Source organism: Apus apus, chromosome Z (genome assembly GCF_020740795.1).
Source record: "Apus apus isolate bApuApu2 chromosome Z, bApuApu2.pri.cur, whole genome shotgun sequence".
Classification (NCBI taxonomy): Eukaryota; Metazoa; Chordata; class Aves; order Apodiformes; family Apodidae; genus Apus; species Apus apus.
In genome coordinates this window covers 23,807,502-23,951,680 of record NC_067312.1, presented here as the reverse complement: position 1 = coordinate 23,951,680, position 144,179 = coordinate 23,807,502, and the positions used below count along the sequence as shown (strand labels likewise).

Here is a 144,179-nt window from a genome sequence, read left to right as displayed (position 1 = left end):
GCCCATTGTTGATTTTCTTCACAGCACAGAAAAACCTTTTGAGAGCAGCCTGAGGGATGGGGACCTCACATGGGAGGACCCAAGGGACTGAAGTCATCCCTCTGAGCAAAGATCTGCTTGCTGAGATGATTCCTTGATGTCTTGCCCGTGGCATCACAGAGCCGATACTACTAGTACTAGAGCCCTCCTGGACAGTTTTCTGTTTGCTGTCTTGCTGGAGAACTGTGCTGTGGCCAGGGGAAAGAAGTGCTGCAGAAGCATTGCAGGAGTTACACTTTCTATTTTCAAGGCAGGGGACACAAAGGCCCTGTCCTCCTTCCCCAAGGCAGTGGTCGCATGGAGGTACCAGGCACACAGTAGGAGCACTGCACGCTGTAGCACATGTGGAGCTGGAGCCTTGATGACCTCCACAGTCCTCCTCCAAGGCTGATGTACAACACACAGGTCTTACACATGATATCTCCTGCATAGCTGGGAACAAGAGCCACAGAGTTCCTGCTAATGCTTACCTGTAAGGAAGCAGCTGCATTGAGTCTGTTTGCTATGCATTACTAGTTAAGACAGGATCAGCTCTGATTGCCTTGTGAGCTGGTGATTTATGCACATGTCTCATGGAGAAGACTCGTCACAGCTGTTGGACGTTTGAAGACTATGGCTGTAATAATAATGTCTCTAGTTGTTTGGACTTCACTGAAATTTTGTAATTGCGGAGATGGAAATATCACAGAATACACAGAGAACTGGTGACCAAAAAGACTGCTGATTCTGAGACACTGAACTTTCTCCGAGACTGAGAAAAAGCAGGGCTTGCAGGGTTTAGTCTGTGTAGAGATCTGTGAAGGAAGATGTGGTATCACCAGGAAAAGAGGCTCTTCTGATTACACTAAAGGAGACATGATATCTGGCAAATAGGGAACTGGCACTGGTTCAAAACTGATAGAATTTTTCTCCTGGGGAGAAATTATTTGGGCTGAACTAGTACAGATAAAAGTGAGATTTTTCACAGGCAACATTATCCTAATGAAAAGTGTCTGTATCCTGTGGTTGTAGTCCCTGGCTTACTCAAAATTACTAGAGCTGAAGTTTGGTGTCTTCCAAATGCCTGAGCAACTGGGATGTTTCTATTGACTCTCTTGATCAGACCTCCAGAATGAGCAAGTAGAGATCCCAGAAAGGCTCATGAGCAAGTCTACTGTGTCTAGCAATACATGTGCTGCATCTGAAGGGTTCATGGAAAAAATTCTGAAGAGTCAGCCACCAGCTGTCAAGTATTCTGGGGGGACTTTGGGCACCTGGTGGTTTGAGTTTGGGACAAGAAAGGATGAGGAGTTTGCAAAAGCAGCATCATTGGGTGAATCTGTAGCTCTTCCCTGTAAGGTGTTTTAAAGAAATAATTGCAGCTGGCCTACAGAGCTACCATGTGTTATCTGTCTAGCATAAACACAAGAACAACAGCTGGCTGTGAGAAGGGTGCAGTAATAACTTCACTCAAGCTCTCATGCAGCCTTTTGCACTGAGCACTGTCACTTTCCTCCAGCTGTACAGCTATTGCACAAGAGGAAACCAAAAAAAGCATCATCTGAACCACTTAGACACTCAGGATTCAGCCACAGATCTTAGTCCTCGGGAGGAGCAAGTTCATGTGCATCAGCTGAGCCACAATAACAAACTATGCTTTCTCTCAGTATAAAAGGCAGTAGTTTAAGTGTCAGTGAAAAGAATCTGACCCCATGCATTTGAGGCTAGAATTGTACATGATCACACTGTACTTCAGATGGTGCACAAGAACCTCTTCAGCACAGCAGCTGAGCTCAGCTGAGACCTGAGGTCTCTTCTACCTAGTTGGCAACTCCATGACAGCAGAAGCCATCAAAAAGATTCATCATAAAGTAAAGACTGAGTTATAAACCTGTCATTTGTCACTACTGCATCTCCATGTGGAGAGCTACATTGTACAGTAGGGAAAGCAGAGAAGTTGGCACTTGGGAGCACTCAGGTGCTTCCTGTGTGCAGGATGCCACAGAAATTGGGTTCTTGACTGCAGCTGGGAAGAAGACAGCAGCTGGGGACATTCGTCTCCTGGTGCAACTCTGCTGCAAAGAAACCCACATGCTCACATTTGGGCTGGAAGTCCAGCCCACTCAATGCAGGCATTGTTTATATCCTCTAGGTTTACATATAAGAAACAGAGTAGCCCTCTCAAAGTAACTTGATTGTCCTACTCATCTAGGAAAAGACATGAGTAGGTGCCTCAAATGTTGTCCAGGGATGTCTTAAGCAGATGCATTTCCTCTGAAAGTCCATTAGACAGCAGATGCATTTGTTCTGACCTAATATTATGTTTCTCTCCAGCTTGTCCCTAAAGAATGATGTTGGCTTAAGAACAGAACTGTTGAGAGGGTCATGATACTTAGGGAGGACCATTGTCATAGGAATGGTGTTGTTGTTTGTCCCCTCCTGTATGTATTGCATTGTCTGGCCCCTGATGCTGTTGAGGTAATTCAGTCATATTGAAGGTGTCAAGCCACGTCCAGGGCAAACAGAATGTTGTCCCTCTGTAAAAAGTGTCACAGTCTAGTAGAGTGGAAAATGTCTAGAAAATAAAAATAAATTTCCGACCAGCTGTAGTTTTGTGAGTGTATGTGAATTTGCACAAGCAGGAGCCATTCTGACCTCCAGAGCTCCCTTAACTGCAAAATCACCAGCCCTTATAGGGGCTATTAGTAGATTATTGTTATTTTTTATTAAAAGAGAGTTAATGAGTAATGGCTATTATAACTTTCTTCCTCAGGGCATTTACTTGACTCTTTGTAGTTTCATTAATTTCTTGTTTCATTAATTCTTTGCATCAAGGCTTGTGCTGACTACCTTTTTTTTTTCTCCAACTTAGCAGTTATTTGTTAACCATTTTTCATCAAGATCCTTAAATTCATGATAGTACCTTGTTCCTGCTAAAGCTTGTGTTGCCTAATTCCTGTTGTCATCCAATAACGGAAATTTATTTAGTAAGTTGTGTTACTTCTGTTTTTCAACAAACATGACAATGATAATTCAAACAATTTATCTCCTTGAATGTAATTTCACTGTAATTTTTTTCCACATGATACACTGAGGAGCAAAATTAACTCTTAACAGGTTTTAATCTCCAATTCTACCTACATTCCAGTAATAGCAAACTACATTTATAAAGACATACCACAGCTATTAAGACTTCATGCAACTCTTCATGAATATTGAGGCTTAAAGTCTGTAGTATCAAACAAAAAATTTCTAACAACAGATCTGATTTTTTTTTTCCAGTGTGTTCTCTCCTTTCCTCATTGGGTTGCTACCAAGCAGAATTAGTCTATATGGACATACAAAGTGCACCTTATTTTCCTTTGTTTTCTTCTTATTTCAGTTCTAAGCCTACCCTTGAATTTTTCTTGTGGCAAAGAAAATTTGAACATATCTATGACTTTTTTTATACTGTTCTTAATATCTGCTAAAACTTAAATTTAGCTTTTTAGCTGAGGAATTGTAAATGTGGCAATTTTACATCTAAACTTAGTTATATACAAGGTTTGTGGTTGTGAACCCACTGCTATTTGGGGACCGCTGAACAGGTAGGGCAGTGACTTACTAATTTGTAATGTTCTCATGGCCAGTAGTTTTACTATGGAAAGAAGAGTGGATAAAATTCCTCATTTGTTACTTAGTTCTAATAACCTTTTAAACTTTATAATTGGCATACATTATAGTTTAGAGGTAAGAGTTCAGCTTACTTCTCTAGAGGCAATATATTGTTATCTTGCACATGTTAAGTGCAGTAAGGAAAAAAGTATAGGTATAGGCCACAGAATACACTGAATTGGAGAGAAAATATATTTGAAAAACCCCTAAAGTAATGAAGCTTGTAATAGGAGGTATATCACTGTCTACCAGTGAGTGTGAAGAGAGGGTGGGCACTAAAATTTCAGCTTTACAGGTTGACTTTCAAACCTGTGAGAGCATTTTTCACAAGGTTTGCTTTGCATTTGGCCTCTTCCTATTATGTCATACAGAGCTTCTTGAGTATTTAAAATACCTTTTCTCAGGTGGGAAAAAAGATGGACAGGATCATTCATAGGATTTTTGCATGTTGTCTGATTATTGCTTGATGGTTTCTGCCTTTGGGGCTGGGACTATGTGCAAGGCAGAACGAGTAGGCATTTTGTATTTGTACTGCCCAAAATTGTTATGGGGTTAAAACCATTGAAATGCGTAGTTCTGTGACCATTTGTAACTTCTGTGGGAGCATTTTCCAGATCATGATTTAACATTACATTCATTTCCACATCAGTTTGGATAGGTTTCCTCATAAAATGTAATTATCTCAATCCACAGGCCTCCTCACCTTCTGTTTCTCCCCAGCTTGTGGGAGAGAAGAGTGAGAGAGAGTCTGGGCGGAAGTTTGGCTGTTGGCTGGGGTTAACCTACTGCAGTGGTGGTAGGTTTTTTAACTTGCATGTGGTTTTTAACATATAAAGATCTCAGAAGTCATTTTTCTTAATGTAATGATGTAAATTGGATAAGACAGCAACCACTGAAATACATGGAAAATCTCCTGCAGTTACTTGCAGCTTTTTTTTTTTTTTGTCCAGGAAGTAACTCATAAGCTTGTTTAGTGCTGCAAAACTGTTCACATTTACACAACAAAAATAGTTTATACATGATGGTCTACTTTTTAATCTAGTAATTTCAGAGAAGAGGAACTAAACTTCAAGTATACAAGAACAGATTGTTCAAGTTGTGAATATTGCATTTCAGTTACACTAATTCTTCTTGTGGTAGTTATAATGTACTGCAGCATCAGATGAGGGTGAAAAAGAAAAGGACTTTTCAGATGTTTCCTGCCCATACTTACCTTACAGATTAACTAGTCTGGTGATTTTTATTTTATTTTTTTTTTTTCAACATTAATTACAGGAGACCTGCCAGACACAAGTGCCATATTTCCCTACAGAGATTTATTGCCTGTCACCCACACCTACTCAGCTCAAGTTAGCCATCATTTTGTCACCGTCCAACAAATCCACAAGTTCCATGTGAGGACCTAATATCTCTCAAAACAATTCCAGTTGCATAAAGGCATCAGATTTGCAGAAAACCCTTCCAAGTCCTAAGAAAAACAGTTTTTCATGTGATTTCCCTATTTACAAACAATTCATTTGTGATTAGCATTCCTAACATTTACGGAGAGGTGAGTGATGTTTAGTGTGGCCATCTGGTTCCCTCAGTATTCATGACATTTGGTTGCAGCAAAATGCTATCAACTTTGGTGAGCCAAGGACAAAACCTACAGAGTCCTGCAGTGGAATTGCTGTGATTTCAACCCAGTTGCCGTTCAGCCAATAAAGGTACCATAATGTAGTTATGGAACAGCTCTCTATAAAATAATTTTTCTGGTCTTGTATTTCTTAACAAAATTGCTCATTCTTAAAAATCCTCAATATTTGTGTGCTGCAACTTCCATGGCTGAGTACTTTGTGCTCATTTCTTGTCTTTTCTTGTGTTTGGTTTGGTGTGGTTTGGGTTGTTTGGTGTGTGTATTTGTTTCAGGGTGCTTTTTGGTTGGTTGGTTCTTTTCAAAAATATATTTTAGAAATAAAAATTTATAAAATGATAATACCATTTTAGCTGTCTGAATAGTGAGTTGGCAATTATCTGAATCCCCTTCTGACCTTCTTTGTTTGAATAAAATACTGTCCATGCTCAGTTCAAATTTATCTTCTCAGCTCTGAATCAAGCATCTCCTTGGCATTAGTAGAATTTCTAGGGGTAAATGGAGGACTCCTACAAATATGTTACATTTTCGTGAGAGCTGGTTTCCCAAGTATTACATGGCAATTGATCAATAAAATATTCTACCCTGCAAGAGTAACTGTATAGATGCTGACTTTATCAGGACTTAATGACCATGAAATAATACTTTTTACAAAGGAAGGAAGGAAGGAAGGAAGGAAGGAAGGAAGGAAGGAAGGAAGGAAGGAAGGAAGGAAGGAAGGAAGGAAGGAAGGAAGGAAGGAAGGAAGGAAGGAAGGAAGGAAGGAAGGAAGGAAGGAAGGAAGGAAGGAAGGAAGGAAGGAAGGAAGGAAGGAAGGAAGGAAAACCAGAATACTTCATCATGACCTTAATCATTTCAGTGTAAACCCATAGCTAGTTTAATGAGTTACTCCTAATCTAACCTAAGTAATGAACACCAGAATGGAGGACCTTATCCAAAGATTATTGTCTGTCTGCTGCTATCAAAGAATGGTGGAGTAGGTTTGTTTTTTTTCTCTGCTGAACTCTTACATTTTTTCATCTTTTAACATTAGGTAATATAGTACAGTTATAAGTAAATATAAATATGTTCTTACTAAGCAGTCTAAAGAAATGTATGTTCATTAGATGGTAACACTTGTAGGTTTCCTGCCTCTTCTTGACAACATACCTGACTAGACTAATTTCCTGTAAGATGGCAAAATGTGGAAGCATTGCCATTCACTTATGTGGGGTTGGAATAAGATACCACATCAGATTATGGATGACTGGAGGCATCTTCTTTCTTGTGAGCTGGAAAATCTTACGAGCCCTTAGGGAAAAGATTAGGCAAAAAATTATGTTAAGATGACTAAGTGATTGTGGTGACTTAAGAACAAAGTTGAGCACATCTCACAGAAGGGCAGAGCACAGCGCCTTCTGCCCATGAGTCCCCATCTTTCAAAGATGATCACACAGCAAGGTTAGCAGCACATTCCTGCAGGATATCCTTACCCTACCTTGAAATTTTATCTGCAGAGAGCTTCTATGGAACCTTGACTGTCATACAGATAGATATTAGTGAGTATTCTCACTGCAGAGGTCCTGGCTACCTTTACATGCTCAGTGCCAAGGAATTCTGTAAGAGTGAAACGCAAAGTTTAAAAAAAGCAAGAAGGAGCAAAACAGATAGAAAAATTAATGTTGTTCCTGAGCTCATCTTTTGTAAAATTTAATAAATAAAGCAGAAAAAATAATCTCCTGACCCACAACATGACACTGACTTCTTTGGGCAGAGCAGGGACAGCCAAAGTGCAAACTGTGCATTTTTCTGAGACCACTTTATAAATACAATGTCTGCTTTAAGCTGAAAGAACAAAACTGGACTCTTCTGCTCATAGGTAAAATCTCTAGCACGAGCTGCAAGAGGTCTCCCTCAGATTCATATGGAACAGGAGTTTTGCAAGTAAAAATTCTGAAGATGTGAGATCACTGTAAGATTGTAGGAAAAAATTCAGTAACAGTCCATTCATAGAAATGTAAAGCTATAAAAGGATGGACAACTTTCTGATACCAGAATTACTTGATTACAAAACGCACAAGTGCAATGAGGAACATGATTTGAAAGTTAGTCCACATGGCATAAATAGCTTACGATGATGTTATATTTGCAAACAGGACATCAGGTAGATTAGCACAATACAAACCTACTCAGTTAGAGACGGAGTGACTTTTTACTGCTTGTTCTCAGAAGCAACAGAAGGAACCTTGCCTATAATGAACATTTAGCTATCTCTGCTTTCTTGCTGTTTTCAAGCGTTATATACATGAATATACCTTTTCTATACTGAAGATCAGTTTGGACATCTGTAGCCTTATAACAAGGAGATTTCTTTTTTTCAGCCTGGTGTTCTGAGTATTGTCAATGAGGTCATAAGTATGTTCTCAGTAATACAACAGTAGCTTCAATTTAACCGTGAAGGTACTGATTTCACCTTGGGAAACTACCAAGCTGGGCATCATTAAAATAACATTTGCCACTTTGCAGTGATTACAGTAATGCAGTATCTCCTCTGGTGCACCAGAGAACAGAGAATATTCCCCCCTTACTGTCCTTTCCGTGGTGAAACTTGTGTGTTAAGTGGTGGCTGCTGCAGGTAACAGTAGCATTGCATGCACTACCTCACCTTAGTACATCTGAAATTAAAATTAAAACCTATAAGATGTGGTTTCTCCCAGAAACAAAAGAAAAGTAAGTAAAAAACCTTGCTGATTTTACCCAAGAAAAATAACTATCATTTATACATAAAAACTAATGAGTGCCATGCAATCAATATCTCAGTTTTATCTCCCTTCTATATGATAAAGTGCTATGACCCTTTCACATCATGCTGGTAAATTGGCTCAATAATGACTCAGAAAATGCCACCTGCACTTCACAAGCAGCAGCTGAGTTTTACTACAAGTCCTTTAATTGGAAATACCGTTTTCCAGCTAGGCTTTCTTTCTGAAAAAGAGGTTTTGTTCTTGCATTTGAATACCTTGTACTTGCTTTGTTTTAAAATGTAATGCTTGGCACGTACAGTATGTGATTCTGAATAATATCCTCCAATATAGCAAATATAGCCAAGTGTAGCATGTCTGAAAGTGGTTTTTTGGGGGCAGGAGCCAGTTAAGTTAACATGGGAGAAGGGCACCTTGCTGTGAAGCACTGTACAGTCTTCAGGTACAGGTACTTGTCTGTAAAGCAGCTCTCAATGTTGTGAATGAAACAATGAGAAGAAATTAGATAGGAGATTTAATTACAGGAACTTACAGAGCAGGGGATGACAAGTGGCCCCAGGGAGGGTCTGTTGGTTAGCGACATGTTCAGTCAGTGTATGCTGGACACCTAGATTTTGGGGAATTTAATCAAGTGTCAGAAAGCCTAGACAGTTAATTAGTTAAGGAGTGCCTCTGCTGAGCCACCGCAGCTGCACCTGGTCTCACCTAGCAGGGAGACAGGAAGGCAGCAGAGCCAGGGGGGAAACCATGAGCTCATTGGGTGGACTTGCCAGGGAGCGGAAAGGAAAGCTCTGTTCTGGAAATCCACAGCTGAATGTGGCACACAAAAAGGGGCAGCACTTGTCCTAGCTCCAGAACAAGGAGACCACACCTGCACATCCTCTAGGGGTCATTGTTAAAATTAATATTTCCAGCCCACCTCTCACATATATGTTTAAAGCAGATATAGCTTATGTATTATTTTTTTTTTTTCCCAGTTAAGGCATTGCTAGCTTCTCAGGGACTGGAAACCCTAGATTTTCAAGGTGAGTGAAGGGTATTAAAAATGTACTACTCCATGCATTCTTCTGGACCTTGGTCCCTTCGGCCCACATATAGATTAGTTTTCTCCTGAGCTTCTTTATGTTGTAGACCAACTAATTCCTCCCAAGAGGAAACCTAGAACACATGGATGAGGACTTCACTCCAGGATCTGCTCCATGCAGCCAACGAGGATGTGGGCTATGCAAGGGTTCACTGCTTATCCCACCAGTCTTTCAACATCAGTCCTGCACTCCCTCGCATCCCATGCATGCATGACACACTGCTGTTTTCCTGAGATAAGAGCACCATGTTCATGGGTTGTCAAGGCTCTTCCTCAGTATATCTGTCTTTTCTTGAATTGGTTCACTAAGAAAAACTAGCATACTGCAGGGGCACAGAGGGGCAAACTGAGTCTGAAGAGATCAAAGGCATCCCAGCTGTCTTCTAGAATCCATCAGCCAGAAACTCCCACCAGGTGGCATGACAGCTCAGTAGAAGTTACAACCACTCTGCTGAGCTGTGCCAGCCCGCATTAAGAAGTTGAATTCAGCCTTTTCCAAGGCCAGACATGCCAGCAAAAGATCTGGTGCAATTCCACTTAAACGTGCAAGCAGCACTGAGCCTTTGGTGAGGAGATCTTCACTGGTCTGCCTCATCTGTGTGATGTTCAGTGTCCTTCATGTCTAGGACAGGGGGTCTCTCTTGAGCCCAATAGACCAGGGACCCCACATGCCACCTCAATGTCCTCAACTCTCAACACTAAGAAGAAGAAACCAGAGGAAAAGCCACCTCACCACTGGCTTCATGTCTCATGACCCTGAGGACACGGTACTCCAGAAGGACACCAAACCTCTGAAAGCTGGTGAGAGCTGATACTGCATGAATCAGCTAAGGTTTTATGTGTTTCTAGGGCAGTTACACATGCACAGGTGGCAATAGGCACTTGGCTCCCATTCAAGCAGCAGGTCCACGGATGATCCTTGTGACTGAGCTTGTATAAAGCAGTTAGCAATCTCCTGCTGTGGTCTGCTGGCTGGAGCATAAATGCAAGAGCTTAACAGCAGCTCTTCTGCAAAAATGAGTAACCCTGCCTCTGCAATGTGGACCACTATGAGGAGTGAAATTGCAAACATGAATCACCTGGATGTTTTCAGTCCTTAATTCAATGGCTCCATTAAGTCTGACACCTTTTCTACAGCAAAGGCTTTGAAGTGTGGTTTTGTGACCCCAGAGGGGCTCCCAGTTCCCAGCCAGGCACATTAAAGGGGTCTTCCATCTTTCTAAATTTTGCATCCTGGGTTGGCAATCTCATATGTCTTGTCCCATCAGTGACAGGCACTGATCTAGTGCTGGTTGAAGCCCAAGACTTCCCCTTACATGGGAAGGACTGCCATAGGTTGCAGTCAAAACCAGGTTTGTTTAGCAAGTGGGGCTGTATTGGGGAAATCTAAAAGCAAGTGTGGTCTGTAGATATAGGAGTCAGAGTTGCACCCAATCTGGTGAAAACCCTCACCCAAGCCTGCCCCATCTCAGCTGTGCTCTCCAAGGCAAAGGCCTTCCCAGTGAAGGGCCTCTGCTGTTGTGTTCTGAGAAGGCTTGCGTCCAAGCAGAGTGGGACCAGGCTGAGGGTCAGCTTTGGCAGACTGTCTTTTTTGGGTGTGCTCTCTTGTGGACCTGTGCAGAGCACAGCAGGATGAGAAGTGAAGATGCAGTGGCACACTGGTGAACGAATATAAAGGGTTTTGGGACTGTGACCATGATGAGGTTTGTTCTGCATTTCACTGCAGTCTGTCTGCCCCAGGGAGGCTGATCATGAGGAGCATGAGTCATCCCTCACCAGCTGATCAGAGTCCTCAGACTCTCTTCATGGATCATAAAGGCTGCATAGATGTAGCCTAAATGTCTCTGGAAGCATCAGAACTCAACTGTCAGGCACCACTATTACTCACAACTTGTCACTTGACAGGGTAAGTTCTTCTGAATCTGATTTTCCAATGAAAGTTTTGAAATTTGTGCTTTTTTTTTGCTAGTGGGTAGATATCCAAATTATAGTGCTGTCCAGGGAGAAACTCATGACTCAGTCTTCCTGGAATTCACAAAATTTACATCCTCCTACATATTCCACTTTGCAGCTCATTTTGTCACACACATACCCTGAGCCTACGGAACACCAAGGATGTGTGGAAAGAGGAAGAGAACCTAATAACCATATCACCTGTTTTCACCTGCTGCTGAGCACCTCCTCACAAAGGCCCAAGAACAGGAGTTGCCCCAGAGTTTCACCCATCACAGTCAGGAGCCTGTAGCTGGCTAGGTCAGCTGCTGCCCAAACATCCTCATTCTTGGATGCTCTGAAGGAAGTGTTCTGCCATAGAGATTTTTTCTTGTCCCCTTTCAGCATGGGAATGACAGCTTTTCTCCACACTAGTTATATGAAAGAAGAGTTCAGACTGCTAAAATCGGGACAATGTTCATGAGTCAATAAATCACCTTATCCAGAAAAACTTTAATCAAAAAAACCCTCCCTGCCAACTTTACTATAGATCAACATCAGATCAATACTTTAAAATCATCCCTCCAAATTCATATTTCTCTATTAAATATGGGTCTGATCTGTTACCACTTTGTAACAAAAATGCACAAGACTGCTGTAGATAGCATCTATTTGATTTATATTGATCTCAACTACCCTATAAATTTGCAGGGAAAGGCCATGTTTTGTAGAAATGTTACAGGCAGGTAGAGGCGGGGGGGAGAGGCAGGAGGTAGCTAAAAAAGGGTCTGCAGATTTACTGTACTAAAACTACTGTCAGTGGCATTCTGATCTTCTGGGTTTCCTGGAGCAGAAGTGCAAATCTCAGGAGTGTTTAGTGGTTTAGGTGAAAAAGGGCGAAAGAAGACTGGATTTTTTAGCAAAAGCTTCCTTATTTCATCTGTTAACTAATAAGTGAAGTTACCTAGGTGTCAATAAAAGCAAACAAAAGACAAAGAGCTTTAAAAAGGCTGTCTTGAAATCCAGCCACTTCCACCTGTTCGTACTGAGCTTTTTTTTTTTTGCCGTACACAATGTCACTATTTCATTAGCTCTTCACTCATTGTTGTCTCCCTAGTCTGCAGGGTTTTTTCTTAACATGCATTTCTGATGAAAAAGAAATAGAAATTCCCAGGGGAAGGGACAGATTTTGCTATTCATTAGTGCCTTGCTCAGTCTCTGGGATCCTGATCTAAAAGCAGGACCTGTAGCTACCATGCCAGCAGCAATGACGTGAAGGGCGAGAAGAGCGATCCTTGTCTTGGGGCTGGGGACCCCCTGGTGCTGAGTTTCCACATGGTGTTGTGCACCACTGTCATCTCTGTAGTTCTGCAAGTGCTCCAGCAGAAGGTATCACAGGGCAATCATCTTCTCCTCACTGAGGTCTCTCTAACTCCACTCTCTCTAACTCTCTAACTGCTGAAGAGTCACCTCTTAACAGCAGCCGAAATACTGTCTTTTGTTCTTCACAGCCACAGGTCTCAGCAGCTGCATTGCAGCCCTCACACAGAGGGCTCACATGTGGGGGCTTCATAAAAATGCCACTGCAATCTAAAACAAAAGAAATCCTGCTGATCTCACTCCCACTCCTTCTCCCTTTGAAAAGTCAGGCCTGTTGACATGTAAAGGCAGAAAGAAACGACACATACTTGTTAATTATTCCTTTTTTCACTTTTACTTTTGTTGGAAATACTCTTTCAGTACCACATTTTTACTCTTAATGATGTTTGATGCCAAATCTGATTTGGACCTATGGTATAGGACTTGTATAGTTTACGCCTCATCGTTCTTCAGACAATTACAGTAATTCTCTCTTCATTGCAACAGAATATGTTAAAGTTACATTTTCAAACATTTAAATGACATTTCATTTTTGTCTTGAAATTTATTTTTTAATGGGGCTAGAGCTTTTGCTAGGACATTAATTTTCATCTGCATCCTTCTTGTGCTGAACATCGTTCAGCTCATCTCTTTCAGGTGAACTCCACCTGGAATCTTTTTGGCTTCCAGCTGTGAAAACAATGCTGAGTGAATAACACTGGAAGTGTCTGACATGGGTCTCATAGCCAGTCCTTCAATGGTTAAGTAAAGGTAGTTCTTGAGTTGTGCTGACTTCATCCATCGGGGTTTTTCCATCCCCTCAGACACGTGGTACTCTCTGTCTTTCCTTTTTCTGATGCAATGCAGCCTACATTATTGAAACACTCCATTGCTGATTTACTAATTAGCCTTTATTACCAGAATTGGTCTGACCTTATCTACCTTCAGTACTGTTCTTCTTGGCTCTGTTCCTCCAGAGCATTCTCATTTATTCCCATGTACAATGCATATGCAGGAGCTTGTTTGGGTTATGAGTCAGAAGATAAACCTGTCTCCCAGTCTGCAGCTCTAGCTGGACGGCTCCTGAGGCTTAGCTCTAATCTCCAATATTCTTTACAGTAACTGATTTTCTTTACAGGGTAGATTGAGGGATCAATATCTAAAAGCAGTAGAGATATTATCATAATTTGTGTGGCATTTGTAATCCAGACTATAGTCTACAGAGAAATTTTTTCTGGCATAGAAGTCCATGACCTGAATATCAAAATGTTTTTTCCTGCAGTTAATCAGAGGGAGAGTGTCCCCTCCAGCTGAAGGGGAACAGTCTCGGGAGGCTGGGTAAGGTTTGTTCCACCATCTACTTCTTGCTTCTACAAGGACCATGGAGGTTGGTGGAAAGCTGTCTCCTTCCTGAGTGTCATTTGTCGTGCCAACAATGCCATAACATAAAAAATCAAAATAACATTAAGTTAATACAAACATTGACCAAGCCAGAAAACCTCTATGGTGGAGTAGGTAGCTGTACACTGCAGTCTTCCACAAATGTGTGTATCTGCTCACCAGCCTTAAGTGGTAGGTAACCTGCCCAAGGGGCTGATTCACTAGCAACCAGCAAGATTGCACCAGATTACAGTCAAGTTCAGATGGAAGGCTGTGTCTACTGTCAGAAGGTTAGCAGTTCAGTCCAACAAAAAAATGAGTGCTATCACAAAGTTATGTGAAAAGCACATGGGAGATTTTTGGTAATTAGGGTTTCATACAGGCAAAATAGCTGGAGTGTTTCTCTGAGAGGCTCTGTTGAGTTGTTGATTCCACAGAACTTGTCTGGTTTCTTCAGACATCTGAGCCTGCTGCCTTCAGTGGAGCAGCAGCAACCTACAACAGCTCAAAACTTAAGCATAAGGAATTACATGTTGTTAAAAAACTATTCATACCCTACACTTTAGGCATGTCACACCATACACACATGGCAGCACGGCAGCCTCAAAGTTGTGCAACCCAGATTAAATGTAGGAGGAACTCTCTGCATTACATGAATGTGACTCCATCACTCTAGTCACAGCATGATTTATCATAGATATTTGGGAAAGAATGTCTGTAAAACATATTTGTGCCCTGGAAATGGAACAATTTCCTACAAAGTGGAAAGCACCTCTTAAGGAAGGCTCTCTGACTTTTGTTGTCCCTCATATCAGACAGATGAACATTATACTTTTTTTTTTTTTTTTACCATACTTACTATATTTTTAAGTACAATGTGTAGCACTCCTACCAAAATACTGTGAATACACCTGTTGTGTATTGTTGTCTCCTGCATTTGTAGTATATCCTCTAAAGACAGCTGGTACATCATCTATACTGTAGGCAAAGAGTCAAAAGTCTTTCCTTGTAGTCATTGTTAAATTATTGACAGCATTATGAGCAGGCTGGAGCATATTGCAGTGTTCGAAATAACACCTGCAATTTTCCCCTTAGATTTTGTCCTAACAGAAGATGGTGCAGTCATTATTCATTCTCTTTATAAAGCTATAGCAATTTAGCACTAGGTGCCTCAGTTGAGGGAGAAGAAGGGGACTGTGGTCCTCACTCAGGTGTAGCCATTTCTCAAGAAAATACAGCAGACAACGATAGAAGACTTCCCAATAGAGTACACAAATCAGTGACAGAAAAAGCCAAAACCTTCCAATGTGCTCCCAACAGTGCAAGCAAAACTCCTCAAACAAAGAAAATGGTTCCTGTGGTAGCAATCAGTTTCTTGTTTCCAAATAGATGTTCTTGAATAGGGATTTTCCAGTTCTTTTGGCAAAACTCTTTTCCTTTGATTGTGCTGGAAGCACTAGAAGATTACAAGAGGCTGGCTAAAAAAGACAGCAAAACTAAAAACTAGCTACTATATTAGCATGGTGGGAAATTCCCTCACCTGCACCACCAGTATCCAGCAGAGTAGGATGACATCCAAACTCCTAGAAATGCTCAAAAAGCACACATCGCCAAAGACATACAACAATATTCTATCTTTTCAGTGTGAGTACACACAAAAAGAGAGAACAAGAGACCCATCAGATTACAATGTATACAAAATAACGGACTTAAGCCAGAAGCAGCTCGTAAAATATGAAGCAGTTTGGGATAGAGTCATAGCCAGAATGAAAGGCAGGGGCATTTGAAAGACAATGACCCAAGCGGTGATGTAATTCTCTCAAGACTGACAGTTTTGGGCAAGGCAAGTGGGCAGTCTTCACAAACACAAAACACACAAAAGATGTCTGTAAATCTCGGTGGAGTACCAGATACCAGAGAAGGGCCAAAGCCACAACCAAACTAGAAGCCACAAGTCAAACAGACACTGGGACACGGCTCTGTTTTATGTCACAAAGGCATACTGAGCCTTTTGCAAAGAAGGAAGGTGAAATAGAAGGAAAAGAAGGCAAATTGAAAGGATATGAAGGCATGCTCACAAAACCAGAAACTTAAAAGCAGAGTACAGGGAGAGAGGAAGACTGGCTGGGATTTCAGGTATGGAACAAAGAGAATAAAGAAGCCTCTGCTTTTATTATAACATATGACCCTAACAACCCAGAAACCAAAATAAATGTTCTTCTCATAGACAAATGGCAAACTTAAGGTGTAGCAAGACGGACTAAATCTTCTCTTCTATCAAGCAGCTAGAAGGCTAGTAAATTGCCATTATGTTTGTTGTTTTTTTTTGGTGGACCAGGGTGTCTTCCAGATTTGCTACATGAGATAATAGATAAAACAATATGGCTATTATAGGAGCTGAAGCCTAGAAAATAAATTCTATTACAAGAGCAAAACAACTAAAAATGGAAGCCACAAAGAGAATGGAAAAGGAGGTTGTATTGTCACAGAAGCCAGGAGCTGGATGAGTAGCATGGTACTCACTTAGAAATCAGGCAAGCTATTTGCCAGAGACCCTTAGTGCTTCAAACAAAGCACTAAAAAGAGCTCAACATCAAAGGCCTGCAAATGAAGAAATATAAACTAACTTGACATCAGCAAATTATTATGGCAACCAGTGCCAACAATGGATATTAATAAATGTCATTGAAGCTACTTCACCATATTTGGGTTTTCATCAGGTCGAGAGAAATGACAAAGAATGACATCTGGGGTAAAAACTAAGGGCAAAACTTTCACTGTTACCAGAAAGATGTACAAACAAGATTCCTAGGAAGTCACATCATAGTGGATAATGCTCTGGCAGCACAGATACAAGAATAGCTTGGGGAAGGCTACTGCAAATCATGGCAGAAATCCCCACTGTCTCCTGGGACCATCCAGGGATGCAGGACTGCAGTTGGGAGTGGTGTCACAAGCAGGAGTGTGCTGACCATGCAAGGACCATGTCTTGGTCTCCGGAAGGCAGAAATAATAAAACATATCCACACTAAAGGGGTTCAGTCAGTTTACAGACTATTACCATTAGTAAACTAGCTACATTCTCTTCATCCAGAACCTGTAAATGTAAGTAAACTTACATGATTACAGTTACACAAATGTGGTATATGATTATCTCAACATAGCATATCTACCCGATACCTCTAAGACTGCCTACCCATTATGAAATATGGGGATGCGTACAGAAGATGTGACAGAGGCTGCAGAAGGCCTCTGGAGGCCACACTGAAACAGGGCTTCCAGGACTATGTACATGTGAAAAGTACATGGGAAACACATTCCGTGTGTCCAGGTGTGGGAAACTGTTAAACAGAAGGTGACTATGAATGTCTAGGTAGCTTTTTAAAAAACATTTACTGACAGTTTCTGTAAGCTTCCATCACATGGTACTGATATTGCAGAGCTGGCATTTAAATACATACTTCAGGAGAATGAGATGTACCTAGCTGGCCTCTTTTCCAAAGGGACATTGTAACATGAACCATGGCAGCTCAACAAAATATGACATCATTGACTTTAAAGAAATACAGGCAACTGAATGACACAGAAAATATCAGTCAAGGTAGTTATGAGACAATTTCAAGACAGAGGTTAGAAAGAGGCTAAGAACAAGCTATATAAAATAACAAGTTGCAAGTGCTCATGCCAGTCATTCTGCTGAGCATATGAACAATCAAAGTGAAGCGTGGCCTGCCTCTGAAGACTGGTGAGATGGGATGAGTGGACCATGACAACACTATAGGTAAAAGCATCATATTGCAGTAAAAGTTTTCTCCATAACACATTTGAGACAATCTGGAATAAAAGCTGGGAAAGCAGAAATGCCATGAACAACTGACTGTAAAATCCTGTGGTTGCTTCTGATACATGTGGAAAAATTCAAAGATGATTAAAAAAAAGCCCTTTCCTAACAGACCTGTGGCTCTGCAGGAGTGAAATTTTTCATTGCAATAAACTACTGTGCTTCCAATAAAAACTGCTGCTTGGACTCCCAGAAACCAAAGACATGGACAACTTCATCACAGCAACTGTCCTGGGCAATGCAAGGAAGATGCAGCAGGCCTGCAATCACCTGGTGTGGTTTCACAGGGGAAATCCAGGTCACACAAAGCTTAACTCCAGTTACCTGTATCAGATTACCACTACTGGAAGTGGGTTACAAGTATTTTTCCAGGTCCAGCAGAAAATTTTGTCATTACCACAATTTGTCACTTCTGGATCAAAATTTATTGTAGGCATTTGATATTTGTTGTGAAAACTGTAGGAGAGAAACATGTGTAAATGAGGGAATTTGAGGTACGAAGTGGGGGCCTCCCGCTCTTGACTATGTTGGGCTCAGGACTCGTGTTCTCTGCCCAACAGTGAGGAAGTGGTTTTAGCTGCATGTTCTATAGTGCAGGAGAACATCTTTAATCAGAAACACAGTCAGTGTTAAATCACTTATCTTTTCTCCCAAGTTTTTTTCCCCTGATCCTCCCTGTTTCTGTTCTTTTTTTGGATGAATGAGGGGAAGAAACAATTATTTTTATTAAGGGTAAGCCGTGGAAAATCAATGGAAGCAATGTCCATAAGGAAGTAGCAGGCCATATAATTATCCCTCAAGCACTGTCTCATCCTTGACTACTTCAGCTTGGGAGGTATCCTGACTTGGATGTGCCTCGGTCTATTTGTTTTTTTCTGGGTACTTGTCCAGTGTCCCCTTGAGCCCTTGTTAACCTTCAGTAGTTAACTGCTTTGTCACGCTCTTGTTTTATGCTCATACACTGAGCACAACCACCTGCTTTAAGATTTGCTTGATTCCTGTATGGAGAGTTATAAAACAGCCTTTTCAGATAAGAAAATCCTTGAAGTGGCACAAAGCTCATGGTCTGTCGCTACATTAATTTACAGAAAAGTCCTTGTGAGGACAAGAAAAATAAAACACTCTAGACTTTTCATTTTATCAGATTATTGTACCTACAGCATCATTTCTGATTTAGGTCCTAGCCCCACTGAAGGTGGTTTTAAAACTTCATATAATGAATGGAAAATTGCATTCAATAGGATGTATAATTGAATGATATTAGTAGCTTCTTATTAATTTCTTCAATGTTCCTGGATGTGAGCCTCACACTGCATTTTTCTGAGAAGTCCTGAACACTAGTTGACATGGAAGTGCATGTTTACACTGCACTACTGCTCATCATCCTTCCTGAGTCTGCCTATAGGAAGCTCTAATGCCTCCTTTAGTGACAGTCAGAGTGGGTCTAGGCTGAGCACAGCTGCCTGGCAGGACATGCTCTTGCCCATTTTGTCTCATCTGCCACTACTGCCTCTTCACCCAGGAAAGGTTTGGGGGTAAGGTTTGACTCAGAAGGAAGACAGGCCTGACAATAAAAGTTAAAAATCCAGAACTGGCAGCCATTGCAGGCAAGTGATATTGATCTGAGTTCATGACTCAGAGATGTAATAATGAGACAGAGGGATTTTTTTTTTTTATCGACCTGTAAGAATTTCTAAGTTCATATCAAGGCAGAAAGTTGAACCACTGAAGACCAAGCTAAATCCTCTTCCCCTCCTTCTTAATTGAGTTATTCAAAATGCCTTTCAATTTCTAGTTTATTTTTCCACTTTCACCTATTTTTATTTTTGGGAAGAAGTCATATGCCATTTTTTATCTGCTTTCCCTCTCCCATTGCCCTCCAGAAGGCATCCACTTGACTGTAAATGGCCACACCTCTGTCTGTCCTGTCGCCACAACCCTATACACACTGGGGCTGAGATAGTGCAGGGGTCCTGTGCTCTCTCCCTCTCCACACTTCAACCAGTACTGTTGCTATAGTACCTACCCAACATGATATAGCAAATGGTTAATGTTTTTAATGTTATAAACACTTAAATTATGTATTTCAGATGTAAAAAGGCTTTTCGAAACAAGCCATGAAGTCCTTCCACTAGATTTACTGTCATAGGCATTAACTTTGGTTAAAGCAGTTTTGATGGCTGACTGCCTCTCAGGTAAAATGCAGTGAAGTGCCAGGACCTCCATTTACAAGATGAAAGTGGGAGCTGAGCTTTTGCACCCTAAAGCACAAATGACTCTTCAGGGAACTGGCCTCGTTTTCCAAAGCTGGGTACTCTAGTAGATCTAAATGTGGTTCAGCACTTTTAGAAGTCAAACTTTGTTATTCAGGGACTCAAGCACAGATCCTGGATCTAGCTTCAAATGCACATGTTTATGCACAGTGTTTCCCTAGAACACAGTAAATAATGTCACCTATAGACACCTACATGTGCAGTCTTCACAAAGATGGCAATGGAAATGGCTAGACTACTACTGATTTTCCTCAGCTTATGAAAATGTTTTCTAGGGATCTGTACTGCTGTAAACTGCTTTTCAAAGTGCCTTTTGAATTTTACTGGAATCTGGTATTCCTCCTCTCTGTATTTGTCTCCTTTATTGACTTCCTTTTTTTATTTTTCCAATTGATTTGTGTAAATTTGAAGCAACTTAATTTATCAAAAGAATCAAAACCATTGCTTCTTATTTTATTTCCATCACCAGAGTAGTAAGTATAGAGGTATCTGTGGTGGGCTTATAACTAAGACAGTAAAGCAAGAGAATATGTCCTATACAAAGAGACAGAGCAATTTTATTCAGGAAGACGTGTTAAGCTTAACAGCTCCTGACATATCCTTTCTTTGCCCTTAATGCCAAAGGGTATACACACCTGTAATGAATACAAATATCTAACACCAATAAGGAACATAATCCCATCCAGGTGAAGGTGTTCGCAACTTAACTGAGATCAAATAGCATTCCCTTAGTGGTTGCCTCTCTTCTCATTGCTCTCAAAGTCGTTTACATCTGAAGCAGGTTGTAAGAGACTCCCTTTTTCACAGAGAAAGGGGACAAGTTGTCTTTATCTTGAGGAATGTTTTTGTGCACCACTACTGTGTCTCTGTATTGCTTTGACATCAACAAACCTTGGTCAAGTCTCACAACACAAGTCTTAGTCTAAGACTGCTCATGGGCAACAGACATGGGCAGAAACAGCCATGCCTCCTTTGACTGCAAAAAAGCATAAAACCAGCGGTACCTCCCCAAATTGCCTTGTGGTTCTTTCAGCCGTCACTGGAGTACACAAAAATCAACCAGCAGGTAGAGCAGAACTAGATGTCTGATAGTGTCTGTCACAGTATCCTCTTGGACAAAAAGTCCAGCATACAGATGCACAAGGGTTCCATACTGTGGGTGAGTAACTGGCTCACAGAGAGTGACAGTGAATAGGGTAACATCAGACTGGTGACTGGTCACTAATGGGGTCCCACAGGGCTCCATCCTAGGCCCAGTCCTCTTCAACATCTTAATCGATGACTTGGACACAGGACTCAAAGGAATTCTAAGCAAGTTTGCTGATGATGCAAAACTGGGAGGAGCTGTTGACTCCCTCGAGGGCAGGCAGGCCCTGCAGAGAGACCTCGACAGGTTAGAGAGATGGGCAGTCACCAACCGCATGAAGTTTGACAAGGGCGAGTGCTGGATTCAGCACCTGGGACAGGGCAACCCTGGTGGTCAGTACAGACCAGGGAGCGAGTGGCTGGAGAGCAGCGCGGTGGAACGGAATCTGAGGAGTAATGGCAAGGACATGGCAGTTGGACCCCCTTGCCAGACCTACTGCCATGGCAGCTCCCAGCAGTGACACAGAGTGTGTGCACTGCAGATATACAACACACCGTGACGCTCGAGCCGCGGGGCAGGGGGAAGACAGCATTGTACTCTTTGAGCCTCTTCCACCTCCTCCACTGGGTGGGCAAGTGCCAGAATTCAACATCAGGGTGATGCGTGTCCCCTGGCAGCAATGCACTGTTGCCACTTCGAACATAAAAGGAAGCTCCAGTATTTGTAACAAGGCTGCTGGGCTAATTGCAGCACAGAATCTCATCTCCCAGCTCAGTCTTCAACAGAGTTTTCATTTAATTTATTTCCTCAGAGCAATGTATCTACCTTTTTAAAACCTCACATATACAAGGTTTTAGCAATTTAAAACCTTTAAAACCATTTCCACCTTCATGTTTCATGCTGATGTCGAAAGAACAGATACCTTGTATGCATTATGGAACACCAAAGATGGGGACAGAGCTGAAAAGCTAAAAAAGTTAAACAAAATATACTTGGCAGTGTATCTGCTATGATGTTGCCCAGCTCAGAAAGACTCAGCTGAAATTGGCCAGTGATACCCAATGCCTTGTGCTATGTACCATTTAGAAATCAGAACCAAAGGAAGATCTTTGGCAATGTTTTGTCAGCAGATAAGATGGCTAAACATTAACCTCTTTTTTTTGCAATCCCTAATCAGAGGTTTCCATTCATATGGCTGCTCTGTACTCTGAACCCTGAGTTAATGAGTCTCTGTTTTACAGGAAAGCTTTGCTCACCATTGCTTTTGGGCTCTGCAGAATTCCCAAGGTGACCTGCTGCCTGCTCAGAAGGCAAACCTGATGCTGCCTCTGCTTAGGTCACACTAGTTAGTGAGTTCATGTCAGGTCCAACGTTTAGCTTGTTAAGCACAACTTGTGGTTTCCAAATGAAGCAAAACACCTTGAAAGCAGAATTTTACAGAGATAAAGCACAATGATTTTGAAATTCACGTGAAATAGACCAAAATATTTCCAAATCCCTGTACAGGAGCAAAGCAAGCCTGAAACAGACTGCTTGGCTGGGAAAGAAGTCCCTGCTAGTAGAGCACCTATAAGCCCTCAAGAATCTTCTTCCATGAAAAAATATCAAGTAGAAACACACATTTTTGTGTTTCTGGGTAGAATATCAATGTGGTATATTTTAAAAATGCAAGTAAGAGAGAGATATTAACTGCGTGTGGTCATGTATCAGTACTAAGTATTAAATATGAAATAGAGATAAGGAGCATAATAGCAGCAAAAGAGTTAAATCTGCAAAGTGAAGGTTGACTTTTCATTTGGGTAATTTAGGTTTATTTTGTGATTTCTCAGTAGGGCGGAGCTGATGCAGTTACACTGGTTGTGGGGTAGATGCACCATCTCAGGGCAACTATGACCTTGCAAAGCACATCAGTGGCTGCCTGGTGTGTCGCAAGGCCTGGTCAGCAGAGTGGGGTGAGGAAGGCTGGAGAATCTGAAGAGGAAAAAGCATCTAATAATATTCTCTGTTCATCCTGGCCTGCCTGGATTCTGGCAATGTTTTGTGGGCAATTCTGAGCCAGCTTCCCTTGCACAGTTCTGTCTTCCTTTCCCAAGTTCTGCAGCTCTGGGACTCGCTGAGCTGCAGCAAGAACCTGGGGCCAGTCTTACTCTCAGTATCCTGGATATCTGGGCTGTGTTTAAATGTGCTGCTGCAGACCTGGTTTGTCTCTCCTGTGTCATGAGATCCTAGTTTTGAAATGCTTTTCCTCAGCTCCTGCTTAGGCATTTAATTTTTAAAACAAGAAATATAGCTGGGTCACAGTCCAGTAAACCATCCCTATCCCACACAAGACTTCACCACGTGCTTAACTGTAACTTTAGCACTGACCTGAAGGGGATGTGAGCACTTATTCAACTTGCTGTCCATGCTAAATTATTTTTCTGAGCAAGGACTGGCAGAAGGATCACTCCTGAGCTGAACTGGGGCCTTGCCAGATTTTACTTCTTAGAGCTCAGCTGTTTTTTTGCTGTTGTTTAGCTAAAAAACCCCAACACAATGGCATTGCAAGAATTTATTTTACAACACAGAAAAATAACCATTTTTATAGTTTGCCATCACTCAATAACAGTTTAAGAGATAAAGCTCACTAACATAATTTATTGCTGACCAGAAAGCAGAAGGAGAACAGTTTCAGCTCAAAAAGTGATAGTTTTCCAGACTCACAAAAGGTGAGAATTCAGGGTGATTACTTAGGCTTCTTTGTGGTCTTATTGCAGACTTCATGTAAAGCTCCTGGATAAATTAGGTCATCTTACATGCAGTCTAAGGGAGCAAATCTTTTGTAGAGGTCCTTACAGTGTTGCAAAACAGTCCTGTGAAGGCAAGATCATAAGTACAGGGATTATATTAATTTTTCCAGTTGTACACCTCCAAGGACGCTCTGACATTAAGCAAGTAAGTGACAGTAGCAGAGTACAGAGTCAAATACAGCCCAACATTAAGAACACAACATCGGTGATTGCATCAGTTTTGGATTTGGATGCAGATAAAGATACAATTTTCTGATTACATTACAGCTGTGGCCTGGATGGGCTCTGCACCAGCTCTCAGTAACCACAGTTCTTGCCTGAGTATCTTAATTTTACACTTATGTAATGAAGAGTGGTAAGGCAGAAGCCTCCCCTCTCTCTCCACATCCTCTGTGTGTGCACCACACCACGAAGGCACAGCATTTGCTGCAGTATTGGTAGCAAACTATTTAAAAGTATGTGGATGCCTACTCCTATTGTGGTGTGAATCCCAATGGAACAGAATCAGTCCTGTGGGGTGCAGGAGGGAGCAGAGTCTCAGAGCAGACCCCACCACCAGCTCACCACCCCACTCAGCTGCCTTTCCAGCCCTAACATGCTACCTCTGCTGAGGCTTTTTCCAGAGGTGGTGAGCTCTTCCAATGTCCTTTCTGTCATGGCCCTATTGAAAGTAGCTCTTTACCAACCATCCTTTCCTTCCAGTCCTCTAGGAAGCCTTCCTTCCTGAATAGTTTCACCTCTGGGATCTTTCTGTTCTCATTTGAGAGAGCGGGAAAATAATTTCGTCCTAAGAAATATATAGCCTTACTTGTAAATCCTCTGTGACTCACTACCCTCATGAACAGATGTCATTCACCATTTTTTATGACACTTACAATGAAAATTATATTTACATGTGTCCTAGGCTTCTGCTATACAAAGGATTTCCAACATATTGAAGCAAAGATCGGTAACTGCTTAGGACTAAGCAGTATTAACTGAGTTTTGTTTTTAGTGTCTCAAGAATAGCAATCATACATTACTCTGCAGTAAAGTCATTATATAATGACCCATCTGTGGAAGAAAAATTCCCATTAACCTAGTAGTGAAGACACAACCCATTTTAGCTGCCTGTAACTTCCACTTGAAGAAGAAGAGCACAGCTATATTGCCCAAAACTGTCTCTCCAGGAAGGCTGGTGAGAAGAAGCCCCTGCATGGAGATTTGTTGCTTGAATAACATTTAGTATGGATAGGCTGCATCTTAATAAGTATCTGCACTTGTTTAGATTTACTGTGTTCACTGAGGGTCAGCAGAAACACAGTGTCATGTGCAATTACAGACTCCATCCCTTTGTTTGTGGGAGGAGGCAGCACAGCATTCATTAAACATCTTTTTATCCCAAGCTAAGAACTGTATACAACTTATCAATAAACTGGAAAGTAATATATATATTTTATTCAAATTAATAAAAACTCAAACTGAAGTATAAGCACAAATGATCAGATTATGATGTCCTTATGGCCAGAGAACAGCACTAAACGTGATTTGGTAGAAGCAAATAGCAAACACAAGAGAGCTAAGGAGTTAGCCAGTGTCAGTGAAGCACTGTAGTCAGACAAAATCATAAGAAAAAAGAGAGAGAAAGAAGTACAAGTGCAGGGGAGAAGTCTGATACAGTACTAGCAAGGCTGTATGGAACTGGGTGGATTTTTCTCTGCAGATTTGTGTGAGAAATGTTTCCTGATATTCAGTGTCCTGGCACACTGACCCCCTGCACTCAACAAGTTTTCACAAAGATGTCACATTTCAGATGTATCCATCTGAAGCTGCTATATATGTTTGTTATTGTCTTGGTTTGAGCCAGGATGAAGCCAATTTTTCTCTTACTGATTTTTTTTTTTTTTTTTTTTTTCTTCAGTGAATTCTCTTTTAAGTAGCACACTTGCTGAATGTAACAGAAAGTTTTCCAGCTGGTGGACTGATAACACCTGAATGTTTATAGTTACTGCCAAGAAACCAAGGATGCTTTGCTCTGCTAGTTGCATCTGCTGCTTTGGACACTAAAGGAGCAGAAGCATCATATCTACAGCCCTCCATAGGGAGGAGTGGACTAGACAGATGGCAAAATTGGTGAAACAAATTCTTCTATCTACATATTTACATGGCACTTGGTATAAATTCAGGTATAAATTCAGAGATCATGGAAGTCATGCCCTTCTTCCTTCTCTTCCCTCCATGGCCAGCATCCAGAGAGAACCCCATCCATCCATCACCACTGATCCCCAGGCCCATACATTCCTGACCCTCACAACTCTGCCTTCAGCTCCTGTCTCTCTGCCGCCTCCTCTGGCAGCTCCAGGACATTTCAGAGCTGCTCGCAGCTCAGGAGATGCCCTAGGAGTTGCTGGGGGTGGAGGGAGGTGATAGGGGTTTGCACATTCCTGAACATATTTGTATATAATTGTACACATTTTCTTTTATCACTAGTATTTAATTAAAGCTGTTGAGTTATTTTTCCAATCTGAATGTCTCTCTCCTTATTCCCTCTCTCCTTTCCATACCTGGGTGGGATTGGGCAGGGATCAAGAGGGTTATTGTAATTGGCTTAATTGCTAACCCTGAGTCAAACCATGGTGGTTATACACAGGTTATATACAGCTAAAAGCTATATATTAGAGAGAAAAATACATGTTATCCATTTTACAGTGGCCAGAATAACCCATAGAAAAACAGGGATCCTTTAGGGCTTTCAATCAACTGTGTAAACCAGTAAAATGTAAGGAATTTCTTCCTGCCCTTGCAGCGTGTGGAGGAAGGATGCAGGTTCTCAAAACTGAAGTGGTTCTGCAACTCTTATTTTCTTTGCTACTGTGTGAGTTTCTATGGGCAGACTGAGTTATTTGCTTGTGCCTTTTGCAAGGCAACTGTTGGTGATGATGTAAAGACCTGCTCTGTGAGGTGTTCTTTGAATTGGCTTTACTTCCAGGTGATCACAAAATTTTAGTTTGTTTGTTTCAGGGGGGTATTCTTTGTTTTGAAATTTTCCTCTTTTGGCTTGTAGGTATGATTTGTAGCTTGCTTTGGTTTTAAGTAAGTGCGATTATTCATTTCTTTCCTGCATGAAAACTTTCATCTGCTCTTTTCTGGCTGCTTTCCTTTTCAGAATTACTGTTTCAAATTCAAGAGGTCCTAGCAATAAGAGTTAAAATAGTCAGTTTCTGGTCAGCAGGAAGGAGTGGTGCATATGTGCACCCTGGATGTGTATCTTCCCATGGAGAAGGCCTTAGGGTGATTATGTCTGGATTTCATCTGTTTGAGAAGAAGTTCTGTTTAATCAGGAGAAGATGTTAAGGCAAGCCCTTGATACACAAACAGTGAAGTATGCTAATCTCCCCTGTGCTTTACACCAAACTGGCTGCTTTCATTTTGTATGTCAAAGACAGCCTCCTCTCCTGCCCAACCTGGTATGCAACATCAGCAACAGCAACATTGCCCCTGAAGGTGACTGATTAATTGAAGTCTTTTTTGCAATATAGTCCCACAAGCTTTCTCTTTTGCCACAAAGCATAAACTCTGATTTATCTTTGTGACAATGCACAACTGGAAATACAATTGCTTGTGACAAAAATAAAACTCTACCACCCAGTCCAGCTTATAACTCTATAGCCATTTCTGAACTGTGAGACACAGGTATTTACAGTTCTGCTGCTGAAAGATGGGGTTTGGAGGTCAGCATGTGCTTGGTTACAGCACACACAATGCAAATTAACTGAACATTTTGCTCTTTCCTAAGACGAAGTCCTCAAGCAAAAAGAGCCAGCAAGAGACCTTAAAATATGACACACAATTGAAATTGATTTTGTCTCTAATACCACCAGAAGTGTGCCCCATGCTTGTAAGCCTGTGGAAAGCATACATGGACATCAAAGGCTTAGGCTGATAAACTTGAGGACTTGGCAAATGTGGTTGGTTAGAGGTAAGGTAAGGTACTAGCAGCTGTATAGAACAAATCTTCACATTCATGCAATGCAGCTCCCAGTTCTGCTGCTTACAGCGCAGTTTGCAAAACTTGCAGTGTATTTGCTGTCTCTCCATGTGAATACTAAGTCTCCTGTTTCTACAATAAGGAAATTGCACCACAGCAAAATCAAATGATTTTCCCTCAGTCATGCAAAGTCAGAAACAGACCAAGTGTCTGATTCATCTTCCTGGCTTGAACTATCAGGTGGCAGTGCCTTAGGAGAAAGAAAATAGCTTTTTCAAAGTAGATTGTAATTGCTACACCACAGGGAAGATTTTAAGGCCATTGTTCATGATGTTTGTAACCATTATGGACACAATTTTAAGAGATTAATAAACTGTGAACCATCATTATGAAATTATAGTTCCAGTCTCAGTTCTTCCTGGTACTGTGTTATCACTGCGATCACAGAATCGTTGGGGTTTGACCTCTGGAGATCATCTATCCCAAAACTCTGCTAAAGCAGGATTGCCTAGAGCACATTATACAGGATGGCATCCAGGTGGGTTTTGAATGTCTCCAGAAAAGGGGACTCCACCACCTACCTGGGCAGCCTGTTCCAGTGTTTTGTCACCCTCACAGTAAAGAGTTTTTCCTCATGTCCAGATGGAGCTTCCTGTACTACAGCTTGTGTCAATTGCCACTTATCCTGTCACCAGGCATTACTGAAAAGAGTGTAGCTCCATCTCCCTTAGTCTGATCCTTTAGGTAATTACAGACATTGATAAGGTCTTCTCTCAGTCTTCTCCTCTCCAAGCTAAACCGTCCCAGATCCCACAACCTTCCTTTGTAAGAGGCATGCTCCAGTCCCCCATCATCTTTGCTGCCCTAACCCATTGATCCTCTGTGCCTTCCTGAAACCATGCCACTTTTCTCCCTCTTATTACACTAAGGACTTCTTCCACAGGTTCTATTGAGAGATTTTCTATTTTAGGTATTTAGTTTTGTGAAGGGTCTTAGAGAGTAAAGGCAGTGGTCAAATCTTAATCACTGTATATGTTTCCAGAACCTGACATAAGTCAGCTCAGTGGTGTGCTAACTCCCAACAAAAACCCAGATCTGACTAACCAAGCTCTTTGATAAACTTTGAGAGAGATTGCGCAGAATACAGTATAATCTTTCTTTCCCTGAGTGCTCAAATTGAGTCAGATTTAAAACAAAGGTGGGGGAAGTAAAGAAAATACCCCAAGCCCATGATCTAAATAAGGAAATAAAGAGAAATTAATGGAGCAAGGAAAGTTTTAAATAATGTCTAGTTCTTCAAATAGAAAGAAACTTAATCGATTTAAAAATATTTAAGCTAGGAAAACTATTATAGGAAATATTTCAGATAATTCATTTCATTAAAAAAACCCAAAACATTACCAGATATTTGTGTGTGTGACCAAAAGCCAGAATTAATCAAACCCAGGATGGTCAGGGATTCATAGTAGGCTCCTGGTTGTTTTCTGGGCCAATGCTTCCTATCATTTCCTGGAGCCACCTTCTTTTAACTCTGTTGCATTGTAAGCATCACATGCTGAGTCAAGCAGGAGGTGACAAGGGTGGTCTGGCCTTCAGAGAGGTGTCAGCACATAGAATGGCATCAGAGAACCAAAGCACTTTCTGGAGGAAAGTGTCACCTCCCAGATAGAGAGGAGACAGAGAAAATTGCTCCAATAAGTGTATAATGTAAATAAGTGTATTTCTTGAATGAGCTGGCCAGAACTGTGCTAAGTTCTTCACATCTGGGTGGTGATAGATATCTAATTTTCATAGCAGAAGAAGAGGATGTTGGGCCTTGTAAGCTGATGCCCTGCCTTCATTTGGTCTTTGGGGTTCCTCTTTCTTTCCCATTCTTGGGTTTTTTTCCCTTCTCTATTATTTCAGAGAGAGAGAGAGAGAGAGCAGTGCCATTTCAGGTTCAGAAACTCTGGTCTTTGAAACTCATAGCAGCTCTCCTGGATTCCTGAGAGAAAAAAAATTGAACTTGTACTCTGTGGGAGGAGATAATGGATTCAAATCAGAATCTGGGGAGCTGCAAGGAGGTAGTTCTGGATCTATGCATGTAACTATGCCTGACTGCTCCCCAGATGCTCAGCAAATCTCTCTGCAAACTTAGCTGTTCAGATTAGAAGCAGGCAAGGAGTGAGAGGATGACACAAGGATCATTGTTTTCCCTCCTTCGATCACAAGGAGATGCTCATTTCCAGGTGTATAAGCTGTCCAGAGAATAGACTTACCCTGCAGAAGAGATGATAATGAGCATCATCAAGGCTAGTTTTGCTATAAGAAGTCATAATCTGAGGATCCACTGGCATGTGGAGGAACTGCAATGGCCTTTCCATTTCTGGGACACACTGCCCGCTTCCAGTTTTGCTCCCATTTCTCATTGAGCATGCTCAAAATGAAAATATGTGGACATGGCTCAATTGGAAATAATGCCTTTTGTTCACATGTGCACACATGAGACCATGTGATTTCTGCAGTGTAAGAAAAATAAAGGTGTTTAAGGTCCCAAACCAGTAAAAGGAGTGCAATGCTATATTGTTGTACCATTGGAATATCTGCTGGAAAATCTTCCCTCCAGGGAGTATCATTTTCTTAGAGGAAGGGTTTTCTTCCCTCTTACTATTTCCTGTAGGTTCTTCTATGAAAAGTCTTGGGACTAGAAGAGAAACGATTTTTAAGGAAACAAAAGAAATAACTTACCTGTCAAATGTAATGCCATTTGTCTTGTGATCACTGTATCCAGGAGCCTTCTTTGTTTGCTAAGTTTTTCTGCTGGGTTCAGTTATTCTGGGGGATGAAGTCATCTTCATTAGGCATACATAAAATGATAAAGTAATCTAGATTTCCCTGAACCTTTTGCTTCACCACGCTGTGGCATATCCACTGCATGGTGAGTCAGTGAAGTCTCTTGTATGCTGCTGTAGGATTGTTTCTGTTTGTCTGCTTCCAGATGCAGGGTGCTAAATGCATTTCAGGGTCACCATTAGAGGCTAAGCACTTAGCACTCAGAGCCCTTGGGCTGAATCTAATACTCATCTAATGCTCAGTCTTTAGCTCAGGCTAAAGAGCCCAGCTGTTTTCTGATCTACTCTGATACAGCAGGAGCAAAATCCTTTAATGTACAGGCATGTCATGAGGCTGGTTGCTCTTCTACAATGTCTGTTACCCAGGTATTTTTATTACTTCCATTTGGTTTTTGAGCAGAGTACACCCTCCCTCCCTTATACTGGTGCTAATAAGAACTAACCTTTTTCAAAATTTTCTTCCTCAACACCTTGAACAATTTCTGAACTGAGATTGGTATAAAATCCCATGAGCAAGCACAGATGTTTTTTCTAGTCTATAGGTAGATTCTAACCTGTAAGTGTTACCAAACATGTCACAAAACCATGGGTTAGTCTCACGGGCTTGCCTGTTGGTCAAAAGATTTAAAAGAAAATATTTTTCTGTCTATTTTATAAGCCCATTACTCAGAAGTGCTTTGGAGCCAAGCATAACCTGTAGGATCAGTGTCCCCAGAGATACCAAATTCTGGTTTAGGAAAACCAGTGAGCCACCTTCTTCATGGTGGTGTTGACAAACTCTGTTAGTAATGGTGCTCATAGGTATTTTTCTTCATCAGCTATGGCTGGAATAGGTTTGACTTACACAGGGGGACTTACTTCTTTCAGCACTTCTCTGATGCCTTGCTCTGTTAATGTACTAAAATCTGAAAGACAGAGAAACATATCCTCTCATGCTTTTGTTGTGGCTGCTCCCACATGGAAAAGGCTTCTACAATGCTAGGGATGCCTAATGCATGTGTCTGCCAGTCACTAACATAGTGCAAAGCTGATTTCAGTAAAGCATCTGACGCTGTCTCCCACAGCATCCTTGTAGATAAGCTGATAAAGTGTGCTCTTGATGATCAGGTAGTCAGGTGGATCATGAACTGGTTGAGAGGAATAAGTCAGAGAGTTGTAGTCAATGGGACAGAATCTAGTTGGAGGTCTGTGAGTAGTGGAGTCCCTCAGGGGTCGGTACTGGGACTGGTGTTGTTCAATATCTTCATCAACGACCTGGATGAGGGTACAGAATGTACCCTCAGCAAGTTTGCTGATGACACCAAGCTGGGAGGAGTCGTTGACACACTGGAAGGCTGTGCTGCCATTCAATGAGACTTTGACAGGCTGGAGAGTTGGGCAGGGAGAAACTTGATGAAATTTAACAAGGGCAAGTGTAGAGTCTTGCATCTGTGGAAGAACAACCCCATGTACCAGTACAGGTTGGGGGCTGACCTGCTAGAGAGCAGTGTAGGAGAGAGGGACCTGGGGGTCCTGGTAGACAGGAGGATGACCATGAGCCAGCAATGTGCCCTTGTAGCCAAGAAGGCCAATGGCATCCTGGGGTGTATTAGAAAGGGTGTGGTTAGTAGGTCAAGAGAGGTTCTCCTCCCCCTCTTTTCTGCCTTGGTGAGGCCACATCTGGAATATTGTGTCCAGTTCTGGGCCCTCAGTTCAAGGACAGGGAACTGCTTGAAACAGTCCAGCACAGAGCCACAAAGATGATGAAGGGAGTGAAACATCTCCCTTATGAGGAAAGGCTGAGGGAGCTGGGTCTCTTTAGCTTGGAGAAAAGGAGACTGAGGGGTGACCTCATAAATGTTTACAAATACGTTAACGGTGAGTGTCAGGAGGATGGAGCCAGGCTTTTTTCAGTGATGACCAGTGATAGGACAGGGGACAATAGATGCAAACTGGAGCACAGGAGGTTCCATGTGAATATCAGGAAGAACTTCTTTACTGTGAGAGTGACAGAGCACTGGAACAGGCTCTGTCAACAGAGCTCTACAACCAGAGAGGTTGTGGAGTCTCCTTCACTGGAGACATTCAAAACCCACCTGGACACGTTCCTGTGTGATGTGCTCTGGGTGATCCTGCTCTGGCAGGGGGGTTGGACTAGATGATCTTTCGAGGTCCCTTCCAACCCCTAGGATTCTGGGATTCTGGGATTCTGTGACTCGGGAGCACTGAGGGCTGACAAGTGGAGGTAGATGTTGGGACAGTCTGGAGTGTGGGAAGAAATTTAGTTGCTATAAAAGCAGAACTGAGACAACTCCCTACCTTTGACACATCCATTTGAGGATTTGGGGAACATTTACATCATGTCTGAATCTGCTAATCTTTTATATGTCTTCTGTTTCATTTTCCTTTATCATGTTTAAACCTGATTTTTTTTCTGGAGGAATGATTCTTGGAACAGCTTGTACTCCAGTGATAGCAGTCCTCATTGGTATTTAGCTATAATTCTTTATCAGCTTTTAGGTGCTTCAAGGAAGGAGCAACATTCCTACAGGGTACACTTCAGCTGTGAAGCAATTAAGGGGCTTGTTGCAGGCTGACGATGGAAGGAGAGTTTATCATACAGAAAAAAAAGATGTGTTACTCTGTTGAGTTTTAAGCTACAAAGAAAATAATGTTATACCATAACATGAAGTTACACCCCTTCATTCAATCTCCTGATAGTAAAAAATGCCCTAAATGTCTCTATGCTTCTCTTCTTATTACATAAAAAAGAACAGTGAGTGATTAAGAGTCCTGGTGGAAAAATACAGGGCAAGGGAAGGGAAAGGAGAGGAGGGAAGGAGAGGGGAGGGGAGGGGACGGGAACACACCTATATGTAACTCATTTATAAACCAAGTAATTTTTTAGTGTGACTCATTGATGTGTAAGATTCTTTGCTTGTCCACTGTTAGAAGATTCTTTGCTGTCTGCTCCAACAGTGTGAATACCAACCCTTCCTGAGCACAAGGATGATCGCTGGTTTCCTACATGTTCAAGTAATTACAGAACAACAAGCTTTTGGGTTTGGCTGGATAGCTAGGGTGCTTTAGTCTTACCATTCTTAAACTGAAAAGACTCATACATGGATCCTGAGAGTTCAATAAAGAAATAAAGGGCTGGGACACACACATATATTCTAGATGAGACTTGGATCTTACTTAGGTTTGAGAGTATCCAAATAGAAAAGCTGAACAAGCAATCTGATTGCAGGTAATAAGTTTGTGTTTCTTCTCATAAGCACAGTTTTTAATATGCTTTTCACTAAAGAGTGGCTTTCACAGTAATGCCCCTCATCCTGCTATTCTTGTGCTCTTGTAGCAGAGGCTCTACTCAGCTATGGTAATGCTGTAATTCATAGTTCATCTCTCTTGGGCCTGAACAAGCCTTTAGCATATGCACTGAAGCTTCCAAAACACAGTTTCTTCCTTCTGCTTGGCCCAGATGTAGTCCTTTCCCATATTATCAGAAAGATTACCTCAGCCCTCCTTTAGGAGGACTTGCCTTTGGGCTATTAACCTTGTGTCCTCTCTCCCTGCAATACAAACCTTTTCTTCCTGCAGGGCGGGTAAGTTAAAGGTTGTGTATCTGAGTGACCCAGAATAGCCAGTGCTGAATAACTCGATAACCAGTATCTGTCCATAAAGTGATGTGCCATTTGCCTTGATAACAAGAAAATATTTCTTCATTCTATATCATACAATTATACAGAAGGCTTTGTCTAAAATTAAGTAATTAAACTATAATAATTCCATAATTAAATTCCATTCAGAAATAGTGGTGTCCTTAGGAGACCTGTGGCCCCTAACCAAGGTACATTATAGCAAAGAGAAAAACCTAGACAACATCTTTCATAGCAAAGAAGGTCACAGAATTCAGTGGAAAGGTGGAACAGCCTGAGTTTTATCAGACTGAGCAATTAAAATATGAAATATCTATGACTGGGAATTAGAGATCAGAGAATTCCTCTGTTATTACAATGCCTCGCTTCTTTTAAGAGGAGGAATGGTTTGATCAGCAGCATCCAAGAAAAAATAAATGTAGAGGCAAAATTTCTATCTGAAGGACTATAGGTGTCTTGGGAAGTCAGGTGAGAATTTAACTTACACTGGGAAGAGGGAAAGATAGTTCTTTTACACCAGGTTTAGCAGAGCCAGTGCTCTGTTTGCACAGCGCTGGGGGGGAGGAATGCAGTAAAGTGGTAAAAGAGCCAATGAAGAAGTGGTCTGTAGTCTGTGATAGGCATGGGGTTTAGAAAAGCAACTTGAAATTACTATGTAGGCAGGAGATGCCATTTCTGGAAGGAAATCCCAGGTTCAGGTGGAGCACAAGAAGTGCTGGAGGAAGAGGTGGCAAAAGAATGTCTCCAGCAGCCCTGGTGCAACTAGCAGTGAGCAGGTGAAAAGAGGCTGTGCAATGAGCTCTGGATAGAGACCATTTTTGGCTCTGTCAACCACCTGTGTATGTGATTATTGCCAAATTATTTTACTTTTAGAGTGCTTTTTTTTCTCCTTCCCACTACAGAAATGTCTCTTGCTCCAGTTTTGCATGGTTCTAGCACAGGAGGGTCTCAGGTCTTTTGTGGCCTTCAGGCACCATGGCAACAAAACATTACATAATTATAACACAATAATAGAAAGGAGGCCACGACCAAGCACAGGCCTGGAAATTGGAGATAATAACAAAGAGAAAAAAGACAAAATGTCCATACGCTTTGGTAGGAAGGAGGAGTGCTCATTTGCTATGAAATCTCTGGGTCGCCCTCTTCTTATCCATCACTCTTCCTCTTGTATTGAGCTTTCATTTTCATAGCTATCAGCTGCCATCCAGCAGCTAAAATCTGTGTGTCATTCCCAATGATAGCTTGCACATTGCTACAAACTGCTTCTCCAGCTCTGTTTCCATGGAAATGAAAGGTAGCAGCATGACAATAAAATAGAAGAAAATAATAAAAAAGAGCAGTCTAATACCCTTGTCTCACTTCTGCTTAGTAGTAGCAAAAAGGCAAATCCTTTCTATCTAGAGCCATTTCCAGTGGTAGATCTCAAAGTGCAATCCAAACATTACTGCAGTTAGCCTTAAAACATCCCTGAGGTAAATAGTACTCCCATTTCATAATGGGCAAATAGACTTTTTAAACTTGAAGCTCCCTTCCAGGTATGTACACACTCCTTGTTTTGGGCTGGGCCTATTAGGCACTGCATAGCAGTGCCACATAGCATGTGACATAATAAGACCATGATAATGTGCTAATGTGTTCAGGAACAGACCACGGATCTGTCCATCCTATTACTTTCCTCCAAGAGCAATTTTCTTCTTAGGAGTAGAAGGAAGTAAAATGGCCTTTCCTGGCTTCCTGGAATTATACATTCAAATTAAAAACCATAAAAAATAGCAAAAAGTGAGTGTCTGGCTTTCATCCCCACTTCCATTCTCAGAAAAAATGAGATCATGAGAGAACAAATGAGGGAATAACAAAGCCCTTCAAGCACCTTTAAAACTATTGCCTGTACCATATGTCTGACCTTCTAACTTCCATTTCCATGGAAACAGATCAGAAAAAAAATGCAGTAGAATGGGACAGGGGACAGTTACACTAGTGTATGCAACAGTTCTCACTAATAGAATCCAATTTCAGATTGGTTGCATTTTAAGCAGGGAAATTTAAAATCTGATCGATGACTGAAGGGTGGATCTCTCCCCAGTAAAAATCTTCACCAGCTAGTCAGAACTCTTAATTCTTAGTGTTCATATCACAATACACTTTATTGCATTGCTTGATAGGTGTCTTCAGCTCAGTTGTTCATTGCACCAAACTTTGCCTTGTAACCCAAAAGGAACAAATGTTTTAGAGGAGCTACAGAGCAACTACACCAAAGACTTAAAACAAGTCACAGACACACTTCATGTGTCTGTCTGTTTGTCTGTCTATCCCCCTTTGCATTACCTGTGCCCTTCTGTGTCTCCCCTGGGCCAAGCATGTTGTAATGATTTCATATGCCAGCTGCCCTACAATTGTCTTTGCCTTCTGGGGTGACACAAGCATTGTAATGAATGATGTTATTCATTCTGGATGGTACCACAGCTTCAGGAGAACACAACAACATTTTTCCTGAGGATTTTATTTTTTTTTACTTGCCTTCAATGAAAATTTGTATGTACATCAAGAAGTCCACAGGAGGCAGCAGGCTTGGGACGTAGGTTCCTGGAGGTTCCAGCTTCTTCCTTTCTGTGGCAAAGAGATGAGATGAAGTGGCAACTATGGGCTCACATATACTTGCTTATTTTGGGTCACTGACAGAAGTGCTAAGAGAAAATACTGGACCAATCTGTACTGTACAGCTGGAATACTTTAAATGGATCAAACTGGTTGGAGCAATGGAAGGAAAATGTTTCCAGAGTTTTTTACTGTCATCCTGGCATGGACGTGGTCCTGCATGTGCATGAAGCGACATTTCTGCATGGATTGACTATTGTGGAGGTCTATCTGGACTTAGAAATTAGCCTGTGTGCATAATTTTGTGAGTTAAATCAGTCAGGAAACTTCCAGTGATACCCTTGTAAATGAGATGTATCCTCCAGGAAAATGTCCAGCCTTATAAAGAAAGAAGAGAAGGACTCTTGATTGTCAGGATTTTAGCCAGTTAAACCGAGCTCAGTCTCAAGAAAGGATCTTTGAGCCTGTGCAGCCTTAAACGAAGATTTTAGGAGGTGTTGTAATTCTTCATTACAGCTGCTTTGGAGCTACTTCAGGCTCTCCTCTTCCCCCATTATAGGCAATTCAGTCAGAAAACAGGGGGAAAAATGCCCTGAGGCCAGTAGCAGTCAGCTACTGAAGGCTCTTATTAAAATGCCAGAAGGAGCTCAGAAAAGGAAACTGAGCAGTTTCGATGTGCAAAGGGGAGAGGCTGAGGACAACAGAAGGGGACACTCTCAGGGGAAGAAGAGCCATTTAAAGGAGTCCTGCTGGTGAGAGGAGGAGGGCCTAATCAGTCTTGCAACAACTGGGAAATTGCAAATGAAGAGTAATTGAGGGGGAATTGTGGTGGGCTTATGTATACTCTGGAAGCAGACAAATGGCTGACTTAATTTTATTATTTATCAACTCTGAGTTATTCATTCCACCTGGATGATTAGCCAGTCTGTTTATTCTTGTAGCCCATTTTGCATTTCTTCACAGATCCCACAGGTAAATGCAGAACTGGTTACTTAGGTAAGACATTTTGATAAAGGAACAAGGTAAACTAGTCAACTTGCTTACAATGGCTTCCTGCCCAAGGGCACTTGACACAGATTACATTACACAAAGGAGTAATTCAGATGTGAGTCTGAAACAACCACTTGACTCTCAGTGAACCTTTATTGGAAGCCCTGTTAATTGTTTACATGTGCAATTAAAAAGCCTGTACCTCATTTTGAAATTAATAGTCAGTTCAATTCTCCTTGAACTTCACTTGGACAAGTCTGAGTTTAGATCAAGTAAAGTAGATATACCTTTATCCATAGAGCTGAGGTGTTTTTGGCAAAGTTCATCTGAACTCTAGAGAGCAGTTAAGTGGTGGTGTCCTTTCACTCCAGCAAAGAAAACAGGAACTGCCCTAATCACTGACTGATTTATTTATCTTCACATGTTGCATGGCAAGCGAATCACTGTCCAGTAGAACCCTATCTTTCTGGTGCTAGGAAACAATCAGGGCAAGCCTGGTCAGAAAATAAGGTACAGCATTAAAATTCACCTCCTCTTTGAACTGTTTGGGAAAGCTTTGCTTTCTGGCCCTTTACATTTTCAGTAAAATGAGACCACCACAAGTCTGTCAGACTTTTTACCTGTGTGTCAGGGCACCCAGAGCAGTTTGCTTCCAAGACAGAGAGGACAAATCTCTGCTATGATCTGATTGTCATGGTTATCCGCTTCAAACTTGCTAGACCTGCCTGTATCTCTGTTAGGGCACAACTCCCAGAAACACATCTTAGGATCCAGACTGTGCTTGAGGGTCCCTTGTTCCTGTAGCCCATATAGAATGGCTCCTTCACTACATAGGTCCCATCATCAAAGGTAACAGGATTTTTAATTTGCCTGTCAGAATATTTGGAGTCTGGTAACAATGATTCTTCACATATGAGACATGAGGGTGGGTGACGGATGATAGCTCCTCTGCTTCCCAGCTTCACCACTTTTCATTCCATGCCTGTCTTCCTGTTAAAACACTTCCTTATCTCACAGGCTACCTTATATTTTCCAGGTCACTTGTTCTGCAGCTGCCTCAGGAGGAAGGTGCAGTGGTCCAGGCACCACAGGGAGGGAGGCTGATGTCCAGCCTTAGGTGCTTACTTCCCCCTTATTCTTCCTTAATGCAGAGATTCAGTTCTTACCTTCAGATCTGGAAAGCTATGCCTCTGCTTTGTTTTAGAGGAACGCGAACTTTTTTGCTACGCACAGCTTAAAGCCAGTCCTGCAGGGACAGGGTGTCCTGCAATGGGTCCTGTGCCTTAGAGTGAGACTACTCTTGGCCCATTGGTGCCTTACACGTGGTTTTGGGAGCCAGGGACATGTCCATTAGAAGATTCTCAAACCTAAGGTCTGGCTTTCTTAAATAACCTGAAATTAACACACGAAAATGGCGAAGAAGCCATACAAGGAGGTATGGCAAATCTGAAGATAGTTTGGTTGACTCTTTTAGAAGGTGTGTGGCTTGTTTGGCTCTTCTGAGCTGAGAGTCATACATTTACAGAGGCAGTCCTGCTCATCCCTAAATTTATGGAGCTGCTTTTAGAGCTTAGTTCTAGCTCCTCCACACCACAGTGCATCCAGATAACAGTGTGGAATTGTATTGCTGGGAGAGGGCACAAGGGATGCCCTGAGTATGCCCTGCTTGGAGATCACAGCTATCAAACACTACAAAGAATACAGGTGTGGGACCATCCATTTCTTAGAGATGTATAACCACAGTCTTCTTGTTTTGCCTCTCCTGTGCATAAGGCTGGGAAAGTAACCTTGGTAAATGCAGTTCAATTTTGCAAATGTTACCTTTTGCTTCCAAACATTCTTTAGGAATCTTATCAGCAATGCTGAATGGTTTTTGCATTGAGCCAAATTATTTAGGTTGTGACTCAAAAGTTCTGGCATCTGTTCGTTGTTCTGCTACGAAGTTTGTCTGTGGCCATAAGCAGATCTCTCCTGGCTGTAATGAAGAGGAGTGAATGAACGGTGAAGTGGAGGGGATTTTGGTTAGCTAATGTTTTGTTCAGATGCAGAAATTATCATGGCCCTATATCATGTAAAGAAGGAAAGCAGTGAGTGAAAAACACCGGTAAGGTCTGCACAGCCTCATCATAGCACCCATGAGAAAAGGAAGAAACAAGCTTCTACAAAGTTCCAGCAAGTCCTGCAGCCTCTGAAAATGTTTTAGCATTTGCCATGTCAGACCATTTGTCAGGCTAATATTTGAGTTTATACAAAAAAAAGAGCAAGCATATGTGTGTATGTATTTATAAATGTAGAGTTACATAGTCGTAATTCTAAATGTAGGTCACAGTTGCATAGATAGTTTGAAGTTATATATCTTTTATATATAATTATACACATAGATAGCTAGAAAATCACACATATTTTTATTTATTTATGTATTTGTTTTATTTATTTATTCTGGTTTAAAAAAAGAGTGAAGACTACTAGTATAACAAAGGTCTCTCCTGACAAAAAAAACCAAACAAAACACCAACAAAACAAACAAAAAGTCACCTCAAGTCTATCTCTCTGCCCTTCTAAACACAGGAGAAATCAATCACTCTATCCAGAAGTCACTGGAGACACATCAGATCAACAACATAGTCTTCATTGCCTCAGAAAACCAGTCCAAAAATCAAGCATATTATTTGGTAAGATCCTTACACTGTACCACTTAAATAAGTATAAATAATTATTTTCAAATATCCTGGCAGAAGAACTGGTTTATCAATTTGTTTACCTTTTACACTCTAATTTCACTGGATTTTTACTGTTTTTCAGACTTGCCTCTCATTTTTGTCCCTTTCATTACTGCTGTCAAAAAGAACTTGCAAAATATCCGGGGAAAAGTCTGCACAACCTCATACTTAGGCTAGTGATACCTTGGATTGACTCCTCCCTACTTAGCAGCTTTATCTTTGTTTTTAAGTAATTTTAATATAAGGGTTGTCCACCTAATTGGCTAGTGACCGGACCCATCCTGTAAGCTAACTCCACCCAACTTCCAGCTGACTCCAAGTGTTTCTTGGTGTGTTGATGCATGCTTGTACCCTGAGTCCTCAGCCATTTTTATGTCCATATGTGGGTCCTCAGTGCCTGTGTTATTGTTGTGTCTAAATGACAAGCCCATAGCATGGCCCCAGAATTGACATCCCAGTTTTCGAAAGATTGCCCAACAAAGGACTCAGCTTTACATGAACAAATTCTCAGCTGTCCTTCAGCAAAGACCTTCACAAAGACCCTTGTTCCTATACTCCTCTTGTCCCAGTAATCCACTGAAGAGTATTACAGAGCCTGGGCATACCCCAAATCATCAAGACAGATTTGGAAACCATGAAGAAAGTCAGAAAAAGGTAAATCCACCACCTACTTAGATTATCCTCTGTCTAGTTTTCACCCATTTGTTCTCATTAACAAATACAAAATTAGTTTACATGTTCATCTACATCGAGTTTGAAGCTTGATTATTCTGAAGTAGACGGTGGACACATTACTTGTTGTCCTCGAGAAAGATTCTCCAAAGTCTTACTGAGACTCTCTGCAAAGGGAATTAGAGTTGTTCCCTCAGCTTTCCAACCCCAGACTGCTAGCAAATCCTGTCCAATCGTATTCAGCAGTGGCTGTAGGGCTGACAGCATTTTCTAGGAACATAGAATCATAGAATGGTTTGGGCTGGAAGGGACTCTAAAGATCATCCAGTTCCAACCCCCCTGTATGGCAGGGACACCTCCCAGTAGGTCAGGTCGCTCAAGGTCCCATCCAACCTGGTCTTGAAGACCTCCAGGGAGGAGGCTTCCATAACCTCCCTGGGCAACCTGTTCCAGCACCTCACCACCCCCACAGGAAAGAAGTTTTTCCTAATGTCCAACCTGAATCTCCCCTCTTTAAGCTTCAAATCATTGCCCTTTGTCCTCTCTCTATACACCTGTGTAAAAAGCCCTACCCCAGCTTCTTGTAGATCCCCTTCAGATGCTGGAAAGTTGCTATAAGGTCACCAAGGAGCCTCCTCTTCTCTTGGCTGAACAACCCCAACTTCTTCAGCCTGTCTTCATAGGGGAGGTGCTCCAGCCCTCTGATCATCTTCATGGCTCTCTTCTGGACACATTTCAGGAGTTCTGTGTCCTTCTTATGTTCTTACATCCTCACAAAAGAGAGTCTTAGTAGTGTTACTTCTCCACTCTGTAGAAGATTTTCTGGGTAGGAGTCTCAAGTGTGGCCAAAGATGCAGGACTGAACTCTCACAGACGGACTGCTTGTGAAGGTCACTGCTTGTGATCTTCAGGTGAACCTGAGCATTATCCCACCAAGGGCTCCAGCCTGACTCCAGTGAGGAATTCAGCACCATGTGTGGTTTGGCCAGAATCAAGTCATTGCCTTTGGGTAGAACAGTTGATTTTTAGGGCTTTCAGGGCATGAAAGACACCCTCTAAACAGACTCTTACAGGTGATGCAATACGTACTACACTAACCAAGAAAGCTAGGAAACATTTTGCTCTGGAATAATTTTATTATTTCAAATAGCCTCTCAAAAGTTTACATATTCATCAAACTGTATTTTTTCTCAGAATCTATCAGTTTTGTGTAACATTTTTGGGGTGATCAGGGGTTGATAGTATTTATGGCCTTTTTTGGTAGGTTCCCGTTTCTTTTGACATCCTAACTGAGGGAACTAGTCCAAAAGGTTCTTTTAAATCCCACTAAGACAAGAGTTCCCTTTCTTTCCTCTCTCCGCTCCATCTCTGTGACCCTCATTATCAGCTTAATTTTCCAGGGCTTCTTACTCAACAGCCACATTTCCAGGAATAGGAGAAGTTTTTGCAGCATCCTGACATGACCATTTACTAAACCCTGTGTGCTGCCACTGCTTGTATTCTAGGAGGTTCATTACATGCTGTGTAGACATTGGCTTTTGGTCACACCTATAACCTATAGTAGCAGCCTTTGTGCTTCTCGTCCTGCCTGTTTCTCTCCTCTGCTACTCCTCCACTAGGCTGCCTCAACCCCAGTGAACACTGCCCAAGGACATAAAACATAGCAGTTACAAACATTTACATAAAAGCACAATCTACTCTGGAACATTATGGCTACTGGAAAACACAAGTACTCCCCTTATTTTTTAATGCAACATATTTCTTTAGTTCTTCCTACTTTTAAAATTGCTTTTGTAAGCTTATAAGGACCAACATAACTGTTTCCTTCTGGTTTTGCATCTTTCTGATCACAGCAGACTGTGGAATAATAACACAATCACTTATAGTAGGATGTAAATTGTTTTGGACATAGTAGGATGTCATAAAGACATAAGGGAGCTAAGCTGTGCCAGCCTGAAATAAGCATCATTTTTTTTGAAGCTTACTGGCAATCTCTTATCCAATTCATTCATCACTAGAATAAATGAATTATTAAATTTTGTGCAACTCTCAGTTCATCTGTAGATGTTCTGTTAACTGCAGAAAAGAAATGTTTGCCTGAAGGTATTCAGCTGCATAAATAACCTGTTAACCCTTCAGAATGAAGGCTGGACACTCAATTTTTGGCAGTAGGTCTTTCTCCTGCTCTTCTTGGCTCTGTGAGTAGTCCTAGGTCTGACTTGCTCATCTAGTCATAAGGGGAAAAGCAAACAAGGATATTTTTGCACCTTTTCCACGCAGTGCTGCGAATTCCTTGACTATAATCCTGTTTATCCTTTGTACAAGAAACCAGTTGCTGTGGTTCTGCTTGTGAGTACACAAGAAGCTATGAAAAAACCCAGTGACCTCCAGACTCAGTGAAAGCCTCTCCCATCATGTTCTGATGGAATTAGAGTACAATCAAGTTCAATCTCCCTCTTCTTTAGTTAGGAGTCCCATGGGGGGAAAAGTTCACCAATAAAAATATTTTTGAAATTATGCAAGCTATTAGATGGTTTTAGGTCCAAAATGTTTCATGAAATCAAGAATATCACATGAGATTATATTGATAGAAAATTAGGAAGGAGAGGTAAGCTTGGTTTAACTCAGTAAAACACCTTGGAAAATTTCAATCACTGACTGAAATAACACTCAATGGACTCAGCATGCTGTTGTAGGTTATTTTTTGCAGTGCAACTGTAGCCTAAATACACTCTCACTGCTGCTGTAATCTGTATTGGTTGACCACAGATTCTTCAAAGAAGATGAAACACAGTTCTCTGCTGAATTTCACATTTATTAAAAGATTTCATCTTCTTCTGTGTAATGTTTGCATCACAACACAAATCATCAGCTTGCTTTGACCCTGACACCATTTTATGGGCTTAATAATAATAAATCTATGTCCTGAAATAGTTTCTGCAGATTACAGCAATCAATCAAAATTCAGGGAGACTTAAACCATTAATGTCATCGGCAATGATCCAGCACCCTGGGAATCCATCTAAATCAGCCATTATTACTGAAAATGCTCCTTAAGAGCCTTAAGATAAAGGTAGTATTTGGGAGCATATACTGCAGTTCTATTTTTATCAGCCATTGAGGGATGATTTTCATGGTAATTCTTTTTTTTTATCTGTTTTGTACAAGACAAAGCCAGAACAATCCTTTCTTTTGCTTCATGCAGCTGTTCTGATTACTGTAATAGAAAAATAGACGCCAATACATAGCAGATTGTTTTTCTGGAGTGAAACTCTAGATATAAAGGAGTCTCTGGATTTTTGAAGGAAAGAACTGTCATCACAAGTCCTTAGTGCACTTTATGTTGAAATATTTCTAGTTCAAGGCAATTCTCCTAAGAGAAGCTGTGCCGACTTTATTTTACTACACATATCAACAAAATTGGTAATTTCACACTCTAAAGTGTTCTGATGTGGAGAAACAATGCAAGAGTTCAGGAAAAAGTAATTCCTTCACTGAGAGATACATCTACAAGTCTTTTTGTCTTGGGATTTTCTGTAGTTATCCATTAACAGAGTACCTGAAAGCCTATAACAGAAAATTAATGGCAATTGCAAAATACTGCTGAATTCACATACTTTTTTCTTTTTTGGCTAGAACTCTGTTTACTTTCTGGTTTCTGTGCAGATTTAAAAAAACAGTTTCATTTTACCTGTTTTAATGACATTGGTATATGATTTTTAGTTTACTTTTTTGCTTAACTGGTTGGATTGAAGCATGCTAGTGAAACAGAAGGGCCATATGCTTTGGATAGGCTGTTTTGAAAGTGTTCTAACTATGTCCTGCTGATTATCATGCTTAATGTGCTCTGACAGCTTGTTCCCACCCAGCTATGAGCACATAACACATCTCAAACACATCAGCACAGGCTCTGTGATCGGTATTGTCCTGAGAACGGCCATCATGTTAAAAACATTAGAGCCCCATCACTAGTGGGAATGGATTCAAGGTGACATGGAACAGTAGGTCTGAACTAACAGATTTGCTAAAAGCTAGCTGGTTCCCCAACAGCCTAATCCTAATGGACAGTGTTGAGGCAGTCCAACAGTCTCCATCTTCAACAGTCAGTATCTCAGCAGAGATCCAGACAGACAAAACATGCCAGCAAACTCAAGAGGAAAGGTGTTTAAGTCATGTTGCTACAGATAGGGATGTAAATCAGCTAATCAGACTTTCCCTGTCACAAGGCATCTCTGGAAAGGGATCAAGATCAACCTTCCCCCCTCCCCCCCCCCCAGTAACCTAGTTTATCCACAAGTTTCATTGTTCATGCCTTGACTTTTCCCCAAAATAGAGTAAACATGAGCTGCATGGATGATTTAGAATTTTAACACCTAAAAAAGAAAATAACACAGACAAAATCCTGTGTCAGAAAACATGTTCCATGAGACTCACTGAGAAGCAGCTTACATTTTATTTAATTCAAAGGAAATACATCTACAGACAGGTTTTCAGCCTTCTATTTCACACTGAAAAGTGGAATATGTAAGATAATAATTTTCTGGTTCTCTTCTTGTGAGAAGCACTCTAGTCTCACTTGGTGGCTCAGTTTTTGCAACTGCTAAAATTCCCTTATAAGAGACTAGCTGCTGTTCTACACTTGCAATATGACATTGGCATTGTTGTCTGATAATGGTTCAAACCAAGCTTCAGGTTTGTAGGGAAAAAGATTCCACTACTGACTCAGTCCCAGAGGGAAATATCTAAACTTTGCTCCCCAGCTCTACAGAGGTCTGTAAAATTCCAGTCGCACCGGAAGCATTCCAAGTTCCTTTCCTTGAAGCTGGATTATAGACTGTGGAGCTTATGCAGCACAGGGAACAAGTATAAGGGGAAAACAAACAGATATTTTTCTTTCTCATTTGTTCTGTGAGTTAATGGAAGAATAATCTATGAAAATCATTACCCAAGGAGCATGCAGCTAAATCACATTCTCTTGTTCTCCCCTTAATCTTGTATTTCCTAAAATGATACACTTGATGTTTTATGTCTTTAAAATTTTATAGCAGTGTCTTTCAAAAACAGGCAGGCAATTGTGACCTCAACAATGTCAAATAATTTCATCTACCATTAGGTGCTGGTTCTTCTTATTTAACTGACTTGCATCTGGGACTGCAGCTCTCCCTGAGTTAGGTGGCTGTTAATGGGACCTGCTGCTGTGGCTGGTGAGGCAATGAGCTATAAATGAAACCCTTTATTTTAGGTTTTACTATGCAAGTCAAACCTGTGAAAACAGGTGAAGAAGCCTATCACTTTAATAATATATCCCACTTTGTGTCTGAAACTTCTCTGCAAGAATTACGGTTAAAGCCTGAGGATGGGGACCACAAAAGCCCCAAGGCCAAAACTTCAGAAGAGCCTAAATACTACTTTAATGGAGTAGAAGAACAAGCAACAAAGTTTTTATTAGGTTATTTCTGAGGAAATTTTCCGAGATGTACTGAAAAAAGCACTTGGCTGAAGAGGAAAAGCACAGGAGATGGAGTTATCAGATTCCTAGGGGTTCATCAGATTCCCTAGTGCCATGATTCTGAGACTGGTCTAGGCCCAACCTCATGGTTGCAGCCACATGGTACGCAGGGCAAATGCAGATTTCTCCAGGTTCTGCTTTAGCACTTCTGTGTGTCACACCTAACAGCATGCATGGAATTGCTTCAGGCTCTGCTCTACAATTCTAACAAATGGTGGTGAGATCAGTGCTAAGTGGTGTTACAAGCCATAGGAGATCCTCAGACAATGATGAAACCCATAGACCTGGGCAGTAACAGAGCAGAGAGGTGGGCCAGATGATGACCTAATATGCAATCAAGGATAAAACCAGCTTCTTTCAGAGCTGCATTTTATCTTCTGCAGAACACGCAAACGTTAATGAAATACCAATATTCTCCAAACAAGACTGGAAAGATTTAAATCCCTGGAAGCTTTTGGGAAGAACATTTGGACTCTGAACATCTAACTCTTGACACAGTATCCTTGCTCTCAAAGGAGTGTTATCTTATCTGAGAGAAGTACTAATTTGCACAGAGTTGTATTTCTATGCAATCTGAACAGCAAGAGAGTATTTCAGAACTGGGATATCTGGTGTGTGTGGACTTCCTGTACTTACGAACATTTCATCTTTTGCTTAGATTTTTGACCTTCCAGTTCTGACTGCCTGGTTCTGGAAATCTGAGAATTTTTATCTGTGAACCCTCATCTTTTACCCGATCTGTTAATTGAGACATGGACAGCAAGGGAGAGACAACCTGCATGCACTTTATGTTATATTACATAGACAGTCCTCCTGGCAAATAAGTCCATCCCAGAGATTTCTAACTCCCCCTTCATTCTTTTGAGGAGCAGCCAGATTCTGTCATGTTGCATTCTGGTGAAAGTGCATAAAGAAGATTTGTTGTATCAGTGCTAGTACATAAATTAGGTAATAATTTTACAAATCTACATCTGATTTTTACAAATACTTACATGTATTCAATAGAGACTTCATCACATTTAGTTACCTATATGCATAAAATATCTCTAAGAGATTAACTGTAATTATTGAATGTATTCTGTCCTGTTCTACATTTTCTCACATGTATACCATAAAGAAAAAAGTCAGTGAAAAGCCCACAATAGTGTGACCTTTCTGGACATTAATGAAACCAAATTAATATAAAAACTGGCTTAAAACTATGTGTGTCTGGCTGCTCCTCCCAGCATCACTGAGAAACTATGACATAAGCTACACCTTCCCTCCAAGTACAGAGCATAACCCTATACTAAGTGAAGGTTAAGAAGCTCCTCAGGAACATCAAGTACTGTCTGCTACAGCTTGCAAAATAAAACAATCTAGCCCACAAGTTACTAGGGTGCGTTGAAGAGAAAAACTGGATAGTGGGCAAAAAGATAAGCATGATCATACAAAACTGTACTTAGAAAAATTCATCAGAACTTCTGGAGACTTTTCTGCTGCTAATCTGAAAATCTAAATCTCCTTCTTGGTTAGTTGGTTCTCCCAATACCTGACTCAATCTTTCTGGGTATTTTCACACTGGATGAGGACCAGGCTGTCTTGTGTCTGCTGTACCACAGATCCAAGAACAGGCGAAAATAAGTACAGTAATGAACATTAGGATTACAGTTGTTTTCCATCAAAAATAAAATAAAAAATATATTGCAATAAAAATTATTACAAGTGTCTCTTAGTCTTCTATTTCTGTGTAGATGTGTGCAGTTCACTCTCATGGGATTGAGGTGGAGTCTGGATGAGAAAAGACAAAGCTGAGAGTACAAAACAGTATTGTCTGTTTGGCTGTAGAGTAATGGTCTGTAGTCAGAAAACATTTTAAGCATTTAGACTTGATATTGTGATGAGAATCAGTATACCTAAGGACTAATGAGGTCCACAGAAGAAATTGGTCATAAGAGAGAAGCAGATTTCACCATCTCTCTTTTTATCCACATTATTCTAGATATAAGGGGAAAAAACCTCAAGGAGTTACAGCTTTGAAATGTCATGTAAAGTTTCTAAGTCACAGTGTTTGAAATATGAGGTTTTTCCTTCTTTACGACGAAATGTCAAGTGAAAGCATCTATATTGTGGATGATGAATTCTGGGTGCAGTGAGGGAGCAGAAAGCTGACAAATATGCAGTGGACGGTTTCTGAAAACTAGCTGTGGTTTTGAGTCGCTAATTGTACAGCAAACCCATACTTGGCTTGACAGTATGTGCAGCTATTAGCAGAGATGTAACAGAGAAAAATATCCTATTTGGTGCTTCCTGTTTTAGGGCTTGCCAAATGTTGTGCAATTCCCAGTGATGACCGCCTTTTGAATCCCAAGAAGACAAAAGGATCAGCAAGTGTTAAGCACCTCTTCTCTGTGAGACCAGAGTCAACAGGCTCATTGCAAATCAGGTCTCAGTGCAGTGCAGGTAGGGAAATGTGTATCTTCTGGTGGGCAGAGATTGAAAGGTATATAATCTAATCCCCCAATCAACAACAGCACAGACAGGCTCAGAGCAGTCCTAGGATAACACAGCAGTTTGGCTTTGTGTAGCAGAAAGCTGGGCTTGGCTGGAAAGGGAGTGCCTGAGAGAAACCCCATCTATCTGTGGTGGTCTTATGCATGTCAGCTATAAAATAGCAGTTTTCAGAGCTTTTCTGCACTTGATGCACTACAAAGTGTGTTGTGCTTCATTGGCTGTAAAAGATTATGGCTGAGTTCAGAACTAGAAACCCCACTGGGGAGAGAAAAGAGCGAGTTGCTTTTGCACTACAGCTATACCACAGCTATGACAATGTTCATGGTCATTCAGCATGTTGCCTGATTATTTTTCTGGGCAGAAAAAACATGCTCAGCATATGCCTATCCTTTCATTTTGAACTCTGTTCCTACTTCCTAAGAGATCCTGTCTCAGTAGGCTAAAAATCTCTGTATTTCACTCATGTTAGCTCAAGCAATGCAACACATGCAGCTCAAAAACTGTTATGCTGAAGGCTAACATGCTTAAAAACTTGTTAGCTGCCTATATTTGGCCTGGGGAAGAGTCTAGGCTACAACATGTTGAGTAATAATACACCTTCAAACTTTGTTTTGCTCTTAATGTAATAAAAATAAGATCAGGAAAGCATATGGGTAAAATTGGATTCCAAAGAGACATCCATCACAGGTATTTATGCAGATCGATATACATATAATTTCACTACCTAACTTCTCTAGCAATTTTCACAATGATGAAACAAAAGCCCGTGGAAAAACTACTGGATATTACAGAGATACTAAAATGTTTGCAATTTGGATCTATGTACTGTACTGGGGTTTTCAATCATCTTAACCTAGCTGCACTTTTTCTACTCCTAAAGAAAGATCAAAGGCACATGATGCAATATACCTTCTCTGTATCCCTGACTTGTGATGAATGAGACTTATCTGAGCTAAATCATCATAATAGTTCTGTTTTACTTGAATAAGCGGGTTCAGGAAACACATTCTACCACTGTTCCTAATGCACATGGCAGCTTGTTAGGGGTAAATTAATGCAGGGGTTTGTTTCCTGGATGCTGATTTTTAACCCAGCCTGAAAACTAAGCCTCAGCTTTTGTAAGGAATTAGATTCAGTTCAAGACAGAGATGAGGGCATTGTGGATTGTTACTGATTCAGACCCAGGGTATGTAAACACATGGATGAACTGGCGTATTGCTACTGCTGCAACCTCATCCCAAGCATATGGCATGACATAGATTTTCTGCCTCTCAAAGCCTTCTGGCAGTTAATAATGTTTGCTCTTGCAGTGATTCAGTTGCTGTTTGAGGTAAAAAGCAACTATAATACATTATTAAAACTAAGAAAAATATTTCCTAGTTCACACTGGACTACCATCCCATGTGTTCAGAGCAGTTCCTAAAACATGTCCCGCCAAGCACCCCTTCCTGTGAGAAAGACTCTTCTGCACTGGCCCTTTGGGTTCTCCTACCTCTGCCCCACTCCTATGCTCATGCTCAGCATGACTTCCTCCTCCACACAGCTTCCATCACTGGCAAATCTTGGACTCTTTCTTCAAAAATCTAGGGAAAAAACATCCAGAGTGCTCTCCTAGCCTTTCCTATTACTCATAGCTTTAAAATAGCTAAGCAGTTTATTTTAAGCCCTCCTTCATCTAATGCCATATCTCTAATCAAATTATTTTGTTGTTAGCTATTCTCTCGGTAATCCTCACAAAATTGTTTCTCAGCTAAGCTGATTTGTAACAAAGTCTCCTGCACTAGCTCAATTCTGCAGCCAGAGCTCTTGGTCCCTCCAGCCTGATCCTGAGCTTTTAAAGTCTTGAATGTTTCCTCTTGGGGCCCTGATACAGATGAGACAAGTGATGCCACACTGCTGAACAGCTCCACAAGTAAAGTTTTCAGTCCATTTGCAACAGTCCTTGGCGTCCTTCTGTACTCCAGAAATGGCTGGAAAGGCAGCAACTGAGGTCAGGCAACCCACCAGCTGGGATGCAGTTTTGTTCCACATCAGTAGCAGGCAATAGTTTTGTTCTCTCTTGAAAGCAAATGAAATAGAAAAAATATTACTGTTTGGTGGGAACAAAGGGAAGGGAGACTGTTCTGCTCACTAGAATGGCTGATTGTTAATGAGCTTCTGTCTCTGAGTCAGTTTAAGAATAAAAATGCATCTTTTTCACAATGTAGTAGAGTACTCTCACCATGATGCTAACACATACTTGGAACAAGACTTTTTCAAGTGAGATCTCTTTTTAGTGGTATTAAAGTAAATAAACAGTGTCTATTAGCATATATAAATAATTAAATGGGTGTCAGATTTTTAACCTCATTCTCCTATATCTCCTCATGAGAGCTCTAGCCACTAGGCCATGATATCCCTCCTAATTGTCTGTGCTTGCCCTGGGCTTCTGAATGTTTAATCAGTTCTATAGAGACAAATAACTCCAACAAAAAATATTGGTATTGATGGAGAAGTACAATGTCCTTGGTTGTCTCTCCCAGACACTAGGAGTGGATGTTCGGCCATTACAGAACATATAGAAATTGCTTCTGTTAACTTTCAGAGGTTTTTTCATTTTTGTGTTTATGTCTAATTTTTCACTGTTTGTTTTATACAGATTGAATGTTATCACATGCCTTTCCTCCCCACCTCAAAGAAGCTGAGAAAAGGCTTTGCTGAAATAGCAAAAATGAAGAAATGTGACCAATTGCAATGACAAGCATGCACTGGCTAATTCAGTACGCACTCAGATGAATTCCTGCTTGCCTAATACACTGTATTAGTGTAGTAGTCAGACAGTTACAAAAAAATAAAAAAAACCAAAACAAACCAAACACAAAAAACCCAAACACACACACAAAAATATGGAAAACCAAAAACAAACCAACCAACCAACCCAAAGCAACAACAATAACAACAAAGAAGAAGAAAGAATCTGATGAGGGAGGAACCCAGCCACATTCCCAGGGAGGCCTTAAAACTTTTTGTTACACAAATATTTTAAGTGAATTGCATCCACTTCTCCCCAGAGCCATCTAAGAGGCTAACTGTTGGCAGTCATCAGGGGGGTTCCTGTGAGCAGCCTGGTCTGATAGACAAAAAGCTTTTGCACAGTCTCCAGCCATGTAATGCCTATTCTTACTCAAGGCTGAAAATACAGTAAAATGGCTGTGAGGCTATTGTGTGAAATGGAGGAATCCAGTCACTAGGACTGGAATTAATGCCAGATGTTTCTTCACGTACCTCTAAATAGGAGGAACTGCCTTGAAAATTATTCAGAATGATATAGTTTGGTACCAGCATCACTCTATTTAAAAAGCTGGAGGGAAAAATTTGTTTGTCACTGTCTTCAACCGAAAGAGGTTTCTTTGTTTGGTGTTTTGTTTTGTTTTGTTTTTTAATTTGCATTGTCTGGAAATGGAAAGAGATTCCATTTTACTAGTATTTGTTCAAGTAATGGAGAATGACAAAATAGACAAATGGCAGGGGGCAACACAAATTTAGAAATGCATCAGATGGAAATGCAATTACTGACCTATGATGATTCAGGGATGAATGGGCTGAATCTGGCATGATTCTAGGACTCTTATTTTCCCTCCTTCAACTCCATGACAAGACTTAATCTTACGACTAAACACTGGGCAATAATGAAAAGAAAAAATCCTTAATTTTTATCCTTTTTTGGGGGGAGAGTTTTCCAGAATGGAAAAGGAGGAGGAAGGCCTATTTGAAGGACTCAGTATTTGAAGGACTAAGTGATCAATAAAATGTTTCTAACAAAACAAATGTTATTTTCATGCCATATGAGTTCTGAATATATGGGTAGGCAATTACCCAATCTATTATAGGCCACTGCATATTGGATGACAGCCACTGAACTCTTGACTTCAGCATGTTTAGATAAAGCAGTACCTTAATTCTTCTTTCCTTTTCTGTTAATGGGAAGAACAGCAGCTGGGAAGAACATTTGCTGTGGTCAGAGTGTAGATTGCATTAAGGATCAAACATTTAAGCAGAACATTTCAACAGGGATGCAGAACCTATTTAGATTTCAGCTGTGAACATGTTCAATCTTGTTTAAAACTGAACCTCTTAGAATGCCTGCGCAAAAGCTGAGAAATACTGGAAATTAAGCTTGCCTTTACCTTTGAAGCAAAAGGTCGTATGAACAGAGTAAGAATATCACCGTATTTGTTTATGTTGACAAACACTTGGTGTAATTTTAGTACATGTAGCTATGGTTCTGTACATCCTGGAGTTTGAAAGTGAGTCTCACATTGTTTTGTAGAGATGGTATTCTGACAGGTTTTTTAAAAAATTTTTTTTAGATCAGTCATGAGCTTCTGGAGACTTAAGAAGGGAGGAAAAAAAGAGTCACAAGACACAAATTTTAATCAAAATTCTGAAAAAAAGCCAAAGCAGAACCACATCCTATGTTTTTGAAGGTAGAAGTTTAAATAACTCAGTGAGGCTGAATATTGCAGCTGAAGATATTATGAGCCTAATCACCAAATCCTTCAAAAATTTGAAATCCACATTCAAATTATCTAAATAACTTTTCTGAGACATTTGATTAATCTCCACATAATAGCTTCCTTGGTTTATCGTTGCGTCAGTTTTACCTGCAGTGTAACTCTCTGGCAGTTGTAGCAGCAGTTTTTTGTTCAGTAGTCCTGATGGATTTAGCTGCCATGAGTTTGTCTAATCAGCCTTCAGTATTCACAGTTTCCCCAAAGAATGACACAATTCACCTACACATTATTTGTATTCAATTGTTTTAAATAAAACACTTCTTAAGTTTGTTTGATGCCGTTGGACCTTACGATCTGAGAAGCAGTAACTAAATTTTCTGTTTGCCTTCTCTGTGTCTTTCAGAAATGGTTGTACCAATCACATCTCCTAACTAGCATCTTTTCCAACCTAAGGCATCCTAACCTAGCTATCTCCCCTCTCAGTGAAGCTGTTCCACTCTTTCAGTCATCCTTGTTTTCCTATGTGATAGTTTATTGATTTGCTTTTCTAGAGTAAGATCATAACCATATGCAGTCTAAGATTTCTACTAACTTTGAAACAGTTAAGTTGCTTAATGATTTGTGAACTGAACTTATTTGGCTTGGGTACTGTGTTGGGACCTTCTCACAGGTTCAGGTTTGATAGGCAACAGACTGATGTGTGAATTTCCAGAGCCAAACTGAGAAAAAAAACTAGGTACGGGAATTTTGACTGGTTGTGCTTATAGTGCAAGATGGTGCTGCAGCAGTGACAATTACTCACTGCCTTGTCCTGTATGCCTTTCTACACATACACAGAACCCCCTAGGCAGCTTTATATGTTACACTTTGTGAAGAGGAAATGCACACCTCCCTTTGCCCTTACCACTAACGAAAAACCACTTCCTTCCCCCACCCCTCCCAGCTATCTCCACAATAAAACAGATACAGAAAAAGTCAAACTTTCCTTCAGGTGTCCACCACAAGAATATCTTTTTACCAGCCCTTATGAATTTCCTCTCATATCAACTATTTGTCTAATCCTGAGAATGACTGCTGATGAGCAGGTAAGCCAAGCATCTGATCAGATTGCAAGTTTGCCCACTGTCCCTTCCCCTAGCATATTTTTTTAGGCAGGGAGATGAACATGCAGAACACTGAAAAAGAAATCCCCCACTGGTAAAAATACTTAAACAAAGTTTACAGGTCAGATAAAATGGACAAATTGCTCAAGAAGCTTGGGAATCTGTATGAACAGCCAAGTTCTCTAACTGGGAAAAACAAGTTCTATTTTCCATTGCAAATACCATTCATGTAGAGCAGGAACATGGAGTCAGGTACACAAGGAAAACAGGATTCTATGACACTAGAACAAAGCACTCTATAACAGCTTGCAGCAGCAAAATTGAACAAAACCAATAATTTACACTCTCTCACTTACAAATGCAATATCAGTGCTAGATAAATTAATTAAAAAGTTGTCAAACAAATTGCCTAGTAGATATGATCACCGTTTCTCTGGTTGATCAGCATTTGAAGAGGTGTTCCTCCAATTCTCTCCAAAAAGGCTTATTTGAGTGAAGTTTTAATGTGACTCTTCTTCTATTGAAATTTCTTTAACTAATACCCTTGGTGTAATTCTACCACCCACTCACCATTTTTGTACTTTGATACTGCTCCCATGCAAATGACAGGAGAAAACCTTCTCCTTTACCAGACCATACATGTCTTCCAGGGTAGTGAACTAGTGATTTCTGTTTGATGATCTTTAAAACTGTTGGTAAAGAAAGCAGAAACAGTTTAAAAATACTTCAGCTTAGCGAGTAGGCAGGACTAATCACTTTAATTAACAGTAAAAACAGAAACTAGGCAGCAAAATCTATCTATCAGGAATGAAGATAATCTGGGGAGATTCTTGATAAAGTCAGTGACCCTGAAAAGATTTTTGGCACACACAGCCTCACTATGTATATTTGTCCATTTCCAGCTCATAAGAATTTCTGCTGGGATTGGAGTAGTGTGGAAGGAAGGCTTTGAAGCAGATCTAGAGAACTTTCTGATTTCAAGCTTCCAATCAGCTAACAGTTAGTTACGCTGTGTTACGTTCTTCAGAGCCATAAAGTCTTCTAAAACATTAATTGTCTTTTTGTTACTGCCATGTTCAAATGATCATGTTTCTGATCCAAAAGTCTAGGCATTATTGAGCTTTTCAGTAAATATGAACCAAACCAAAACTGAGTATCTCAAATACCTTTGATTTATAGGTGGATAAAGTAGAGTTATGAAAACACCAATTCAATCTGGTTTCTATGTCACACTCAGATCTTGCTAGCTTTGGTTTCCTGTTCTGTTTTAAAGTTAATTCTGTTTGTTTTTCTACAATTGCATGAGATGGTTTCTCATGTCAGAAAAACCTCCCAGAATTTGGTCCTTTAGAATCCAAAGCCAGACTCACATCACAGACCAGTTAGGCCTTGAAATTTGAGTATTGATCTAAAAGAAGTTCTAATCTGGATGTCACTCCTTGAGCTGTAATATTCAGTAAAAACCAAGAAATCAAACTGCTTAGAGAAAAACAGCACCATCTTTATAGCTACACAATTATGTGTCTCAGTCTAAGACTGCTTAGTTTTCAAGCAAATGTCGGCTTCAGGCTGTACACATGAAGTAACCATTGAAGCAGGGATGTGAATTCAATCTTCCCTTGATTATTTTGACTCCCATAATGACTAGGAACTGTAACTGATTTTCTTTATCCCAGTGATTTTTTGGGATCCAATACATAGATTTGACAGATGGGCCACTCGCTGAATAAGAGATTGGCTGGATGGCCACACCCAGAGAGTTGTTGTCAATGGCTCAATGTCCAAATGGAGGCAGGTGACTAGTGGTGTCCCTCAGGGGTCAATGCTGGGACCAGTGTTGTTTAACATCTTTGTTGGAGACATGGACAGTGGGATTGAGTCTGTCCTCAGCAAGTTTGCTGATATGTTACCCAGCTGTGTGTTGTGGTTGACATCCAAGAGGGAAGGGAGGCCATCCAGAGGGACCTTGATAGGCTGGAGAGGTGGGCCAATGCCAGCCTCATGAAGTTCAACAAAGCCATGTGCAAGGTCCTGCACCTGGGTCAGTGCAACCTCAGGCACAAATACAGGCTGGGTGAAGAATGGCTGGAGAGCAGTCCTGAGGAGAAGGACTTGGGGGTGGTAGTAGATGAGAAGCTCGACATGAGCCGCCAGTGTGTGCTGGAGCCCAGAGAGCCAAACACATCCTGGGCTGCATCAAAAGAAGTGTGGCCAGCAGGGCCAGGGAGGGGATTCTGCCCCTCTACTCTGCTCTGGTGAGACCCCACCTGGAATACTGTGTACAGTTCTGGTGCCCTCAGCACAAGAAAGATACAGACCTGTTGGAGAGGGTCCAGAGAAGGGCCACCAAGATGATCAAAGGCCTGGAACACCTCTGCTATGAAGACAGGCTGAGAGAATTGGGGCTGCTCAGCCTAGAGAAGGCTCCGGGGAGACCTTATAGCAGCCTTCCAGTACTTGAAAGGGGCTACAGGAAAGCTGGGGAGGAGCTTTTCATCAGAGAAGATAGTGATAGGACAAGGGTTAATGGTTTTAAACTGAGAGAGGGGAGATTTAGGTTAGATATTAGGAAGAAATTCTTCACTCTAAGGGTGGTAAGGAACTGGAATAGGTTGCCTGGGGAGGCTGTTGGTGCTTCTTCTCTGGAGGTGTTTAAGGACAGGTTGGATGAGGTTTTGTGCAACTTGGTCTAGTGTGTGGTGTCCCTGCTCATGGCAGGGGGGTTGGAACCTGATGATCTTTGAGGTCCCTTCCAACCTTAATGATTCTATGACTCTAGATGAACTCAGTCTCATCCCTACTGACAGGCAGTTCAGTTTTAATCTTTCCAGTACCTGCTGTGAAATCTTCTACTCATAGGCATAATAAGGGACAATTACTTTTGGGCAGGAATTTCACTTTCTTTATAGCTTTTCGGTCTCATCATAATTTTTAAGCTGGCAGACAGGTTCAAGAAGATGCTGGGCCATATCCTCCTTGGAGTGGTAATGCTGGACTCCATGCAGTTGAAAGCAAATGAGCTCCAGGATACTCCTGGCAACTCTGCCTGCTCCAGGGCAAAACATGGCACTGCCCCTTGCCTTGCTTATTGGTGTATTCCAACAGCTTGTCTGTGTGAAAACCATAGACCTGTCTTCTGGAGAATAATTCGGTCTCTTGCCAGCCACATGGTCAGCTGAAAAGACATGGACGAAGAAGATGCTGTTGTTTTTACCAAGTGAGATTAGTTTGTTAGTCACTACATCTGTATTTCCCTTCTTATCAAGGGAAACTTAAGGAACTTAACTTTCATTCCGTCCAGTTGATCCATTGCCAAGAAACAAGCGTGGCATATTGTGACACTAAAATTATGATAGGAAGAACGTCAGTCAGATTACCTCCCAGACACACTGAGCTCTATCTCAGAGCAGAAGAGCTGCATGAAATCACTCATTCATCTACTACATGGAAAATTCAGGAAGATAGCAGGCCCTATGATATTTTTTGAGTACAGGAGTATACGTATATCTATCTCAGTTAAACCAACCCTTTCTATGGAGAATAGTCTGCTGAGAAGGGTCTGCAGACCAAATAGGGAGTTTCTCTGTCCAGTGGAATGGAAGATCTGTGCTTGCATAGCCTCAGTGGCTAGAGCAGATGCAGTGACAGATCTAAGGCAGGAACAATACTTTAGGGAGAACCTTCAGGACTTGAGATGAAAGAAGATAAGCTGTTATGCAAACAGCTGTTGCTCTGCTGAAAACAGGCAATGTAAACAAGAAAACCATGGAGTGTCAAACAGCCCATGAGCACCAGAATATGCAAATGAGATCCTAAGAATGGGTTCATGGCATTGCACCTCTATATGGTAGGCACTCGTTTAGGACAAAAGAACAATGTTCATAAGTGAAGAAAGACTGACCTAGCAGATGACTAAACGTGCACTGCTCCACTCCTGCATGGCTGTGAGTATTTCAAAGAAGGATAAACTGACCAAAAAGTAGAAGATAAGTGGTGTAGGAATACACACAATTAAATGATGTTGATGTTTCAAAATGTCTTCATCGTCTTTACCAATAACAGTGTTACTAAAACTGAAGCCTGTTTCCTACTATAATCTTGGCAGACACAGACAAACAAGGTCTCGTCCATGGTTCTCCAGTGGAGAAAATGCATCCTATCTGGCTGGGCCACACAGCTTCCAGCAGGGTGTGGTCAGAAGCTGGACCCAAGTTGTTTTCCGTTACTGCAAGTTACTTGAATGTGGGTGCATTCCTCTGGCCAGCTGTATTTGACAGCTCCTAGGTAATACTGGCTCAAAACAGACATTTTCAAAGTCAGAAAGCAGAGGAGAAGGAAAAGAGATTGCTATTAAAGTCTTGGTAAGAAGTTTGTTCACAACAGTCTTCGTTTTAATGTGACATGCAGAAGAACACATCCTCAGTTAAGATGGTTCAAGAAAGCTCCTGTTTTGTGGGGAAGTTTGTTAGCTGTGACAATTAAATAACCAGTTTTCCCCACTTTGTTTTCAAAGCATCTATAGTAATGTGAATGCACACACTCACTCAGCTTGTCTATGCTGCAGACACATTGACTACAATGCCTATGAGAACACCTGGGCTCACCTGAGATTTCTTAGCTGAATACAGCTAAGTAACATGGCCTTAGGTCTGAAGGCAAGCTGACTAATTGAGAATGTATTCAGCTTCTTAGCCAGGCTATGCCAATAAATAGTCCTCATTTCAAAATTCCATACTCCCCCTATTCTAAAAACTAATTTATCCCTTGAAAATGTTTTAATTTGGTGAAAAGAATCTTGAGAAGCCTGAGAAATCTATGTCAATATTTCAGTAAAGTAATCATGCTGTACAAGTGAAATAGAATGTGCTAGGAGTTTTCCAGAAAAGATGCTCTGGAGCTTGGAGAGTCTACCACAACTCCATCACTGCATCCCATCTTTATACTATCTATCTATGATTTCTAGATCAAATTTGCTGGATTCATCTCCAGTCAAAAATCAAAGACTGGGATCTTTTTGACTGTCCTCAAATCTTAATGTCCCCACCACTGAGAGGGTAACCAGCTGAAGTAGGACAAAATGCTCCCTCCCACACAGCTGAATTACTTTCTGTGGTAGTAGGGCTGCAATGGAAGGTAGTGGCTTATGTCCTGGTAGGAAATCAGGAGATACCTGAGGAACATGCCCGATATCAGAAACTCAAAGAAAGCGGTCCCACCTGCAGATGTAGGCCTTGACTGATGCATAGCTATGCCCAAATAAACATGTATGTTTTCTTTGAGCTGTCATCTTCAGAGTTTGTAGCTCACAAAAAGCACCAGCACAAGTTAGGAATCTGATTTCTTCTGTTGTTTTCTTTTAATGTCTGCACTCAGTACAGTCTTGAAGCTGAAGCAGCTGACTACAGACTCCCCATAAGAAAAATAATGGGTACCTGTGGGTATCAGTCACAGGAGTTACTTCACATCTGAAATTTCTCTACACTTTCACCTCTGTAGCTCCTGAAGCAAACCTGACTCTGGAGCTTTGAGAACTGCCTCCCACAGAGAGAGTTCATGAGAGCTGGAAAAAGGCTTTTCTCCAAGTATTTTCCTGAGCTACCCATATTCATTGGACCAATTTCCTGAGAGATCTACTAGAATGGAAGGGGAAGGGTCAAGGCAGAGAAATACAACAAGGTTGTTAATAACCAGTTTTTCTATTCACATAGTCTTCTAAAACCTAAGAGTTATGTATCTTTTTAATTTTGCTCTGCAGATCATTAAGGTTGAAATCTTCCAGCCCAGCATCTTTATGAATTCAAAGTTATTGATGCATTTGTCAGTGCTGATGCATCTCATAATCCAAGGCTACATTCCTGTGTCAGATAAATGGCCCACTCAGCAACAGGATGTCGTCATTCTCCATCCTTTTATAGAAATTAATCTAGTCATGGACCTTGAAAGAGACTAGGAATGTAAAGCTCAGCATGCATATACTAGAGTTGAGCACAAATATTTCTGGAGGACAGTACTCATTAAAATAGCCTCACAATTAATAACATTTGATAACATCACAAGAGTTATAGATTCAGCAGAACTCTCTCAATGTTTGAAATTAAAAGCAGAACTCCATTTTCCATCTAATGTAGTTTCTTAGCCAACAGTGACCATGCTAGTAGTCACTTGGCATATGTGAGATCTAGTAAAGTCTCCAGTGAGCAGTGTCTGAAGTCAGATATAATTCATTCTAAGTGAATGCTTTTTCTACCAGACTAAAGAGTTAGATTCAATCAACTGGTGGTTTTACACCATATAAATAGAGTCATAGAATCATCGAGTGGTTAAGGCTGGAGGGGACCTTAAAGATCATCAGGTTCCAACCCCCCTGCCATGAGCAGGGAATCCTACTACTAGACCAGGTTGCACAAAACCTCAGCCAACCTGGCCTTAAACACCTCCAGAGAAGAAACACTAACAGCCTCCCCAAGCAACCTATTCCAGTTCCTTACCACCCTTAGAGTGAAGAATTTTTTCCTAATATCTAACCTAAATCTCCCCTCTCTCAGTTTAAAACCATTAACCCTTGTCCTATCACTATCTTCTCTGATGAAAAGCTCCTCCCCAGCTTTCCTGTAGTCCCCTTTCAAATACTGGAAGGTCCTATAAGGTCTCCCCAGAGCCTTTTCCAGGCTGAACAGTCCCAATTTTCTTAGTCTGTCTTCCTAGCAGAGGTGCTCCAGGCCTTTGATCATCTTGGTGGCCCTTCTCTGGACCCTCTCCAACAGGTCTGTATCTTTCTTGTGCTGAGGGCACCAGGACTGTACACAGTATTCCAGGTGGGGTCTCACCAGAGCAGAGTAGAGGGGCAGAATCCCCTCCCTGGCCCTGCTGGCCACACTTCTTTTGATGCAGCCCAGGATGTGTTTGGCTCTCTGGGCTCCAGCACACACTGGCGGCTCATGTCGAGCTTCTCATCTACTACCACCCCCAAGTCCTTCTCCTCAGGACTGCTCTCCAGCCATTCTTCACCCAGCCTGTATTTGTGCCTGAGGTTGCACTGACCCAGGTGCAGGACCTTGCACATGGCTTTGTTGAACTTCATGAGGCTGGCATTGGCCCACCTCTCCAGCCTATCAAGGTCCCTCTGGATGGCCTCCCTTCCCTCTTGGATGTCAACCACAACACACCACACTGTCCATGTCTCCAACAAAGATGTTAAACAACACTGGTCCCAGCATTGACCCCTGAGGGACACCACTAGTCACCTGCCTCCATTTGGACATTGAGCCATTGACAACAACTCTCTGGGTGTGGCCATCCAGCCAATCTCTTATTCAGCGAGTGGCCCATCTGTCAAATCTATGTATTGGATCCCAAAAAATCACTGGGATAAAGAAAATCAGTTACAGTTCCTAGTCATTATGGGAGTCAAAATAGTCAAGGGAAGATTGAATTGAAATTCAAATTGAAGATTAAATTGAAAACATACATGTTTATTTGGGCATAGCTATGCATCAGTCAAGGCCTACATCTGCAGGTGGGACCGCTTTCTTTGAGTTTCTGATATCGGGCATGTTCCTCAGGTATCTCCTGATTTCCTACCAGGACATAAGCCACTACCTTCCATTGCAGCCCTACTACCACAGAAAGTAATTCAGCTGTGTGGGAGGGAGCATTTTGTCCTACTTCAGCTGGTTACCCTCTCAGTGGTGGGGACATTAAGATTTGAGGACAGTCAAAAAGATCCCAGTCTTTGATTTTTGACTGGAGATGAATCCAGCAAATTTGATCTAGAAATCATAGATAGATAGTATAAAGATGGGATGCAGTGATGGAGTTGTGGTAGACTCTCCAAGCTCCAGAGCATCTTTTCTGGAAAACTCCTAGCACATTCTATTTCACTTGTACAGCATGATTACTTTACTGAAATATTGACATAGATTTCTCAGGCTTCTCAAGATTCTTTTCACCAAATTAAAACATTTTCAAGGGATAAATTAGTTTTTAGAATAGGGGGAGTATGGAATTTTGAAATGAGGACTATTTATTGGCATAGCCTGGCTAAGAAGCTGAATACATTCTCAATTAGTCAGCTTGCCTTCAGACCTAAGGCCATGTTACTTAGCTGTATTCAGCTAAGAAATCTCAGGTGAGCCCAGGTGTTCTCATAGGCATTGTAGTCAATGTGTCTGCAGCATAGACAAGCTGAGTGAGTGTGTGCATTCACATTACTATAGATGCTTTGAAAACAAAGTGGGGAAAACTGGTTATTTAATTGTCACAGCTAACAAACTTCCCCACAAAACAGGAGCTTTCTTGAACCATCTTAACTGAGGATGTGTTCTTCTGCATGTCACATTAAAACGAAGACTGTTGTGAACAAACTTCTTACCAAGACTTTAATAGCAATCTCTTTTCCTTCTCCTCTGCTTTCTGACTTTGAAAATGTCTGTTTTGAGCCAGTATTACCTAGGAGCTGTCAAATACAGCTGGCCAGAGGAATGCACCCACATTCAAGTAACTTGCAGTAACGGAAAACAACTTGGGTCCAGCTTCTGACCACACCCTGCTGGAAGCTGTGTGGCCCAGCCAGATAGGATGCATTTTCTCCACTGGAGAACCATGGACGAGACCTTGTTTGTCTGTGTCTGCCAAGATTATAGTAGGAAACAGGCTTCAGTTTTAGTAACACTGTTATTGGTAAAGACGATGAAGACATTTTGAAACATCAACATCATTTAATTGTGTGTATTCCTACACCACTTATCTTCTACTTTTTGGTCAGTTTATCCTTCTTTGAAATACTCACAGCCATGCAGGAGTGGAGCAGTGCACGTTTAGTCATCTGCTAGGTCAGTCTTTCTTCACTTATGAACATTGTTCTTTTGTCCTAAACGAGTGCCTACCATATAGAGGTGCAATGCCATGAACCCATTCTTAGGATCTCATTTGCATATTCTGGTGCTCATGGGCTGTTTGACACTCCATGGTTTTCTTGTTTACATTGCCTGTTTTCAGCAGAGCAACAGCTGTTTGCATAACAGCTTATCTTCTTTCATCTCAAGTCCTGAAGGTTCTCCCTAAAGTATTGTTCCTGCCTTAGATCTGTCACTGCATCTGCTCTAGCCACTGAGGCTATGCAAGCACAGATCTTCCATTCCACTGGACAGAGAAACTCCCTATTTGGTCTGCAGACCCTTCTCAGCAGACTATTCTCCATAGAAAGGGTTGGTTTAACTGAGATAGATATACGTATACTCCTGTACTCAAAAAATATCATAGGGCCTGCTATCTTCCTGAATTTTCCATGTAGTAGATGAATGAGTGATTTCATGCAGCTCTTCTGCTCTGAGATAGAGCTCAGTGTGTCTGGGAGGTAATCTGACTGACGTTCTTCCTATCATAATTTTAGTGTCACAATATGCCACGCTTGTTTCTTGGCAATGGATCAACTGGACGGAATGAAAGTTAAGTTCCTTAAGTTTCCCTTGATAAGAAGGGAAATACAGATGTAGTGACTAACAAACTAATCTCACTTGGTAAAAACAACAGCATCTTCTTCGTCCATGTCTTTTCAGCTGACCATGTGGCTGGCAAGAGACCGAATTATTCTCCAGAAGACAGGTCTATGGTTTTCACACAGACAAGCTGTTGGAATACACCAATAAGCAAGGCAAGGGGCAGTGCCATGTTTTGCCCTGGAGCAGGCAGAGTTGCCAGGAGTATCCTGGAGCTCATTTGCTTTCAACTGCATGGAGTCCAGCATTACCACTCCAAGGAGGATATGGCCCAGCATCTTCTTGAACCTGTCTGCCAGCTTAAAAATTATGATGAGACCGAAAAGCTATAAAGAAAGTGAAATTCCTGCCCAAAAGTAATTGTCCCTTATTATGCCTATGAGTAGAAGATTTCACAGCAGGTACTGGAAAGATTAAAACTGAACTGCCTGTCAGTAGGGATGAGACTGAGTTCATCTAGAGTCATAGAATCATTAAGGTTGGAAGGGACCTCAAAGATCATCAGGTTCCAACCCCCCTGCCATGAGCAGGGACACCACACACTAGACCAAGTTGCACAAAACCTCATCCAACCTGTCCTTAAACACCTCCAGAGAAGAAGCACCAACAGCCTCCCCAGGCAACCTATTCCAGTTCCTTACCACCCTTAGAGTGAAGAATTTCTTCCTAATATCTAACCTAAATCTCCCCTCTCTCAGTTTAAAACCATTAACCCTTGTCCTATCACTATCTTCTCTGATGAAAAGCTCCTCCCCAGCTTTCCTGTAGCCCCTTTCAAGTACTGGAAGGCTGCTATAAGGTCTCCCCGGAGCCTTCTCTAGGCTGAGCAGCCCCAATTCTCTCAGCCTGTCTTCATAGCAGAGGTGTTCCAGGCCTTTGATCATCTTGGTGGCCCTTCTCTGGACCCTCTCCAACAGGTCTGTATCTTTCTTGTGCTGAGGGCACCAGAACTGTACACAGTATTCCAGGTGGGGTCTCACCAGAGCAGAGTAGAGGGGCAGAATCCCCTCCCTGGCCCTGCTGGCCACACTTCTTTTGATGCAGCCCAGGATGTGTTTGGCTCTCTGGGCTCCAGCACACACTGGCGGCTCATGTCGAGCTTCTCATCTACTACCACCCCCAAGTCCTTCTCCTCAGGACTGCTCTCCAGCCATTCTTCACCCAGCCTGTATTTGTGCCTGAGGTTGCACTGACCCAGGTGCAGGACCTTGCACATGGCTTTGTTGAACTTCATGAGGCTGGCATTGGCCCACCTCTCCAGCCTATCAAGGTCCCTCTGGATGGCCTCCCTTCCCTCTTGGATGTCAACCACACCACACCACACTATCCATGTCTCCAACAAAAATGTTAAACAGCACTTGTCCCAGTACTGACCCCTGAGTACACCACTCGTCCCCTGCCTCCATTTGGACATTGAGCCATTGACCACAACTCTCTGGGTGCAGCTATCCAGCCAATCTCTTATCCACTGAGTGCTCCATCTGTCAAATCCATGCCTTGTCAGTTTGGAGACCAGGATGTCATGTGGGACAGTGTCAAACACCTTGCACAAATCCAGGCAGATGACATCAGTTGCTCTGCCACCATCCACCATCTCTGCAGCCTTGTTTTAGAAGGCCACCAGATTGGTCAGGCATGACTTGCTCTTAGTGAAGCCATGTTGGCTGTCTCCATGCGCCTTAGCAGACTTTTCAGGAAGATCTGCTCCATGACCTTGCCAGGCACAGAGGTGAGACTGACCGGCCTGTAGTTCCCTGGGTCAACCTTAAATCTAACCTTAGCCACTTTAAAATTGTACACCTAGTGTAAGCCATTTGCCTGGGCTCCCCCTCCAGTCCATGAAGTGACGCCAGAGCATGATTCACCACATCCTAAGAATACTGCCTGAGGTAGGTGGGGTGAATCACTCTGGGGAATTGCCTGTCTCTGTGTGAAGAGAGCTTTGCCAGGGAGATTTGATGACAAGCCTTTCTTTAAGGTGCTTAAAATTAGACAAGACTAATCCTATCTCATAATTTTCAACCTCATTGTCTTCCTGAAACAGGTATGTGCTGTAAATGGCATAAATCTACGAACAGCCATTGTTTTTAAGTGGCAGCCTTTACCCAACAGAATAATAGTTCTGCATGGATTTCAGAGAAGGTGGAAGGAGACTGCAAGCATGGTGAAGCCTGCATCCTTGCCCAGAGGCTGCAGTGAAAGGTGAGAGGTGTTTCCTTTGTCTCTGCTCTCTAGTATGGCATGGCTGGCTCCAGCTCTGGCAGCTGCTGGGCTTGCATTCCTCTCATATTTCCATTTCATGCTCTTTCGGGTCTCCAATCCCATTCAGTCTCACAACATACAAGCTGCTAAGAGCTGTTACATCCACCTTTCAGATAGGTAAAGCTTACACATCATTCCTCTGAGTGCAGTGACAGGCCTGAGGGCACACGTGTAAAGCATCGCCATGGGTACTGGACAGGCAAGTTTGATGGACTACCCTGTCACAGGAACCAGCCACGTGATTCCCTGCAGGAAGGTCACCAAATGTTGAGTCTCAGTGTGTTTATTTCACCTAACAAACAGCCTGTGGACAAATCTGCTGAAGTACTTTGGGTAGTTCCAAAATAGAAAAAAATAAATGAAAAGGATTAATCCAGCAACCTTCACAGAACATTTGTTTTACATCAAGCACAAGATTTGTGGAAACATAAAGTACATCTTTGAGGGATCTACCTCTCACAAAGATAAAATGTCTCTCATAAAGAATATTCCACATTAGGAAGAACGACAAAATGGATACCCTGTGCTGTCAATCAGCCACACAGGACAGTGGCAAGGACATAGCCAAACACTAGACTGACAAGCATGGTGCAGCGGAGGGGGAACTGGCAACGTTGCCCACTATGAACACTGTCAAGTGATCGGACTGAGAGACTGGCTAAACGGTTCCCTGATTGGTGAGGATAGCACGCAAATAAAAGGACTGAAAAGTGCACCAATCAGGAAGCTAGGTGCAGGCTCTCAAGAACTATAAAGGAACTGCCTGCCCACCTAACTAGCTCGCTCACTTGCCTGCTGCCTTGTCACACACAGAGGTCTCACCTTACCTGGTCACTGCTCTCATCGTTGCCTGCTCGTCTGCTGCACCTGCTGCCATAGAAGAAATAAGAATAAAGGAGAGAAACGGAGCTAAGGGACTTGACAATGAGTGGCTTGGTCACTAGTTGAGATTTGAAAGGGAAGAAATATAGAAAGAGCTGGATCATTAGATTCAGGAATAGTAGAGCCTAGCAGGAGGTTCTGTTAGCACAGTGCCTGCTAGCCCCGAGGTTCCGAATCAGAAAAATCCAAGAAGAGCTGACCTTCCCAAAATCTCTCTCTCTGTGAAGGAAAGAAGGATCGACTACCGCTTGCCAAACCAGGAAGCACGTTCTCCTACAGCAAGAAGAGCTGTACCTGGCAGCTTCTCAAAGAGGCCACAGCTGTGTCTACCACTGCATCAGGACTGTAAGCACACAGAAATATTCTTTCTGTCCTATTTCTTAGCATGCTTCTTGCCCTGGGATACATCAAATTGGCCTTATACCTACAGACAGAGCTATGACTCCAGCGAGGGGGAAACACAGCTTGCTCAAATCTTTCACCTTTTTTTCTGGCTGGGGCAATCTATATGGAAATTGCCCTATACACTGTATTTGAACACACACAATATCGGTGTACCTCTGAATCCAAACTTTTATTTTTCCCTGAGACGCCTCATAAGTTGGTAAGTAAAAGCACATAAAACAGAATCAAAGTCTCTCTCCTCCTTGTGTGCAAGTGAGGTGTGCATGCCTATATTCAGGGAGCTTCCCAGTGTATTGTCCTGGCGTCAACTAGCTGGTCCCAAAATCAGGGATGAACGCAGAATGCAGTGGACTAACTGCTTGAGCCCATTCATACTCCCCTGGAGCCTGGTCCCGAACCCTGGACCGTGACAACACCATGTAGGAAAAAAACATTTCTAGAGGAAGAAATGCTCTCAAGTATGAATTTATTATCTTCTCAGGCTACAGCTGTCTAACAAGGAACACCAGGCATGCCAGTGGAATCATAATCTGAATTAACTATATTAATGTCCATATTTATCAATATTGTTTGTTCAAATACCTAAGGACAGTGGAATCATAATTTGAATTAACTATATTAAAACTATATTAATGTCCAGCTTTGTCAATATTGTTTGTTCAAAGACCTAAGGAGAGCAGGTTTTAGATTTTTTGTGTGCTGCTAAAGTTTTCTTCCATCAATATTTGCACATTAAATCAGTGGCCTGAACTCCTTTTTTGGTATGCAAAGGTAATTTATTTTTAGAGGAAGGAACAGTGCAACAAGGGGTGTCCTTGCAATACCATCCTGGCTGGAAGCATAGCCTGGCACAGCCATGGATAGAAACCTACTTTTTCAAAGAATAGTCAGGACATTTCTTGTTATCTGATTGCTGTTTAGAGGTTAAAGTGCTGGGCTCTGCAAAGGTAATCCAAAGTTTGAATAGTGGCTGATCAATTGATAACTTGTTTACCTTTCTCTACAAAGTTTCTATTTTTGGTAGTCCATGTATTTGAGGACACAGGTCCTCAAAGGGATTAAAAGAAATAAGAGACACTGGAACCATGTCCTCGGCAGTGCTCCCACAGTTTATGCTTTTTGTTGTTTCAGAGGTGATAGGAAAGATGTGGTGCCTTTCGTGCAGCCCTCATCTGACGGAAAGCATGTCTGACCCAGCTCTCCCTGCCTGCCATTCCACAGTGAAAGCAGAACTGCTTACTTTTAGCCTTCTTTCCGGCCAGGGATGCTGGTAGGACCTCACTGTTTGCCATTTCTTGTTTCCACTCTACAAATGAAGGCCTCCATGGGGTGTCGAGCTCCTGGGGCAAATGTAAGATCTATCTTAAACATCTCCAAATCATCTCAAAAAAGTCCCTCTGTGAACAAGAGGAGCTCCTCCTCATAGCATATGGGAAGGCTGCCTCTGCAGGAGGCCATTAAGGGAGATGAGTAGTGGCACAGGGCCTCTGCAGGGTCGTTCCACAGGGCTCTCCTCACACTATCCATTTTGTGCCTGACTGCTGCTGCCTGCAGCCATGGGAGTGCCTGTGTTTGTCCATGCAGAGCCACCCACAGGCACCCACTCAGCCTCTGCCTGCCCCCTGCTTGGCTTGTTTGCTTTACAGGGACCTCCTTCTGCCAAAACCACCCTTGCTTGCTGGCCAGCTGATCAGCACTGGCCTGTGACTTGCAGTGTGGTCAGCCTCCTGGCTGACAGGAGCTCCCCCCTGGGCAGGCAGGAAACCCTGGCTGCTGGGTGGGTTGAGGTACTGGAGAATGAGGTCTGAGAGGAGAAGATGCCTCCTGTCCCTTCAGTGAGGTCTGGAGAAGGCAACACTGAGAAGTTTTAAAATTTCATCTTCCCTTTTTGGCTTTGCAACTCGAAGGGATTTGTTCAAAGTTAATTGTAAGCACACAACTTCAAATAAATGAAGCAGCCTGGGGAAAAAAACCACAAACCCACGACAAGCACTTCCAAGCCTTCAAAAAATATCACACCACCTGTAGCTGCACAAACATAGATTTAAGCAGTTTTTCATATTGCCTGTGAAAAATGACCATCAAGTCTTAGCAAGAAAGCAGAGAGGGAAAGTGGGGGTGTGTTTGTCTGCAGATAGCAAAAATAGAATTGACATTTTTGCAAACTATTTTTCAAGTCTACTATAAAATGTATGATATAGTCAAGAAATCAGCAGGTCCGTAGATTTCTGCAGTTTATGATCAGCCAGTCATAATTTCTCTCAATAGGTGATGATGTACAATGTGTATTTCATGACCTAGGCAACCTTAATTTTAGATGTAGAGCTCTACAGTTGCAGAAAAGTTTGTGTTACTCAACATCGTTGAGGAGCAGGAACGAGATAAACTCAGTGTCTTTTTAAAAGAATCAGCTTACTAACAGAGAAAAACCGCAACAGATATATTCATTGGAAATCTACCTGCACTTCCTGTTACTTGGGCTAAAAATAAAATAGGCTTCAAAAATATGGTAACTAACTTTATTGTACATTTCTTAGAAAAACACCTAAGGGCCAGTGACAATGTTGTGATTATTAATAATTATTTCAAGCCTGTGCTACCAGAGTGCCTCAGTCAGAGGCTATTCTGTAAGCACTACAAGCGAAATGTGGGCAGATTTTTGAATGGAAGCCTTGGACAGAATGGGAATTGGAATCTTCTTCTACTTCCAAAGTGGCTGGCTAACTTCCCTGAAGGACTATTCCTAGGGCAAGATATGGATGGGCTTGAACAAGTCAGATACTGCACACCAATAATGAGGGGAAGAAACCAATGCTTAGGATTGGTGATTGGTCTTACCCAATCCCACATCACTTCCTCCTTCTCACATTGATTTTCACAATCAATGCAGCCATGAAGCTGGTAAATTACTTCAAGCTAGACAGGCTGACAGGCTGGCCTCACAGTTATCAATGACAAAGCTTACATTGATTTCACAGAAGAAACAGAACTTCATCTGCAGGGAAAGGCAGATCACAGATCATGAATACTGTACCACTTTTGCAAGAGTATGAGATGAGCAAAATTGTCATTTTGGCATTTTTTGATATGAGACTCCTTTGGGGCTACTTAACTACTCCATTCAGCTCAATACATACGATGGCTGTGAGCTCAAATTATTTGCTCCCTAATTCCCTCTAAATAGTAAAAGCATTCAGGTCTCATTTTCAGAGAGAACATATAGACAGGACGAGCTGGTCAAGGATGCTGGTAAATAAACATCTCAGTCCTCACTGAAGCCTCAACAACTGAAAGGCAGTTTCAAAACAACCTTTATTCTGCTTAAAGACTTATTACAATTTTTAAAGCAACTTAAAAACAAGACACAGCTCCATCAACTATAGCTTAAATGAAACTTCAAGGAGGCATGTTTTCATCGTTGCCTTGTAAAGGCAATTTACAACCCACTTTACCCTCCACCTCCTCAAAGACCATTTTAACACAAAGTAATCTTAATGTTTTATAGACATTTAACAGAACAGAGCTTTATTTTTAAAAACAAGAAAAAAAAAATAGCAGCATCTTGGGCAGCTAATGCAGTCTCATTAGGACAAGTGCAATGTAACGTTACCAACTCCCACAGTCCAGTTTAGTCTTCAACTGCAGTAAATACAAGGTGATTCTACATAAAATGTTGCATTTTGGAATCTTGTCCCATGGGAGGCATTGTGCTTTGAGCTGCCCATTTCTAAAGTGACCCTGAAAAAAAACAGGATTCACTTTCCCAACTTAATACCATGCATAGCAAAAGCACTGTGTGAAAATCGGCAGAAGTTTTCCCCATTAGAAGCATCTGAATGTTTTCCCAAGCATTATTATTTCATTGCCAATTACAAGACAAAGCCATTTCTTCACTACAGAACAGCTGACACAAAACAGAAAAAATTGAAGATTTGGTTTTACAGATTGCTTGACAAAAATTTTTAGATAACTGAACCATACAGACAAGCTTTTTTTTGGAAAAAGAATATATCCAACAACACAGAAACTCAGTTTTCTAACTGTATTTGGAAACATGCTGCACCCACAAAATTCTAGTGTGCATGTGTTTGTGTCTTTAAAAAAGTTAATTATATCACTTACTATATTCAGCAAAATGCTCATGTTTGGTGAAAATGCACCTATACTGGCATCTATAATATATAAACAAAGTAAGTGTGCACGCCTATGCACAACTACACATCCCCAAATATGCAAATGCAAATTTCAACTTACGGATATCAGAAACTCCTAATTTGGCTTGTGGGCTTTGGTTCTCTGTGTTATGTTTCATACCTTTCAAAGGCCTTGTGAAAGTGCTGCTGCAGTACAGCATAACTCAGGGTTTTAACATAAAACAAAAAATTCCCTGAACAACAACAACAAAAAGTTACAAAACAAATCGTACACTTTAATCACATTAGATGGAAAAACTGCATGCCAACAGAAATACAGAAAAGCACCGTGTCTCTTCATTATATCCACATGCTTTTTTTTTTCTGCTTTAGCCTGTTTGAGGTGAAATCAAAACTGGAGTGAACAATATGGTACATTAAGGATGAACAACTCTGCAGTGAATAGGGCCTTTGGCAGGATGTAGCTCTGTACATTAAAGGAGGGAGGGAAATGCAGAGGCCACACAATACATAAGTACCAAAGAAAACCCACTCATGCCAATTTGAGGGCGTAAGTGATCCTTGCAAATTGCACAAACCCTGTATAGGCAGAACTTCCCCCTAGGAAGCCCTAAGCACTCATCCCCACAACATGGTGCTTACTTGCACTCGTGCAAGAAAAGCTAGTGCCAAATTAGCAGACACACTGTTGTTTTGTTTTTGTTTTGTTTTGTTTTTTTGTTTTGTTTTGTTTGTTTTGGTTTTTTTTGTTTGTTTGTTTGTTTTTGTTTTTTTCTCTGCTACAACCACAGATGAATAGAAGTTGTAAAGCATGACAGGAACAAAAGATAACCCATACTGGACTGGGCATGCTAAGGATATGGCCCACTGACATAGCAGAGGTTTTCTTAATATGAGGGAAATTAGATCCAACTGCCTTAACTATGTTAAAACATCCTGACAAATGCTATGTGAAACATCAATTCAGATTACATATGTCTTGCTTACAGAGAAAAAAAATACAATTTTACTCTTAAAATATTTAACATTCAGAAATTAATATATGTCCAAAGAATATCTTGGATTGCTACAAGTGTTAAATTGTTGTATACTGAACTAATTTGTAATTTCAGGCTCAGTAGTATAACTGGCATGCTAGAGTAATTGTTGGTGCTTTTCATAGTAAAAACCAGTTATTAGCAAACCAAATTTACAAGGTTCTACAGGCCTGAAAAAAGTGTGGAATGAGGAAGGGAAGGCATGAAGACTAAACTTGTATTCAGAATGATTTTGTAAGCAGTAACTATCCCCAAACATTAATATGGGTTGAATCTTGTTTCCTGATAAAAATTTAAGTAAGAAAATACATCTACAGGAAACCAAGGACAACCCATCAAAAAAAAAAAAAAAAAGAGCACAAAATCAAAATAATATAAAAAGCCTTACAGCCTCAGAAATGAAAGAATAATGTAAAAATCAAAAGATAATATAAAAACTACTGGAGACTGGCAAACTCCTGCTTATTATTTCTAACAGCTTAATAAGCACTGCATTCTTTGAATTTAAACCCATGTGTCTCTAAAACAGAGATATTATTAGAGAACTCCATGGGTTTTACTCTTTTGACTGTGTGTTCAACTCCCTTTAATAGTAATGGGTCTTGCTTTTGCATCCTAGGAGAAGAACACATTCATATGTTCATCACTTTATCAATTTGCAATGTGTGAATTTTCTCAGTGGTTAGGACAATAAATAACCATTGCAAACCACCCACAGTCAATTGCTCCAGAATTCTTGGTAAGTTTGCTCTAGTGGGATTCATGTATTTGTTTAATTCAACTAAACCATAATTCTGTAAGTCTCTGGTGCCTGAAATTATACAAGTGTTCACTTTGATACTGCCTCAGACAACAAACTTAGGAAAATAAATAAAAATTTTTACATATGATTGCCTAATAACTTTAAAAAGTGACAATTTCCAGTCTTAATTAGATGTATGTTGTATCCAAACATTCTCAGTAAAGGTGGGTTTTTTTCCCCAGGATACTAATACAAAAAACAACTCTAGGCAATTGATTAGAGAAATGTCCTTCATATGAAATGAAATATCTTTACATGCTGACAAAAGTTCTGCCACAGTAGGTCAAGAAGTCATTTATGTACTAAGCAGAGTGGATTCATTCTGAAATCCAATCTATCTGCCCCAGTAACCAAATTTCCTGTTTTTTTCTACAATGACTGTAGAGAAGGATACACAACTTTTTGTCTTCCAAATACAAAGACAAAATGCTTCAAAAAGCAACCATAGTGTGGTACCGTATTCTAAAGATATCTCTGAAACAATATTGTTGGACTCTGTGATATTTTGTAACTTTCATATAATTTTTTTATTGAATAAAGCAGCTTTGAAGCTTATCAGGCACTGCCCAACAAAATATTTAGTTAGAAAAAAAACAACAAGAACTATTAAAACTTTGAGCCAGTAGCTAGTAGCTCAATATTCTGTACAAAGAAAATTGTAAAATATTTCATAGTTTCAATTCTGAAGCTAACTCTTGCTGGCTTCCTGTACATTAAAAAAACAAAACAAAACAAAACAACAAAACAACCAAACAAAAAAATGAATAACAAAAAATAATCAGGAAAAAATATTCTTAAGCAAAAGAAAGAAAGAAAAAATAAGACAAGATAAAGAGAAAGACAAACAAGTCTAACTTGTAGATATGGTTGAGAGAAGACTACTATCTAAAGAAAATTCAGTATTGCATAGCACAGTCTAAGAAGTTGGCTTTCAGCAAACAGAAAAGGGTAAAGAGAAGCAGTTTGGTATTGATAGTTTCCACCAATGATAGTTAGTCATCCAATACTATGTACATTATTATATACTTTATGCCATTGAAAGTCCTGTTTTTTTCAGTCTTAAATATATTCTTAAAACAGGATTTTTAAACATCTAAACGAAACACTTTCTGGCACTTCACTATTACAATTACTCTGAACACATACTGTAACTGAAGTCCTTTTAAAGTGTCCCTTAGAAATGAAAGTGCCATTCTGCTACATATCATTCACTAGAAACCAAAAAATCCACAATGCTGTGTGTCTGGATCCACTGAGTGCAGCAACACCAAATCCAAGCCAGGTTGTGACCATGAAATTCCAATAACTGACTAACAAAGACCTCTTACATCTTGTATTTGGAGAATCCAAAGTTCTAGCTGGTAAAGCTTCAGAAGTGGTCGTAAACAAGCACCATGGTTAAAGGCCTCTATGTCCCTGCAGGGAGATCAGGTTAGGATTTCTCTCTCGTGTTTTTCTTTTCTTAATTAAAAAAAAGCACTTCAGATTAGAAACGTAAGTTCACAGCTTAATACTGTGATTTCTCCCACTGCAGTTGTAAAGGAAAGCTCTAGTCCCATCTGAAGACAGACAGCTTTGATACTGCAGCTCATATTCTTGAGTAAGGCTGGAAGGAGCCTTCTCTTTCCAGAGGCCTCATGTTGTTAGATCTTTTATTTAGAAAAAAAACAATCAACCCAGAGTATTAAGATCTTCATCGCCTCTGCTGTGCATATACTGGGTAGGCTAGTGTGACATTGAGAGAGTCATTGTGCTGCACGAGTGATGTATGTTGATAATGTAGCACCAGTTCTTTGAGTGAGTTGTACAAGTTATATGGCTCTGCAAATCCATACCCAGTAGGTGTTTTGTTTATCACACAGTGCTTTACTTCTCCATCCACCCTAAAGAGGAAAAAAAGCAACCAGGTGTTAGTTTGTCAGTACAGTATAAAATAAGGTACTAGGAATAAATCTTAAGATGCTAGTCTCTACATAAAAACCTTGTTTTCTGTGGTTGGGATAACAGCAAAACTTAGGCTTAACCCAAATTCCCAGATGTTGTGTTAGCTTACACAGGCAGAAAACAGGCAGGACTTAGCAGCTGCACATGAAGGCATACATCCGTGCCTTGGTTTCCCTTCTTCTGTGTGAGGCTCAGCTGTGGGAGTGGCACAGGTTTGAGCTGTGCAGGAAATGGAGCAGCTATAAGGATGGCCTCAGGACTTGATGGTCTGCTTCTAAGCCCAAATGTCCAATGAGATCCATGCATATGCAAGTGTCTACCTGCCCCAGGCTCAAGGTATGTGCCTAAAATGTTGGTTACATCATTCACAAATTAGGGTACGTACACAACAGAGCAGGCGTAGCAGCCTTGTTTGCTGCTCTCTCGAACAAGGAATGTTCCATCTCGCTTTCCCCGCAGCAGATTTTCAGCTTGACTTCTATTGATATTGCCAACATTCCAAGTTCTCTCATCATGATGGGGCAAATCCTCATCATCTTCTACCATAGAGTATTGGCTGTTGAAACAGGACAGAATGTGTTTGTGACACACACAGCATAGCAAAATCCATTAATTAAGTAGTCCCCATTTCACATTACTACAAAAGCAGCAAATCAGTGGTTAGTAGGATGCCTCCCTAGTAAAAACAGGGATGCAAACCATGTAATACTGCACTGCTTAAACCACTGAATAAAAATAAGATTTAAGTGCTGGTTCTTGTTTCTTTTAAAAACATTCACGTAAAAAAGGTTATAAAAGGATACAGCAAGCACTTCGGTACTTCTATCATTGCTCACTGTTTTGTTAAACAGCAAGCCAAACGAAATCAATACCCTCTGAGTCAGCTTAGTTTTCAAAGATCAGAACACTTGGTCAGCAGTGAAAAACCATGCAATGTATCAACTACAGCTGCTGCTTGGGAAAGCTATGAGCAGTTGCACAGTTAGACAGATTAATTATTTATAGGGGAGGTGGTTTTGTGTAAAGAGTGGATAGTAGAGTGCTCTCTGTCTCCATATAATCATTATTATGAGAAAAGCATATAAAATACAGCCTTCTCTATAAGGCTGATTCAGTATTATAGAGAAACCTCTGAGCTAAAGCCTACCATGAAAGATGTCTCTGGTTCATTCTACAGTTGCAGAGCTCCCTGCTCCTGCAGCAGCCTGCACTGGTGGGCACTGCCTGTCCTACTCAGCTTGCAATGACTCTATGTTTGGCTAAAGTATTTACTGTCTCTGTAATAGGTTTTTAATCAGTTTTCCTTGATCTAAGAAAACATGAATTCTCACTCATCCACAGCTCTGTCTTTCTGAAGATTCTCAAAGCAGTCTACAGAAATCAGCAATCTCACATAGAATTAAATTTTTCAGAAAGAAGGGTTCTTTCGTTTAAGTTGACTCTCTAGGTCCCTTATCCCATTGCACTCCTTTATCCTGCATGGTACTCAAATGCATTCAGCAGAGGCCCTATTTTCAACCAGCACCTAGAGAATGCAATCCCTGTTTTTCCTGCTGCCCACTGATTTTTTTCTTCATTACAACTTTTTTTCTAAAGTAATATTTTGAAAGTTTTAATTTTTCAGCAGAAACCTGAGCACTTACCAGACTCATTTGCAAGGAGAGCTGCAGGGTGAGAGCAAATTAAGATGATCTTTAAACAGTTTCACTTGCTATTTAGATGCTACATTAAAACTATGGCCTGGCATTGTTCTCTGACTACTGTTTAAGTAATGGAAATACTACTGCAAACAGGTGCCTACATATTCTCAATCTTATCTTTGAGCTGTGCTGCGACTGACTGAACAACATGGCTTTAAAATGTTTACGCCATTTTTATTCTCTGCTTCTGCCAGTGCAGCCACAGCAAAGATGTACAATTTCCAGGATAACAGTAGGAGACCCAATAAACCAAGCCAAATTAAAATAGATGTAGACAAGGCTAGAATGTAAATCCACAGAACACTTATTGTCAGTCTGCTGCTTTCACAAAGTGTTCAGCCATGCAGTGTAAAAGGCACGCACAGGAAACTACATAGGCAGAAAAAGCTGATGCAAATATTAGTCAGGTAACTTTGTTTTTCTATTTGCTTGTCACTGTTACTATCCTTTTGAGTTTTTTCAGTGGCTTCCTTTTGTTTAAATTTGGTCTATGTTGACACCATCCAGGTGCTTTTTTCCCAGGAATGAAGTAAAAGGTATTCATTAGCCAAGCCCCTGTCAGAACCTACAGTAAACTGAATTGCTGAAATGACAGAACATTACCCTGACATTTCCCAGAAAAATTAACCACATGACAAAACCAGAAGGACCACTTCAGCATATACAATTTTATCATCCCCAATAGCAATGTGATATACTGATGTGAGTACTACTACACTAGATAGCACAACAGCACCAACAGTTGAAATTTGGAAAAAACCTGCCCATGCTTAAGACACCTTCTGAACAACTTATTTATCCACATAGCATTTCTGTAACTAACTATAATACTAATACCTCACAATCTGTATTTTGCTGGTAAGAATAAAGACACAGCTTATATTAAATTTCTTTGCTACAGTAACTGGATTACGCACTTCCCTGAATAATGGAGATCAGGGAGTTAGATAAGAGTTCTTTCTAACACTTGCATGATGCTGCCATGTGTTAACCATGTGCATTGTTACTGGAGACACAGGCTTGAGATTTCCTCTGTGTGGTCCAGGAATTAAATATGCTTTTTCTTACGTTTGTGTAAGACAGTTTGAAATTCTAAAAAAATTTAAATCTTATAATACTCACTCTTCTGTATTTTCATTTCCAAGCCACTCGTTTAGTTTCTTTTGTCGAACACCTTTTTGAGTCAGCCACCTGGACAGTAATAGCAAAAAAATTTGTTAGTCACAGAAGCTGGATTCCAATTAAAAAAAGAACAACCTTCAAACATTTTTTTTTGTTGTTAATTCATAATGATACTCACATCAAGTACTGATCTCTTGTCTTCCTCAGCTGTATGAGGTCCGGTTTAATGCTGTTCATACGCTTGTCTATCTCTCTATATTCAGCTGCTTGCTTCTTCAAATCCTCTTCTAACCTACGCCGGCTGTCCACAATTTCACTTATTCGAGACTTGAGTTTTTCATAGTTGTGCATAATTCTGAATGGAATAATGTGGTAAGTTACACTCTGACATTTTATTGCTTAGAAATTTCTAATCTACTATTTAGATACACTCTGCAGTGTAGACACTTAAGAAAACAGATTCTTTATCTAGATGTAGCTATGTACATTTTGCAAGTTCACATCTACTCCATTTGAGGCCTGCTTTGCTTACAACTGAACTTGCCATCTTGTTTTAGTTTTAGGCAGATCTATACTTGTATTGTTTCTTTCTTCAAAACCATCACAATTTGAAATGCAAATATGAAAACTGACCTTTGTATTTCTTTTTCATTTCCATCTCGTTTAAATTTTTCAATGTATTCCTTACTGTATCTTTCTTGTGTCTGGCACTGCTCTTCAAATATTTTAATTGTTTCATTAAATGCTTCAATAGCTGTTCTTTTCATTTGAATTTCCTGAAAATAAAGTAATTGTTACTACGTTGTGATCAGATGGAAAGGACAATTTACAGTTTTCTATCACAGAAGCACTTCAATATATTGTAACATAAGACTTCAGTGTCCCTTTACCAGAATACATTCTGTCTGCAGAGCCTTATAATACAGAGAGAGCAGGCCTGTGTGAAAGGCTACCATAATGAGGCTTTGCAAGATGCAGTTTTCCAAGAAATTAAAAATGCTAGACACAGAGCTCACTACAGTCTTTGTCTGTATAAATTTTGTGATATTTAGATCTTTATGGCAATGCACTTTGCCTTTTGTACCAGCTAATGTCCTTTGAGGCACATCTGGCTTTCTGAAATATAAGTTTAAGATGTTGGTCTGGACAGGTTTCAAAAGGTCATCTAGTCCATCCTCCAGCCCCTATATAGCTACTCAATAGTTAAGTCATTAGTTTAAGTTGCTTGCACTCCTACATCTTTCTTCAATTATTTTTAGACATACTCTCTGCACAACTTAGAGAAGTAGTCTTGATTCCAGGTCTGTAAAATAGCACTAATTCACTGGCACCTTAAAATTTTGCGAATAATTGATTAAGTTGAAAAAAGGACAGAGGCAGTTTTTCATTCCTGCACTGTTATCTACACACAACATCTCTCCACCCTGCACAGATGAAACCAGACCCTTTAAAAACTAGTAAAAAAATACGCTTCCCTGCAAATGTGTCTTGAAAACCATAACACAGCTTGATGAGGTCACTGTGCAGAAGTGTTGGTAAATCAAGACAGTTCTGTGCTTGCATTGGATGCAGGACAAACTTGGGCACAAGGTGGGTTAGGTTACAGGTGCTGACTGTTCAAACATGAATAAGGGATTCTACTATAATAAGCAAGCACATCAGATACAATTCCTCTTTTGGGCTATAGTAGTGGTGGCAGAAGGGAGGTGTAAAAGAATGGAGGAAGATGACAGTATGAATATACAATAATATTCTTCTAAATCTAAGTAAGTCTTCCACCCTCTCCTTGGTTTCAAATCTAGCTCACCTGAGATGTTCTTGTGTAGTCTTCATAGAGTCTGTCATATTCTCGGCTTTTTTCCTGGAATTGGGTATTATATTCATACAATTTCTTTCCCACTGCTTCAATGCTATCCTCTTTTACAACTTGATCCTAGAATGATGAGCAGAAGGGGAGATAGTCCATACAGAAAAAATTACATTGCACAGATTTTCAGGATAGAACTGCTAAAAATGCTTAGATAGTTACATGGTTTTGTTTAGACTTATGTGGGGAAGAAAAGAACAGTTTCCCACACATGGTTAAGTGTGACTCTTTCATTAATATGGAGATAAACATACTATATACAAAATATGCAAATGATAAATGAATGACAAAAGGCAATTTTGCACTGCAAGTGTTCAGCTTTATACTGAAAATTATATATTTAATCACTAATGAGCAGGGTTTTTATTAACCTAAGTTTAATTCTTAATAATGTATTTGCAGTACCTAAACTTTTAATTACTTATATATGCAAACTGTGGAGTTGGTTTTAAACAAAAAAATCCACCTTTATACACACTTATTTTTTTTCAAATATTAACAGAGCTGAAGTTCTTAATGATAAATGACTCCCCATTCTGCAGTAATTTCTCTGTATTTAATGAAACACAAAGAAAAGAGACCAAATTACCTGCTGGTACTTAGATACTGGATACAGTAATTTTACATCCAGTTTAGGATTATACTGGGCTAGAGATTCATTCCGGTAGTGGTTTATAAGCTCAACCACAGAGTTGAAAGTTAACGGGTCAGAAAAGCCGTATTTTCCATCTCGATGAAATATTTTAATTAATTTGTTATTTCCTCCTTTCCTGCAAATAAAGTTTTTTTAAAAGTTAGGCACACTTCCAAGTACTATTTCTTAAAGAACACTACATTTTAAATGTAGCGAAACTAATCTGACCTTAGCGTAAGTGTGTAGTCTCCATGCATTTTGGTTGAAGCATCTCGTACCAAAAAGGTACCATCAGCAGTGTCTCGGAGCTTCTCATTTACTTCTTCTCTAAAATGAAAGCAAAAGTAACCATTCATTTCAGCTACTTCTCATGCATTCATCCTCTTACTGTGCTCTAGATTCTTCTGTTTTAAAATAAGTGGGTTTTATAAGCCTTCTTGATGTCTATATTAATAAATAGTTATTTAATATCTTATTTAACATCACTGAAGAACAACTGTGATACAAAAATGTTATACCCTATGAACTCTTAACTGCTGGACAAAATTATATTAATGCAAAGGTCTTTCTGCTTGTTCACACAAGCCTGAACAATTGGAGCAGCCAGTGCTGGTCTAATGTACCTATATATAGTACAGTTAAAAATGTTGCTAATATATGGCACTTGTTAGTCTGGCTTGTTAACTATTGTGTCTACAATTGGGATTCTGGACAAAATACAAAGAAAAAATACTTATTTATTGGTGTTGTCCTTTCATGCTAGCATTTTATATAGCTGTTTTAAAGCAACAGAACAATCTCTTCACATACTACATTCTAGCTGACCGCCAGTAACTTTTTAGTCATGTTTGGAATAAAACCAACCGTAATATGTTTGTGTTGGAAAATATACTAAAAATGGCTCTTAGAACTGTTATTTTTCTATACTTAAGCATAACACATACACAGAAAACAGCATAGTAAGAACATAAAGCCAAATATAAGGAATACTTGTCTTGAGTTGATTTACCTTGAGATATCTCCCCAGTACCATTCAGCATCTTGTAATGACATGTTGTTATTCATGCCGTTGTTAGTTACAGTATTAGGTTTCGGTGGCTTTGGAGGCAGTGCTGCAAATGAAAGGAGAGGAAAAAAAAAGTTTATTATAATTCATAGAAAACCTGACAATATATTCTTTGAAATCACACATTAGTATATGAATAAGGGGAACAAAAAAGTTACAAATTAAGAGTTTTCCATCACTAGCAGCCTTTAAAAGAAATCAGAGGAATCAAGATATTTTACTGAAAACAGTATAATTCAGTAAGAGGAACTGTTTAAAAAAAAAAGTATGTTAAACTTGCAATAATAATTTTTTTCAAAATGTAACACTATACTTATCTTTTCCCCCTGAGAAGAAAGCTTTTGAGATAAAAAAATCTGAAGTTTGCTTTTACCTTCTTCCACTACCTTCAGGTGAATATAAATAATAAAACATGTAAATTTTTTTTTTTCCCTCCTATGTAATGATCTTAGAGCAATGTTGCTGTTTCCTCACCTAGAAGCTAAGTAATAAAACATGTAAACCCACAGCAATACTGTATATTTTAAGAAGAATTGTGTTTTCGTGATCCTCAGCATTCTGTGTGATGATGTGCCAAAAAAAAGCTTTAAGAAACCCATCTGTGACCCAAATATCCCTTGTGTTAATCTTAGCATTCTACAGAATAAATTGTGTTCCAAATACCAGGACTGATTAAAAACCACATCCCCCTTTTCTCAATGTCAAAGCTGCATATGTATACCAGTGGGTGCCAGAGAAGATACTGCAGCACTCCTGACTTAGGAGCAAGGGGAACTACATCGGAATCAGGATTAAAAATCAACCCAACTCTTTTAGTTCTCCAGTAAGTACATCATTCCTTATGAACGTCTCTGCCCTATACATTATATGACTGGCTACAAAAGATGATTTTTCAAACTTGCAATGAAGATCAAGATAGCGTAATCATTTTATATGATACAAAAAATACACAAAACCAGGTATTCAAATAACATTGTTATATTTAAAAATATGTTTTTCCTAAAACAATTTTCAATCACTGTTTCAGGAAATGAATGTTATTACTCCATCTCCTTTTAGTCACAGTGTGGAACAGAAACAGCAAAAATAATAATAAAATAAACACCATATTTTACAGAACTAGAACTACATCTGACAGAATAAAATCAAAACAGAAACATGTCAATTCAGTAAAAATTCAATTAAGTAAGCAGATAGGTATTTCTACAGGTTATGATTCTAATTACTATAACCATGCACAAACCCACAATTTAATTCTGATTTATGGAAAAAAAAAAAAAGGAAAAAGAAAAACTATTTGTATCAATAATAAAGGAATCCTACATATCCAGTAAGAATTTTCAAGTAACTACTGTAAAGACCAAAATGAATTAAGTCTTCTGTAATAAGACTGCAGCTTTACCTGGTGGATCCATTTCTATGTAAAACATCAAGTCTGTGCCACAATTTATATCTGTCTTAGGATATTCTATATCCAGTTCTTCCATACTCCAAACAGTATTGTACATTTGTATGAGTTTCACTGAGTAAGCTCAGATACAAGAAAAGAGTCAGACTCTCTTTGTAATGGTGTCTTGGAATTCATTTTAAAACCTATAAGGGGCTGCACTGTAACCTATTACATCATAATCCTCAGCCAATCATGTCAAAATAATGTCACCAGACCACTCCTGTTTCATCATTGTATTCTACATTAATCTTAAAACAATTTCAGTTCGGAAAGAATCTCCATTTAGCAGAACTGTAATATAAACCTTGTATTGCAAACAAAAGGAGCAAGCAAGCTCTCCTCGCCCGTCTTTCCGACTCGTTTTCCTGACTTTGCAGCATGGTACAGTCCAATCCTGGCAGGATGACAAAAGGCTGATATGCTGCAGCACGTAGCTGTTACACACACACGCAAACAACACATGCAAGCTCACACAGAGGGCAGCTCCCCTTAGAAGTAGGTCGGTGACATTTCAGTTGCACTCTTCTGCTTGGATGCCTGACGTTTACCATTCAAAAAGATTTTAAATGCTTCTGGACCTCCTGTATATATTAAAGATGCAGAAGGGAAAAGAGCATGACTTCTGTGTGTGTGTGTGTGTATCCATCAGACACCTATTTTGCACACACATACACTCAGAGGCATACATATCTCAACATTGTGAAGTATGGATTATGTTTTTAAACTGTGCAGATTTCTATGATTTTAAAGGACACACAGGTCTGATAGATACACTTCATATTACATAAAATGTGCTTATTGAAGAGATGTCTTCCCCCCTTATTATTTTGTTATAAAATACAATCCAGATCAATCTAGATTAACTCATTTTGAAATCCAAAATCCAAACATTGTACTCTTACATTCAGCAAACATGTCTGAACAGTGATAGAAAGTTTAAATTGAGCAAAATTTTGAAATAAGATTTTGCTAAACGTAAAAAGCCAGTTTGTCAGGATACAAAAACATTTAGTCTGCCTTTTCACACTGTTTCTCTACCCTTCTCATTGAGATTTTTATCAAGTTAATTGTTTTTAAAACACAAGTCCCTTGTCAGTGTCTCCTTCCATGCTTGATTTTGTATCATCAGTACCTTCCTACCATTTAGAAATCTTTTCTCCTAACTCCCCCCATCGCCGACTGTAACTCTCTCAGACCTCTTGGAAAAAACATGTACAGAACAGACTATTAATTCCAGAGAAGAATGCTACATAAAGCAATGAGAATGCTTTATACTCACTATAATCTATGGACGCAGAAAAACAGATACCAAAAATAACCACAACAAAAGAGTAGCTGTAGCAACTATCTGTGCCTACATCACAAAAAATCCTGCTGCAGTTGAAATGTGCTCTATCTCACAAATACTCATTAAAAAAATTAACACAATTTATATCCTTCCCAAATATATAATACATATCCACACACACATGCCCCATGCCCCTCAGCAGCTTACCCCTTTTAGATAAGCATTAACATACAAAAACATGCCCGGAGTACCAACAGCTACCAAAAAATGCATGCTAGTTTCCTTTATACAAAAACAAGCTTAAATAATTCTGAAGTAGAATCCCCTCCCTGTTTAGGTAGACATGCTCCAAAGATTCCTTACATTTCCAAATGAAATAGGACACTTACAATCATCTCAGATACAAGCCCAAACACTGGACTTGGAGGTTTAGCCCACCTGCTACCCAAACAGTTGAGTTGCCAAAGTAATAATTTAAATATAGGTTATAAAGATTTCCTACAGAGACTACGTTGCTGCATTTAGGTCTCATGTGGGATCAGTAAGATTTTTTATTTCAGTTGGAAAAGGCTTTCAGGAAAAATTACTTCTCCAGCATTTCACTGGTGACCAAATTCTGGACTGCCCACACTTGTTTAATCAGATTAGTGCTCAGCTCAGACTAGCCTAGCTTCCAGGCAAAAGACAGGAGGCAGACAGGCAAATTCTCCATTCCCTGAATAACCTGCACAGGTGCTGAGGTACTTACCTGCATTCACCACGGAAGCTCTACCTGGTAATCAGTATAGTAAAACACTTCCATAATGTGGTGAAGAAAACACACACATAGAAATTAAAAATCACTTACTTTGTAAATTATGCATCACAAATTCTCGCCCTTGTAATACAGCCTGAAAACACAATCCAATAACCTGAAACATGAATTGGTTTCCTCTTTTAAAAAAATCTTGCTTAAAAAACCTCCAAAACTTCTTTTACTAGGAAGCTTCTATGAAGCAATGAAGAAAATAAAATTCTGAAAAAGAGACTGCTCTGCTTTCCAACTGATGTTCCATAAAAATCCACCAAAAAAGCTTTAACATGCAGTGAGAAAAGCCAAGCCTTCTCTCTCTTCTTAACTGCTTAAAACTGTGCTGTGCAGAAGGTATCCACTTACTCTCTGGTTCATCATTAAAAAGTGAACCTGACTTTAGTACTGTAACCAAAAAAAGAAAAAAAAGAAAAAAAAAAAAAGAAAAAAAAAGAAAACCACCACCCTCAGTAGCTTGCATGTCTCCTTCAGATAAAGATCTCAGTTTCATTATTAACTTGGGCAGGTTCAAATATTTGCTGAGCCAGGGCCTTTATGAGCGGGAGGGGGAGTCAGATTCAAAGTAAAAGTTGTCATCAGCTAACAAGTGGTCAATGCAGGGCTAACTTTCTCATTTTTGTTAGGTAAATGAGAAGACTATTGTATGAGTTCTTAAAATAGTCTGTCACTGGCTCCTGAGTACAGTATTAAAGTTGAGAAAACACCATGGACAGCCAAATACAGGAAGTGGCTAACTAACTGCAGAAAAAAACCCAAAGCCAAACAAAAAGCCCAGAATAAAAAAACTCCTTGACAAGAGCTGCATCTCTCAGAGCAGCCCTCTGCAAGCAAAATAGCCTGCTTGCAAGCACAGCATTACCTCCTACACACTCATGCTGGATCACGAATACAGGTGCTGCTTGAAGACCCTTAACCTGACACTGACGCATTTTATCTATTTCCTATACAATGGAAATAGCTGAAAAAATACCTGTCTGTAACCATGGTGTTTTCCAGTAGGTCAGGATTGTTCGTTCCTTGGGAAGGCAGTTGGGAAAGTGAACTATACAGAGAGGGAGCAGATTAGGTCAAATGCTTTAGAGTTTGCTGGAGATCAGACTTGCTAAAGGAAGAGAGCAGCAACCGAAGAGTTCGCTCCCCTTTGCTCACAGAGATTAACTTCTTTGCCAGCCATACTTTTACAAGGAAATAAATTCAAAGTGAAAGGAGAAGCAGACCACAAGACTGAATTCAGCGAAGATGAGAAGAGGATTGATATTTTCCTCCCACTTGTTGGAAACAGTGAGAATTTCTAGTAGCTGTGTTCCTTGAGACCAGCTTGTGCTCATTAAGTCAGTCAACTGGCATTGAAAACTGTTCACCTCCCCCACCTACCAAAATCCTCCTATGCTAGAAAATATGAAACCCACTCGTACTTCATAACCAAATCCCAAATATCTGCAGTACATTTCTTATATTTTACAGTTGATTAACTTCACCTATAATAATTGCGTAGCTCTTCTAGTTTTAGCCGTTGCCTACTTGAACAACAGTTTTATATTTACTTTAAAGAAGCAGAGTCATAAAGGCACAGCTCACTTCAAAGGGAGATGGTAACCTGTGCTTCTAAAGTAATTCAACTGCTGACAATAACTGATATCCCCCCTATACAGTGTTAAAATTAGAGAAAGGATTGATAACATTTCTTGGTTTATAAGGTCAGAAAACAGAAAGACATTCTCAAAGCACAAAAAGACAACCCAAACCTGGTTCGCAGAATTGGTTGTAATTTTAAAGCACAGGTACCTTTGTAACTTCCTAATCATTTTGCAGAAGGGAATCAACTGTCTTGTCATAAAAATATACTGGTATGCACACCCCTGCATTTTCACACCGTTGCCATACCTTAACTTTTATTTAAATTTCAAAACCTTGAGCGTGCCCACTGGATCTGTAGATTTGCACACGCAGAAAGTCAGCAGCCTACTATACTTTGTAGTCACACTCACAGCGTCCTTCCAACTATACATATATATATATTTAAAAAAAAAAAATATATATTTTTTTTTTTTCCCTAAAAAAGAGAACTAATCAGGCTTGACAGGTTTGCACGTGTGTACGGTACAAAAATACACACACAAGAATCTGTACAAAACTCTAATAACGCCGTGCACGTCGTTTCAGTTTTACCAGAGCCTCCCAGGAGGGGTGGCCAAGGGCCCGGGCTGTCCCCGCGGGCTGTGGCGGGGGGCCCTCTGCCGGGGCGGCCGCGACATGTGCCCTGGCCGGCTCCAGCGCTCCGGGACACCTCCTCCCCTGCAGCCCCACAGCCAAGCACGCAGAAAAGTCCGAGACTCCCCAGCGGACTGTGGGCTGAGCTTCACAACCGCAGCGCTCCAGGGAAGTTCTGTGTCCGTTTCCATGAGGAATGCTACCACGGCTGCTAGTATCCTGTGCAGCTGAAAGCAAAGCGTCTCCATCTTGTCCATACTGCCAGGACTGTCACTCACCCTGTCACCAGCAGGTGAGCAGTTTTGCGTGAGGCAGTCTCATTACCTCAATCATGCTTAGCTATAACCCTGTCAGTATGAAAACCTACCTCCTTCATGCTTAAAACGGCAGTATTTCACAGCTTGAGCCATTACAGACATTATTTACAATGTTATTTACAAGCCTGGGAAATAGGAATAAAGTGGAAGAAACGCCTAAACAAAGCAAGCCTGCTTGAGTGTGCACAGGCACATAGGAGGCTTCCATTCATCCAGGCAGGACAGCAGCTCTTTCCCACCACTGCAGTGGACTCTTCCTGTGCTCCTCACCAGCCGATCTGCCTGCAATGCCACCCCTTCCCCACACCCCCTTGCTATCCTGCCACATCTCCCTTCCTCTTGGCCTTCCCACCTTAATCTCACACACCCAAAGTCACTCCATGCTCCTTAACACCCCCTGACTACAAGAGGACCCTCATCTCCTTGAGTTACCCCTGAAAATCCCGTCCCAACTGTTCCACTGTCCCACCTTCCCCTGTAGGATCTTGTCAGTCTTGACAGCTACCAGCTCCAAACTGACCATGCTGCCCTGAGCAGCCACCAAGCCCCATGGACAGCTGTGAGACCTGCATCCAGAACAGACCTCCTCCAAACAGAAAGCCAAGAGCCTTTATGATCCCTGAAAATGAACTGAAAAAATAAGCCAGTCTTCTATACCTACACATACAACCTGTTTTTCAATATTTACCTCTAAAAAGCACACATGCCTTCACAGCCCTGTATGATGGGTGAGATTCTGTGAGACATAAGCAGTGCTGTTGGCTATAATCTGTTACAATCAAGATCATTACTTCTAATACTACTGTTTTGAATGGCATATTTTGAGAAATGCACTTTGTTTCTGACTTAAGATCAGCATTACTCTTTAAATTAAAGCCTGTGTGGCTGTCAAATTGGGGCATTAAGAAGGGATGCTAAGTCACTGAACTTAGTCACTAACACCATCTTTTATCTCTCCTACTCATAAATTAGAAGAACGAGACGCGAATCAGAAAATAGATCTCGTTACCAGTTATTCAAAACAGCAATCAGTTGTCCAATCTTACTTCTCCCGTAACATTACTGTCTTGACTTACTACATACATAGGCACAACAGTACTTTAACTTCTGCGGAAGGCTAAGCAATATTCTAATTCACAAACTAAAATGCACAGTTTGCTGTTGAACACTGTGACAGAGGAAAAAAAGAAAAAAATCAGTCCAGAGTTGTTTTGTGATTAAAAAAATCAATTAAAGGCTTAGCAGTAACTCCTGGTTTTGTGCCGTGGCATGCAAAGCATCACTCTACGTATTGGATGTCCAATTTAAGATACTGATTTCAAGGTATATTAAGATATAAGGTTTGATTGCATGCATTCTCTTGCTTTGAGGTCAGATGAATAATTAGTGGCTGATGTGATAAGAAAAATACCCACAGTTGTGCAAAGATCACTTATCTCCAACACTACATTTAATCTATCTACATATAGTGTGTAAGGTATCACTAGAACTTCATGCATAGCTTGTTTCAGACAAAGTTCTCATCAAGGTTTGAGAGTAACAGAAGTAAAAAGGAAAGGAGGATGTTATCACTCCAGGCTGTGAAAAACAGGAGAAACCTGGCAGCACTGTCTTCTTTCTTATGGTTTAGTTGTCATTATATTACTTTCACAAGTAAGCTTCTTTCTGCTTAAAACCTCTTAACTTCTACACTTGAAAAATTCCATTATAGATTGTAATTCTCATAATGCTTATATGACAAATTCATTATTTTTCTTAGGAATCTTCCTTTTAATACAATGTCTCTAAAAAACTACAAGCAATAATCTTGAAGACAGTAATTCTGAAAAATACATCTTAGAGTCTCCTACAAAAACTATATAAACAGATGACTTCAGGTGATTAGGTCACTGAACGATTTTGGTGTGGAAAACTCATATCCTAATCCTATAAACTTACATAACATTTTATTAAGGCTCTACTTCCGAAAATTATTTCAGTGCTTTACAGGCCTAAGATCAGAGGCAAGTTAACCACAAAGCTTGAAAATTTCTATCTTTTTCAGCATAATAATAGATGTGAAAATGTTCTACTAAAAACCATTCCACTCCCTAGGATGGACTTTGAAATGCATAGGGAAGAGTTCTATTTTTGTAAACAATTACCTGAAAAATCCCAAGAGGACCCTCAAAATAAAGTATGGCATCACAAAATTTCAAATAATGCAGAAGCAGTATTAAAAATAAGCAGACACTAGCTTGTAATTATTAATGTAGTGTCAAACTGATGGACACAGCCACACTTCTTCAAGCACTCTGATGGTAGTCTGAAGACAACTGGACTCCTTGTCCTCATTAGTAGTTCAAATAACAACACACTTCACTTACATTCTTTCCTCATATGAAGCAAATCAGAATGCTATGTAATCAACTGATCTCTTAAGTGCAACACAAGAAACTCTCACTCTGAAATGTAAGCAACTCTCACTGTTGACCCTACCTTTGTAACCTCCCAATCAGTGCCTCTAGCCTTGTAAATTTACATACTCTAAAGGATTTGAAACATATAATTAAAAAAATGCTATTAGCAAACTCTTTAGAATATTAGATGCTTCAAAAATTGATTCTTCTTTATAACTGGGGGAAAAGAAAATAATTCTTTAACAATTAGCAATTATTTGCTGATTATTGCTAAAACTGGACAAACAGACATTGAAAGATTAAGACCCTCCTGGTTGTTACAAAGCATTAGGAAGAAAAATACACATGGAAAATACAGAAAATACACATCTGGAAATGCCTGCTTAACTATTTTGACAAAACTTAACAGCACCAAATATGTATAAAGTAGCTTAGATATATCAACAATGTCTTTGAGTTGATTAAGGGGATTATACAATAGACCTACCTGAAATAGGAGAAATCAGGCATTTTTCTACTGCCATTTTTCTGCTGCTGTGTTCTAGCTCTTCAAATCTTAAGCAACCCTACAAATCCTTCTGCTACCTTGTACTTTGAATAGAGAGGTGGCAGAACTACAGTCTGTCCAATGTTCTGTTCACCATCGCCCTATACTTTATTCAGATATTCTCTGTTACTCAGATGTAAAAGGAATTAATTTAAGCCAACATCTATATGTCCCCCTGTGTTAATGATTTCCTTTGCACATAGTTAGTAACTCTGTCTTGCTCCTGCCAAATATGTGATTTAAAAACAGGGATTTTAGCCTAAACTAGAGGCAGGTTTTACTGTTTGTTGACTAAATTAGATGCTAACTCACAGAATGCAAGTATAAGCCAACTTTCCTGGATGGGGTTTTAATATTTTCTGTTTATTGATAATGACAAATAATTGAGTATCTGGATTAAAAAATAAATATATGTAAATAAAGAGGGAAATCTTACTTTTTGATTATGTTATCTATGGAGTATTGTTATTCTAAGAAAACTTGCCTGGGAGTAGAGTTAAATAAAATCTCCAGAACTTATCACACCACACTCCTGTAGGATATGCATTCTATTGGTTTACATGTCTTAAAAATTCACAGATTCACTATTTACTTAAAAAGAAATTAAAGTCCTAATGCTGTACAAACTATGAGTACTAAATCAATTTTAATGAAAAAGACAATTTCTCATAAAGCAAATGTTGCACACAACTATAGAACATATTAACAACTTCTACTTACTCCTTTAATTATGGACTTTTGCATTATGTTTGACTAAAAAAGAAAAACAATCAGTCTTTACTATCCTTAAGTTGAATATTAATACTTTAGAAAACAACAGTATACAACTTTTATAATTAAAAGCTTTTACCTGGTACAGGCTGTCTCTCATTCCATTCACTTGTGATTAAAACTTCTAGAATTTTTATGTGGTGCTCAGTATTATCAGAGCTGTAAGAAAGGGATTAGACAGTAAGAACTAGGAAAAATGCAAAAGTTCGTATTAGAATTATTGTATACATCTAATGCATACTTATAGTATAAAATATAATAAAGATGACCCATGTACCTTGCTATCTGGAATCTGAAAAGCAGAGGGCTGAAAATTTCAGCCAGAGACCTTGCATTCAAGAGATTTTTGCTGGAGGCTTGACAAACTCTGAGGAAATGTTTCAGCAAATAGTGGAGCGTGAGCCAATACTGGGGAGGTAGATTTGGAGATCTGATGAGTTTCTTCAGCAACTGAGCATACTCCTCTGAGCTCTGCACTTCTGCAAGCAAACAGATAAAAAGCTCTTGATATCAGAGCAGAACATTCAATGAGTAAAATGAAACTGTATGACTCCTTTGGAAGCATTGATTTTACAGAAAAAAGGTAGTAATTCTGCCCTTCATTACTGCTGCAGGACTTCCTTCTTCTTCTTCAGAAAAAGCTAAATGCTCAGGGAAGAGTAAAGAACAAGTATTTAAAAGTCAAATGGAAACAGACACATTTTGGTAAAAACCACAATGTGTTCAGAGTGTACTGGTAGAAGTCTGTCTTGTGTTTAGTGTCACACATGATTGGGTAATTCTGAGATGAACTAGATAAGTCTCACAGGTGCTGTTCTAACTTTGAAGGTTACCAGTAACAATATCCTGTCCCAAGACGTATAACAGAACATTTGGCCCACGTGCTGAAAGCCTGTAAGCTGTACTTATTTGAAATTACCACTGTAGATGAGGAATCTTACATGCATGTATTTCTCACTTCATAATCTGCAACTCCCAATGTACCACAGAACACCATGACCTCTAATACATTTACTTTGTCAGCACTGATAAAAAGTTAAAAATTAGCTTTCTGCATACAGATAAGTCCTTGATTTCTTCCCCCTGTTTTTCTATAGTCATTTTACTTACTAAAATGAAGAGAATTGTGTTATCACCTTCATTTTCCATTATATTTTACCTAAAAGGTAAGTAAATGATGCATGTCTAGATCTGTATTCAAACAGTTTTTGTCAAAAGTTTTGAAGCTACATATGTTTTATAAGTTGCTGCCAGGTTGTGCAGAATCTCCCCCATTCCCTGGGTTACTGCTGGATCACTGGATATGCAAAATCCTAATAAAAGCTATTTGTTTGATATTTGAAATAACGGGTTAATCATACCTTGAGCTACCGAAATCATGTCACTGTAAACAGCTGCTGGAATGATGGGATTTGGCAGGTCCAGAAGATACCTCTTGAGAGCATCTGATAAAGTGTGCACGTCAAATGTTTCTAAATCTAATGAAGAGGCATCTAAAGGGAAAGATCAACACACTTTTTAGACTATGAAACTGAAAAATACAGGCTCATGATGTTAGGGTTTTATACCAAGCTAAAACTGCTAACTTGTATCTGGTTTACAGGAACAGCTTGTAGGAAAGAATGTAGGACATCAAGAAACATCTCTGAGAGGAAGAGAAGTTACTCAACTCCATGCCCAAGCTTTCAGCATGTGATGAACCAAATGGCTTCCACAGCTGTTTGCTGCCTTCTGTCACATACAGTGAAGGGATAACTTGGAGTAGCAGTAGTTGCTGCATGTTGACCATGTTATGGAACTTCAGAATATTTTTAACAGGTCTCTGTTTTAGCTGTAAATATTTTGTGTAAGAAGTAAGTATTACTTAAGGGTTTGGTCAAATGCAGCTTCTCTACTGGTTGCTACTTCAATTATTACTGGAAGTTTGATTAACAACTTGGGGCTCCAAGTCTGTAAATATTTGTATCAGTAAGTAGAAACAAATACACATGTGCAGAACTGGGTGCTTGGTGTTTTATGCAGGTGTTAGGATTTATCTTGTAAAACCTGATACCCTTCCGGGGTAAGGATGACTTCGGCTAATGTCCAACAGTGTCACATGAAGTGAAATACTTGTTAGCAATGGAGCAAAAAATACCAACAGCAATAATAAAACCAGAAATACAGAAATTCATTAGTTTTGTGGTTCATGGGATGTTTTTGTTTTATAAGCCTAGTTAAATCCTGGCTCTTTCAGTGTAGACCCACTGAAGTATATCCCAAATTATTATAATGAATACATGAATAAGAATAAACTTGTGGTACTCTGTAACTCTTTGGGTGTAATGTCATAAACGGGTATCAACTCTTCCATCTGATGAGCAAACGAGATACAAGTCAGCTTTGATTCTGGAGCTAGATAGCACTGCGTTGAAGCTAAGAGGCAGTTACCCAATTGATATGGAGAGCTTTTTAATCGTAAGCAGAACACACTAATACAGTTCACAACTTTGAGACCAAAGCTGGCTCTGCTCTCTTCAGTTAGCACTCTGCTAATTCAAATAGAGTAGGTGCGGGACATGTGATCTGTCTGTATCCATTTATCTGGACACTCACTACACAGGCCCTGTCCTGGAAGATTCTGATCTATCTTAAAGAGCACTCAGAAAGATATGCTGTTACTAAAGGGTAAGGTCCTGTTTTCTCTTCTCAAACCTAATTACATTTTAAATAAGAATACACATAAACCACAAGTTTTTGATCTCAGGAGATAGATAAATCTTTCAAAAAGTACAACCTCAGTTTAGAAACTTAAAAAGAGTTTCAGAGAAATTAAGAGATACATTCACATTGATACCATAGAAAATCTGGATTTATTTGGATTGAAAAAATATAATTACAACACTAAAAATATTACTTAAGCTGCCAGCACCATGTGCATGCCTCCACTCCCTGTTTACTGCACTTACATGTTTCTTCACTCCCACCATAATCATCAGAGGACAGGAGTCTCTTTTGATTTGAAGGAACAGACAACTCATGCTATAATCTCTTGTTAATTTTGTTCATATATGCAACTAGTAAAAAAAGAGAGCTAATTCACAGTTTGAGTTTGCTTCCTTTGTCCCTTTGGCAACGGAGCATGTCACCGGTTTCATTTTCTAGTCCTTGTATTTTTGTGCTCTTTTATGGAAGTGGAAGCTTGCACCCCATACTGCACCCCAGCTTGGAAAGGTGTGGTCAAGCACTCCTACAGTATCTCCTGATCTCTCATAGGGTAACTGAGTGTTGCCATGCCAGTATATTATGGCCTGAAGTAGAAATAAAAAGTACCAAAAAGAGAAGCAAATGTGTTTCAGGAACTTGAACAGCTATGGGGTGGTAGTGGTGTAGCTGCATTTTACTGAGAACCCAGCCTACCACAGCAACATTAATACAATTCTCCCTTTCCCTTCCTCCATCCTATCTTTAGGTGGCAGGGAATAAGCAATTATTGCCCCTCCACCTACTGGACCAAAAATGCACACACAGAACTGTATGTAAACAAAAGGCCATTTGTTTATAAAACAGTAACCTGCAGGCTCACAGGAATAGTGTATCTTTATCTTGTTTCTGAACAAAACACTTTGTTTTTCTCTGTGCAGCTAGATTGTCAGTCCTTGAACAAGCAAATAACCAAGACATTATAAAATAATTATTATTGGAAAAAAACACAGAGTGAAGCCATTAAAAAAGGCAACCTGTAAAAGGGAAAAATATCTTTCATATTAAGTGTGTAAGTTAGAAACTTTTTTTACTTAGATTTGTCTTTTTAATATTTTATTATTCAGAACCAGTGCACATACACACATATACATATATATATAAACTGAGATGGAGGGGAAAAAAAAAAAAAAAGCAGTCTGATCACAAAATCTGTCTAGTGATTTAAGGAATAGAACTGTACTTACCACATTCAAGAATTTGTCTTAATTCTGCTGAGCTGCTTGAGCCTTGTATTCCATACAAATTTGAGCACTCTAGACCTCCAAAACAAAATTGATGGGATACAGTCATATTTCAGGAACTGTTGCCATAACAGAACAGACTTTTCTTCAGATAAGTACTTGCAGTATAAATTAGAAACGCTGTCCCACCACCATCCACCTACCACACTACAGGACATGACTGCTTTTTAAGGCTGCAAGACACCTCTTCATACATGGCAAACTGCCGGATCTGCAGAAGGAGCCGGCCAAGGAAGATCTGAGATGTCAGCAGTTCCACATAATTCTGTACAACTCCAAAGGCTGGCTATAGAAAGTCAGGAGTAGGAAACAGATTCACATGCCCCAAGGAAGAAAACAGCTTACAGGACAACATGGAAGCCAGATCTTGCTTTACACCCTACGTGCCAGCTGAAACACCAAGTCTTTCAGGTGGGTAAGAAGTGAGGAATCTGAGTCAGGCAACCCCCACAGGAATGGGACAGGGACACAAAAAAAGTTTTGATACACTCTAATCAGGTTTAAAGATTTAACTGGGACTTCTGAGTAACAAGTCTGTCTAACCTTTGGCACTCTATGCAGCCCGCAGAGACAGAGAGCCCCTTCCATGGGACAAGTAGCCTGTAGATCACCTTCGACTATCTGCCAGTGACTCACAGTGTCTGTGTCACATCACCGGTGGGAGAGAAAATGGCTGTATATGTCACTTATTATCTCTGATAATCCACACAATGTTTTAATGTGAAAGATACTGTTTACAACCTCCTTACTTCAGAGAAAACTGAGAAGACAAAAGGAATGAGGCCATACCAGGGAAGAGGAGCATCAAGGATTCAATAATATCAGTGGCATTTCCTGGAAGCAGTGGTTGCTTATGCAAACTGTTGCTAAATACTGACTCTTCTCATCAATATTACCAAGTTCCTACTCAGTCAGGAAAAGCTTCTGCTCTCACGTCAGAGCAGTTTGTGAGAACCTATGGTCCCAAAGACAGCTGCCCAAGTCTGATCAGGATACCGCTTTTCCTCTCACTCCTGGGCTGTAAGGCCATTGAGTGAGGAGGACCCACCAAGCTTCTCATCACCTTGCCAGGCCTATGAAGGTGACATCAGAGGAACAGCCAGGAGAGAAATTGGGCAAAAGAGGCAAGACACAGTAATACAAAAGGGAAAGCCTCAAAAGGATGCAGAGACACCAACAAGGAGAAGCAGGAGACCAAATCACCGTAAATAAAACATTGGCTGGCTCAGCATAAAGCAACCATAAAAAACTGGCTCCAGAAGTATATAAACAGTTAATATATAAAACTTAATTTTAAAATTTTTTTTTCCCTGCTTTGGGGAAAACCATTACTTGTTTGTCTGCATACCCAATTCAGTATTATGATGGCATTTCCATAACTGACTTAGGGTGCTTATTGGTTAGAAAAAACAAAGCAATACTAACCCCTTTTCCCTTACCTTTCAATAGTGCTTATATTAGTACAGTTATTAAATGTCATTTGAGGTAAGTTTTTGTTTGCATCCTACAATCTAAGTAGTCTCTATTGGGCAGAAAGCAATGCAGCAAACCTTAAATGAGATTGATTCATACTTGTTGAGTAATGTGATGCATTAACAGCTCTAGAAAGAGAATATGCAAGCACTGGATCTCACTCTGCAGTCTTGATTCATGCAAGTAACAGAAACCCTTGATAGACCATTCTTCAGCCTACCTTTCTTTTCAATTGTCTCCACTATCTTCATAAGAATCGGTGGAGCAACATCAGGAGGTGCGAACTGCTCTGTGAGATCTGGAAGTGAAAAAGCTGTAAAAAAAAAAAAAAAAAAGCCAAACTACAGGTTAATTGAATTTTGTTTAAGAAAGTCAAGCCACATAATGCAGCTAGTTAATTTTTAAGTATGCAACAAACATCCCACTTCTCATGCCTAAATGCAAACACTCCACAAGTAATCAGACAGCTGAGTAACAATGATGACAATTGCATTTTCATAGCATTTTCTTTTAGGCATCTCAGTCAGTCCTGGAATTACTCTCCATATTGCCTAGGAAAAGAATGCACAATAGAAGTTTGGAGTCTATGGACAGGCAGAAATAAAATGAAAGGAAGAAAGTGAAAAAATATTTTGGTCTAAATAGTTTATATCCATTGTGCACCAGATGGGGGAGCTAATCACATCACCATCTGGGAGCTGCTGATCCCCTGAGTAAAACAGACTTAAAATGGCCTGAAATAGCAGTAGAAACAAGTATTTCAGACTCATACAAAAGCTCAACTTCTGTTTGCTTTCCATTTTCAAGTGTAATACCATTAACAGTATAGTTTTCTTGAAACAATAATTTTCTTTTCTACATCAACTCATTAAGAATAAATAGTGGTGTAATCAGAAAGGGACATTTTGCAGATTCAAATAAACCTGCATACAGATTTTATACAAAGCAAATTTTTCACACAATTCAGTTTCCTCACAAAGAGAACATACTGTATAAAGGAATGTTCTGGCTCAGTGATGTGAGGGAACATTTATCTCTAAATGCACTATTTTTGCCAAAAGAGTAATTAAAAAGTTTCAGAGTGGTCCTGTTTAACTCTTGGAAAGCAAGAACGTTTACATAAAGTTATTATTAAACTACTGCCAGAAACATCTGTTACAGCTGGATGGATTATGATTGATAGACAAAGCTGAATCCCTGAAGTAAAGTTGCCAATTGCCTACAAGATGGTGATCTCTGCCCAGTTAAATTAATTACGGACAGAGAACAATTCTTAAATGCACACACACATACGCGACTGCATGAGTATGTACAATACATACACGCACATGCACATACTGTATTTCTAGAAGTCTGAAAATGAACAAAATTGTGAGGGTAACTAAGTGGGTGGAGAAAAAGAAAAAAACACAAACCACAAACACAAAATATGAGTAGAGAATTTTAAAGGAAAAACTTTGAGAGAGAAAAAAAATTAAAACAGACAACTGAGAAAGAGAAAGCAGATAATTTTGGCTGAGAAGTCACCCTATTTTGGAAGCAGCATTTATCTAACTTTCTAAAAAAGCAAACAATTTAAAAGTGGTAAGACTGCATGGAAGTTTGAAAGTGCAGAAAACTGAGGAGAGAATTAAAGACAATAAACAATTATTTACCAACTAGTAATGGATGTGGAGCAAACTGGGACACTGAGACATGTCCCTTGCAAAAAGAAGCAGAATGATGGTATGATAATGATGGAACACCTTCCACTCCATTCATAACTGAGAAGGACATTAGAAAAACATCTGTTAGTTGTAGCAGTTTAACTTAGGAGGATGAGAAAATGTGCATTCAGGAGTCCCAAAAGAGTTGTCTAAGCAGATATCTGGCTTGCTGATGTTACTTTTTAATGACTCGTGGAAAATTGGAGCAATTCCTGGGGATCAAAAAAGTTGTAATGCCCTATCCACACTCTGAAAGGACAAGTAACATGATAACACACTAGCTACATTATGAGTCCTAGGCAAAATAAAGGAAAACCTGACACTAGACTTGTATAAGAAAGCAAAAAAAAAGACAGCACTGTAACGAAGGATTGCCTGCATATCTTTTTAGAGGATAGGTTCTGTTAAAAAACACACTACTGCCTTCCTGGGTGACACCATAGTTAAATCGAAAAACATAAATGACTAGACACAATAAACTCTGAAGTTCTCCAGGTAGTTGACTTCGAAAAACACTGTGATTAAAGGCTAAATTCAAAGAAAGCACATGTCATATAGCTGTAGCTGACCAGCAGATCTCCAAGTAGTTACCAATGGCAGAACAAGCTACTCAGGAAGTAACGGACCTTTCATCTCTTTACATCTTCAGACCACTTTCAGGTTCCATCAGAACACCTCTTATAGCTTAACATCATACCTGCTTTATCAAACACAAGTTGGGCTCAAATGAAAGATGATGCACTCCAAGCAGCCTCTGCTGAGGCACACCTAAATACAGACTATTGTAACTAATAATCAGATGAAAAAGTTCCTGTTGACCCCAAACTAGGAATCTATCTCATGATGATGGCAAATCTATTGAAAGAATAAATGAAGGATCACATAACAGTCACAGCACACAGTACCCCATCTCTGTGGGACATAAAAAATGGGGTGGATGTAGACTTTACCCAGATTACCTAAACACAGAGTACCTCTTCCTGCAGTTTACTCGGTGCTGTACGCTTTTCATATACATTTTAAGCAGGATCTTGGCTTATAAGCTAGGTTTGAACCATATTATTGGATCATTAATATTCTTAATGAAAGACTTTTGGAAGCTTTGCATTCACCTTTATATTGACACAAAATATCTATCTCTGTATCTTTATCTATATGTATATAGATATATACAGAACATATATACAGAAAGCAAATGTCACATTGGCTAAAAGGAAAGATTTCCAACCAACCCTCCTTTGCCACCCTAAAACATGCAATTGGAAAAATACTAAAATGTTAGGAGTCCAGAGGATTTTTGATGTCTCTTCCTCCCTATACTCCATTTCTTCTTCTCCAAAACTGGATATTTCTATCTACCAGAGACATTGTTGAACTTTTAGATATGAGGAGAGCCTTTAAAATGCCGAAAGTCTATTCCATAAATACATGAACTGTAAAATACTTCTGTATTTGACTGAAAATTCAGGATATTCACTTTTCTTTTAATACGATGCACACACTGGTGAGTACAAGCTGTACAGCAAAAAGACACAAACACACACGCACAATGGCAGGTACAAAGCCTGCATTTAACCTTAGATGCAGCAATGACAGAGGAATACATCTAAGTTACACAGTTCATAGAATCACAGAATCACAGTTATAGAGCTCAGCAAAATCGAAAGAAAGATTCACTTCATCTTCATGTAGGAGATAGCATTAACAAATTAAAATCACCTTATCTTCAACTTGTTCTAGGATTTCTTACTCATCGTGCCATTTCCAATATAATTAACTCATAGCATCATACTGACTTGAATGTTAAACTCCCCACCTTCTCCACAGAATAGAAAATTTATGTTAATTTGAAGACAAAATGCCTCATGAAACATGCCAGGTCACTTACACAGAAGACAGCAAAATTTAGGAACAGTGTCCTTCAGTTTCAAATTGTTGAAAGGAAAATGCAGTGCCTAAACTGAAGAAAACTACACCTAATTTTGGAAAAAACCCAATTTGATTCCTAGAGCCAGAATATCAAGATATTCTTGAAGAAGTCCTGATTCTAGACTAGGTGTTACAAAAGAAAACTCAGCATGCATATTAAAATCTACAGACGCAAAGAAAAATGTTTCAGACAGGTCAGTTTCAGTAAAAGAGAAGAGAACAAAAGCCCACATGCAACCTCTGTTCAGTACCTGATTTCAAAAATATCTTTTGCTTTGAAGTATGCTGCAGCATAGCACGGAGGTCTGGAGAACCAAAACCACTCTTAAGAATCTGAGCAACTTTGTAGATTCCTTTGCTACAATCCAGCATCAGCTTTTCACTTAAAGAAAGCATTTTTTCCCCCAAATTCCTGTATTTTTTTCCCGAAATCCTGTATTTTTTTTTTTAAATTCCACGTTCTCCAAAATATTAAGGTTTTGAAAAGCTGTCATACAGCTTTTCATGTCTTCTTTCTAGACACAAGTCTGTCAGTGGGTCTCCTGCTTGTAAGGAAGCTTCTGATGACACATGATAAAAGCTGGATTTTCCACTAGCTCTATTTTTACCTTGCCACAGTGAGAACCAATGAGATGACCCCCAAGCCAGAGTTCGCTCCAATCTGTGAACTCTTCCCTCTCCCCAGCACAGAGAGGCCTGAGCAGCTCTAAGGCAACCACAACGGGTGGGAGATGAGAGCATACCTTATGCTCGAGGGTTGCCAACACAGCTACAAAGTGCAAGATGAAACCAGCACACAGCTGCACCTTTTGGAAGGGTTCTCAGTAAAAAGAGATATTTTAGAGTTACTACCTGGCAACGACAAGTGGAAATTTAATGCTGGAATTTGACTTCAGATGCTTCTGAGCCAAAACTTTCATTACTGCTAGACAAAGAATGAAAAGTAATATGTAAAAAAAGAATATAAATTAAAATGTAACAATACACACCATGGAAAAAGGAGTATACTTTCTAAGTATTTTACAGGCACAATATACTAACATTACTTGAATTAGCTTTGAGTAAAAATTACTCCACACATGTTCTTTTTTCAAAAGTGGTACTTAAGCTTTTGCATACATACTGCATTTGGTAACAAAACAGTCCTGTGTAAAAGTCCCACTGGAGAACTCAGGTCTTAAGATGATCAGAACTGGCTTACATGCACGCAGATACACATTTTATGCACCCAACTGTATCCATTACCACAGTGAACTGTCCATTCCCAGATTTTCCACATATCCTTGTTTTGAAGTCATACAATATATCTATGACCAGCATTGAAATTCACTATAATAAACATAAGCATATTAATTAATGCAGAAGAAGAAATGCAAAAGGAGGGTCATTGTCAAGCAAGTTTTCATAATGCCTCCAAAAACATTAGCCAGCAAGGTATAAAGAAACAATGGCTAATCAAGGACCTAAAATATTTTTGTGAGTGGCACCATTAGTGGCACAATGCATGACAAGTTGTGGACAATGGAGGGTTTTTCCATGAAGTTCAACACCCATGCTTGCTATTAAAATTCTGTGAAATGTGGGAGTTTGCTTTCTTGATTGAAATGCCAGTATTTCAACAGTTATGTACTCTATTAGGTATGGGAAATGGAATAAAAAAAATGTTCCACTATTATTACCCATCTTCTCTGACAGAGAATCTGAATTTCAGTAAGGATCCATAATGGCTGAATTTAATCACTGGTTATTGTACAACATCATATTCAAGTGAAAGTGCACTGGAAGCAAGAGCAGTTTAGCATTACTGCACAAGCCTTTCAGGCAGCAGCATGCATTGGGGCAGTCCCATCTACTCCCATGTGCTGACTGCTAGTGACCTCCGGACCAGAGATAGCAGTGCTTCAGGAGATTGTACGAACACTCCAAAAGCCATGCCTGTGGAAATGTAAGTTCAGATTCTATAACACTGGAAAGCACCAGAGGTGCCTCCACATGGGTAATGTCTCAGTCTGATGCTTCTCACAGTCCTGCAGTGGCAGCTGGTCCAGATGCAGAGCCTCAGCCATCGCAGTCCCCTCAGCACCTGCTCTCCTTGGCTAGGGAAGAAAGGCCACATGAGCCTCATGACCCATCAGAGAGTAAAATGACCCTACTGACACAAAACTCCAAACTTTTAGTGAAAGGACAATTAATGACCCATTACATGTTTCTTTGTAGTCTTAAGAAACAGCAAGTTCCTGCAGAAACTTTCAGCAGAACACTAAGAAACATTAAAAAAACCTCAAACCACGAACACTGTGGAGAGTTTCCATAGAGATCTGTGCTTTGCGTTCATGCCAGACTAAGACAGAAAAAGATGAGTCTGGTATCACAACTAAATACCAGGGATAAATTCACTCTGAGATTTGAGGATCGTCATCTTGCCTTGGCATTTATCATTTCAGAAAGTCTAATGGCATTTACCAAAAGAATAATCAAATAAGAGTGCTCAGAACTGCCCAACTGTTAGTAGCAAAAGGTTTGCCCTGGGCAAGGATTAAAGACAAGAAGGTGAGAGCAAACACAAAGTTGTTGTCGCTGTGTGTCTTAGATAAATTGAGTACTGCAGTAGATACTAAATTCAGCTGTTACTGTTGGAAGAGAAAAATACCTCTGACTGACCCTGACATGATTTAGTTCGGCTACAGTTAGGTTCTCCTAGAGGCTGAAACATCACTGAAAATGGCAGGAGAAAGAGCTGTTCAGGGCTCAACCACTCACTGTCTTCAGTACTGGTTTAATTAGAAAGATTTCAAAATACAGCACTATTCATAAAAAAATATGAAAGATATTTAAGCTTCAGTGAATTTGACACAGCATTACAAGTGGCTTAATAAGTCCGTCTACTATTACTTCTCCTTTATTTTTATCAGATGTTGTCAATCAGGCAGACTGTGATCTCTGAATACCACAGAAGCCTTGGGAGCCAAAGGCCACTAGATGCAGGAGAAATTAAGAGAGGTGAAGACTATCTAGAAAAATAAATGGTCTGGCCCACCAACACTATCAGCCTTCAGGCTCACAAGAAGCCCGTTTTTATGGAGGCAGAGAAATGTCTGCAAGTCAAGATTTACTGCGATATGAATGACCCCAGAGCTATGAAATGGAATAGGGAAATGGTGCCTGCTGATGACCCTATGTGACTGGAGTACAACTGGGAAACTGGATAGAAATACTTCAATACTAGGCAGCCAGCAGTCTGCTTCTTCCATCAGTCAATAGGTGTTGATATGAACTAGAGGACGAAGTGACAACTTTGTTGAGACGTCCTCTGTTAATGGTATGCTGAAGATTTTAGTCATAGAAGAAAATGCAAACCTATGATAAAAAATGGTTTATCGCAGCAGTTGTCATTCCTCTTTTTCCTTCATCTTTAACGAAGAGACACCTGAATAATGAAGAACACCCTTCCTCCTCCGGCAATCTCAGCGACAACTTTTAAACCTCATGGATAAACAGCACCCTGTTAATAGACTTACGGACTTCAAATAGCTTTTTTAAGCATCCGTATTTCTGCTGTGATCCTACATCAGTAGTACAGAATGACAAGAACTTTTCCAACTCGCTTATTCTGAAGCATGACAAGTGCAGTTCTCACCAGCATGACTTTCTGAATTCCTGTCAGTCCCAGTGCGCCACCCAAAACACAAAGCAAGCACCTCCAGAATCGTTTGTGTGAGGTACGTACTGACAACAAGAAGCTTGAAAAAAGGCATTTCAAACTGACTTTTGTAGAAAAATGTACACAACTTGTTGTAATATATGTAGCTCTTAACAGAGTAAGGGCAGGCAGTGATTCTTCCAGGAGGATGAATGTGTCTTCTGATTGGGCCATTTGTAGTCCAACCTAATGAATCTAGGAGGGTTGGAATAAAAACTGAATGTTACTTCATTTTATCCTGGCTACACATAATAAGTGGAAAAAGACAGTCACCTGTATAGATCAATGCTGTAACTGAGACATGCTAAATACTTTGTCTAGATACTTTCCGTGTTATAAGCACATATATGAAAACAATGATTGGATTGATGAAATACGTGCAGGGTGATTACACAGGAAGTTTCGGGGGCTCGGAGAATTAATTCCTTTGTTCATCCCTATTTACAGAGTTGTACCAGCTGCACTCTCAGGGCTAAGGAGAGTAAGGGCAACTATGGAATGAGAGGGGAAACAAGCCAGGCAAATACAGATTAGTGCAAGAAAATAATCTATGAACAATCTAGACAGAACAAAAGAATAAAGCTTTGATTTTATACAGAAAGACATAATGTACAACATACCAATTCTCCCAAAAGAAATTTGTGGTTTCTTTACCATCCTCTGACACAGAAACAAATGTTTGTCACAGAGCTGCTGCATTAATCAACAAAGAATTCCTGTCTGGCTTGAGAAAGTTTAGCTGTACAAGTAAGCAGAAAAATAAACCATGAACAACACAGTGTAGAGTACTATACTCCTTTAACACCTTTAACGGTGCCTGCTAATCATGTTTCACACCTATTAATTTAATGTTTCAAAAAGCCCTATTTCTATCATCTGTTGAAAGGGAAGTGATACAGTCTGTACTGGGAAGAAATTCTGTACATAATATTCTATCAGATTAAACCTCAGTAACTTTATGAATTATGATCTGTCAGGCACTTTTCTCATCTGCTACAGAATATACTTCTTAGAAACAGGAGCTATAAATAAGACAACAGATGTTCTTTGTTGGCTTCAACTGAAGCACAGATAATTTTTAAAAAGCAGCCTGCAGTTAAAACTGTTGTAAAGACGGCATTCTACTTCCCTCTAGGGGTGAGCTTTTGCAATTCTCCTTTTCAATCTAGAACTGAATTTAGGATTTGAAATGGCTGCAACTACTTATGATTAGTATTTCCAAAATGAGATAAAATGACAGCCCTATTCTGAGGAAATCTTGCAAAACTTAGGAAAAAAACTGACTAAATTCAATATTCTGGCATGCGGGACACTTATAAATGCATAAACTGCTTTGAAAAGAACCCCCCAAAAACCCAAGAGATGGAAAAGCCACCTGTTTATTCAACTGTTTTTTCAAAGAGCTGTGAAATAAGCAGGAACAGTAAAATAAGAAGTAAGCAAGGGTGTATTAAAAGATGTCTTTCTGCTTTTAAGTGGAGCAGGAGACTCAATAAACTGAGGAGCACAGAGGAGACCCAGCACCTTGCTGGAGCTGAACCCCAAGTAGGCTGGCACTGGGATGCTGTTACCGCAGGTTTCCAGGAGAGATGCATCTCAGCTCCTTGCTGCAGTCTGGAGCATGGGGCACGGCTAGAGCCTTCCCACGGTTTTCTCAGGGGTGGCAGACTCATAATTTCCCTCTTAACTCTCATTCCAGTGCATCCCCAAGCCCTGTGCGAAGATCAGGTTAACAGAATTTCTTGCAGTCCCTATAAGTATGACTTTAAATGGATGAGCAGGTTAATGTCTCTAAACAGAACAAGCCAGCACAGTCCTCAGAGCATGATTCTGAGGACAGAGAAGTAAAGCATTTCAATAAGCCCAGCCAAGTTACTGCATCCCCATAAGCAAGGAGATAATGACAGAGGTGACAGTAAGGGAGAGACAGGGCAGGGTCAACCAAGAAGCTGAACCCAGTGAAGTGCAAACTGTTGATATTTTCATCAAGTGAGGCTTGTTATATTCCCTCCTCCTCCTCCTTCAGAATTGCTGCTCCAGGGCCAAAAAAGAGCTGAGCTCTGCAAGAATTTGAATAATTCTGCTCAGTTCTCTTCTGAGATACTAACTGCCAATGAAAAACTTACCATTCCAGCCTCTGGCAGTGGTTTGACTTGAAACCATACATAATATCAAGAAGGAAAATACATGACACTGAATATTCATGAATGACATGTAGTATGGATAGTGCAGGTGTGAGGAGAAACAGTACATTCCACTGGCAGCTGCATCTTGTGACCTATTTATCAGGTTCCCAGTGCAACCTTCAGGGTTATTGTTGTCATTAAACATCCAGATTGCAGTAGCAGTACCTAGAAGCCCTTATCAGAATTGGAACAAACTTGTAATAGTTCTTCTGTATAAACAAAATCTCTTTTACTGGCTTTATGATTAACTAAATGATCTCTCAGAAGGCCAGCTGCCTTCCCACAAAGTCTACCTTATCTTTCCCAAGGATATTAAAGCCATGTTATTTTATTAATTTCTGCACTCCAGACTTTTTTTTAAAAAAAGAAATAGTGAAACTGTAGTAAAAGCATAATTTATTTTAAAGAGCCTATATGTAAGTAATACATTTACAGTCACTCTACAAAGAATCAGCAGCAAAGCTCCCTGACTTACCACTGCTACACTACATAGACAAAACTACATTAAAAGAGCATCAAGACCGCAAGGCCAAGCACGCAAAATTTAAGACAACAAGGAGCTAAGGTTGTATGTGCAATTTCAGTTCTTCCTTTTGTTTCCTTCCACAAAATGACATCCCATTTTTCCCATTAAATTACTCTGCCCATTTCAGCACACAAAGCTGAGTGCTCTCAATGGATAGAATCCAGTGGAAGAGTTGAGGTATTTATTATTTGGAGCATTATCCAGATTGTGCAAGTACACATGGTTACCCAGTAGGCTTATTTTCCTGGTACATTTCCGCTTCAAACCTGAATTTTCTGTTATCTCACCTCAACTTGGCTTCCCATGCAACAGTACTTTGCTTGACAACTTGTTCTTGAGTTCTTCCTAGCAAGTGGGGAATGAAACACTCAGTCAGTTGTTTCCAGAAAGCTTTGTCGCTTAAGACAGAGAAAACTACCTATCTTTTAAGGGAAGGAATGCTGAGGTCCATCTCAAGCGGCTCCTTAAAATATTGGTTCTGGCCAGCCCGTGAAGAATCATGGTGACATGATTTCTATGACCTCCATCAGGCAAAATTTCACAGGTATTTTCTTCTTAATAGTTTGGCACTAACATACCGAGATTATCAGCCTCAATTTCCCTTCCGCCTAACCATGGTGATGGTTTGTAATGGTGCTCCAGCAGCATCTGCTCTTTGTAACCATCAACAGATCTCCCTCAGACTATCCACAGGCAAGCAATCTTGAGGAAAACAGTAAGCTCTTCACTACTGCAAGAAAAAGATAGTTTGTAATATTGTGCTTTAAAAGTTAAGTTGTTTAGATCTAGAAGATTTCCATAAAAATACTGGCAGAAGCTGCTGACAGATAAAAGCCAAAACATCTCCTTCATCTTTTGGGAATTACGGGAAACATTTGTAAGTACACAGAAAGTTAAAAATAATGAGTATATAGCAGTCACACACACACAAAAAAAATGCAAACAATGGTAAGAACAATACAGTACCAGAAGGACTTCTTTATTCTGCAGACTAATGCATTTCAAATAAAGCCTTTATTTCTACTCTGAAAAAAAAAGAAAAAGAAAGAAAAGGGAGAGGGAGAAGAGAAGGGAAAATGAAGAAAAGGAAAATGAAGAAAAGGAAAAGGGAAAAGAAAAACAAGAAAAAGCTTAGGGCTCTAGCTGTATCAACAGAAATACAGCAATACTGAAAGACAATCTTGTAAGAAAGTAAAACTGGGTTAATTCTTACAGCCATTAAATCACAGGCTGATCTGACATAGATACAGAAATAACAACATTATTAGTAAAGTCCTGAGCTGGATCTACAGAGTTAATCCCACCATCATTTTTTATTTCAGATGAAGAAGAAAGCTCTCAGTCTGTATGCAATACGATTTTTTGACCAATATAGTACCCCTTCGAGATTCCTCTGCATAGCAATGTTAGCATTCATTTCTCATTCCAATGTATTTCACACTATCAAGATGCTATACGAAAAAGATGTCATGAAATATGAAGTACATGTACTTAATGCATGAACTTAAAGATATCTCTTCCATGAACCACTCTTCGTTCATGCTCCACTGCTGAAGTACTTTAATTTAGACCTTAGCAGTTACAGTGGTGAATTCATTTCATGGACCTTTACAAAACAGTGAAGGTCTCAACTAGCTGGCTAACTGCAACTGGACAAAGTCCTTCAATTGTGCAAAATCTATTTATAGAAAATGTAAAAAAAGAATTGAAAATAACAACAAAGATGGTGCTAATGAAAAACTGTTGATTTTTTTACATCACCATCTGCAAGTCAAAGATGAAATGAAGTCAGAGTAAGGAGGTATGGAACCAGATTTCAGTCTGCACTGGCAGTATTCATTTGCAAAAAGACTAAAAGCAAGAGGCAAAGCCTCTCTTTAAGAAAACCCAAGCACAATTCTAAGCTTTTCAACTTGAAGAAATCCTTGGCAACCTTTATGAAACCCTACAGTGTTAAGCATTTCTTGGGGTGTAAAACAAACTAAAATATGTCCCTCTTGAAAACAAGCAATGTGTCATGAAGGAGTGAGTGTGAGCAGAAGAGGCTGAAATAACTGGAAAAAATTATTTTGTAAGTGGTCTTGGAAAGCCTACACTGCAAACAGTCCATACAAACTAAAAAAAAACCCGTATGATTTGGGTTAGGAATTTTTTAACTCAGGTGGTTCAAATGAAAGCTCAGCTTCCAGGGAAGAAGCCTGGGAGGCAGATGTCCTCTTTTTTATGTCCTCTGCAAAGAAGATTCAAGAGGTGAGCAAGAACTTGCTGCTTCCATTCCTTGCCTCTGCCTCCAGACAGCTGCTCTACACTGGCCTGCTCCAGCACATGGGACCATGCTATGGATGTTCTCTGACATACGAGGAGAAAATTCATGGGGAGCAGAAATAATGCTCAAGTTGATTGTCTCTGAACTTAGAGGAGTACTGAGTGTTCAAATGAGCATGCAAAGATATACTAATCTGCTGAAAATTTAAGTGCTGAAAGTGTACAGAGCTTCTACAGGTTACACACACACACTAAACCGAAAACAGTTTTTCCACAATCCTACTCCTGCCAAGAAAGTTTGCTGTCCTTCTAACCAACCCATCCATGTCTGAAAATATAATGGCACTATCTATCTATACATCCATTTCCACATATATTTCAAACAGAGCTTAAAGCTACAATCACTCAGTTGCTTCAGAATGTTAATAATAACAAATAAAGGAGTAAAAATGCATCCCTGATTCATACAAGATGTGATAAAATATGTGAAAAGGTCTTCCAGCTATGACTTACTAAGAATTGGGTGGAGGTTTGTGAGTCTGAAAGGCTGCTGGCTGGCAGGAGGAAGCCTTCTTCCACACTGGCCAGCAGGGACTGGGAATTGGCTGCTATTCTGTCAAAAGACCATATATATCCTAGTTGTTTTCCTGCTATCCTACTGGGAGTGGGGTAGAGAGGGGGGAAGACGATTTAAAAAATTAAAAAAGGGAAGTCTTCCACGTCTGTTTTTGTCATTGTGCTCCAGAGGAACCCCTTGGTCATCTTCCTAAAAGAAAGAACCAGTTATCTTTATTTGACCCTACCAGCAGGGAACACCTCTTTCTCATTTCATTTTACCTTTCTAAATAATAATATTTATTTATTTAAATGTGGGCCATGCAAAAAAGGGAAAACACATCTCACTTGACTCTCAGATGGAGCATCCCTCCAAAAATCCAATTCCCTGTCTAGAACAGAAGGAAGAGGAATGCATCAATTTTAAACATGATTTTTCTAACAGGCTTACGATTCCATGTTTTTAAGCACAGTTCACATGAATTGCCCGATACAGCAGAACAAGCATCTTTCTGTCTCTCCTTCTTTCTAATTTTACCACTCCAAACTTGTGAATGAAGCTGGAAAAACTTGTATTCTATATAGCTCAGCTGTGGCATCTTCAGAGAACTTTACAGAGACTTTCACAAGATAAAGCTCCTCAAAAATAGCACATGCAGCAGACAACTGGTATAACTCACCTAAGTTCTGCTATGCTACCACCAAGTACCTAATTCTTGCAGGACTCAGAATTGCTAAACATGAGCCTGCTACTTCCCAAAGGGCTCTAACATTTAATGGCAAATGCACCACTAATAGTGTCTTTTAGAGAGATCGGTATAAGCAATCATCTAAATCCAGGTTTTGATTTTAACTAAATGGTTTGTTTGGGGTTTTGGGGGTTTTTCATTGGTGTTTTTTTGTTGTGTTTTTTTTTTTTTGTTGTTGTTCTTTTGTTGTGTTTGTTTTGTTGGTTTTTTTTTTTACTAGTATATTTAATGATTTTTCAGGGGACCCTACACTTCTGATTCTCTTTTTCTTGAGTTTCACTACATAAGGCACCTTCACCAGTCAGTTTGCAACCTTTCAGACTTTGCTCTCAAACTGAAAAATCTTAGGAAACAGAAAAAGGCACATGGATATTTTAATGTCATTCAGCTAGGAATAAATAATGAAAAGGCCAAGTGAATAATCTGTGCTGCCTGCAGTTGTGAAGGGATCCAACTCTAGCAAGGAAGTGTAACGCCACAGGTGTAGACCTCTCTGGACACACTTAACTCAGATTTATTTGGCTGCTGCTTCCGAAATCTTGAAGGACAGTTTAGTTCCAAACTACTATCTATGAAGACTGGGTTAGGTTTCATTTCGGGGTTTTTCCCCCAAAACAGCTGTAAGTTGCATATCACCAAATTACATGCAGAATTTTAACACATACTGGGAGTCAACACTGTCGTCTTGCATCAGGCTAATCAAGACTGAGATCAAAGTTTCAGAGCCTGATAAAACGTCCACTTATGCCATGATCCGTCAGTACTTTGTAGAGCCTCAAAGCAACTGCTTTGCTTTTTTAAAAAAATATGTCAGGAAGATAAGAAGGATTAAAGATTCCTGACGGGTTGCAAACAGGTGGCAAAATCATACTTTATGTGACAGAAAACTCTGTATTTCCAAATTAAATTAATATTGAAATGAGAGAACTTAATACTTTTCCTTCTGCACGGCTATCAACTTGAGCCCAATACAACAAATCTGAACCACATTTAAGTCTGCTTTTTCCTGCTGGCTTTATAACATCCCCATGCTTTTTGCACATTACATGTTCTCTCTCTTTCCTCTTCAACATTTGTTCTCTTTCTCCTCTGGCATTCTGTAATCCTGCCAGCCAAAGAGCTTTGCTTTTAATAAATAGATCTGCCAACTTAAATACTAGTCTCCTAAGGCAATCAAATAATGAAACACACATGTATGTACTTGCATGTAATCTGTCAAATGCCTGTCAAGCCCACTACAAACAATTTTTGCAATTCAGGGTTTTCATAGGAGCATGCATTCATGTACTTTGTTTCCAAAAATCAAATGCTATCACCCTCAAAGTCCTGTCTTGCTTTTACATACAAACCCAATGACCCTGCAATTTCCATAGCAGTATCTAGAAGACATGAAACACGAAAAACCTAAAAACACAAAGGTTGTGCAGACAACTTCATATGGAGTAAGTATATCCTTCAGCCTCTCCAATTTGGCATAGAGGTCTACTGCAAGACAGCACAGATTCCTCTGAGACACAACACTCTTCACATGTTCCTACTGTGGCTGCAAAGTTAGTAACTATTCCAGGTATCAACAGTATTTTTCTTACCTCCCACATTACTCATCTATGATCCACACTGAAGTAGCCTTGATTTCAACCTTTCTGAATTAGTGTTTCTCAAAAGAGAAATCTCATATATGATGCTAGCAACAAAGTAATCCAGGAAAAAAAATCACAGACTAGGACAAAGCTCTGCTGCCACACCTCTGGATTAAATAAGGTTCCAGGTAACAGCATGGCAGAATAAAGATGGTAGCAAAAGCATCTTTCAAGTAAGCAAGTTACTGATTGGTATGAAAAAAATGAAAACCAGGTTTCAAAGAGTGTATTTTAATACATAATGTCATAATTTGTAAAAATTCCTACATTATGAATCACAACTATGATGCAGTGAAAAAGCAAAACTACTAGAGATGCACCATAAAAATGTAAAGCAAATGATACTCTGAAAGTGCACATCCCTGAAATGTGTATTTCTACCGCAAGAGATGCTTTACAAGTATAAAGAAATAGTACTGAAGGCTTGAAATTTTGAATTCTTAAAATCGGGAGACAAGTGAGACAACACTAAATTATGTCACTACATCTGTTGAACCTGTGCACTCACATTCTAATTATTATTTTGCTTGTGAGGCTTATGTCTGGATTTCAGCTGGTGAAGCTGGATAACGCAGGCAGAGGTATGCCTGGAAGACTCCTTCTGCAAGGAACCATCTCAGACACTCAGTACTCAATAACTGAAGCCAGCTGTGGAATGAGCAGATAGTACTCGCTCCCTGTAACAATAAAGTCTTACCCTGTCAAACCTGATGCACTTCTGGTTTCTTATTTTAGTTATTTCAATGCACATCTAAATGTTAGAGTTAGGAGTTCTTTAAGCTGAGTTCCATCTCCAAATTCAGCTTTCTGAAGTGTTTTTCCATAGGACCTCCCTATTACAAAGAGATTAACCTGAAACTATCTTAAAACAGTAGTTACTTTTTAAATTGTCCTTCTGGTCTACCTCATTCCCCACAGAAATCCAAATACACCTTTGCTTACAACGGTGTCCTGAAGATGACTTAATATTTGTGAATATGAAGCTCTATGAAATTGTTAGCAGCCACATCACTGGAAAGAGCAAAAGAGACAATGAAGAAACCTGTTTCCAGAGAGAAGCCTGAAGGCTGTGAAGAAAGCTGGCTTAGAAACACAAACTAAACAACCAGAATAAAGCAATTTTCATTCAGTGAAGGCCTTGACAAGGACAATGCAATATTAAGTGGGAAAAGGGGTCAGGTGACTATGTAATTAAAAACTGTATCAGATAGCATGCACTACAAGAAGGTGTAATTAATTACATGTACAAGCACAAGTTTTAGATGCAGAGTTTCGCAATCTTAAGCGTTCTCCTAGGATATTGTGTAATTGTATATATATGCACATGCATGAAGTGAATAAAAATCTATATTTATTGTAAATGTAGTAATTTGTTACAATAACAGAAAATATGAGTAAAACTATGACAATATAATTTCCTCAATTGTAAAAAACCCTAATTACCGTCACACTAGTTACCAAAACAGGCAGTCCTAAGAAAAAAAAAAAAAAAATAGCCTTGCCAAAGCATGTGGCAACTGGCGAGCATTACTGAAGGACTGAATACAATGGGAAAAAATAACTTGATGAAAATAATCTCTATACTGTCATCACCAAATACAAGAAATGTGTGTGTCCCCAGTGTCCCCCACTTTTACTACTGAATTTGCAATCTACATTCTTATTATATGGAATCTGGTATACGGGAACTTTCAGAACAGAGCTAGCCATTTGTGCTCCAAAGCCTAAAGGCAATGGGAATTTTGTCTGAGAGAAGCGAGAGTAAGAACCATAGGATGTCCCAATGCTGCTCTGATCCTGTTCCTTTTGAAGACAAAATGGATTTTGCCACCAATTTCAGGGAAAGTAGAATAGGAACCTGCTTCTTCTTGTATGAACAAGTCTTTTAAGTAAATAAAAAACCACCAATCAGGTATAATGTTTTTAAGAACATCAGTACTTTAAAATACTCTTATTTTTAGTTTGCATTCAAAGGGATTTTAATAAAGCATTTTAATAAGCTGTTTAGAAGCAAGCAGTTCTCATTAATAAACACGGGCATGTTAACATCTAAACTACCACACAATTTACCATAGTGTTTGACTGATTGGCTGTTTAGAAAATGAAAGGCAAAAAAACCAACCCCAACCGTTCTCATCTTATTGGCATGTTCTTACTGTGCCATAATAAAACCCTAGATATTTGTCTTAGAGGAAACATCTGGAGAAAAAGAATAACAGTTGGTAACTCTCTTCCTCTTTTTGCTTAAATGCACATGCAACTCAGTCTTGCATCTTAAATCACTGGGGAAGGCACCCACAGGCCACTATCCTCTTCAGTGCAAGTTTTAATATAAACAAAATAATGAGACTTTCAATTATCACAATGAAAGTAGTCCAAATAAATTATTAGGATTACACACAACAGATGAGTGACAAATGTTACCCTAGCAGACAGAATTCTCCCAAAAGCCATAAGGCAGCTCAAAAGAAGTGAGAACATGCTAGTTAATCTAGTAAACATTGTTAAATCAGTGATTTCATATAACCCCCCCAAAAGTGTCCCAATAATAATGAGATTGTGAAAATGTCTCATTTCTTGTAGGGGACTACAGCTTCCACTCACTACCAGAAGGGTTTTGGAATTGTCTGCACTGAGTTTGACCCAAGAGGAAGTTAGAGAAACATGAAAGTTATGGGTAATGCATGCTGAGCTTTCAACCAACGGTAATAAATTATAAATACAGCAGAGCAAAGAGAATTTGAACATTCATCCCTCTGTGCCTTCAGGAGCCCTCACTGACTGAACAGAGGTCCTTTATTTCCAGATATTTGAGATCAAGTTTTTGCTACTTGCTGTTTTGAATATGTGCTCCTTAACATTTTCTCTAATGACCAGGCCAGATTGCAATGACCGCTAAAAAAGCCCTTTATTCTCAGAACTGGTTTGCACTGGAGCAAAAGGGTTCCCCAAATCTCTCTCTCCGTAAGAAAATTGCTTATGTAGCCTAATGACTAGCTATGCCACACTTGCTTGGGAACAATGCAGGAGATTTGGAATGGCAATAATATATTCTAAGTATCTACTCAAACATCTGTACAGATTTTACTCCAAAGTACCCAAAATAACTTGCTTCAAAATGTCAAAGGATGACGACATTTTCAGATGTTTCTCTCAAGGGAATGACTATATTGCAAGCAGTGGAGTACTTTATCAACTGAAGAATGAAAGGCTGTATTACAGTAAGAGGCACAAAGGACACTTTGGTCAGCCAAGAATGTCCTAGAGGAGCTCTCAAAAAACATTGATGCCTTGCACAAGACGCATGCCTCAGCAGAGATGGGAAGACCATGGGAGCAGCTCACGTCTTGCTGCACACCCCAGTGTCCTGGAGCCTCACAGCCCTTTTCAGACCACAGTAGGGCAGACAGCCCTCAAGCATGTGTCAGTCAACTGATGCAGGAGAAAAGTGGGAAACAATGGAGGGCTTTGCCACGGCCTCTGTCATGCCTCACCTGTGCCAAGCAGCTATGTCTTAGTGAGAAGATAATGCAAGGCTAAGTTAATTAACACAACCGACATTTTCATGCCTCTATCCAAGAGCAGCACATGAAAAATTGTGAATTAGCAATAGATTACTGGAATGTGTGGTCACAGGATTGAACACCATGTAAAACTCGGAAAAGGACTGCAAATCTTTGCCCTTAACTGATTATTTCTGGAATGTTCCTGGATAGAAAGATAACGAAACCAGACACAGCTGTGCAGCCTTATCTACCACTGCACATAATTTGTGGCTTCTTCCATTAATTCTCTAACTTAAGCACTTTGGTCTACCTCCAGCCAAAAACGGCTTAAGATGGCTTGAAAATTAAATCATAACCTGAAAAACTAAAATTGTCCCTCTGAGACAGACTGATGGAAATGGCATGTTTTTAAACATAGTTCTGCACCATCTGATACCATTTAGAAGTTTCTTTCCCAAGAATACTCCTCCATGCTTATCTGTTACCTACAAATCTTGACCAAGTAGGAAAAGGAAAATGAGGAAGAAATCTGTGAGAGCACTGAAGTTTTCTCTCCTACCCTCAAAAAATAAATTCCATTGTTATAGCTGTAAATAATATATACAAAACTGGTGCAGCCATGCCTCCTAGGAGGTGCTCTCATATTGTGCTACTCTTCCTTCTTTCCCAGCTGGAAAGCAGGGAGCTATGGCACAGAAGTGCTTGGACACGCTGCATCCAATAAATCTGATCCCACGGGAGAGAAAGAGCAAGGAATAGGCCCTTTGAATGACACCAATCTGATGTATTTAAGCAGAATAGTTAGACTTTTGGTCAGTATCTTTAAATTTTCAAGTGTGAATGTTTTTTAAAAGGAAGCATCAAAACTTTAAATGAAAGGGGAGTTAACTTTGGCCTTCTAACACACAGAAACTCAAGAGAAAAATAATTTTAAAAAGGCAAAGAAACCACAAAGAAAAAACACCCTCATATATACCTTGCCAGTTTACTGAAAAATATAGTAGTTGCTCAAGAGCTTTTGGAAGCTGAGTGGACCAGAAGTAACTGCTCTTCCTGCTTTCTGTAGGAACATCTTCCCATCCTGGACACCATCAAGTGCCAGCACAGATGGAAACTGACATGTTCAGACCTATCAAGGCTATATGTCACTTTTTGCCCTTGACATCCACAAACTATCTCAGACATTAATCTCTGGGAAATGCTGTAACACAGCAAATGATGCCAAGCATATAAAATCAGACCTAGCGGATTATATAAGCTAATGGTCTGACAGCTACCGAATTGTTAAAGACCTTTTTCATCATTCAGAACATAGTTTACACAGTAGTTTTGAAGTAGAAGACACTCTTAAAAGACATTTTAAAGTGTAGCAACCATATGCAATTACATCTTTCCCTAGCTCAAGACAGTGGTGTATTTTTAAAACTCTGTCCTGAGGATTTTGATTTTAGATCCTTATTACCTGAAAAGCTGTCAGCTTAAATATGATTTTAAAATGATATGTTACATGCAAACTGTTTTATAAAGTGGATCAATATGTGAAAATAAAGAAGAGTGTTTGGGTTCTGTTCTTGTGGACTGCTGGACACATTCTGTTCTCTGGACAGCATTTATAAAACACAAAGCAGTGAAGTTAGTGCAAAAATTTACACCTGCAAACACTTTACCAGAAGACTTCAGGTAATGTCCAAAGATGGGTTTTCTATCAAAAAGTGCAAAAAGTGTAATATAAAAAAAATAAAAAAGTAAAATTCTATTAATAAACCACAAAATAGGGTTGTATTTTAAACATATATTTTGCTGAAAGCATGAATGAAAGTTAGCAATATTAACCGCAGTTATTCCTGCATTTAAAAAAGCCAAAAATTATCTTTAAATTCAGACTCTGAAGTACCTAGATTCTCACCAAAGTATTCTCAGGAATTAAAATCCTTCCCCAGTTAAAATAAGTATTTCTTTAAAGTCCTGTAATTCCCCGTGTCACCCTTTGCTATGAAAATAAAGCAGTTCTTTGTATTCTAGCCTTCAGATTGATTTCATGGATGTTCATCACAGAAAGCAGCTTTGGAGAAAGACACAGATCTGAAAGAGTGCACAGCCAGCTGCAGTTACAACACCTGTGTTCTTTCACACAAGAAAATCTGGATGTGTATATGGCATCACACAACTATTTAAGCAGGCATGGTTATTTGTGCAGGGTGCAGAATGATCCATTCTTGGCAAATACTTAGCACCATGTGTTGCTGAAACTCAGACTGATTTTATCACATGCAATCCTAAGTTAGAACTATTTGCTAACCTGTGTTTTCTTCAGATGTTCTTGGAACAGATAAAGATTATTCCAAGGGAGATGAGTAGGCTACTTCACCTTTGCCTTGTTTTAAAACTGCCCCAGGAGCATTCATGTCAGCAGGAGGTACTAACAGACTGACTCATTATTACAGAAGGCTAAAAAAAGGTAAGCAAAAACACTCCACCTAAAGCCACTGGTGTAACATATATAGAAAGAAATAATAAAATCAGTGTGATAAAAAAGACAAACAGTTCTTATAGCATCAAAATACGAATGCCAAAGGCAGTATTTTTTTAGACTAATTTGGTACAGCTAGGAAAAAAAGATGCATTTCAGCCACACAAGACTTTTCAGGTCTGAAATTATCTTTGAGGATCAAAAAGGGGTTGCCCAAGTAATATGTTTTTCCCAGAAGCAAAAACTGGTAAATTAAAATATTCTTCTCAAAAGTTCTCTCTTTTACCCTATGACGATTAAAATACAACACAGAAGACGGTGATTTAGAAGCTCTTGCTTCCTTCCTCTACCAGCAGGTGGGGCCACGCAACAACCATGAACTTCCGAGTCCATTGCCGAGGTGCAATTTGTACCACTATTTGCAAGCGTAACCCTCTGCTCTTCGTGCTGCTTACCAAGTCTTTTTTAGTCACTATCATCCTAATTTTATTACTGTGAAAAAAAAGTTGCAAAATCTTTGTTTTCATTAGTGATAAAGGAGGTGGCAGAAGCTTTGTTTTCAGATGCACATGCTCATCTGGCAGCGAAAAACCTGCCTTTTACACCAAGAAATGTGACCAAAAAGTGGCTGGGGAGGGTCTCCAGCAGGAACCTGCCCCATTTCTCAGTATATGTCAAAAGTGACCAGCTTGTGAAGTTCATGACTGACTGGAGAGCAGTTCTGATAACTGCAGCAGGACAAAGGCTTATGCTCACACTGGGCTTTTTACAATGAATCCAGGGTCTCTGGCTTGAACACAAATACCTTCACCAAATGAGATCCTGACTCATCACTTCACCCCATAATTTCCTTTTTCCGTTTGCCTAAATCAGGACGACTGTTTATTTCTCAACAGGCGCTCCAGGCTCACTGCATTCCACTTATTATGTCCACTGATTTACAAATATAAATAATTTCCAGAAATGCAATCGCCCTACTAGCTTTATAGCAGAATTAAATAAACAAATCCTATAGCATATTCAGTTCAAGCATGCACAAATGGTTTTATGCTGTCAGTTTAGATCTTTGTCAAACATTGCACAACCTGGTCTCTGAAAGAGAAGAGTTTTCAAGTGTTCTATGTCATGATCTTTTTCTTATTTGCTGATCTGTATCTGTTCTAGGAGAAATGTGTAAAGAAAGGCGGTGTTTTCTTTTTGTTTTGTATTTTATGTTTGTTTTGTTTTAAAATAAATCTCTTTGGGTTATGTTTAGGCTCTAAACCAGCTAAAATCGTGCAAAGTGTGAGCATGCACAACCCTTTCAAGTTACTGAGGAAGTTGCTGGAAGGTTCAAAACATTGAAACAAACAGACACATTATTCATACAAAGTTCTGGTCTGCTCTTCTGCACTTTGACCTTCATTATACAGCGGGAATTTAGCATTCCAAGTTAAATCTTAAAAGTATTTCTACCAATCAGTCAAAGCTTTATGCTCCAAAGTCTGCTTCAGATCAGCCTTCACAAACCAGGTAACGACACAATACTGTATGAACCAACTTCAAACGCATGCAGCTGTATCACATGAGCTGAATCAAAGTTCACAGAACTCAGCTGGACTCAGTCCAACTTACGCACTTCTCATTTTCAAAGGCTTGGGCGAGACAGGGCCAAATGAGAGGAACTAGCCCCTATATAGTTCAAATTTAAAAGAGAAAGCATTTCAATAAAAAGACATTTCATAACAACTCTTTATTACTTCATGTAAACCCCACGTCTAGTGGAGGGCATAAAGATGACTCTATGATGGCTCTCCACTATTTCAAGTGCCTTAATCCCTCCAGCAGAAGCCAGTCACCCTTGCCTAGCAGGAGAGGAAACCTGTGGAAAAGCCACATTAGGCCAGTAAGAGCTTCCTACCAGCAACAGGAATTTAATCTCTCTTGCCATAGCTCTGACCTGTATCAGGTCTGAAACTGAAAAGTGCAAGAGACTTCCTGTAGCTCCTATGTCCCCTTTATTTTAATGTATTTTCAGATGCAACAAAAAATGACCATAATGTCCCACCAACTCAGACTAAATCTATTTTTGTATTGACAAAGGTAAGGCAAGACAGGCAATTTCAGTCAAGGAGCCCCCATACTGGTCTTGACCAACTGTTCTAGATGTTTTATCCATTGCCATGGATAAAACAGAAATCTGGGGAAAGCTTTGACCTAAGCATTTTAATAAACAAATGTTTTAATAGAATGACATCACTAGAACTTTTTATGTTTTCAGGTTGGCTTTTAGTATTTAAAGAGCTCCCCATTTATAAGTAAGACTATGACTGTATCAGGTCTGATGAACAACTCAGATGTTTAAGATTATTTATGTATTAATACAGCAGCATAGTGCCCAATATTGTAAATTTCATCTAATACAAAACCATCTGGACATTGATGATTAAGTGATCAAGCTTAAGAAGGCCAGAAAAAAAACCACATTCAGAATAAATTATTAAGTATGAAAGATTGACATGATCAGAAAGTATTTTCTTAGAAAAATATGAATCTATGTATGTGGTAAAATAAATCATTATTATATCAATTTTCTTTAAAATATCCCATTAAGTTTCTGATACTCTTTTTCAGCACATACACAACAGGGATACACACAGAATTGACTCTTCACAGAATGAAAAAGGTATATGGATTAGAAATAACCGAGGCACATTTAAGAGGTCTGCTTCTAGTTCCCCATTAACTTGTCATTTTGATCCACAGCAGTTTCAAAACATCAACTACTGAAAATGTAAACTTGACTGTATTTGGTCAAGCAAGTTTCATACTACGCATTAATTTATTTGAAATACACTCCAAGGGTGTAGAGAGAAGTATCATCCTGGGAAGAATTTTCTGGCCCACTTCCCATTACATTGGCTGCTGAACAATATTAACTGTGCTGTTCCCTGCATCAAATCTTATACACAAAAATACTGAAGCCACTTGCAAGTCTAAGGTATATGGCTACATTATGCTTCATCTGAACTGCATTTCTTCCTGCACTTTTGGTTCCACCACAGATGTAATTTTTGTACCATCCTGGTCACTTAAAAACACCACCTTCATTTTGTTTTTTATAACACTGTTTCAGTGCAACATTTTCCAAGTGCTTCTAGGACTTCAAGAGCTCTCTGTATTACTTCTTTACAGTAAAAAGAAGTGTAAAGAGACCACCTGTTATGACTTTTCACAATTTAAGTAAACATACATTATTTTAAAAGTCGTTAAACCTAACTCTTTAGCTACATGGAGTTCAAATTTCAGTGTTTCCCCCAATTCTGATGAGGGGAGTCTAATCCTTGATCCTAGTGCATTATTGAAGGTGCCTATTATTTTATATAAATCTAAAAATCTTTAATTCAAAAGGAGTTATGTGAACTTAGCTTATTTTTTTTAATCAGAAAAATAGAAGGCTGCATTGCAAGCTGATTCTTAAGTATTATGGAGCACAGCAGGGTCATGTGTGCAGACTTTCAAGATTAAGATTCCCAGTTAAATTAGAACATTTTCTTGTCTCTAATTTCAAGTCACTAAGGCTTGGGGTACTGTCTAATCCCAAGGAAGCAGAAAAGCCTACATTCAAACAGCGCCCCTCCCCCACTGCAATCTGCAGCAGAGTTTCCCAGAGTAACTCTCAGCAGCTGAAAACACCCATAAATGTTAAGAGTCCTGGGGCAGGCTCGGAAACTGCAAGATTAATGCCACCATTCTGCAGCACTGTACTGTGGCCAGCTAACAGCATGGAGCTATGAAGAGAAGCATCAAGTAAGTATGAGTACAAAACAAAGCAAGTTACAAAGCACTAATTCAAGTTTGAAGCAATAAATGCATCAAAGCCTGGGATGCCGATTACTTCACCACAGCATGCAAATATAAAGAATTAGATTTTCTCTCCACCCTCTGCCTCTCAAAATGACCTGTCAGCATTGAAGTTTCTATCCAACGAGCCATGTTTATTCTGTGGTTTCATATCAGAGACAACCATGGCGAGAGGTGGGTTGAGAAAAAAAGTCAGTATTGTCTGATCAGTACATAATAATATCCAATACAAGGAATAATCAAATAAGTGTTTCCTTTCAAAAGTGAACACCCATTTTCAAAATTTATGTAATGAGAAGTCATGAGACTCTATAGTGACTAGAGGCTCTTAAGTTCAAGGACTTAAGAAATAGGGACACTATAACCTACAATGCCAATACACCAACATCTGCCCCACCTTCATTCTAACCATGATGCACACATAGGCATTACACACTTGAAAGCAATTCTTGAGTGCTTAAGAACATTGCTATACAAACCAGCTCAGATTTGCTCTTTCTTATGCCCCCACCATGAAATGCTTCTGCCAGGTTTCCACTTGGTTGCCACAATTTTCTGTATTTCTGTTATCTTCATTGACTGTTAGCACAGCTGAATATAAACTCTTAACAGGAACAGTGAGATGGAAGCTGATAAGCTGGTGTCACAACTCTGCTAGTGATGCTGCAAACATTTCTATCGAGACAGAGTGATACTATTCAGGCCTATGGTGTCACTGTGAGAATCAGCATCACATACTGTGATGATAAACCACAGTGAGAAACACTTCCACCAGCTTCTTATAAACCTAACATAAATGCTACTCTGCTCATTCTCCATTTAGGTCTTTACAGCCGTGAATTATATGCATACTTTCCAACCTTTGAGATGTACTTCACAGTAAGTTATTGGTCTCTGTGGTGCCTGAGACAAAGCACATTAAACTACAAAGTATGTGAGCTAAGTATTATGAAGTAATAAGTTAAGAAACAATTCTTAATTGACTGAAATGAGCCGTGTGCTAAAAGAGGTGACCACCAGGTGTTATACACGTAAACGTACAGTCAGGTAAGTTTATGAAACAAAAATATTTGAAAAACATGGGGGACACACACCTTCCGAGAACAGTACTGACCTTGTTGCTCACTCTCTGCTTCAACTTTTGCAGGACTGGGTGCTACTGGAAGGGGTCGAGGAGGACGAGGCTTCGGAGTTGGGGGAGATATTTTTTTTCTCCCAATGTACTCTACATAAGTTCCTGGGAAATCCCCCCTCTCCCCTGTGGTTTCATTAAAGCCATTTAACCAGCCAATTTCCTCAGGTTTTGCTTCTTCCCCTTCACTGAATCCAAGTGCTAGTAAGGTACCTTTATTCACAGTTAATATATCCCCTAAGTGCAAGTCAATGTCTTCTTCTCGCTCTTTTTTGTAGTCATATAAAGCTCTGTATTGGTATCCTTCGGCACTCATCTTGGCAAACGATTTAACATTCAGAAGTGTTATTGAACAGTATCAAAATGCAATTGTCCAGTTATATTTTTATGTACAGAGAGATTCAAGATGTATTGAATGGGGTAATAAAAATGTCAATAGCAATGTCTAAGTAACAAAATCCACCAGAAAATCAAAAAGCACCAGGATCTGTCATTTCACTGCTGTTGTTTTTACTGATGTATTTATTCTGAGTCAACGATGGTAGCAGAAGTATATGTTCCACTTCTTCTTTGTCTAGCGATATTCTTCCAATCAGGTCCTTTTCTGTGCTTGCTGACACTTCAGGGTCTCCATATTCAAGTTCAGCTGATTCTTGTAGCCGATCACACCTTCATCAGATGTATTTGCCACAGATTTCCCATGTACCTTAAATATTATGCCTCCAAACTCTGCACACATGCTCTTTCTGGAAAGAGAAGAGAAAATTGGTGAAATTGTTTTAAATTGTCTTTAGAATTGTGAACTTGGCATTCCAGTTGTGGCTTCAGCTTTCTGCAAGCCTGCCAGAGGTTGTGTCGTGCAAAAGAGCCCTAGATAACAATAAAATAAAGCAACCTCACAACAAAAATTTAAAATCTGCCAGCTAACACTTGTTAGGATGCATGCCTAATTACTTGAGCTAAATTTGCACCCCTGCAGTATGAGGCATGCTTCCTTCTCTGTGGCTTATGGCTACTGAAGTCTCAGAGTGAGAGGGCTAAGCCCTGGAGCTATCCCTGTAGTGCAGTATCTAACCTGGCAACAAGATTTTACATGTTATCTGCCTGACAACACTCAGCCTCCTCCACAAGAGGTCTACCAGGACAGAGGAGGAGCTCACTGTAATTAGCCCTGAAGCTCACGACTGGGGTAATTCAATCTCCTGCCGTTTATGCCGAGGGTAAGCATGGGCAACAAAACCCAGTTCAAACCGTATATTCCTAAAACCTGTCGGAGAAAGGGGTCTTTTCATAATCTGCAGGAGAAGCAAAAAGTCAAGAACGCGTTTACTTGATGAGTATCACATTTCTGTTTTCTTAAAGAGGGGCTTCCCCACTCCCTCGTCTTCCATTTTTTTTTTTTAATGTGTTTATGGTTTAATACTAGAAAAACAATCAGCAACTGAAACAGGCACACCCAGACCACCTAAGCAGCATTACCAGGAGTAAAGTAGCAGGATGCGTGATTAAAGTACACTAAAGGCAAAAGGATACAGGCCTGAACACCTGAATCAATGTTGCCTGACCATAAAGCAAAAAGGAAAAATATGACTAAAAAAAAGAATCCATTAAGAAAGCAGTAGCTTAGAGACATACAGAACAGTGAAAGTTTTCTAAACATTACCTCAACTGCTACTCATTTTCATCTACTTAAAAAGACAAGCACAATCATAATTTGAAATGCTACACTAGGAAACAGAAAGTGCCAACTACGTTGCATTGAAACTCCTACATCACAGCTGAAAAAAAGATCCGAGGAGCCTATGTAATACTAGTAGGTAAAATATTGTGTATTATGCACTTAGTGTACAGAAAGCTAAGTTTTTTGAGAAACACTTTCTTTAACATTGTAAAGTGACACCAGCAGACAGGGCTGAAACAGGGAACCTCTGACAGCTCTTTTCCACACCATTTTCTCTAATGTCTCCATCATCAAGTCCCTGGAACATGACTAACTAAAAACTGTAAGAATGTATATGGGCTTCCTTTGCAAGCGAATGACCCTGATCCCTAATTTGTATGCAGCTCCTCTTCAGTCCATTAGGTCTAAATATAATTCCCTGCAGCTTATTGCACAACATCTCTTGTAACAGAACACAGAAAAAAAATTTGTAAGTTCTCTAAGAACTTCCTTATCATCCCTTGCAGTCAGTTTTTTTACTGTAGGAAGGAATTATCTAAGCCAAAATTAGACTTGTCATTTCAAAAAGCCTACACACAAGTATTTATTTGAATAACTTGCAAATCTATCCATGTGGATTAGGCATCCACTCCCACCAAAATTTAGTGAGAAATTTCTGCAGCCACTTCTGAAGCACTAAACTGTGGTGCTTAGCTAACACTTGCAAATGTCACAGACTTTGCAATTACCGTGAAGAGAGTTTCACTGATATTTCATTTTGACTCTCCTACTGGAGGAAAGACAGGGGGGAAAAGAAAGTAAACAAATCTAAAGCACAAGTATCAATTAAATTGCACAGAAGCCTTTTCAAAAGCATGGGTTTCTCCCTTTTCATATAGGAAGGGAACAAAATGCACTTACACACCTTACGTCTAAGTATTGAAGCTAATCTAAATGTTTCAAATCAAAACCAACTACACACAGCAAAACCTGCTAGAAAATTACCACTTTGACTACATTAAATACTCTGAAATATTTATTTTCTTTTTAAGAAAGGTTCAACAAGGGCTCTGCTACAACTACTCATTTCACTCCTACTGCCTACAGGCATTTTGGCAGTACACAAAGTAAGTCCTCTTAAACACTGCATAATTTAACTGACTTGACCTACTCCTCTGATCTTTTATTATCAAATATATCATAGCAACTTTATGGCCACATATTTAAAATTAGTACTTGTGTCTCTTACACTGGAAATGCTGTAATAACATAAAAACTGCTCATGAAGTTTTTAAGCGGAGTTTTAAAAACTTGAAATGTTTATGAGACAGGACAAAAGGTCTGATACACTTGCATATTAGAACAACTCAGTGCAGTTGTGGTAGCAAAGTTTCCCTAGATCCAGCTTCCTTGAGGCTCAGAGGTGCAGTACCAGTTCATACTTACTCCTCACCCCTGCAGCTGGTACAGGGTCCCCAGAATCCTTTCTCCTGGCTGATCTATGGTTCAGGTACCTGGAGACACACCCATGGGTGAGTCATGCTGAATTTCTCCAATTTGTGACTTTTTCTTTTCTCACTATCTGTCAGGTTTGGGGATGAAGGAAGATCCAGATTCAGAACGTTGCAGACATCCCTAATGCAAGGACAAACAGCAGTTCTCCACCTTGGCCTGGTAAAACTGCAGCGTCTCCAAGGAGCCCCCTTTGACTGTTCTTTACTTACTGCTCTGTACAAATTAATTCTCTTTACTCTGAGAGAAGCTACATGGTCTCCACACTCAGACATTTTGACTCAATCTGACTTAAGCTGATTGGTCTTAAATAGCTTGGAGACCATCTTCAGTAGAGGGGAAAAAAAACAAACCAAACACTTTAGGCAAGAAACATTGTTATATTTGAGATGATGTATTACTGGCTTTCTACTTGGCTGGTGCAATGGAAAAGGAGGAAGAAGTATTGTCAGAGAATCAAACCCTCATTTGTTTTTTATTTACTGCCTAAAAGCTTGATCCCAATAAAAGACTCCGGAATTTAAGCAGCATTCTATTCTCTCATCAGAATGTTTTATGTTTGGCTTTTCAACAGTTACAAAATTTAAAATTAAACAGAAAGATGCAAGAGATTGTTGTAAATTTTAAAACGAAAAGGAAGAGGACATGAAAGCTTCCCCTGAAATCTCCCCAATTAAAATTATGTCTGGCTCCCACCCCACTAGTACCCAAGCACTTCCTCCCATACTAGCTAGCATTCCTCTATTGACTGATAATAAAAACTTCTTGCTCTGAGAATTACCAGCCTAACCCAAGCTGTACAGCCTGTGTTACTGATATGGCACCCCTATGCAAGACAGCAAAAATGTTCTCGCTTTCATAATAGCACATTTAATAAACACATCTCTGTGTGCTGTCATCCCTCTCATACTTACTCTGAAAATCCCTAGGGAAACAATGCCTAACACAAACTTCCCTTCCGCTGTGATTATGAGCTTCATCAACACTGAACAGACTAAACATGCTTCGGGAGACACTGAAATAACAAGAATTGAAGTTTGAGTAGGGAATCTGCCTGGAGACTGACTCTTCTCCCCACTAGGTGTCCACACACCTGTAACTCAAACTGAAGTTATCTCTGAAGTAAAATGCTGCCGCTCTCCAAACGGAGATGACCAAGGTAAGTACCACATCAGAACATTACCGTCTGCAAGCGAGGTCCACGATATATCGTGACGAAGGAAATGACTACTTGAAATACCTTTATGCCACTTGCAGTCTTTTAAAGAGTTATTTTGAGCCCGAGGAGATCCTACTACAAAACAAGTTTAAATGCGAACAAAAGGAAGAAATAGGCTAGCCTGACCGTGGACACTGTAAAGCACGTCCCATTCTGAAACATCTCACAGACTTTAACGGGCTGCAAAGCTAAGAAAGAAGGCAGGGGAACACCAAGACCACTTTAGAAAAACCACAAAATAGTAAGTAAAAAACCCAGGAAGGCAGAACAAGCCGAGCCTCTACCCCGTATGGAGGCTGGGAAGCTAACTCCTCCGGCAGCCCCGCACAGGCACGCACCCGGGCAGCGGCCCCCGCCGAGCGGCTGGGTCCCCGCGCCCCTGCCCCGCTCAGGGAGCGCAGCCCCTTCCAGACGGGGCAGAGCTGCGCGGAAACGGCGCTACCCGGCCCGCGGACCACGCCGGAGCCGCCGGGACCGCCCCCGCCGGAGACCCGGGTCAGGCAGGCTCGACGCCGCGCCGCCCGCTCGCCGCGGCCGCCTCTGCGCTTTCTGCCGACAGCCCGGGGGACGCCAGCCGGACGGGGGCACCAGCCCGGCTCCCCACGCCGCACGGCAGGGCCGGGACCTCTGGGCAGCCCCGCGGTCGCAGGGCTCTGCCCGCGGCACGGCGCTCCGCTCGCCCGGCCCGACCAGGAAGCGCCGGGCGGCCCCCGGCCGCGGGGCGAGAAGCTGCACCGCCCGCGGGGCTCGGCGCCGGCCGCAGCGGGCGGCCCGCCCTGGCCTGCCGCGCCGGAGGGCTCGGCGGCGCCACAGCCGGCCCCGGACAGGGGAAAAAGTTGCAGGGGCCAGCGGTGGCGGCGCTGCCGCTCGGCCTGTCACCCCGCAGATGCGGCCGGCACCCCGGTCCCGGGCGGCTGGCTGCACGGCCCCGCACCGCGCTGCCGCGTTCCCCTGCCCCGGCAGCTGCCCGCGGGGCAGCGCCCGGCGGAGCAGCCGCGGCGGCACCCGCTTTACCTCAGCAGCGGCGGCCACACCGCTGTCTCCCTCCCGCCGCCGGGCAGCGGCCGCTACGTCTCCCGCCCTCCGCCGTGCGCCCGTCCCGCCTAGACGCCGCGTCCCCCGGCCCCGCTCACCGCCCCAGTGGCTCCGCGGCGCCCGGCCCGCCGCCGGCACTGCCTCCGCCCCGCCCGCCGACTGACGGCCCGGGGGGCGGAGCCCGCGGCCCCGCCCCGGCCCCTGCTCGCTGCGGGCCGAGGGGCTCGTGGCGGCCCGGGCGGTGGGTCGGGGGCAGCGGCCGCTCGCAGCGAAGTGGGCGGGGGGTTGCGGGCCCCGGGCGCGGCGCCCGGCGGTGCGGCGAGGCCTGGGTGCTTCGTGCGAGGCCGGGGAAGCGGCAGGGAGAGGAACATGTGCTTGTTCCTCTTTGGGGATTTTTTTTCCTTTCTTTTCTTTCCCCTCCGCCCCCCTCCCTGACTGAGGTAACGTGATACGTCGGCGGAGTGTGCCCAGAGCAAAGCTGCCGGCCCTGCTCCCCGCTGCCTGGGCCAGGGGCGCGGGGCAGGGTGGTCCCTTGCGGCAAGGCGGTGGCAGCCTGGAGCCCCGCGCCGGGCTGCCTGAGCCCCCCGGCTCGGCTCGGCTCGGCTCGGCTCGGCTCGGCTCGGCTGGGCTGGGCTGGGCTGGGCTGGGCTCCCCTGGGGCAGGCTGCCGGGGTCACCGGCCACGGCTCTCCCCGCGGCCCTTGCGCAGCCCCGCGCCTCCCCGCGCCCGAAGCTCCAGAGCCCCCGCCTCGGCAGGGATGCCCTGCAGCAGGCGCAGTCGGGGAGTGGAGGTGGTAGCTGTCGGTAGCAGCAGAGATCGCCGGTTGATCCTGCTAATTACCATCGCAGGGTGCCCAAGGTGGCTGGGCTCAGTGCAGCACAGAATAAAATGACATGTTCCCTGCCCCAAGGAGTGCACCGTCCCCGGTTGATCTGACAAGACGAGGGTGTGACAACACCACGAGGTTGCAGCAAGAGAGTCGTGCTGCTGAGGAATGTGCTGTGTTTGAACAGATTTATGTTTATCTTTAGAAACTGAACGTGCATGCATATGTTAATATGACTCAGACATCGTAGAAGTCGCTGTGAAAGAGGAGAAAGTGGTTTGAGCAAAGATCAACCACATCCAGGCTTGCAGGGAAGGAAGGCAAGGGCAGCGGTGCAAGAAGCAAGCTAAATGTTCATTGAGATCCGTGCTGTGAATACAAGTGCCAGGAGCCGACCTGATTACATGCAACCAAATGAGAGATAAATAGAACATCAGAAGCATTTGTTGCAGACAGAGTGCAAGGCTCAGGCCTTGAAACACCATGAGACACTGTCAGACTGGTAAAGTAATACAGTCTGAAGCCTTATGATCGAAAGAAGAGTGTGTAGTGGCTGGGGGAGAGGTAAGAGTCCACCTTGCTTTCATTTGGCAGTTGGGCATTCTGAAACAGTGCTTTAGCTTATGGTCTGATCAAGGACAATGGAGAGAAAAAGTGGAACAGTTTTGCTACGACAAGGTGTAATTGGTTGTTGCCAATAGATCGGTGAGCATGGGTTTGGAATCCTTACACTATTGTAGATATTTTTCCTGAAAAATGTTCTAGACCAAGAGGTTTGGTGGGGGAAAAGTGGAAATCTCTTACCAGCTGTGAATTCTTTAAAATGTGCACTTCCATGACCTCTTATGCTTTGGAGAGGATTTTACTTTTTTACCTACTGAGTTCCTAATTATGGAAGCTTCCAAGGTACACTAGAAGGATGTTTCCTGGCACTCATTAATAATTTCTGTATTGATTCATTAGGAGACAGTTCGCTTCAGGACTACAGATGAGAGATGACAGTTCATAAGGCCTCTGGGGTGACAGCATGGGTCTAACCCTGCAGGAGCATAACGAAGCACTGCGAAGCTGCAGCCTTGGAGTCACAGGATCCAGTCCCAAGGAAATGGCAGCAATGCACTCATTAGCCTATCTAGCAATCTAAACACACAGAATGACTTTTAAACGACACACTCCTTTTGGTACAGAGACCTTGTTTGGACCAAAGCAAAAGCATTGTTGTAATTTAAATGCTAAATAGTAAAATTGTTGAGGGAAATGGCAGCACTCTCTCATACATATTTTTGTGAGATTGAAAATGCAAGCAGCAGCAATGTTGAGAAAGAATGTTCCATTTCTTCTGTTCAGACTGCTGTCTCTAGCATTTGCTGTTGCTGAGGGCAAAAACAGCATGGATTTTGAAGGGGATTAGACAGACTGGCTGGTTGGAATGCCAGTCCTGGGCACTGGCCTGACAGTGGGTATTTAAGGGAGCTAAAAACCTCTTGAGTAATGGTTCCTAACTGGTGAACCAGACTTGTCCCACAGGTGAAGGAGGAGGATGCACAAGTTGAAAACCCAGGTCTATTCTTCAGTTAGCTACTTTTCAGGAGGTTTTAAGGTAAAGCTTTTGCATATAAAGCTTATTGTAGGCATAATGCATGTAGATGTGTTTAATTAGGTCTAGATTTGTTGAGAAGGATATTCTTGACCAATGGAAAGGTTAAGTCATTGATCACCTTGTAAACAGGAGGGATTATCAAGGCAACAGTCAATGGAAATAAGAAAATACAGAAGGGTAAAATGTGGGTAAATCATAGGATTACCAAGGTGCAAGCCATACACACTTATTCATGCTGAAGAAGACAACTGTAGCCTCCATCTGTCAGGAGATTTCTTGAACATTTCTGCCAGAGGCTGCTTAGTGGAACACAATAAAAAAAGTGAGCAGGTCTTTTGTTCAGTACTAGTAGCAATCAGGTGATTTAGCCTTTTCATCTTACCTCTGAGTAAGCTTTGTGTGGTAAAGGTCATACAGCACCAGAGAGAATCTACCCTGGAAGTTCCCTTTCCTCTTGCAAAAAAAGTTCAACTTGATCTTAGAAATGAAATTTTGACATAAGGAAAATGAGAGGGGAAAATGCAGTCATCAGGGAATCCTGTAGGGAAAGCAGAGTTCCCAGAGCCTCAGATCTCTTCCACTATAACCAGTAAACTCCATTTTTCTTCACTACTGATACATTTTAAGCAGAGGCATTTCCTTCTGTTTCTTCCAAGACACCATAGCAAATCCATTTGTAAAGTAAAATAATTTAATACTAGTGGATTTTATCAGTGCTGAATCTGATCTCCTGGTATAGCGTGAGCAAAGTTTGAAAAGACTGTGTGTGGGGAGTTTGACTGGAATTTACCTTAGGTGTGATGAATGGTAATGGCATATGTTATTTACTAAGTTCAGAACAGAGCCCTGTGATTTGTGACATAATATCATGCCATCCTACAGCAGTGGGGTATTCAGCCAGCTGATTTTAAGGCTGAAGTTGAAAGAGAATCAACACTTTCATTGTTTCTTATTCCCAAAGATGAAAATTAATTTACACAGTTTAACTGTGCTGTTCTGCTAGGACACATTGCTAAATGATTCGTGTAATGCCCAAAGGAGTGACCACAGTGGGGGGTCAGGAAAACAACAGGAAAATCTGTCCATAGTTATTGTAGACTTGAATTAAATACAAAATAATTAAAATGGATCACAAGAAGGACAAGCATGAAAGACTGTGAATAGTAATGGTTTCCTGCCATAGCTAGGACAAATAAAATATTGCTGTTTGAAAATGTGGGTTTATATGTGTTCCAGAAGACAAAACAGCAATATGAAAAGTTGTTCCTTCAGTGCTTAAAAGTGTTTTAGCAGATAAAGGAAAAGAATGAGCTAAAAGTAAGATAGAGAGATCCATAAAGAAAGAAGCAAAGCTTGCTATCATATTAAGAATAAGAGAAGCCTGACAACCTTCATTTTGAAACTGAAAGGAAGCTGATCAGCAGCATACCAGTCATGCCAGGCATCACAATGTCATTTGATTTGAATTTATTTCAGTTTTGTGTGAAGGATGGAATGACTTCTATCTGGCCAAAAACCTGATATCAGCACTAAATGTCAGTATCTCAGCTGATCAGACAAATCTCCCTTTATAGGCATTTCCAGTGCATGACTCTTGTCTTGCTATGGTCTCAGGCTTTTTTCCATTCTTCAAGATACAGTGACTGAGGAGGTGGTAGAATCTATAATCACTGGAATCTTTTAGGAAGGCTAGTCAAGCAGCTGCCTGGCAGAGATACTGGTTCTCCTGCCTTACCAGAGGGATGGAATAGATGACCGCTGGAGGCCTTTCATGGCTCAGTAAGTGTGCATACATATGTATTATCAGAAGAAGACATAAACTCTGAGAAATCATACTTTCTCTTAATTAAATTTCCCCAGCAGAAGCAAAGTGGCCCAAGAATTGGTCCCCTGCTTCTATCTGAAATCCGAAAACAAGATGACTGTGGCTGAAAAAGCAGAGGGCCTTACCTCTGCAATACAATCTGTTAGCTCCAGTTTGCTTTGGAGCACACTTCTAAAGAACAAAACTACTGGAAAACAAGATTTCTGTGTGCAAATCACAGCCAGAAAATATTTTTGTGTACATGAAAATTCTTCAAAATATTTTGCTTAAAAAAAACCAAACTATATTTAGTTATCTGAAAGTTGACTTTTTATGTTTTTTTTTTCTCTAATCTCATAATCTTTACTAACTAAATGTATAAAAATTTACGTTTTGTGGAGAAACCTTTTAAAAACCATACAATTTTTCTTTTTTACCTGCAGACTATTAGGACAAAGAAATAGAATTTTTTTCTCCATGTCTGAAGCACAGCATAATTGATAAAATAGTGTTATAAATATCATATCTGCAAATGCAACATCTGTGTTTATCTTTCAACCATATAAAATGGCACAAACATAGATTCTGCTTTTTATGAAATCTGAGTAATTCCTCCTCTGCTCTTTCAGTGCTTGTACACTAAGTGATAGAAAAGGCTAGGTTTGACAGCCATGCAGGTCTCATATCTTCTGTCTGATGCAACTGATGCAGTGTGAAAATAAATCTTGGAAGTTTTCACATGGGCAGTTGTGCACTGACATCTATTAGCACCATCTGAATAAGATCACCAGAAGTAATAAGACCCCAATGAGAAATAATGTAGCTAAGTTTCCAGGGCCTTCTGTAGATATGTTTTCTACTGACACTATTTCCCTAAAGATGCCATTTGTAGGTTTTGGTATTAAGATCTGATGGCAGGGAAATTTGCATCCTGCAGTAGTGACCTGGATCTGAGAAGTAGATGCAGTTCAATTTAGGTTGAGAACACTTAGTCATTTTATATCAATTGTCCAGAGTAAGAGTTGTGTAGTTTCTTCCAATAACATTGGGGAAGAAGAGATCAGATCTTGTTGTCAATCATCTGGACTCTTAAATCAATTATTCATAGGAGTCACTCATCACAGTAAGTCTCAATATGGGTACTTGATAGATGGCACCTTCTCTTCTTTTGCAAAGTGCATAAGATGCAAGACCAACCCTTCAAAAGCTTGCCAATCTAGATGTGTTTTTGTAGAACCTGCAAAATTGACTACAATATGGGCATGAATAATCCAAATTCTGCCAGGCAGAAATGTGCTGTTGCTCCTACATAAAATTCATCTTGAGTGACGTCTCTAACAATTACAGTACTAGGAAGCAAATACAAAATTAGGGCTCATCCTTTGAAGCTAGTAAGAGTTTTGGGGCCAGAATAGTGTATTCAGTTTTCTTTTGCTGCCTGCACTAGGAAAGTATTTCTTCTTTATTGCAGCAATAAATTAATGCATCTTTGCTGTTTAATTTGGTGGGCCAGAGCTATGATTTTTTTAAACTTTGAGAAAAATATGCACCATGATTAATGAGGTGTACAATGGTATTCTGTTGCTAACTAATGGTGCAGCAGCAAGGCTTCCACATCTTTGTTGCAAATATTATCACATGACATGACGGCTGTCATTCTGGCAAGCCCAAAATAATATAGGTGCTGTGAGCAACACCTTAGAAAGAGTTGAGCTTCCTTAAATCTCAGTTACCTGAGAAGGCTTAGCACATCTGCCTCTCACTTTTTCAAGGGGAAATGCATGGCAGCAAGTTGCCTTTATTATTTCTACCTACTCCTCTTTCTTGGAAGGAACAGCAAATGGAGCTAACAGTGCTAGCTCCACCTTGTAGCTTTGGGACAGGATGTTTTATCATGGGTCTCCTCAGTGCATGTGTATTACAACACATATGCACATGTTAACTGTGCATAAATGGGATAACTGATCGTTAACTGTGCCTGTCATCTGAGTAGGGTGATTGTGTCATTTTATGGAAACAATGTAATTGCTGTACTACAAGAAGAGATCTCATATTGTAAAAATGTTACAAATCTATTCAGAGAATGTTAGTATAAAACAAGCAATTATATGAGCAGTTGGTGTTTGGAACCTCTTCATGTTTACATGATCTAACTTTGAAGCGAGCTATGCTTGGAGCAAATTGGAGAGGCTGGATTGGATGGCCCCCAAAAGTCCTTTCCTACCTAAATTACTCTGCAAATTACTCTGCAAATCTGTGATTCTATGAAATTTGAAATGCTTTTATTTTCACTTCAAATGTAGCAGAGTGAAAATATTATAGATGGTATTTCTATTAAAATAATAATTTGGTATGTGCTTCTAGGTCGCCTTTTCAATAAAATGAAAACAGGATTTGACAAATGCGTGTGAGCTACTCATCCTCAGTATAAACGGAATAGTTTTTCAGAAATTGCTTCCTTTGCAAAAATAAAAAATAAGGAAAAGAAGAATGTTAGTTTGGTGAAAAAATGGAGTTAAAAACTCGAAGAGCTCATGTCAAGGCAATTGCATCAGGAATTTGCTACAATGAAAAACCCAACCGAAGAAGCCCTCTGTTACTAGCAGAACAAGAAAATGCTATCCTTGGTGTTCAGTTGTCATCTTCATACTATCAGTGAGCTTCAGAATAACAGAATAATTTAATGTTTTTTTCATGCGGGAAAACTGGTAAAAACTCCTCCCATTCACACTTTATCTGTTAAACCACAAAGAGAAGGCGCGGGGTGGGGGGAGGGGGTGGTGGTGACCACAGTTTCAAAGTAAGGTTTTGGGGTCTAAGGAAAAGCATGGAAACTCAATTACAAGGATGTTAGTGTCTCCCCGTTCCACATCGATGCATACATTATTGTTGCACATATCATATGAGAACAAGTATTTCACTTCTGGAAATGAAATTTGTTTTGGAAAGGTGCACCTCCCAGAAACTTTTGCAAATGGACCTAGAACAGAGCCATGTAGTCTCTGGCAGAATTTGTAACTCATGTGGAGGATGATTTGGATTGGTTTTTTTTTGATAGGCATAGCTTTGGGTGGCAAACGAAAATCAGTAACTTGTGCAAAGATACCATGATCCCCCTCAAATCATGATGAAAGTAAGCTATGTTATCTGGAGCAGGGTTTGGTTTCTCACTGCCCTTTTTGAGTGTGCTGGCTGCCTGAAGGAGAAACTATGCCATGAAGTGCAATTTGTTCATGCAACTTGCTGCTGAAAAGAGATCTCTTGATGTGGTCACCATCTTAAGAGACAGGACTGCCATCTGTCCTGTATCCTGAAGCATCACTTTTTAAAGTAAAGGAATTTGGAGAACTTGAAATCCATCTGCTGTGTCATATCGTAAGTCAGATCTCAGAGGGATCTTGTGACACCCTTGAAGATGTAAGAAATAGCTGAACTCAATGCAGAACTGGGTTGAAACAGTTGCCACCATAAAAAAATCTTGAATGTGACACAGAAAAAAAGTGGTTTGACTTTCATGAGTCCTTCTAGAGAGAAAGTCTTAAAAGAAGCAGAAGATGTTGATGGCCTGCGTATAAGAAAAAAACTGCAAAACATATGGACTGTGGGAACAGAGTGATATGGAGAGGTGCAGTGTAAGAAATATCATGGTTAACTGCAGGACAGAAGAATTGTGGGTACAGCAGACATATTCTTGGAAACTGATGAGAGGAAGTGCTATTAAATCAGTGTGACATGTTATGAAACTGTCACTGTTCTTGTATGTGACTGAACTTAAAACTGCCAAGAGGCTGGACTGTGGGAAGCAACCCCCCCCATCTCAGATTGCCCTGCAACATTGAACGGGTATAATTTGTGTTTTCTGGATGGCCAGGGGGCAAAAAATGGTGATCCAGGGAGGGTCAGTATCCCTGCAAGGTTGGCTTTTCTCAGTGCTTGTGCAGCACTCAGATCAGAAGCCTTTAAATATTTAGATAATAAATATAATTTAGATATTCATGCCTGAAATGTCTCCAGAGAAATTCCAAGTTGGGTGAGTGTATTATGTGCCTTGCCCAAATTATGTAATTTAGTCTAGCTACAGCTGGCTCTCAGTTGCTCAGAGTAACAGCAAAATGGAAGAAGATGGAGAGCAAAAATGTGGTTAATATAAGCCACACGGAAATTGAGTTACAGGTATGTGTGTGGTAGATTCACCTGTGAAAAAAGTTGTAAGCTATTGTCCTTGGAGAGTGTTTCTGCTTTCAGTAGAGACACAGACAGAGGTCTGGATGGACAGTGTGTGTTCTGTTGTACATGCTGCCCCATGGTGCTACACTTAAGAGAGCTGGGGGCAGAGACTGTTGAATTCACAGCCCACTATCTCTTATAGTCTACAGATATTCTTCAGTGTGGACTAGGAGTTCTACTTAATTTCATGTTGCAGAGTATCCCATATTCTGGATTTTTAATAAAGGACTGCCGTTCTCTGGAGTAACTCATATAACACAAATTTTATTTTCTTCCACCAGGAACAGGGACAGGGTGGATGGATGTGTGATCTGTGTATCTGGGTCCCATACACTAATGTAACAGCTAATATGGGAACTAAGTAATTCCAGTAATCCTGATGAGCTTGTTTCCTGAACAGTGCTGTATTTCATATCTTATCAGAACTGCATGGAAACTTAGTGAGCCTTGGCAAGAAAAACTGAAGGGAGAGAGTTTTGGGAGATACTCTGAAATAGATTTCACTTCTTATGCTAGTATTCGTTCTGAAGCCTCAGTATTTCTTAGAGTCCTTTTTCTTTCTATGAAGACAGCAGTGTGATAACGTGTTGTCTCAGTCAAAGGAGACCTCCTGGAGGTAGCTTATGTTAGGTGGTGAGACCAGTGTGATTATAGAAAAAGGACAAACATCTCTTCTGTTACCATTTCCAAGTAAAGAGACAGATCCCTTCAGTAGTTTTGCTGCAGGAGTGTCTTTGCAGCAGGAGATGTGATTGAGCTCTCAGTTTTTGTTGGCTTGTGCCCTGTTGATAGATGCATCAGAGAGATGCAAGCCCCATCTGTGCTTGTCTTTGGAAAACAGGTTGCAAAAAGATTCACACTCTGGAGAGCTGTGTGTTTGGAGGTAGGTAAAAGGCTTAGGTCAACCTCTGTGAGCAGTACAGAAACTGCCCATGCCCAATCCTGGGAACTATTGCAGTGCTATTTCTGTTGGAGGTTTTGTTCTCTGATGCCACTCATGGGGCTGAATTACACGCATGACCTTGGTTTAATTTGGTAGTGTGATAGAGCAGAGAAGTGTAGTAGCCCTCAGGGTTGTTGCTAGCAGTGAACACTGAGGCTTAGGATCATCCTGAGTACCATTATACATTCAGGACAACCAGGTGATCAGGCCCAGTCAGCATGGGTTTATGAAGGGCAGGTCCTGTTTGGCTAACCTGATCTTCCATGACAGGGTGACCTGCTTATTGGATGAGGGAAGGGCTGCAGATGTTGTCTACTTTGACTTTAGCAAGGCCTTTGACAAAGTTTCCCACAGGATTCTCCTAGAGAAGCTGGCTGCTCATGGCTTGGAAGTGCACATGCTTTGCTGGATAAAAAACTGGTTGGACAGCCAGGTCCAAAGAATTGTGTTCAGTGGAGTTAAATCCAGTTGGTGACCAGTCATGAGTGGTGTTCCCCAGGGCTCAGTGCTGGGGCTGCTCCTGGTTAACATCTTTATTGATGACTTGGGTGAGGGGATAGAGTGCACCCTCAGGAAGTTTGCAGATGACACTAAGTTGGGTGGGAGTGTCAATATGCTTGAGGGCAGGGAGGCTCTGCAGAGGGATCTAGACAGGCTTGGCTGATGGGCCAAGGCAAATGGCATGAGATTAAATAAGGCCAAATCTTGGGTACTGCACTTTGGCCACAACAACCCTGGGCAGTGCTACAGGCTTGGGGAGGAGTGGCTGGAGAGCTGCCCAGCAGAGAGGGACCTGGGGGTGCTGATTGACAGCTGGCTGAACATGAGCCAGCAGTGTGCTCAGGTGGCCAAGAAGGCCAACACCATCCTGGCCTGCATCAGGGATAGTGTGACCAGCAGGACCAGGGAGGTGATCCTGCCTCTCTATTCGGCCTTGGTGAGGCTGCACCTTGAGCACTGTGTACAGATTTGGGCACTGCAGTATAGGAAGGACATTGAGGTGCTGGAGAGGGTGCAGAGATGGACATCTAAGCTGATTAGGGGTCTGGAGAACAGGTCTTATGAAGAGAGGCTGAGGAAGCTGGGGTTGTTCAGCCTGGAGAAGAGGACACTGAGGGGAAACTTCATTGCTCTCTACAACTACCTGAGAGGAGGTTGTAGTCATGTGGGTGTTGGCCTCTTCTTCCTAGTGACTAGGGATAGGACAAGAAGAAATGAGGTCAAGTTGCACCAGAGGAGGTTCAGATTGGATATTAGGAACAATTTTTTCACAGAAAGAGTGGTGAGACCTTGGCACAGCTGCCCAGGGAAGTGGTGGAGGCACCACCCCTGGAAGTGTTAAAAAATGGGTTAATGTGGTGTTTCAGGAGATGTTTTAGTGATCATGGGGTTGTAGGGTGGTTGGTTGGACTTGATGATCTTGAAGGTCTTTTTCAACCCTGATGATCTCGAAGGTCTTTTCCAACCTTGATGATTCTGTGGTTCTGTGATTCTGTGAACCCTCTGTCACACCAGAAAATTGCGGACCAATATTTCATTTACATAAGTTCACTACCCTGCCTTATAACTCCAGGTGGAATACATTCCACTGAACATTCCTTATAATTTTGATACCTACACTACCTGTGTGAAAAGATTCTTGACTCCTTAGAAAACTGTTGTTCTATCTAGTCCCACAAAGGAAGAAAACCGCATAGTGCAGTATCCTTGTGTCAAGCCTGTTGAAGCCTGCTTGTCAATCCTCACCTGAAGTGAACCAGCATGTATTTATTTTTGCCCCTGGGTTAATTATATATCCGGGTTCATTGCTAGTAAAAGGGTGTAATGCAGACAGATTGGTTTAAACGATTCCCTTTATGGGATGTTCTGAAGTTAAAACTTTAAATATTTATTATCTTGTCAGTAGATAAGATTTCATTGGATTTTATCATTAGGTTAACACACGGGTTTCTTAAATAGTCACAAGTGCATATAACCATATTCCTATATCTACCAATTAAAGTACTCTCCACTATAAGAGAGAAAAAAATATAGTCTTAGTTATAAGTGATAAATAACACAGAAATAGTATCCTAAATACCTTGATCCATTTTTATAATACTATGCAGGAGTGTTGAAATTAGATTATGGTCCCTTCCAACCAAAACCATTCTATGACTTGATGTAGGAAAAGAAAGTCTTTAGCATATCTTTTCTGTATTAAGAGTTCTTCCTATGAAGAATTATTTCCCAAGTCTCCCTACTAAGTGCTAATAATGCTCCTGGTAGAATCCATTTTATATACTTGAGTGCTAACGTTTATAGTACATTTTGAGAAGAGGAGACTGAGGGGTGACCTCATCAATGTTTACAAATACGTAAAGGGCGAGTGTTAGGAGGATGGAGCCAGGCTTTTTTCAGTGATGACCAGTGATAGGACAAGGGGCAGTGGGTGCAAACTGGAGCATAGAAGGTTCCATGTGAGTATCAGGAAGAACTTCTTTACTGTGAGAGTGACAGAGCACTGGGACAGGCTGCCCAGAGAGGTTGTGGAGTCTCCTTCACTGGAGACATTCAAAACCCACCTGGACGTGTTCCTGTGTGATGTGCTCTGGGTGACCCTGCTCTGGCAGGGGGGTTGGACTAGATGATCTTTCGAGGTCCCTTTCAACCCCTAAGATTCTATGATTCTGTGATTTTCTCATTTGTTTTTAAGCTGTGCTCAAATTAGAAATTAACTAAAGCAGTGGCTTTTTAAAGTGGAATATAAGAATAGTTAATAATTTATGTTTTTCTGATTCCAGAGTGCAAGAGTATGCAAATGAATGACTCATTTGCTGTTGATATGGGAAAGAATTTTAATCTTTTATGAGAAAATCTTGATTGTGAGTATGCTTCTCTCTGAGAAAGAGAGCTGGAATCCTTCAGTGGGCAATGTATTAATATTATCTGAGACAGTGCTGAGAGTAAAAATATTTGAGCAAGGAACTAGTAACAATTTTCTGTGTCTAAGATTTTTATCAGTCACTTTCCAATCAAATTGTTAGTCCATATGGAACTGAGTATTATTTCAGAAACATAACCATTTGATTATTAATTGAATATTAATCTGATTCTCAAGAAGTCCATTGTGACTGTTGCAAACTGACAAAATAAGCTAAAAGAGAAGTTTATCTCAATTTTAACAAATGCTCCTGAAAAGGGGATTTAATTACCCAGGCATCACTGATACTTCAGGTAGGATTTCAGAAGAACTGGTTGTCTTGCTGCATTCTGCAGCCATTTCCTTTTGTCCTGTAGTTCAGCTCATGCTTCCATTTAAAGATCACCAGCATGACTATAAGTGTACACCTGGTGACTGCAGGGGCAAATCAATGCTATCGCTCTTTGATTCAGTGCCCTGAGGGTAATTTTATGCTCCCTAGACTTCCATGGGTGTAGCTGGTAGACAGAAAAGAAGGGTAAAGCCCTGGTCAGCTCTCTGAGCTCTCTGTTTGCCAGGTCTGCAGCCCAGAACTGCTCTCCCACATGTCTCTTTCCAAGAAATGAGTAAAGCCTATTGATGCTGGACCTACTACCTAACTCACGCCATTAACGTACAGAGGCTAATTATTTGAAAGTACTGCCCCTTGCAGACTTTTGGTACTACTGTTGATACAGCAGTCAGTAAAGAAATGCAGAAAACGGCAAAGAAGCATACCAACACCCAAGAAAGATGACGTGACCTCCTCCTTACACACATGCATGCACACCCACACTAACTAGATCACACTCTGCAGTTTTTATGATCAGATCCACCCCATGTATGAGACACTCTGGTCCAAACAAGGAAGTGAAATGACTACATGTGCTGCTAAGCCCTTGAACAGCATCATCTGTCTAACTGGTGTGGTCAGTATTGTCTTAGGCAGAAATAGAGGCTTGAGACCTGTTTCTTAATGCCTTTCTTTGGTGTGTATTCTAGCTAGTGTTTCCTTGTTCTTCTCTTTCACCTTACTGGTTAACAAATGCTCTGTCCTGTTCCAAGGAGAGAATGGCTTTCTTTGTGCTTGCATAGCACCTAAGATGACAAACCTTGGTCCACACAAACCTTCTGAATGATATTGTAGTATAAATAACCAACAACTGTACCTTAGCTAGCCACTGGACTAGATCCAATAGCTGAGGCAGCTTTCCATACTTTTCATATTTTCCATCCCTGTTATATTAACAAAATCCAGACTTTGCAGATCCCCAGATGTAGTGGTTCATGTAAAGTAGATCATTTGTCCTTGTCATTATAGCTGTCTTCTTTCTTCTGGGTGGGGCAAGGGCAGGAATGAAGATGAGTATGTTTGAATATTTTGAGAGCAAGGAAAACAAAGGCAAAGGGAAAATAGGTTTAACATCTTGGTATGACTCTTGGAAGAAATTTGCCCAGAGGTCTTGGGCTATTGCTTTTCCTAATTTTGGCCTTCTCATTTTATTTGAGATAGCCTCATCTTGTCGGCTTTCTGTGACTGACTTGTTTTCTCTTTGGGAACAAATATGACTGGAAATGAAAAACATTTTAGGGAGAAAACTGTGAAATGTTAATGTTCACAGTGACACAGATTTTTATTCTTTCCTTGCTTGTTTTTTTTGGGGAAGTCTGTTTTTCCTTTCTTCTTGCATCCTAACATCACTGAAGTGACAACTTCAACTGCAGTGGAATTTTTAGGTGTTTGTGATCTTTCATCAAAATCTAGGAGGAGAGGAAGAGCACCAGCTCCTCTATGGAACAAATATTCTTGTGTTTTATTGTAAAAAGTTATCTTTTTAATTTCTGTCTGTCCTGTGCGCTTTCTTATAATGACTCCAGAGATGAAGGATGACAATGAGATGGGGAGAGAAAAGTAAGGTACCAAAAAGACCTGTTCTTTCAGCAAATAGGCTGTTTTGCCTCCTTCATTCCTCCCTGCATATACTGTACTGATATCGTTCTGCTTCAAGTGCTGAAAAGAATTTCCCTAGCAACTGGGGAGAGGAATTATGTAGCTTCCTTTTCTTTCATTGCCCCCCAAGTAGTTTGGTGAGTAATTGGAACAGAAAGACCTAAACTGCCCAGTTGTTTTTTGTTTTGTTTTGTTTTGTTTTGTTTTGTTTTGTTTTGTTTTGTTTTCTCTTTGTGTGTAAGATGGCATCAGAGCAAACAGAATATGCAAGCATTTTTTGTTTGCATTCTAACATACACATAAGTACATAAAAGAACATTGCTGCTCCCCTGTTGGTTTTACACTGCAGAGTGGATGCTGTTGTTGGCTGCAGACCCAAATATCATCTGGGATTTGAAGTCTTTCAGCTTATGATTTAATCTTTGCAAATCCTGGTTTTCAGAAGTCTGTTTCTATGCAGTCTAAACTGAAATGTTCAGTCTGAAAATAGTTTCAGACATTAAACACTAGTAAAAATATTTTATGGTTGAATTATGCCTGCTTCCACTGTTTCAAAAATTCTTCTAGTAAAATCATATTGTAGTATTATAGATGCCAAACAGTAGCTGCTTTGTGCACTTCCTTCAACTCAAGACAAGCCACCATGTTCAGTGAGCCTGACCTGGGATTCTAAAAGGCACACATTATTTCTGGAACAGATAAAATAACACCATAAGTATTACCATTTCCATGAAAGGCTTGATGTTGGGGAATTTTTTAGTTTAAGTCCATTGCCACCTTTAATTTGGTAGCTATCCTTAAAGATCATGCAGTTCCTTTCAATTCCA

The 144,179-nt window shown here is 40.4% G+C and overlaps 1 protein-coding gene across 4 annotated transcripts; it reads right to left on the bottom strand.

The window, feature by feature from the left end:
• Positions 1–71,141: 71,141 nt before the first annotated feature.
• On the bottom strand, positions 71,142–129,143 carry PIK3R1 (phosphoinositide-3-kinase regulatory subunit 1). 4 transcript variants are annotated; one of them, XM_051642220.1, is made up of 16 exons: positions 129,040–129,143; positions 123,617–124,380; positions 97,648–97,740; positions 95,898–95,972; positions 93,330–93,461; positions 92,246–92,447; positions 92,048–92,127; positions 82,118–82,220; positions 81,337–81,435; positions 81,064–81,244; positions 80,415–80,540; positions 79,241–79,383; positions 78,786–78,962; positions 78,608–78,676; positions 76,171–76,341; positions 71,142–75,724 (listed from the first exon to the last, which is right to left on the bottom strand). In XM_051642220.1, the coding sequence occupies exons 2-16, from the start codon at positions 123,948–123,950 to the stop codon at positions 75,535–75,537; spliced, it is 2,175 nt and encodes a 724-aa protein (XP_051498180.1). In that variant the 5' UTR covers positions 123,951–124,380; positions 129,040–129,143; the 3' UTR covers positions 71,142–75,534. The 4 variants fall into 4 exon arrangements, with proteins under 4 accessions (XP_051498180.1, XP_051498181.1, XP_051498183.1 ...); XM_051642221.1 differs by lacking the exons at positions 123,617–124,380; positions 129,040–129,143 and adding an exon at positions 101,314–101,615; XM_051642223.1 differs by lacking the exons at positions 92,048–92,127; positions 92,246–92,447; positions 93,330–93,461; ... (2 more) ...; positions 123,617–124,380; positions 129,040–129,143 and adding an exon at positions 85,760–86,080.
• Positions 129,144–144,179: the final 15,036 nt, after the last annotated feature.

Coding starts and splice junctions, on each gene's coding strand:
- PIK3R1 (XM_051642220.1), bottom strand. CDS start 123,950: ATGAGTGCCGAAGGATACCAATACAGAGCTTTATATGACTACAAAAAA. Junction 95,973..97,647: donor GGAGACAATTGAAAAGAAAG/GTAGGCTGAAGA, acceptor TTTGTTTTGGAG/GTCTAGAGTGCTCAAATTTG. Junction 76,342..78,607: donor GGAAATGAAAATACAGAAGA/GTGAGTATTATA, acceptor CTGTTTCAACAG/CCAATACTCTATGGTAGAAG.